Source organism: Macrobrachium nipponense, chromosome 31 (genome assembly GCF_015104395.2).
Source record: "Macrobrachium nipponense isolate FS-2020 chromosome 31, ASM1510439v2, whole genome shotgun sequence".
Taxonomy (NCBI): domain Eukaryota; kingdom Metazoa; phylum Arthropoda; class Malacostraca; order Decapoda; family Palaemonidae; genus Macrobrachium; species Macrobrachium nipponense.
In genome coordinates, this window is record NC_061093.1 from 11,508,490 (window position 1) to 11,627,297 (window position 118,808).

At 42.1% G+C, this 118,808-nt stretch overlaps 1 protein-coding gene across 1 annotated transcript; it reads left to right on the forward strand.

Moving 5' to 3' along the window:
* The first annotated feature begins 20,420 nt into the window (after positions 1-20,420).
* Positions 20,421-92,733, forward strand: LOC135206467 (peroxisomal multifunctional enzyme A-like). The gene is made up of 3 exons (XM_064237843.1): positions 20,421-20,672; positions 65,384-65,518; positions 92,558-92,733. Exons 1-3 carry the CDS (start codon positions 20,432-20,434, stop codon positions 92,716-92,718), a joined length of 537 nt encoding a protein of 178 aa, XP_064093913.1. The 5' UTR covers positions 20,421-20,431; the 3' UTR covers positions 92,719-92,733.
* The last annotated feature ends 26,075 nt before the right edge of the window (positions 92,734-118,808 follow it).

Here is a 118,808-nt window from a genome sequence, read left to right on the forward strand (position 1 = left end):
TTAACAGCATTAGTGTTGCATTTTTCTGTCCATGCATTGTTGCCAACTATACTATAGGATACTTTCTATTCATTTTTATTTATTGCAAATTATATATGTCAAAAATTGCCATTTATTCCCCTTGAATAAAATTTCCTAGTTTTATATGAGTACTTGTTTTGAAGTATTTTCCCAGTTTCTATGAAAATACGTTATATGATTATTTTGCTCCACAGAAGTAGTTTTATTATATTAACTTTAGCAATGAGTTGGTATAAATTAGTACATTGATATTCAAAGTAATAAACCACTTTTTTGCATATTTTGTCCATCTCTATAAAATTAGATGACGTATAATTAGTGTTGTCAAACTTCTTCCTGTGGAGACTATATATATATTATTTTCTTATTGTAAGGGCACATGCCAGTAATTTATGCTTGCCTTCTGGACGAAATCCCTTTTTTTTTGTATGTTGGGTTACGATTAAAGCACTTGATGTTTGTTTTTAAATTGATGTTTGTTACATAACCCTGTAATTTTGTAGATGTGACAACTGTGTTATGCACATACTTCTCCCGAGTTTTCTTCTAGGGTGGAAAGGTGAAGCTCTGATTCTAGCATCTGGCTCCACGAAGGCAAGTAAAAGAAGATATTCTTGTAGAATCCAGCCACATCACCTCGTGAGTCGTCGTCGCCATTGCAGTAACTTCTTCATAAGCATATTCTGAGATCCTGTTTGTCATATATGTTTTAATTTCTATCGAAGTAACGTAACGTTTTGTTAATAATTTTTGCAGTAATGTGTTAGTTTTCTTGCTTCTTAACGTAATTTGGATAATTGTTCTGTTCTTTAAATATTAATTATATGTGTTAAACCTTTAAATGCGTCTTTGTGAACCCGTGTGGCATCACCCAAAAAGAATTGGTGCAGGAAATACAGTTGATTGTTTCTTAACTGCACTCTTGTTGAATAAAATGCAAGGTTTCTTGACTTTAAGTAAGTTAGTAAACTCCTCAGCACTGTAACTTGGTCTCATTCAAAGCTAGTGCAGGAGGGCTTAAGGTTGAATGAAATCGTACAGAATGTGGCCCTAAAATTCAGTTTAGTTTCACCACAATATATACATATATATATATATATATATATATATATATATATATATATATATATATTTATATATATATTATATATATGTGTGTGTGTATGTATGTGTGTATGTATGTATGTATGTATGTATGTAGTATGTATGTATGTATGTATATTGGAGTGTTCCAGTCCTTGCAGATGTGGATTAACGAAGGTTTACTTACACACTAGGAATGTGAGAAAGCATTTACCTATAAAAATAATCCTAGGGCACCTCCACACTACAACTTACATAATACATATCATAAACTGGTTGAAAACAAATTAACAACTGTAAGTGAATACTGAATCTGGTAAATACCAAATAATGAAATATACAGTAATTAAAAATTTATATGACTTCCAGAAGCAATATGAGTCTTGTAGGATAGTTGAACATAGTAGGAGGTCTCTCTTAACAAAAAAAAGGGGGCGGGGGATTAGAATGCGAGCCCTCACTGAATACAGGTAAAATATAAACTGCCACCAAAATGACCATACACCATTACAACATAAGGTCTCTCATGGACATTTATTTCATAAGTCCTCACTTAGTTCATTGACTAAAGAAACCAGCAACTGTTACGCATGTCTTGTATGTAAGCCCTAGTGATGGTATGTATCCTATGTACCTGATCAGTGCAGAGGCCAGAGAGTATGCATGTGTGTCTGTCTGGTATGTAAGCGCTAGAGACCTTATGTAACTCCTCAGCTTGGGATGTCTTGTATTGTCAACTTTATCAGTTTTCAGTCTTCCCTTGCACAGTATTGCTTATGTTTCTCACGTGTAGCATCGAATACTATTTGAATGACCTCACAGCATGTCATAAGCTAACAGGCTCCTACGTTTTGTATTAAACCAGTTGTATTTCTGTACATTTATTTTTGTACACTCATTAAAACATATCCTAGACATTTTTGCAATTGAATCTTTACAGTTTCAAGTAAATGTTGAAGTAGCATCAGTATGATATACTGTTTATTTATAATTACCATTAAAGTGACCTTGTAATGAATAAAAGCAAAGAGATATTCCCACAATCTGAGAAATAATCATCTTCAAGAGCCTTTCCTTGAAAAGAATAAAACTACATTTTTCAAAACAAGAATACTATGTATTGTCATCTAAAGGATGGACCTCAGAATAGCAAATTGTCCCTACACAAACACAAACCTTCTTTCTTTACATATGGACACACCTTCAGCACAACTGAAAACTGGCCATTCAGTGCTTAACAAGGTTGTTAGATAGTTAACTACTGGCAGTAGGGTGGAGATGCTTGCATCTTGCTAGCCTTTGTCCAAAAAACTGGTTTTCCTCAATGCGGCTCACCAATCCTACTTTTCCCTGTGTGATTGTTTAGTGATATAGTTTAGTGATATATTTTGTGATCTGTGATTGCAATTATGCATAGCCTAAGGAGGGAGGGTCTCATGTCATGCAGAATGCCCTGGCATAGGGAATGTTCCTTGCTGTATCTTCTCTTTCCCTCTTATGAAAGCAGATCCTCCTCACACCTGATGCTACTATAGCCGCCATCATGATTGCAACCAGACAGGCCCTTGTCCTGAGTCAGGACAAGGACTCCTGAGTGTGTTGTGATTGGGCTTTGGAGCTATGGACAAAGTTCACACAGACATTCTAATAAGTCAATTTGTGGATAATTGTAAGTTATCAGTGGGAAAATAATTAAAACTCAGATAATTTACTAACAAACTGGATATTTTAATGGTAATTATTAAGGATTTAGGTAATAGCAGTTTGTTTACGTTTTGGGCGTCGTCTACTAAGGACTTTGCGTTCGTCGTTCCTGTTTGAATTATTTTCATGGTTTGATTCAAACCTAATTGATGAAAAGGAGAAAGTTAGATATAATTGTGGTGAAAAAAATGGACTTATAGTGGACTGTATTATATGCATTAACGTTGTTACTTGGTCAAAAACCGCTAAAAGCCTTCCGTAACAACTCCACAAAACTCCCTTTGCGGTTTCTAAATTACGGGGAGATCTCTCTCAACCCAATTCATTATTAACGAGGATAACACACCAATATCATTAATGAATAGTACCACAATTAAGTACTTTCACTTACTGAGCAGTCCTTGTAGACATGAACTCAGATCATAAATCGCTACACGAGATACGACGAGAGGTACGCGCCCCTCTCTCTCTCTCTCTCTCTCTCTCTCTCTCTCTCTCTCTCTCTCTCTCTCTCTCTCTCTCTCTCTCTCTCTCTAAATGTTGCGAGTACTCACGGGTTGATTTTCAGACCTTAGAGGACCGCTGTGTTATCTCGTTTCTAAAAGTTATTTGCATAACCTTAAAGTATGAACACAATAAAGGTTTATCAGATCAATTTATATTCACCATCCACAAAACTGAAACATAGAAAAATGAAATAAAATCGAGGGATATTGAAACGCATTTGATAAATGTAAAGTTAAAATAAATTTAACAACTAAAAGTTAAACATATCAAAGAGTAATAACATATAAGTGACAAATGAAATTAATCACTCAAGGGGAATTGTAAATCAATGGCACTCAAATGAAACATTACTTTACAATAATTATCAAGTTCGTTGTCAAAAATAAATTCCAAATATGATAGTGTGCAACTTCAACATATTTATTAAATGTGGTGAATTAATTGGTGGTGTGTGCCAATACAATTTTGGGCGATATCACACCCATACAGTGTATTACTCACATACGCATACACACCCCTAGAGGGGCACGCAAAGGAGCGTTCAGAGTGGCGAACTACTACCCTTCTTTTCCCCTCCGATCTCTTGACCTCTCCTAATGGCTTCTCTGGCGAGAGGCACAAACAAGACCCAATAACACCTTCTTCAACTCTTACCATACATGATAATGTGCAATACACTCACCATGAACAATTTCACATATATAAAGACAAATGAATTATCATAACTAAAACAGAAATTATACTTCGTTACTAAAACGTCTACCGACGTTTATGTCAAAAGACTTCGTCTTTGTGTAAAACCATCTTTTCGGTGCTAAGCGCACCACAGGTACATACAAGAACATAGAAAAATCAGATAAAATAATGTTAAGAGTGTCATTCTCGAATAGATGTGGTTCTTTCACCCTTATTATGTCATGCATATCCTTACAAAATATATGGGCATGGGAATATATTTGGTTTTCACATGAATACAAATACAGTAACATAGTTCCTGTCTGTCGATTACCTGACAGACGGCAATACGCAGTGAAAATCAATCAAAAATTTCTTATGAGACGGACACTAATAACTATAATAAAAGACAAATAGCATGGAAACAAGTGAATACACAAAAACATTAGAAAATAAAATCGTTGTGAGAGGAATTCCTCACAGGTAGGATAAGGGTAGGGTAGGGTAAGGAGGAGTAAGCAACTGTTTTAGGTGGAAGCAGTCCCACCCACAGTTGTTGCAATGGGAGCGCAATTGAAACTTTCGAAAGCTTATTTTCTATTGCCAAACTATCAGGTAGGATATTTACATACTTCTACCCACAGTAAGCCCAATCTAATCTAACTTAAATATCTCAAATTAAACCAGAAATAACAAGTTTTAGTAAGCTTCTGTTAATAATTGTGAATCTTTGCTTCGACAGGGAACAGCAAAGACGCTTTGGGCTGCTGTATACAACTCAGATCACAAAAGGGTTTCCACCCCACAGACACAGGATTCGTGACAACTGCAAAAACAGGATGTCAATTTAGCTTTCCAGTTCGAAGGTTAGTTCAGAATATTGCCTATTATCTTCTTTGGTTGATCTAGGTATAAACTGGAAGGAAGTTTGATAAGACTATTAGTTTAGTTTTATTGCACAGTTACTAGCTCAAGTTCAGAAACAAACTGGCTTAATGAGCTTTGTTAACTAGAGTAACTGGTGCAATTTAACTTCATTTGGTTTTGTTATCCAAATGCCTAGTACTAGCTTTCAGAGAGCCATATCCTCAATAACTTTGGATACGAGGTTTTGACAAATTATTGTAGTTTTTTTATCATTTATGTTAAATGTCTGTGATCTTGCCATGTATGAGTAGATAAAGTGTTCGGAGTCGTAGCTTATTGCTACATGTAAAGTGTGTGTAAATTCATATGAATCCCTTAGATATCACAGATAAAATCCCCTTAAGTTAAATTTTCATGCGAATGTGAACTTAAACCACATAGACAATCCAGCGTATTCTTCGCTTAAGTAATTTGAAAATGTTTACTGTAACATTAATTGCTAATGAACATAAAAAGTAAAGAATTTGAAAGCAATATATTGCAATGATATTTCATATAAGGTTCGCGTTCATCTTTATCTTATTTTATAAGAATTTGTAACAAAACCCACATTCATTACCTTAAGGAAATTATAAGATAGACAAGATAATCTTCAGCTTATTCTATCCTAACACTCAATACAGAAGCACAATCATACTTACAGTCACACACCTACATTTCGGGCTTTAAAGCTTTCATCTATTTGGCTATTTTCCATCCACTGAAAAATCCATTGCAACTATCAATTATTGTGAGCATCACTAATTGACTACACATATTGCCAGTCTGAATGATGTTGCATTTAATCCCAGATTAGATAAACACATTGATTATTAACTAGCGCTGCCTAGAACTCTTCAAAGGCAGAAGTTACATAACAGTGGTGGACCAATTTTATAGAATTGCTTAATTTCGTCTTGAAAATATAGTTTGAAATTGGTTTTAAAACAGGAAGTTTTATTAACTTTTGCAGATTTTTTTTATGTCGCTATCATTGTTTTTATTAAATCACAATATGTATGAAGAATTCGAGAAGTTAAGAGGGCATTGTGGTTATTACAATTGCATATCAAAATTACCTGATAGAAGTACCCAGCAGATTTCATACATAAACACATTAAGTCTAAGTTGACCGATTTACTTTATAAGATTATTTTCAGTGTTAATGATTCAGAATAATTCTTCATCTTTCTGTCAATTAAGTATTGTTATTTGATATCATTATTCTAGATTTTATTGCCGACTGCTACGATAAAACCGGTATCATGTTTCGTAATGTGGGGTGGATGGTATAGCTTTGGTAAAATATAAATACAAAGAATGATCAGATTCATACATAATCTTATATAGGATGCACCATGAACTATATAGCAGATGATGCCTTAGATTAACAACGAGGTTATAGATAAGAAATCCTAATATATCCGAGGTAGCTAATTTCTGAAATATTTTTAACATAAATTTTCCAAGAACGTGGAAACCCAGCTAATATCAAAAGCACGAATCTAAAAAAAAAATCTCTGGTGTGTTGAAGAGTCAAGAATCTCGTGAGATTAAGAATCCAGATTAATTAAACCCCAAGAACCTGTTCTTATTAGGGTCAAGGAATTTCCTCCAAGAAGAAGAAGTGGGGCACATTCTCATCATCACCTGCTTGGCCAGCCGTGCCTTACATCTCGGTTACTGCAGCGACCTGGACGCATACGTTTGTTCTGCTACTATGACGTTTTGTGGTTACCCATGGTGCTCCTTTGACTGTCTACAGCGATAATGCTATGACCTTCAGGGCCGCAAGCACCTTTCTCCAAGAGGTGTGCAACGAGGATGTTACACGAGCATTCCTGCACCGCATGGGAATCAAGTGGGTTTTTCAAACCCCCCAATCTCCCTGGAAAGGGGGATTCTTTAAAAGGCTGATTGGGGTTGTAAAGAGGATGCTCACTACCACATTGCGACGAAATCTGTTCACCGAGGAACTACTCAGAACCCTAATCAAAGAAGCAGAAGCTGTAGTCAACAATCGCCCCTTGATGTACTCAGGAGACATGCATGAGGACGAAGGCCTCACACCATCGCACCTCATTTGTGGATATTTTTTTTTTCTTATTGCCACCTATGGTTCCTCACGAGGATATGCATACGACACTGATGCCACCACAGCTACGTCACCAGTATTTCAGGTTGACAGAAACCCTCTGCTTTAAAAAGTGCTGGAGGGAAGGATTGTGCTACATGTAGGCGATCTTGTGCTGGTGAAGATGGGCCAGCGCAAATGCAGTCAGTGGCCCCTTGGGAGAATCCTCAAGTTGTATCCTGACGAAAACGGAGTCGTCAGGTCCCTGAAAGTCCTGTTTGAGGGCGAGGAACATCTGTGTGCAATGCAACACATCGTCCCTCTGGAGATGAACACCCACAACGACGAGCGACGAGAAGATGATTTCCAGGACGACGAATCTGAAGGAGACATAAGTAATGGTGAGCCAGAGATAGACGATAGTGATGGAGAGAATCGAAAGACTGATGAACTCGATGAAAGTGGTCATGAAGTAAGTAGGGTTAGGAGTGAAAAGAGTGAGACAGTACATGATGCAGGTATCTGAACGAAAAGGGAGGCTGCAGAGGAACAGAGAAAAAGGATGTTGGAGTGGGTAAAAGACGATTTGATTTAGTGTAGTGTATGTTTTTGTCGAGAGTAAAGAGGTGAACTCTGAAAGTGAGTGTGTTGGAAAAGAGTTTTGAAGGAGTTAGAGCTGAGACTCCATTCTCTATGTTCTGTTTTCTGTTGAGTAGTTGCATGAGAGCCGACACAGCGGCTCATGACAACCTCGTCAGAACGTCTTGTAAATGTGTTGATTTATTGGCTTTGTGCATGTTGTAACTCTTGCATTGCATGGGAAAAGCTCCCACCATGTTTAACTCTTGTATAAGTGTTTTTGTGGCATCTGTGTTGGAACAATGAACATTTGAATTTGTAGATCGTAACGATCTTATTGTGTGAGTAATCGTCCGTTACTATTCTTGCCTTAATTGGCTGGTCTCGTGACATATTTCCATCCTTTATGATTACTATCACCTGTTGTAGGAAACAGAAGGAAACCCGTGTATCACTCCAGTGCTTTATTACATGACCAGTCTGTACAGAGGTGTGACTGCAAGTGAGTTGCAGACACGCAGACTACATTGGCGCCAATCGCGCTGCCCTCTTGGCAACAGACATTACACATGTTCAACCATCCTACATCCCCACCCCCCCTAAGATTATGGCATGGCAGAATGGCATTATATTAAATGGAAATAATCGGTGATGGCAATAACCAAATATGTATTAAAATATATGTATATACACACAAAGAAAATATGCAAGGAAAAAAAATCTTATAGGGAAAAAGCAATGGTTAATGCACAGGTATCACAGCATAAATTGACATGCATGGCAGCAACACGAAGATGCATAAAAATATGTCTGCAAAAATTAATTGTAGCCAGTTCGGCTTATCAAAAACAGAAGACAAGCATGAAGGACAATATAAGAGATAATTTTACAGTGGCACAAGTACAAGCATGGGTTAACACTCAACATCACCCATGACATACTCGCCCATCCATAAGGGTTGTACTGTCCGTCTTTTTGGACAAGGTGGAGCAGGGTCAGGGCGTGGGGTAGTGGCTGACGACGTTGGGGGCTGATGTTTTAGCACTTTCAGGTGCTTCCTGTTTCTGAGTGTCACTCAACTGCTTCTATCCAGCCTAATGAGAGGCTTTTGGTGGCCCTTGGACTCCACTACCAACCCAGATCGGTCCCAGGTTTTGGTTACAGGATCCTGCACTCTTACCCGCAGCCTACAAGGGGTAGAAGCTCCCTGGTCCCAGCAAGTGGTTGGGTCTCCTTTTGGGGCTGCCATTTGTAGTTCCCTCTTCTGGATTATCTCGTTCCAGTTTCTCTCCACCTTGTAATGCTGTCTGGGCATTGGCACTCCATCTCTGAGCTGCCTACCATTGGCAAGCTGTGCTGGGGACTTGTAGAACCCCTAAGGAGGGGTGTTGAGGTACTGAAGAATTGCCAGAGATACCTTGTTGCAATCAAGGCTACCTCCTTTGCCTATATTAGACCTGATGATCCTCTTGGCAGTCTTGACTGCTGCTTCAGCCCTTCCATTGGACTGGGGGTAATGGGTTGATGAAAGGCATACAATAACCCCCCATTTTCTGAAGAATGATGTGGTCTCTTCGCTAATGAGATTTGTGCCCCCATCTGTCGAGATTAGCTCTGGTGCTCCCCATCTTATGAAGTACGTCCTCAACACTGATATGATTCTTGATGACGTTGTAACATGTGGAAAGTGTGCGACTTCCAGCCACCCGGTGAGCCTGTCTGCATAGGCCATGTACATGTGGCCTTCCAACTGTAGCATGTCCACCACCGTTGACTGGAATGGGTATTCTGGGGGTGCTGTGAGTACTAATGGTTCAGCCAGCTGTGATGGAGCATGTATATCACAAGAGGCTCATCCATCCCTGTGGCTCTGCAGGTCACCTTCTATGCCTGGCCAGTAAACTGATTGCCTAGCCCTGCGGAGCATGGAGTCCACCCCCTGATGGCCTGCGTGAAGGCCTGTAATGACTTGAAGGCGAAGTTCCTCTGGAATGAGCAGACGTCGGCATCCTTGCTCATAAGTGTAGACTATCAGGTCTTCTACCATAGATAACCTGTTCCTAACTGAGTAGAACTGATGTAGGCAGGCCAACTCCTGGGCCTTCTGTGGGCGCCAGTCATTTGCTACCACTTTAGCTACCAACAACCGGTATACAGGGTCTTTAGAAGCTGCTACTTTGACCCTCTCCTCATCAACTATGAGGCATTCTTGCTCACGGGCAGTGGCTGAAGCAGCGACAAGGGCGGCAGTCATATCCTCTTCAAGTTCAGAGTCCTTGTCATCTGGTTTGCAATGGAGAGCAGGGAAGTGTGAAAAGAAGTCAGCAGCGCAATTCCTCTTCCTAGGTAGGTATCTTACCTGGAACCTGTATTGCAGGGTTTTCTCCTTGAGATGGAAGAGTCTTGGGTTCAGTATATCCTTCAGCTCTTTATCACCCAGGAGCTTGACCAGCGGGTGGTGGTCAGTCACAATCAATAAGTTTGGGCAGCCCAACAGGAGTAGCCTGGCCTTCTTGAGACACCATGTGACAGCTAAGGCCTCTCCCTCAGCAGCAGCATACCCAGCTTCAGCTTGTGACAAGTGACGGCTCCCATATAGGGCAATACGCCACCCACCCTTACAGCAGAATGGAACATCAGCTGAGGTACAAGCACAGTACTGCTGCAGGATCACAAACCCGATCCCATCTCTGCTCCATTCTGCTAGGGCTGCCGTAGATCGGGTCTTGTCATTGTATACCAGCCCATCCTCGGCCAGCTTTCATATGGCCTCCTGTGCTTGGTGGAATCTCTCTTGTAGGTTGTTATCCCAGTAGACATTCTTGCTTGCAGACTTCCATCAGCAGGGCGGTGGTGAGGAAAGGTGCCAACTGCTTGACAAAGCCAAACCATGACCTGATGTCAGTGACAGAGGGGTTGTCAGGCATAGGGAATCTCTGTATGGCAGCTAGACTCTCCTCTGTGGGCCTATAGGAATCCCATCCCGGCTGGAATCGGACAAAACTCACTTCTCTTCGGCAGAAGCTGAATTTCTCTGGCTTGAGGGTTATTTTCTTTTTGGCACATGTGTCCAAGAAATTATATGTGTGCCAAAAGGCCTCTTTGACGCTGTTGTCATACAGAAGAGTATTATCCGCACACTTGTGTTTTCGGGGAATGTCCTTGATGGCATCATCAAACCTCTTGGTGTAGGCATCTGAAGCTTAACAGTGTCCCAGGGGTGTTCTTCTGCACCAATAACACCCCCAGGGAGTGATAAAGGTTGTGAGTTTGTGGCTTTCTTCATCTAACTCTACCTGGTCGAAGCCCCAATGCGCATCTGCCACTGTCTTAAAGGAATGTAAAGGTACCCCTGAGATCATGTCGAAAGGAGCAGGGGTGTAATGCGTCTCTCTCCTGCAGGAGGCACTGAGGCGTTGAAAGTCCACAGTGTGGCGGGGCTGACCTGACTTCTTGGCAACAATGACCATCCTTGCACACCATTCTGTTACTTCACCAGTCGGTACCTCCTCAATGATGCCTTTCTTGATGTCCTGGTCCAACTGCATCTTCACTTCTGATACCCAATCCTTTGGCACTGATGCTGGAGTGTGGCATGCATAAGGGGTTGCCCCTGGGAGTAGATGAATATGATGCGGCTTACCCTCCATTGACAAGGTTAGGGAGGGGCTCCCTTTCTGTATTGAATGTCGATGATGAAAAATGGAGCAAGAGCCACTGCTCCAACTTTGGGATGTTCTCCTCCACTGGTGGGAAGGGTATGGATGAGGGCTTGGGCAGGGACTGCCCAATGGGGGTGGGTATCTCATGTTCCAGTGCAAGGCTTGCTGACACCGGTAAATGGTGGGGAAAGGACTGGGGCACGAGGCCAAGGTCCTTATATGCAGCCAATGAAAGAAAGAATGACCTTGCAGACTTGATGAAGTACACTTCTTGGACGGTTGTCCTGTCACTATATTGAACGCAAAGGTGGGCAGTCCCCATTCACTCCAATCTAATGGTGGCAACATCATGTAGGGCCCTGCAGCGTCGTGAAAGGGCCCAATGAGGGTCGACAGCAGGATGGGGCCTGCAACACACACTTGGGCCCCAGTGTCTACCACAGCTTGTACAGGGCTGTGACCCTTAGGCCTAGTGCTATGCACTGATGAGGACTCTACCACTTGTATAGTAGACTGCATACTGGGTTGTACTCCGGCAGTGACTGCCCCCAGTGTTACTGATGAAGCAGGGGCATATCATTCACCATCTTCTTGCTCCTACAAAATCGTTTCAAGTGGCCAATTTTTTGGCAGCCATGACAAACACTATTTTTCGCTGGGCACAACACCTTTCTGGGCTCGTGCTGCACTCTGCAGTTCCCACACACGTGAGCATGGATGAGAACTCGAGGCCCTCCCATTACTCTTCATCGCTACACACTCGGGGGAGCTGAGGTCTGTCTCCACATTGGCCGCACGTGGTTCTTGATGCCATGTGTCGTGCTGGGGCATGGATGCATCTTTGCGGGCTGCTTCGTATGTTGCACACACTGCCCTTAGGGCATCTACACTACAAACAGAATCACATGACCTATAGAGGACTCTTTTCAATATCTCATCCCTTTGACCTACCATAAGCTTTCTAATAAGCATATATTCAGACATATCACACTGACAGCTAGGACACTGGAAGCCACAGTCCATGGCCTTTTGAGAGCACTTTGCAAAATACTCACTAATGGACTCCTCACACCCTTGCACATAACAAAAAACTCAGCCCAATGCACAACCTGCTTCGATGCACACAGAACCATGCCCCCTATAGCATCCAAAGCCCCTTCTGGAGACAAGTTAGCCCACTGTAAATCACTATACCTGGCATCTGGTGTGCATTGCAATTCTGGGGTGCAATGAAGCCTAATGTGTTGAACTGCATCCGCTGGTTGAAGCTTATGTAGCTTAAGCCAATGTGTCATGGACCGTTTCGAAGTCCTGTAGGAGGCTGATGACATTTCCAAAGCACCCTTCTCTGATAGTGGTGGGGCTAGGGCCCTGGGGCTGCTCTGTAGATGCAAGCCACTCGCCATTGTAGCCAGACGGTCGTTAAGGGCTTGCAATGCATCTCGACCCTCAGCAACTACATGTTGAACAGCTGGTGATCTTGACACCACTCCGACGGGAGTACTGTGGAGACCTCTGGAGGATGGTCGTGCCCTCCTTGCCATGAAAGATGGTTTCCCTGATGTAGACATTATTATTCTTTATGCATCCTACCCACTGCGCCATGTAGGAAACAGAAGGAAACCTGTGTATCACTCCAGTGCTTTATTACACGTCCAGTCTATACAGAGGTGTGACTGCAAGTGAGTTGCAGACACACGGACTGCATTGGCGCCAATTGCGCTGACCTCTTGGCAACAGACATTACACATGTTCAACCATCCTACACCTGTATATAACTCCATCAGTGTATTATTGATTTTTCTGTCACTGATGATGACCCCGTTATGAGTATGCTCTGGGACGAGCAATAAGTGAGTTACAAGTTCCTAGAAGAGGAACCTTGACTTTATTACATGATTTTACTTTTATCATTGATTAAGCTCTGCTTGAGTATTGGTTTTGGGTTGATTTTTTCTATTGATGCTTTGAGATATGTGCTTACATTACTTTTGCATGATTGCAGTCGTGATGTGCACTGCACTGTTTGTATGTTGATTCCATGATAGTATTCAAATTACATTTTGATGTGATCTTGCTGCCATTAGATGGCCTGAATTGATCTGTAGTATGTTATGCTGAGCTGACATTGATTGAATTTTGCTGAACCTTTTATTGCAATCGTTGCCTCGAGAGTCACAATTTGTACATTACTTTTGATTCTCTTTGATTGTTGCATTATGTCCTTGCTTTTTTTGAGTGACCACTCCATATTGAACCTGTTTGCTGACGAAAGCTAGACCCGTGCTGTAGAGCTGCACATGAGCCTAGGCTCTGATGACCCATTTGACCATATTTGCCGGCTCCGTCTGAATTCCTTGTTGCCTGCTTCCTTTCCTTCCCCTCTTTTTGGAGGGTGGAGAATATCGTGAAAAATTAGTGCATGAATTTTCCAAGACTTATCTTCCGCCCCTCCATCTTTTCCCCGCTTGCAATGTAAGACGAATTGTCGAGTATAAGGCAGATTGGCGGCTGCAGTGAAATGGTTCCTTTTTGTATGTACACCTTTATTAGTCATCGCCTCTCCTCCCTCATTGCTTAATCACTAGATTCTTGTTATCTTATAAATTATATGAAAAACTAAGGAATGTTCCCTTCTTAAAGAAAATTAATTCTGTCTAAAACGACTAACCTGATCCACTCGGATATAAAACCAAGCCGCACCCCAAGTTCTCCCTCTCTCTCTCTCTCTGTTAATTAACGTAGTTCAGATAGCAACACTTCCAGGTCTTGAACGAGGTGTGAGGGTGTACGCTCGGGCATGGAGGGAGACAGCAATTGACCAGAATTGCATATAGTAAGTAATCGTTCCATTTTATTGCCATCGTTGGGCTAATTGAATTTAATCATTATTGGGCATGTTCAGATTATTCTAACAAATGTATTGGTATTTGTTTCGTTAAAGTGTAAATTGATTTTTTGAAATTCTTAAAGTTTTTGAGTGGTCATGTGGCCACATAGAATTATTCAACTGTAGTGTGCTGAGCCACCTAAGTTCCGTTTATTTGCTTTGCTTTGTTAATTTTAAATGAATTTAGTTTTGAAATAAAAATTGTTAAAATCAGACGTGTCAATCATTAAGGAAGGGCTATCGGCCCATAACATAGGGCACAGACCTAGAGAAAGTCGCCATAACATTCACATCTTCAATTTAACGTCTAATATATCTGTCTCCGCCATGATAGTATTATCAGCCTTGACGTCAACCTCTTGGGGATAAATTTATCGTGTCATCATGTGTCTCAAATCGCATTCTCTGAAGTTCAGCAATTTTTTTCATCCCACTCAACAATCTTGCACTATATTAGCCATCCCAATTGTCTCCTTCATCATAAGCAAGGTCCTTTAAATATACTCGGAGAGGTCGGCTCATCAGTGAGCTACTCACATGTGGGTGGAGCTTTTGTACGTCAATTTTCGGAGACGGTGACCGAGGTTGACCTGACTAGAGGTAGTTTTACTTGATCTCTGTCACGTTTATTAACTTCCAGTAGCCATGCCTTCCGTTTGGGCTGTATTTGGATGCCATAATAATAGCAAAAAGACCATTAATATGGGTATTCGATATTTTATTTTCCCAAAAGAAAAACCAAAGAAGAAATGGATGCATACTTGCAAACGCGCAGATGATGTTAACTGGAAGCATGCTCTAATTTGTTCAGTCCATTTTAAAGCAGAGGACTATGCTGATGACATGAACTACCAACTCCTGGGAATTGAAAAACCCAAAAATCAGCGTGCACTGAAGGAAGAGGCTGTGCCATCCCTTTTTTTTTTACCTAATGGTAAGTTACAAGTTGAGCAATTTGCCAAAAACCTGCATGATACATATCCTCCCTTCGACTCTAGTTTCCTAAAATATTTTACCGTCTGTGACACCTAGATTACGAAAAGTAAATTGCATTAGACTAGTTTTTTGTTCCTTAAGTATAGGAATTGTTGTTGTGATTTAATAAAATCTGAAATGCAACACTGTCTTTTCAGGTAGCAGTGTATCTGAAAAGGAAGAGGATAGATGTGCACGAACCATAAAGCGAGGACTCAAGAGGACAGCCCAGGAAATATGTGAAATGGAGAATTGTCATTCAGAGACCAATGAAGTTTCTCCAGAAGTCTCTGTTCAAGAAATTATTGCACAGCCTGAAGAGAGTTCTGAACAAAATACAATTAAACAAGTAGAGGAAGTGGAAGAGCTAAAGAAAAAAAAATAGAGCATTTGGAAAAGACCAATCAAGAACTCCTGAAACTGGTTAGTTTGGAAATGGAAGTGACAGAACCTAAGTTCACAAACTGAAATAAACAAGTTATTTCAACCTGTGTCTAAGTACAACACGACAAAGCTCTCTCATAAAACTAATAAGCCTGTCAGTCAATGGAGCAATGAAGACATATCGTCAGCTTTCACTCTCAGAAGCATGAGCACCAAATGTTATTCATATTTGCGAACAGAAAGAGGATTTCCTCTGCCATCAAAAAGTACACTGAACAAACGAGGCGCAAAATCTGAAATTGTAGCCGGGTATTTTGCTTTCGGTTCTGTCACTGATGAAGGAAAAATCAGAAAGGATGACGGAAATAGAAAAACTTGCCACTATTTCATTTGATGAAATGAATATTGCTAGTAGGTGGAGCTATGACAAAGAGATGGACGTTTTGTATGAACTTTATGATAAAGTTCAAGTGGTTATGTTATAAGAGGTTTGACGGGAAGCTGGAAGCAACCCATATACTACCAGTATGATGACTCTAATGTGCATAAAAAACTAACTGATATTATTATAAATGTTGAAAAAGCTGGCTTTGCCGTTGTGGCAATTGTCCATGATCTTAGAACTAATAATTTGCGGGTTTGGAAAGAATTCGGGATTGATCCCCTTAACCCTGAGAAAGTCTTTTTTAAAAACCCATGTGCTGACAGGAATGTCTTCATATTTGCTGATGCTCCCCATTTGATAAAGTTAATTAGAAATCATTTTCTGGACCACGGTTTTCTCATGGAAAATGGAAATAGTGTATCGGATGCCTGTGTCCATGAAATGCTAATGAAAACCGTATCAGAGTATGCCTTATTTAAAATTAATGAAACGCATATCAATGTAAGTGGCTTACAAAGACAGCATGTAAAGTATGCTGAACGGCTACTTTCAAAGTCATGTGCTAAGGCATTGTATTTTTTAGGAGAAAGGGGCTTACTAGAGAGCAACAATTGGAAGGAAACTGCCGATTTTATAGCTACAGTGAATGAATGATTCGATGTCATGAATTCCTCTATGATGTTCGGTGACATAAAAGCCCACTATGCATTTGGGATAAATTTGGAAAGCCAGAAAAGTGCTCTACAAACAATGGTTGATGCTATGCTGGGAATGAGGGTAAAAAACCCAAAATTTAATTGCCTTTACAAATTCCAAAAAGTTGTGATATTATCTTGCCACTCAATGATTGGGCTACATAACATGCTACAACAGTCGTGACATTTCTTTTATTATGACACAGAGATTAAATCAAGACTGTCTTGAAAGTTTTTCTGAATGCATTAGGCAGATGAGAGGTTCTTATGATCATCCCAGTGCAGTTAATTATAAATACAGATTGAAAAACTTGTTGCTAGGTAGGGATATTGAACTTGTTAGCGATAAGGCTAAGTGCGACAAAGGAAATGAAAACCTTGACTCGTTATCCCATGAAATGGTATCATTTGGACGTGATGGAAACGGGCTTGATAAATCTTTCCATGGCAGGGAACTGGCCTTAGAAATATGTATGACAAACATCATTTTTAGAGACCTGGAATTTGATGTGGATCTTAAAAATGACGAAATGTCCTCTGAGGAAACAGAATTTGCTTAATGTCAGAAATCAGGAGAAACCACAGGATCTGTTATCGAGGAAGAGTCCTTAAGATATATCGGTGGGATATGAAGTGAAAAAGTTTTCCTTTAAATATCCAAATATAGGGTACATTGTTAACAGCAAGACGTTAGAGAAATGGGTCCCATTATAATAAGTGAAGGAAAACTCTATGCACCATCAGACTACTTTTTTTCTAAACTACTATGAGATTCAGGGCCTCTGTAACACTGTTTTTTGGACTTTGCTCATTATCAAAGCATCGGATGTAGCTGAAAGTTGACATATGTATATTTTACAACCACACACAAATTTTGTCAGCATTACCAATAACCTAAACCCGATATTTTTAATTTTTATACAGTAAAAATTCTCTAGCCGACGCCATTGGGCCATGATTACAAGCCAAGAGTCGAAAAACATTCATTACGTAAGCAAGGTAAAACATCGTTTGACGAAATGTTGCCCCGCCATCCACCAGACAGAAACTCATTCACCTTTTAAACATGACAAAGACTTTATGAATGGCGGGACGATACATAGACGTGGGTGGGGTATCTGTGCTAGTGTAGGAATACTACTGTAGCAGTAGTGCTGCAACAGTAGTAAAAGCAGTAATATACATGAATTAAACATTTAGGCCAACTGCTGGGATCCTTGAGGATCATTTAGCACTTCTTACAACTACTCGAGAAATTAATTTTTACAGCCAGAAGTTAAATTTTCTAATCCAACAATGCCCATGATAGCCTTCCAGTGTTATCCTGAATTATAACGAGGCGAAAGTGGGTGGAGCCTCATGAAGTCGCCATTCTGACGATAATTATTGGTGAAGGTTTAAAGCCAATAGGTAGATAGCCAATAAATAAAAATTGCTTGACATTGGATATAGCAGCTATCAAATCAAGCTTGTCTACTATGTTTTTGAAAATTACCAACTATTCCCTATATCTTGTCAATCTGATTATGACCTATAAAGTCGACTGTAATTTCTTAGGAAACTTATTTTGGGAGTTAGACTAATAATTCAAATGTTTTTGTATTTATTAACATATTTTTTGGTTTACTCATTATGACAATAATCAGTGGAGAGCTTTCAGAGTTCATAAAGGTGTACTGCTTTGCTTGTATTTAAATTTCTATGTCATTGTTGCCAGAGGTCCCAGCCTTCGTTACGTATAGCCATCATCCATCGAGGAAGAGGGAAGAAATCGCTGTCATAAGTTACGTAACGAGTGCGTTCGAAACCTTTTCTCTGAGTAGGCTAAGTTGGCCCCGTCCCTTCAAAAAAGTCCACTTGTTACATTATAAGTACCAAATTTTTATTCAACCTATATAATGCAGAATACAGTCAAAATATATGTGTAGATATAATGTGTATTCTGAAAAAGCGTTATATTTATGAAATGCATAGTTAAAAGGTGATTGCGAAAAAAACGTGTTACAGAGGCCCTGAATCTCATAGTAAAAATTTGTAGAGAAATTTTTACAGCAATTCATGGCTATGGTCTTAGACCAGGAACGGAATGCATAAAAACAATGGCTGCTGAAATGAAATCTGTGTTGCTGGTGTTCCTGACGAGGTTGCGGAATTTTGTTGCCAAAATATCAGTGTTTTTTAGAATGCGGCACCTCAACAACATTATCGACATGAGTAAAAAGAAACAGAGGACTTGCAGGAGTACAGTAAGAAAAAACCATGAAAATAACAACTTAGTTTTTCCCCTTGAGGTCCACACCTGGCTCGGTGAGAGTCAAACACATGCATATCTCAATTCCATCACCATTAAACTGTCATCTTTGTTCTGTTAATCTGTTAGGATTAAAATGAGAGTTCATTGTACCAAAACAACTTTCTCTATGTTAATCCTTAACTCGTTGTGTAGGATTTAGTACCAAGGAAAACTTTCTCTACGTTAATCCATACTTCTTTGGTTAGGGATAAGTGACAGTCAATACATTACAGTATTTGTGTTCCCTTGAAAGGTACCTCTATACCCTATGACGTTTTGTTTAGAAGCATCAGATTATTATGAAACTTTGATGTATGGTCTGCCATAAGGAAAATCTGCATTTTAAGTAAAACAAAATAGAAATATTTATACCTTAAGAAGTATTTTTTTTAAAGGTATCCTTGCATCGCGTTACTACGTATACCCAGGCGTATACCTGTCAGAGTCAGTGCTGTCAGGGGAGACTATTCGTAGCATGACGTCATGTGCAGAAGGAACGTATTTTCGCTCGCTGATGATCCGACCTTGATCATAGGTAGTAGAATTTGAATATCATGGACCCTATCATGACAAACAAGGCAGAGCCACTTCAACTTGTGATGTTATCTTCACTGATGCCTTCCAAGGAAACATACTTTATGATAACAATTTACATTCACCGTCTATATGCTTATCTTTTCTTTTATTGGAAATGACGTTCGTATTTTCTATTGTCTGATTTTTCCACGTAGCTATAGCAATTCCTCTCGGGTGTGGAACCATCCATTCACTACAGCCGCTCGATTGTCCCCCTAGCTAACTTGCGTATAGTTCTTCGTTATTCCTAAGAACTCAGATTGAGTCGCTAATTACATTAAAGCAGTTCAACTGCTGTAACGTCGATTAAGTGCCATGATGTAAGCATAACACACAAGTACTTTTAAGCATCCTTTTGGCCAAGGTCAAGTGTTCCTTCGAGTTCAAGGTCAAACTCAAAAACTCTTGTCAGAACTGAAACAATGCGTTATAGAATATTAGATTCAAGCTTCTTGATAAAGATGTGACTGGATAGAAAAACATGAGAGAGAGAGAGAGAGAGAGAGAGAGAGAGAGAGAGAGAGAGAGAGAGAGAGAGAGAGAGAGAGAGAGAGAGAGAGTGTGTGTGTAATGAATACTGTCACGATCCCACCGGGACAGTTAAGTGCAATTGCCTACACTTGTTCAAGTGTATAAAAGGAAGATCTAGTTTTTGTTTTGAAATTACAGTTTCCTACAGTATTCAGGTTGCATATTAAGAATTTACGGTTATTTTTGGGGAGGGGCGGGGCGGGGGGCGGTGGTCGACTGTATTTAACCCCCAGGGGCCAGTACTAAACACGGCGAAATGCATTTCACGCCCCAATCCTTGGTGGCTGTCGTATTCGCGGTAACGTTCCATACAATCCGTTCGGAGTTATTGCCTAAAATTACCTTATAAACTTCATTCATCTATATCATAAAAAACCATGAACACTGAACGACTCACTAAAGCAACGCAACGACCGAAGTGAAGAGAGAGAGAGCGAGAGAATGAAAGCAGATAGCTGAATGAATTTTGTACAGAACGTAACTTTTTGTTGATGTTGATAAGGTCTCGTCTTCTCCCTGGCAACAGCAGGACTCTGCGGCTCTCGAATGAATCTAAAGTGAACTTTGCCCATCGCTGCCTCCGATACGACGCTTCGGGTGGCACTTCTCGACGAGAACTGGTAGATCTAAGAATTGTGGCACAAGTGTTTAATAGTGACTTGGCGGAAGTTCGAATCATGGGGGAATTACGGTTTGATGGCAGAGTCGTCATTGTCACAGGCGCTGGTGGTGGTAAGTTTGATGACTATTTTTTTGTCCCTTTTTATAATCCAGGCTACCTAACTACCATACTGAGGATTAACCAACGCTTATATCAGTCTATCCTGGGTAGATCATGGGAAATCAGTTCTCGATGTGGTAGATCTACCTAGCCTAACTACTTAGGTACCTAGTTTTACCTACCTCCTGAACAAGAATTTATAGTAACCTAGCCTAGGAGGGTAAACAACTGGCCACCCTCCGAAAAAGTACTTCAACATGTCATGACACCGGAGATGGTCATCATTCATGAGTTGTTGGTGGTGGTAGCAGGAGCTCAAGACCTCTACTCTGCTTTCGAAGTACCTAAGTATTTTCTCCAAAGTTAGAAATTAAGGCCATATTTTCAGATTTAAACAGAGCATAATTAAAAGTGTGGCCAACGCAGTGCACACTACCCCAAAATGCTTTCGAAATTTTGGTATTTCTACAGAAGCAGTCCGCACGGATTGCAAGGAACGTAACCGCGGATACGACATCCACTAGGGATTGGGGGCCGTCCAATGTATTTCGCCGTGTTTAGTACTGGCCCTTGGGGGGTTAATTACAGTCGTCCGAATAAATATTATTTAAAATTCTTGTTCAGCAGGTAAAACTGCATAGAAAAACCGCAACTGCCATAGTCTAGGCCGCCGCGGATAAGTACCCTAGATCTACCAAAATTTTTACTTAGGTACGATTAAAGAAGTTTTGAAGATTGACGCCATCTCGATGTTATGGAGTCGCTTGTGTCAACAAACTGACCATTTCCTGTGGTAAATCCGCACATCACTTGTACCCATGTACACCAGGGCTCTTTCAGCTATTCATGTAATTGTTATAATTGTAATGCGCATATATATCTTTATTATTTACTTTTTGGATATATGAAGATGTTTTACTGGCGGATTACCGCTGTAGTGTGGTGCAATCGCTTTCGCTCCCTGGGCCTCTTGTCTGCTTTCGCACCATAGGAAATTAATGGGGCCGAATTTGCAATGACCAGAAAGTCGTTAAAAGAGGAAAGTTAGTGCAAGCACGATTTTGGCAATATTTCTTTTTGTACGAACACTCTTATCAGAACGAGATTGTGCTATAGTGTATTACACCAGTGCCGTAATTTATAAGGGTATCGTGAATCACTAATCGTAAAGAATAACGACACTTGTCCTTTTACCCTTTTACCAAGAGACAAAAACTCCATTATCCAGTAATGGATACGAACACAGCAGTAAAAAGCTCCACCTACCCTCTCCCTCCACCGCCACCCCTGTCCTCCTTCCTTCCTTCACCTTCCCTTCTCTCTCTCTGTTGCCAATTGGTTTGTGTTCACCCTCCAAACTGGGTATAAGACTTACACAAAACGTAGAAATTGGTGAAATTAGCCTATGTATTGGAAGTATACATACATAAATATTAAAGTAATTTTATCATTATTGCATTACTATGACAACTAGAATTCATGGAAATGGTTTATAATAATGCATGTGTGAAGCTCCACTAATGTGGCAACGATGATTTTGCCATTCTTAGCATGCAAACATTAAAGGTTACATTTATTTCTGCCATACAGTTATTACAAAAATCAAAATACTAATACAGACTTAAATCAATGAAAAGTGCTAGCAAAAAAAAAAATTATAATCCACTAATCCGTCGTCTGCTCCGCGATGGTTTTTGGCAGCCAGATGTATGACAAGGTTAGAAACATTGGATTGTATCTACTTTAGAAATATCTGTAATTTTTTTGGGTAATTTGGTTGCAAAAAAAGGGATAATAGACATGAATTAAATAAACATTTTGAAGTAACAAAGTAAAGTTAAACTAAATAATGAGTAAAGTAAACAATTAAGGGAATAAAGCTTTGCACCTCATAAACATTGTCGTCGTCTGCTGCTTGTAACTGTGTTTGTGGAGTGAGCGGTTAGGAACAAGGAACAGCAACGTGGTTCAAGTGCAATTTGGAGTGGATTAAGACCAATAATGTGTATATTGTTCCGATACGTAATACAAACCATCGGTCCTTTAACAATAGGAAGTAGCTAGCGGCAGCTGGAACGGTCGTAAGCTTCGAACAAGGGGAGAACGGTAGTTAACTGCTTGTCCGACAGTCGCGCGCCGCGCGACTGGGAGGTAAACAAATCACTTTTGCTTTCGGCCGCGGGTGTGAAGGACGTGTTCGTCATCGCTCTCTGCCCGCTTCATCGTCGTATGCTTTGTTTATATTGTGTTTTCTACTAATGGTTTGTTTGACTTGAAAATGAAACTGTAAGTACACTGTTTTCATTTTCATTACTTAATTATGAACCAACATGGAGTTATCGCCGTAGATGCGGCGATTTCCTCTCTTTTCATGAATTGAACCCTTGAATTATGCCTCGGTGCCGAGGGCGGGCGCGCTCGCGCCGAGTCATGTATTTTGGGCGAAAGTGTGTAATTGAAAAATGTAAGTACTCTTTTCATTATGTTTGCCCTGTGCGTTCGTTACCGAGAGTGTTTGTTGCGCTCGGCACGAGCCTTTTAATTTTGTATAATAGAATGCAATGAAAGTGGATTCGCAATTGCAATATTCTTTTCATTTTCATTTATTTATTTGCATGAAATTTAATTTGGATCAATTTTCGTTCTTACCCCGGGAATTGATCCTTACGTTTTTTTTATGTGAAATGAAAATCGCAAGATGCAGTATTCTGTTTCATTCTCATATATATTTTTCTTGATAGCATCATATTATTTGGATCAAGTTTCTGTTCTTACCCGGGAATTATTGGGAATTGATTTTTTCCCCTTTAAGTTCTATGAAGTGAATCGCAAGGGCAGTATTCTGTTTCATTTTCATATTACTTTTCACTGCTGTGCGGGGGTAGGGGCACGCGAATGGTCCTGCCAGGAAGTCGTCGGAAAGCTCTCCCGCGACTCCCTTGGTATCCGATTCTTCGTCTTCCTTCCTGCCCCCGCTCAGCTTCTTCGTTGTATTTTGTATTTGGGGTCTTCCTTGCGTTCGGGGTGGGGCATGTCTTCCCCCCGTGCGTGAGGGAACCCCTCTTACTAATCTATCTATGTTACCGCAGGTGCTACATCCGTGGGAGACGACCTTGGACAGGTATGGACCACCCGCGGAGGCAGGGCGTGCCTAGCATCCACGGGCTGCTGCAGCGTCTAGCGAGGTCTGGGCGGTCTCCACTACTACCACGGCCTCGCTTATGCTGCTCCTCCCCCTCCTGGTCTACACTCCCCATGCTGTGTCGATGACGCCGTCTGCCGCTACTAGGGCCGCAGCCGTACCGAGGTGGGGTTGCCGCCGCCGCCTGTTTTTCTTCGGTGTTGCCTGCCCCAGACTTGTCCCGCTGTTCCATGCAGCTCGCCCCGGGGACCGGCGCCAAGGAGCCCCCAGGCTTCCGCTGGCTGCGCCGATGATTCTACGAGGCGATCGCTGGGCCTGCCGTACCTGCCGCTGATGTGATTCCCGCTGTTGGCTTGGCTGTCCCTTCTGGGTCTACCGCTACCGCTGTTTCCCTGCCGCTCCTGAGCTGGTTGCTGTTTCCTGTCGCTCCTGGTTCCTGTGCCTGTCCATGCTGGTCCTGCCCACGGTGTGTCTTCCCCAGTCCCAGGTCCTTCCGGACAGGTGCAGTCGGGCCGTGTTGCTTCGGCAATAGCCCCGGCTCCGGCCTGGATGGAGGACCTGACGACTGTCCTGCGTGAGCTGACGAGGAAGAGGAGAAGAGGAAGCGGTCATCTTCGTCTTCATCGTCTGCTGCTGCCTCTTCCCCTTCGACTTCTAAGGCACATAAGCCGAAGAAGAAGAAGGCTGCCTTCCCCCCTAAGAAGTCTCCTTCGGGAACTTCTAAGGGCCCGTCCCACCTCGTGGGACGGGGGGTGGGGGGGGGTCCTTCTGCTGGTCCTCCTGCCTCCTCGGGGAGCGGGGCCCGTCTCCCCTTCCGTAAGGAAGAGATAGACGTGGACCAGAGGAGTATCGGTTAGCTCTGGTACTTCCTCGCCTGGTGCTAGCGGCGATGCCGCTACGCCAGGTTCCGGCTCGGTCTCTCGCTCGCGAGAGATCCCGAGTGTACGTTCTCCCTCGGGAGACCGTGCAGCCAAGTTTCGGCGCCAGAGTTCGCTCGGCGCCAAGACGCGGCACGGAGCAGAAGGCTGGTGAGAGACGCTCAGGTGACTCTTGCCAGGCCAGCGGCCGCTCTTGCAGCGACCAGCTGGTAACCCGGGTTTTCCCCCCTAAGAAGGCTCCTTCGGGACCTTCTAAGGGCCCGTCTCGCTCCGGCGATTCGGGGAGCTCTTCTGCTGGTCCTCCTGCTCCCTCGGGAACAGGGCCCGTCTTTTCTTCTACCAAGGAGAAGAAGACGGGGACCAGAGGAGTACCAGCTTCGGCTGGCACTTCCTCGCCTGGTTCTAGCGGTTCTGCCGCTAAACCAGGATCCGCCTCGGCTTCTCGTTAGCGAGAAGTACCGAGTGGACGGTCTCCCCCCCCGCGGGAGACCGTCCAGCCAAAGTCTTGACACCCGAGCTCGCTCGCCGTCAAGACCGAAGCGCGGAGCAGAAGACTGGCGAGAGTCGTGCAGACGACTCTCGTCAGGCCAGTGGACGCTCTCGCAGCGACCAGCTGGCTGCTCGGGTTGACGTGACGGTCGCTGACCACCACGAGTTGAGGCGAGGAAGGGGTCCCCCTTCCCCGCGGCCCGTCGGTACCAGCCACGGCTGGTACCAGCGGCTCGACGCGCCAGAGGACGCTCGCCGGTCTCACCGCGACAGCGAACCTAGCAGGTCACCTGACGCCGCTCCCATCGGGACCGGGCGAAGATGGTAAACCAGCAACAGCTCGCCTGACGCTAGAGATCAGCGTCGACGTTCTCAGCCGAGCCTCTCGCCCCAGGCGAGCGGCAAGGCTAGGCCTGCTGCTCGATCGCCACCGCGGGTTGACGATCAGCAGCAGCCCTCCAAGCACGCTGGTCCTGCCAGCGAGCTAGGGGGGGGCGTCAGGTCTGCCTCTCCTGTACCTTCAACCTCCTCGGGCTACACCGGGAGGAGCGAGGTACCTATGAATGATCGCGAGAGGTGCGCCGCTCGCGATCCCGCTATGACGCCGTATGGACCAGGCACGGTTCTAGGACCGACCAGGACATACGTGCAAGTAGCTGGAGGCGACCGTCAGGGGTCTGCCACTATTCCTCCTTCGGAAGGAGGAGTATCTCGGGATCTGTTCTTGTTGGAAGGACTGGACGGTCCTACTCCGCAAGACGCGGTTACTCCCGAGATACAGAGGAAATTGCAGAAGTCATTAAGCTGATTCGTCAGCATAATGACCTTGCGGAAGGATTGCCGCTCCCACCAGCAGAGCCCACGTCTCTGCTCGAGTCGTTTTGGGGCCCGAGAGGGAACCCAAACCGACGGTGGGTCTGCCGCGATCGGAGCTTGCCGATTCTGTCTCGAACCAGAGTCTCTCGTCTCCGGACAAGAAGGCTCGCTCAGTTCTGGCCGGTCGATCGAGCACTACTTCCACCTCCTCTATCTGCGAGCAGCGGCGTTTCTACGTGTCTTCGGACACCCGTAAATTTAAATAACTCCTTCCGATTTTAAATACTCCTTCGGTCCTCCTGAGAGTTTCGACCTCGACGAGGACTGGAATGAGTCCGGAGGACGGTATCGGCTCTCCCCTGTCAGGTGTCGATCAGCCCACCCAGACGACGTTCACAGTGGCGGCAGACCCTTACCTACAGTGAGAGTTCGTAACCCTCCGCGGGAAAACGTGTTCTCCTGACGATACGTTTTCCCAGACTCTGAGAGACCATCGCCGCAAGGCGATGGCTGCTCCTATTCTTCTCCAACTGCTAGTTCCACACTGGGAAGGCGAGCGAGTATCCAATTCCTCCCCCATTCCCTCTCTCCTTACGGCTACGAGGGAAAGGGAGGGATCCTACAGAGATTTCTCTGTAGGATCCCACGTTCGGGACTGCGCTACCGGGGGGACCTTCGGGTCCTACCTGACGTAAGCCCCGGTCGTTGAGGAGGGATCCTGCCCCATTCTCGATTTCTACGGGAATCGAGAGGACCACCAGCCGATATCGTTTGACGAATTCGGTTGGGGTTTCGCAGACTGCTTAGAATTCTAAGGAATTTCTAGCGCATTCAGTGTGTTCGAGTTTTTTACGATCTCCAAACACTTAGGCGAGACCACAGGTCTAAAGTGAGCGAGACGAGAATCCCCGATGTTACATGATAATCGGGAACCTCGCCTATGCTCGAATTCCTGGAATTTCTAGCATTGGGAAGAAGACTGCTGCTGAAAGAAACTATCTTACAGTAGGCGACCAACCTGGAATAGAGAAGATCGGACGGGAATATCCAGTTTGGCTTGAACTATCGTCTTAGTATTCTGTTCACCATTGAAGCTTTCCTTCGAGGAAGACTTCTCCTTCACTCTTTGATAGAGATCGAAGGTGGTCGATCTCCAATCCTTATTTTGTTTTCTTGAAGGAAAGAATTTAGGATGGAGATCGTTGTTCAGAATCCTACAAATATACTACGTATATTAACCTCGCGACATGATTCTACTAAGCAGTTGAATTGTCCGAGGGGTAGGCGCATATCCTAGTTTATCTACGGATTGCGACTTAGATGAGAAGTATTCTAATTGAACTGCAACTCGGGGTTGCATGCAACCTCCCTCCCAGGAGTTTTCAGTTTCAATTTTATATACTTATGGTTTTGTCACGACAACACCATTTCAACTTTTATATTTACCGAAATTCGTTTCGCCTAAATATAATTGCTCGAGCATATCTCTTATGCTCGGTAGTTCTAGCCGAACGCATTCCTTCATGGAATAATGGATTACATGGCAACTCAGGATGACGAGTCGGCGAGAGCTCAGGCTCAACTACTGCGTATTGAACTGCCTGACAGCCAGCGTTGCCAAAATGCGGAATTCCTGAGGTTATGACGGAAAAATAAATCCACGGTGCGAGCACCATCATTTCATTTTCCGATTTCCGTCTTACTCTGTCTGGAACGGAAAAAATTTCCGCATAGTTATCAAGGCTAAACAAATATATTTTTGTTTTTATATCTTTTTATTTTTATGATATAAAATGTATGTTTCAATATCTGTTGAACTGAATTGTATTTACAACTAAAAATAACAAAATAAAGTATGAAAATGGTAACTAATTTAGAAGTTTTGGCTGATACTTGTGTTGGTTGTCGGAACCAGACTCTGGTCGGAAAAATTATCCGTTTAAGACCTCTCTTGTTACACGCGAGTCTATACCGTATTTGCCTTGACTTATCCCACATTATGTGTGGTTGGTACCTAATAACGTACCATTACCATTTGTTACAATTGTATTTGCTGCAGCTATTGTCTGAGTACTAATGAATCTTAATGTTATCTAATAACTTTGATGCTGAAAGCGCATAGCCCTTTAAAACTTGCATTTCTGTATCAAGTTAAACCCAATTTGAATTAGCAGGGTCTTCCATAACCTGCCTTTGTTAAAAACTATGGATTAATTTGAATATCATAGAGATCATGTATTTCTGTAATGAATTGTCCGAAATAATTTCCTTATAATTTTAACAATAATATAGATATTATATGTATAGAATTAGCTAACCTTTGTTTAAGCTCTAATGCCCCATTCATACAGTCTAGCCATAAGAGGAGGGGTCGTCCCATAAGATGAGGGATCGACAGGACGACATCTCTTTTATTTGATTATGAACTTGCTTTCAGGACATGAAATCCCAATACAAAATTTGATTGGATTTGCGACACATGGCGCCAGTAACATTATGGGCCAACATAATTCATTAATTAGTAGATTGAAGAAAGGAGCACCAGGTATCACAATTTTTAAATGCGCCTGTCACTCAATTCACCTTTGTGCCTCAAACGCAGCAAAGACACTTCCAAGAAAATGTGTACTGGAGCAATGGCGACCACTCACCTTGTATTTCTCAAATAAGCATTTAGAAGACAGATTGACATCTTCACAATCAATATATATGCCTTGCAAAGACTATTTTTGGCTTATATTTTCAATTTTTAGATTTTATATGCCATATTTTTAACAATTTTCAATAAGCTAGGATTTGTACTCAGATATTTTAAGGTTTGATTATATGCCTAGTAAAGTTACTGATAGTCAGCTCAATGTTATTGACCCTAGTGATGAAACAAACTTTATTTATTCCCCATGAATCAAGTGTTCTTAGGTGCTAATATTCACAAATCAGTCTAAGAACCGAATATAGCTGCAAATGAGACAATGATTGCTGATATTGAAAGCAGGTGTCGACAGTTCATGGTAACAGCTTGTGTTCAAATAAAGGAGAGATTTTCTTTAAACTCGAAATGGCTGTAGTTATGCAGTACACTATCTGTCGCAAATTGTATAAGAAATGACGCCCTACTAAGTATGCTAACACTGTCCAAGTTTGTCATGGAGGTCCCACTAATATATTCAGGTGATGTTCAGAAATTGGATTATGAATGGAGATGTATACCTAATGTAGACATCCCAGAGGATACAAAAGCATCAAATAATGCGGAGGCATTTTTCCTTTTATCTTGCAAATGTAAAGAATGAAAATGGTCAACCAGAATTCAAACTCTTGCCTACGTTTACTCTGAATATTGTTTCCCTACCCACGTCAAATGCAGATGCCGAAAGAATATTTTCGAAGATGAATTTGATAAAAACCAAAACTAGAAACAGGCTTTCCACCTCAACCAAGAAGCTTTAGCAATTGTGTCAGAAACCGTAAGAGAGAGGGTGGCTGTGTGCAAATCGAACCTACTGCGAAGATGATTAAGGTAGTAACAAAGAAGCCCAGAACAACATGAGAATGTTGAGGAAGAACAGGAAGACATACTTTAGGATCAGTAATCAGTATTTGAAAAGTTTTTCTTTTTGCCGTTAATATTAGCATTTTTTAGTAAGTAATAATTGGGAGACATTTGAAATAAATACCTTTGCCAAGAAAATTTTATTTTTGTTACAGTATATCTATTCTGTTATTTCAATCACTAATTTTATTATTATATGTTGACCTTACATTATAATGCTCCAAATATTTATTATTGTTTAGAATCTGGTAGCCTGATAGGCTATACTTAAGAATTGTTTGAAATATTTCATGCTAAAGATGTGTTATGTGCTGTATCTATTTTGTTATGTCAACATTTTTATCTCGTTCAATATAACTGTTGTTTGTATATATATATATAGATATATATATATATATTAATATTATATATATATATATATATATATAGATTATATATATATATATATTTTTCTAATGTATTTTGTTAAAAAAATATATATAAAAATATAAAATCATCTTTCGTTAGAGTGATGAATGTTAATGATGAAAATTACATCTTTATTTTATTGCATGACACTTACCTGGCAGGTAATATATATAGCTTATCCTCTTGACGCACTGGCAGAATTTCAAAAACTCGCGGCAACCGCTAGTACACTGGTAGTTCAGGTGATGGCCCCCCCACCCCGCTCCCGTGGCGCTGGTACTTGGAACTATTCCTGTTTTCCTCAGATTTTCTCTGCCAGCCGAACCGGCAACATCGTTGTTGGTTCTCTGTTAGAATTTCCTGCTCGTTATCTGACTTTTTTGGATATTGGTATCGTATTCACGAAGTTAGAGTGGCAATCGCATTTGTTTGGACCTTGTTTAGTATGTCTGATTCAGGAAGTATGTTTAGAGTTTGTGTGAAAGAAGGGTGTAAGGTGAGACTGCCGAAATCATCGGTAGATCCACATACTATTTGTAAGAAGTGTCGGGAGTTTGTATGTACGTGGACATAGGTGCAATGAATGTCAGTGTCTGAATGAGAAAGAGTGGAAGGCTCTTATGAAGTATGTGGAGAGATTAGAAAAAGATCGGGTTAGAAGATCTGTATCTAGGAGTGAAAGATCGGGATCTTCGAGTAACCTTTGGATGAATCTTTGCATGTGTCTTCTCCAGCTCATTCACAGTAGATGTAGCATCCTTCCCCCCAGGTTGCTCCTGCTCCAGTTGCTGTATCTGAGGATACTACTGATCCACAAATAGTGAAAGTGTTCGCTGCCCTTGCGTCCATGGGAGACCAAATTAAACGTTTAACAGACAAAGTGGAAGTGTTTGGTGACAGTGTTGTGGGGGAGGGGCGCCTGATCGTCTCTCTCGTACTCCTAGACCTAGACCTCTGTCAAGCTCCCAGACCCAAGGGAGAAGGCATGTCGACAGTCGAAAGGGGGCGAGAGGGGTTGACTTGCGATCAGTCGTCCCTTCAGGCAGTCCTGTTGGTACGTCCCAGGCTGCTGCAGTACGCCATAGAAAAGGCGATACTGGGAAGTGCCGTTATTCTTCGGATAGTTCAGCCTCGGGAAGGAGTAGGCGGTTCGCGGAAGTATCGCGTCCCTCTCAAGAGGTCATACTTTCCGTCTCTCACAGGAGGAAAGGGCTTTTCGACCAAGAAGGGTGGAGTAGCCCTGAGATTTTTTCATCGGAGGATGAAGAGTATGATCCCTATCAAAAGGAAGAGGGTTTCACGTCAGTTGGGAAGTTCGCTCACCGCTTCGTGTTAGCCCGGTGCGTCCTCGATCTCCTCATCATCAGGAGTCTCGTAAGGAGGCGGAAACGAAGGAGGTGCTGCGGGACATGCAGCAGAGATTGGCAGTGATTGTTCAATCATGGGAGAAGCCCGAACAACCTTCGGCTAGACGTAAGGACTCGTCTCTCCCGGTTAAGTCCTCCAAGAGGACGCAGGACGTACAACGCGATCCAGGACGCAGTGCGTCCCTTAAGAAGGACGAAGTGCAGGACGCAGGACGCAAGAGGAGAAGTGATGGACGCATGGTGGACGCATACGTTCAGGAGGACGCAGGACGCAGGGCGGCAGCAAGTCAAAACATTGTCTCGACAAGGAAGAGAGGAGTATAGGGAGTCAGTGTCGCTTTCTAACAGGAGCTGCATAAGGGACTCTGAATTGGAGAGTCAGCAGGATCATTGGTTTCAAGATATTTCTTCGCAGGCGGCGAATTGCGGAAGTTTGCGGAGAGTGCGGAAGAGGACAAGACGGAAGCACCTTCTTCGGACTACAAGAGGCTAACAGAGTGCCTTCTTTCTTTGTTTGAAGGAGATTTTCAACCTTCAGGCCCGCCATCGCCTTTGTCGCAATTTTCGAAGACGAAGACAGCCAAGAAATCGTCGTTTTTGAAAATGACTTTGTCCATTTCGGCCAAGAAAGCCCTTCAAACGCGTAAATGAGTGGTTGAAGGAGAAGAAAGAGTCGGGGAAGACTTCTTTTGTATTTCCTCCGGCCAAGTTGGCTTCGAAGTCTGGTGTTTGGTATGCTACGGGGGAAAGTCTTGGCCTGGAGTGCCTGCCTCCTCCCAGGGAGACTTTTCCACATAGTGGATAGCTCCCGTAGACATGCTTTGCATTCAGCCAAAGTGTGGTGGACTTCGTCGGAGTTCGACCATTTACTCAAAGGTATCTTTAGGACCTTTGAGGTGTTTTAATTTTCTTGTGACTGGTCGTTGGGGGCCCTGGCTCGGACTTCGGAGATGGAAGAGTCGTCAGTATCCGAGTTGTCGAGAAGTATTGTGTCCTGTATGGATAAAGCCTTGAGAGATGGAGCTAATGAATTGGCTTCAATTTTTACAGCAGGCGTCTTGAAGAAAAGACATCTCTTATGCTCGTTCGCTGCTAAAGGAGTGTCGAACGCGCAAAAGTCGGAGTTGATGTTCTCTCCTCTGTCAGGACAGCTCTTCCCTCAAGAGATCATTAAGGACATATCCTCTCCCTCACTCAGAAGGCGACTCAAGATCTTCTCACGTCATCTGTAAGGAAGTATTTACCTTCTAAGGTCATGAATAAGACTACGAAGGATACGAAGACAGCACAGCAGCCCTTTCGGGGTAGGACTTTCGCTCGACCAGCATTTAGAGGGAAAAGAGTTTTCCAACCAAAAGAGGGGCCCCAAAACTTCAACCAAACAATGAGTCAGAAGTCCTCCAGACTTGTGTGGGGGCCAGACTTTTAGACTTCTGGGAAGTCTGGCAAAGCAAAGGAGCGGATCCTTGGTCCGTAAAGGTAGCGAAGGAAGGGTACAAGATTCCCTTTCTCAAGAAACCACCTCTCGCTACAGCTCCGACGAGCCCTAGGGGCTCATTACATCGATTTAGAGAAGAGAGAGGCTCTTTGGCATCAGGTCGTCACCATGATAGAAAAGGGGGCAATAGAACCGGTTCTGGATCACGAATCCCCAGGGTTTTACAAACCGTCTGTTTTCTAGTACGAAATCATCAGGAGGTTTGGAGGCCGGTACTGGACGTAAGCCAGCTAAACTTGTTCGTAGGAAAGACCAGTTTACGATGGAGACGAACGATTCAGTACTGGCAGCGGTACGACCAGGGGACTGGATGGTAACACTGGACCTTCAGGATGCGTACTTCCATATTCCAATTCATCCAAGGTCCAGGAAATATTTGAGATTCGTGATCCAGGGAAGGATTTATCAATTCAAAGCCTGTGTTTCGGGCTGTGCACGGCTCCTCAAATTTTTACAAGAATGATGTCGAATGTGGCGAAGTGGCTTCATCTGGCAGGAGTCAGAGTCTCTCTCTACCTCGACCGATTGCTCATAAGAGCGACAATCAAACAGCAATGTCTGGAGGACACGGACGTAACATTGGCAATTAACTCAGCAACTGGGTCTGATGGGTGAACCTGGAAAAGTCACGATTGATCCCCTCTCAGAACTAGTTTATTTGGGGATTCTGATATCCTCAGTGACTTTTCGGGCTTTTCCGTCACCGAAAGGCGACCATGTGTATACGGAAAGTGCAAGAATTCTATTGAAAGACCAATGCTCAGCGAGAGAGTGGATGAGCCTGCTGGGGACACTCTCTTCGTTAGAGCGGTTCATTTCACTAGGGAGACTTCACATGAGGCCCTTACAGTTCTTTCTGAACGAAGTCTGGCCAAGAAGATCGCAACCAGATTCCTTCCGGTTTCCAATTCCTTCGAAGATAAAGGAGGAACTAAAGTGGTGGCTAGTTCCGGAGAGGTTGTCAGAGGGCACGTCACTCCAGCAGAGGAACCCAGACCGGATATTATTTTCCGACGCGTCAGACGCAGGCTGGGGAGCGACGCTGGGCCCTCGGGAGGAGTCAGGCCTTTGGAGCGAAGAAGAAAAGGCATGGCACATAAACAGGAAGGAACTGATGGCGATCTTCTTGGCTATGAAAGCGTTCAGACCGTGGATCAGCGGCAAAGTGGTGCAGATCAACGCGGACAATACCACAGCTCTGGCATATACGGAAACAAGGAGGAACCCACTCGTTGTCCCTTTGCAACCTGGCGAAGGAGATTTCTTCTTTGGTCGCAGAGAGAAAACGTCACCCTGCTCACCAGGTTCATTCAGGGAGAGAAGAACGTCAGGCGGATCTGTTGAGCAGGGACGGACAAGTGCTTTCCACGGAGTGGATGTTGCATCTTCAAGTATGCCAGAGACTGTGGAAGCTCTGGGGCACTCCAGTAGTGGATCTTTTCGCTACCGCAGCGACGAAGAGGTTACCGAACATTGTTCTCCAAATCCCGGACCCTCTTGCAGTCACAGTCGATGCCTTCTACTAGATTTGGACGGGTCTAGATGCGTACGCTTTTCCCCCGTTCAAGATTTTAGGAAAGGTAATGAAAAAAAATTCAGGGAAAGTCGAGGAACAAGGCTGACCCTGATAGCCCCATACTGCCGCGCCCAACAGTGGTTCACAGAGGTACTGGAATGGACAGTAGATTCTCCGAGAAGTCTACCCACGAGAGTAAGATCTTCTCAAACAACCCACTTCGACAGGTTCCACAAGAACACCCTCGCTCTGGGTCTGACTGCGTTCAGACTATCGAAAGACTTGTCAGAGCGAGGGGGTTTTCTAGAGAAGCAGCGAAGGCAGTTGCAAGAGCACGAAGGCCATCGACTATCAAAGTGTACCAGTCGAAGTGGGAGAACTTCCGTAAATGGTGTAAGAATCGGAAGATTTCTTCATCCAGTACCTCTGTGACACAGATTGCAGATTTCCTGCTATACCTGAAGAAAGACTAGGTTTGGCTAATCAGACGATTAGAGGCTATAAGTGTATGTTGTCTGCAGTGTTAGACACAGAGGTTTTAACCTTTCCAATGACGCAGATCTTAGAGATCTCCTCAGATCGTTTGATACAAAGAAGGATCGACGGTGCAGAACCCCTTCTTGGAATTTGGATGTCGTCTCAAATTCTTGGAGACGGATAAGTTCGAACCTATGGGCAGTGCGCCTTTGCGAGAGCTAACGAAGAAAACTATCTTCTTAGTAGCCTTAGCTACAGCTAAAAGGATTAGCGAGCTGCAAGCTATTGACAAGCAAATAGGATGGAAGCACAACAAAGCAGTTTGTTCTTTTCAACAGGAGTTCTTAGCAAAGAATGAGAATCCTTCGCATCCATGGCCAAGATCATTTGAGATTGAAGGACTGGCTGATCTGGTAGGTCAAGAACAAGAAAGGGTTCTTTGCCAGTAAGAGCCTTACGGTATTACGTAGAAAGAACAAGAAGCATTAGGGGGAACTTCATGTTCTCTGTGGTGCTCTGTTAAAGATCCTACTAGACCTATGTCTAAAAACGCAATGGCTTTCTTTGTAAGAGAAGTCATTAAAGATGCTCATTTGCTTTGTCAGGAGGAATGCTTCGGTATAATTAAGTTAAAGCTCATGAGGTGAGAGCAGTAGCTACGTCCTTAGCATTCAGGAAAAATTTAGCCCTCAAGGACATTATAGATTCAACGTATTGGAGGACAAAACTCTGTGTTTGCCTCTCATTACCTTAGAGACGTGAAGACAACTTTTGATAATTGTCAAACGTTAGGCCCGTATGTATCCTCAGGTACAGTACTGGGCAAAGGAGTTTCCACCCCATAACCTAATAACATGCTAGGTTTTTATTTTAATTAGGTTATAGTGTTTTATGGTTGTCTGAGAAGGTTAAGACCAGCTCAGTCTGTTGGTTAGTGTTTATTATATGTGTGTGTGGTTCAGGTGACTAACTTTCCTAGCATGAATGCCCGTGTAAATGAGGGCTAGGGTTCTTCTGTCAACAAATTGGTCACGTCCAGTTGTCAGGCCCTTATTGTTAGCTTTCTCAACAAACAGGTCACGTCCTAGTTGAGAGTACTAAGGTTTAGCAGGCTAAGAGGCAGGACCTACAGAAGTCAGCTACCTTAAGCAGGTAGAAGGAACATAATACATAAGTTCTAAAAATTTAGTTAATTTTGTTTGAAATTATGACGATGTTGCTGTCTATGACCCACCTCCAAATGTGTCAATCAGCTATATATATACCTGCCAGGTAAGTGTCATGCATAAAAATGGTATTGTTATGATACAATAAAGTTTTATGCATACTTACCTGGCAGGTATATATAATTAAATTCCCACCCTCCTCCCCTCAGGAGACAGGGTTCAGAGAAAATCTGAGGAAAACGGGAATAGTTCCAAGTACCAGCGCCACGGGAGCGGGGTGGCCATCACCTGAACTACCAGTGTACTAGCGGTTGCCGCGAGTTTTGAAATTCTGCCAGTGCGTCAAGAGGATAAGCTATATATATACCTGCCAGGTAAGTATGCATAAAACTTTATTGTATCATAACAATACCATGTTATCCATGAAATGAAAGTCAAGTTTACACAACTACCCGTTTAAAGGCCGTTTTCGTTACCACCAGTCGGAAACAGACGGAATTCATATGCGGATCTAGTGGCAACACTGCTGACAGCAGCTCAGTATCAGCTGGGCCTCCGAGATGCACGGTCAGTTATGTCTCTCTCTCCCCTGGTTTGATTGACTACCGAACCGTATCTCTGCCCAACAATCATGGACTTAGGTCTCTGATTAATGGGGATTCTCGCAATAATGAAGGACCATCTACTGCTGTGACGCTAGATTCCATCGCCTTCGACATTGCGAGAATTTTCAATAGAGATATCTCTTGGACTCTTTCATCTTTCTGTTTACCGCACGGTAACAGAAGTCTGTACAAGTCTCCCGCTGCATCGCACTGCGATAATGCGAATGATTTTGCAGACATCTGAGTTTGTCTTCAAAATATCTCGTATTCGTAGGTGTACAATTGTTCATTGTTCAACCGAATTACGAGATGTGTCAGAAGACATCGCCTACTCTCCGACCTGACAGCTCTACTTCCAAATGTTCAGCCCATGAGAAGCAGTTCTTCAGGCGGCTTTCCCTGTGTTTTCATTACTGAAGAACGCCCCGCTTTCATTGCAACTACGACTTCTCACCGGACAGCAATGAAATAGCGGTTAGCGTTTTCAGTCATTTGTAAGCACAGGTTATGAATCTTGAGAATCCTTCTCTCGATTCTTCTGTGAAGACGTAGGTTGCATTCAATATCTACCTTCGTCTTCAACGGTACATAGCGATAAGATCTTCAAGAGATGGCAGTCTCTTGGCCAAGGCAAAGCAGTGCTGCCTATTTTCAGTGTTCAATCGGAGGAGGCCGTTTCTGGAGTAAGTGAAGGGAAATGACTATTCCTCCAACTCGACCTCTGTGAATTTCCTTATGGTTCTATCTTTCCGTCTGAAGTATGAGATAAGCTAGAAGTCCTAACTATTGTAGAATATGCAAATATGTTGTTGACGGCCTCTAGGCTCAGAGATTCGGTTCTGTCAAACAACAAAGCTTCACGATCTTTGAGGTCTGTGGAGATCTTGAAATTCTCTGGATTGAAGGTTCCGGCATGGAACTTAGACGTAGTCTAGTTCTGATGCCAAAAGCATTTCGAACCTATCCTTTCTGACGAACTTAATACACGTGACCAGAAAGGCTAATATTCTAACCGCTCTAGCCACGGCAAAGAGGGTTAGTGAGGTTTTTAGCCATCATCAGAGGTTTGGCTTTAAAGGACATAATGCGGTCTGTCCTCTAAGCCTTCCGTTCTTGATAAGAACGAAAAACCTGTCTAACCTTGACCCGAAGGCTTGGAGGACCAAAGGGTTTATGGCACAAATTATTGGGCAAGGGCATTAGAGTCCTGTGCCCTGTAGGGTCTCTCAAGTTTTATCTTGATAAAACTATAGAAAGTCAAGGTCAACGGACAATCTGCGGTGCTCCGTAAAAGACCAGACTGGTTCATGTCCAAGAACACCCTGGCATTATAGCCAAGGAGTTCTTTTAAGAGGTCTCATTCATTATGTTGGCATAAAGATTTGAGATTTTTTCTTAATATGAATGCTCAAGAGGTGAGGGGCGCGGCCTCGGAAGCATTTCAACAGAACATGACACTCAGTAACATCCTGAGTGCCACGCTTTAGCGAAGCAACTCTGTGTTCGCTTCACACTCCCGACAATCTGCGGAATTCCGTAAAAGACCAGACTGGTTCATGTCCCAAGAACACCCTGGCATTATAGCCAAGGAGTTCTTTTAAGAGGTCTCATTCATTATGTTTGCATAAAGATTTGAGATTTTTTCTTAATATGAATGCTCAAGAGGTGAGGGCGCGGCCTCGGAAGCATTCAACAGAGCATGACACTCAGTAACATCCTGAGTGCCACGCTTTAGCGAAGCAACTCTGTGTTCGCTTCACACTCCCGACGGGATGTGAAGACGACATTTGAGATCTGTAAGTCGCTAGGACCATACATTTCCGTAGGTATATTATTGGGGCAGGAAGCAACACGAATCCTATCCTATAGAAAAGGGATAGGTGTGCTTTTAACTTTGAAGGGTTGGTCGCTTGAGGCGCGTTCCTTTTCTTTAGCCTAGAAGTTATGGAACTAACTTTGATAGGTTAGGTCAGGTGGTGGTTTTAGCTTCGGTGCCCTCAGAAGTATGGTCATATGGTCTAGTCACATTGTGGTCACGCCCCCGTTGACAGATCATCTAGAGCGCACCAGCATTACAGGTCTCTACCTCGCTGGCAACTCTAGTAACGCAGAAGCAGACTTTGGTGACAGTAATCACGAAGTCGGCTATGTTCTAACAGGTGAGGAACCAAGATGTATATCATCTACTTAATTTAGTTTCCCAAAAAATCCTATTCTGTCTCTTCCCACCATCCGAAGGTGGGATTCAGCTATATATATATCTGTCAGGTAAGTTTCATGAACAAAATGTTATTGTTATAATACAATTAAGTTTGTTCATACTTACCTGGCAGATATATATAATTAAAGTGCCCACCCACCTCCCCTCAGGAGACAGTGGCACTGATAAAATATGAATAGAAAATGGGAATAGTTCCTGATATCCGCCTCCCACGGTGGGAATGGGTACTACCACCTGGCCGCCCACTGCGTGTGCCGCGAATTTTTAAATTCTGTCGGACTTCAGAAAATACAGCTATATATATATCTGCCAGGTAAGTATGAACAAACTTAATTGTATTATAACAATAACATACTTATGGTGTTGTCACAACACCACCATTTAAGCTTTTATATTTACCGAAATTCGTTTCGCATAAATATAATTGCTCGAGCATATCTTTTTATGCTCGGTGGTTCTAGCTGAACGCATTCCTTCGTGGAAAGGATTACTTGGCAACTCAGGATGACGAGTCAGCGACAGCTACTGCGTATCGAATTGCCCGAGGCATTTCAGTACCAGCTGCCGCTTCGAGATGCACGGTTGGCTATGTCTTTCTCACCTGCTTTGATTGAATACCAACCGTATCTCTGCCCAACAATCACGGACTTATGTCTCTGATTAACGGGGATTCTCGCATACATGAATGACCATCTACTGCTGTGACGCTAGTATTCATCGTCTTCGGTATTGCGAGAATTTTAAACAGAGATATCTATTAGACTCTCATCTTTCTGTTTACCGCACGGTAACAGAATTCTGTAATAGTCTCTTGCTGCATCGTATCTCGATAATGCGAATGATTTTTGCGGAATCTGAGTTTGTCCTCAAAATATCTTGTATTCGGAGGTGTGCAATTGTTCATTGTTCACCCCGGATTAGCAGATGTATTGAAAGACATCGCCTACTCCCACACCTGCCAGCTCTACACTCCAAACGTTCAGCCCATGAGAAGCAGTTCTTCAGGCGGCTCTCCCCTGTGTTTCATTACTGAAGAACGCCCCGCTTTCATTGCACACCGGACAGCAATGAAATGGCGGTTAGCGTTTTCAGTCATTTGTAAGCACAGGTTTAGAATCTTGAGATTCCTTCTCTCGATTCAACTGGAAAGACGTAGGTTGCATTCATTGCCTACCTTCGTCTTCAACGTCACATAGTGTTGTTTCTCCTTAAGCTGAGATTCAACGTCTATGAGATTTTCTTGCCATCAGGGACCTCGGTCTTTTGAAGGCAATTGACTTTCGCCTTTTGAGCTTATACATTAAGAGAATCATCACCACGCCGTCCGGCATCGGTGACTAACAAATATATTATTTGTTTGGTCTCTCAGCATAACTCTTTAAAGGGCGAAGGTCACGTGACTTACCCGGATGCTTGGACAACTTGCCTCTACCTACCGATTCCGACCAGTCAGTCGGGGCAGCTGTCAGAGCGCCCGAGTCAGTTACGAACTATGCTGTGGACTTAGTTCGGTTGTTCCAGAGCAATCATTACTTCGTCTTAATAGCTTGTCAGTATGAGTACTGTACATAACCAAAGTCGAGAAGAGGGATAGGTCATACTACTATTCCCTTCTTTTCGTCTTAGGTAACTTGCATGACTTCTCTTGAGAAGTCAAGCACAAAGGATGGGGATTTGTGACGCTCTATTTCGTACCGATCTTCGTAGCGAAGACTCAGAACCCTTCGGTAACTGACGATTGGTTCGAGTCCTTCACAATACCCTCCCTAATGGACTTCACCGCCTCCGATACGAAGGCTATGCTGCTTTGTCCTGTGAAGGCGCGACGGAGCTGTAGAAGAAACTCGACACCCAGGATGAGTGTGGACGCCTCTTCATCATTCTCTCGCGTTCTGCAAGAACTTCTCCGTGGCGCAGGTAGTGAAGGCAGGGGCCTGGTCCAACCGGACCGCATGCACCTCCATCTACCTTCGGGATATTGCCCACAGTTCCTTGGATCTTTTTCCTTGGGAAACCGTGGTGGTTGCTCAACAAACACGTTTTGTGTAGTTAACCCAAACCCTCGCAGGCTGAACAGCATCGAGTCCTGGTGTGACCATAAGAATGGATGAGTGAATGAGAGTGTGACTGGCTCCTCTTACCCATCTTTTTCTTCCCTCTACCTCTGGGTAGAGGGACACGGTCGTCACCCTGCTGGGTAAGGACGAAGATTGCAGGTGAGCTACTCAATAGAGCACCATCCTATCCCTTTCAGTAGGGATAGGAGTAAATATCCACCACTTCCTCCAACAAGGGGGAAGAATTGGAATGCCAACTTGAGACAAACCCATCATTTATGATTGTCTCTTGCAAACAGGACAAGTTCTTGCTTGCTGGTATTGAAGAGATACGCTTGCCTCTCTCTTAGTACTTGGCCCAGAGGTCTGACCATTGATCCTGCAGTGCACACCCCGATCAATCGGACAGAGGTTTGGATCCCTCCCTTGCTCTTACGACCAGGGAGGCACTCCAGGGTTGGACGAACACCAGTCTGTTCACCAAAAAGACTCAGATTCCTCCCACCAATAAGTGAGTCTTCCTATTGTTAAAGGACCGAGGGTTTGTATTACGTATCGGAACAAATGACAATTTGTCGAAAATTGCATTTTTTGTAACTATACAAACCTGAGGTCCTTTACATATAGTCCCACCTCATGCCACCCCTCACTCTGCAACTTTTTGCATGGGCCTAAAGCAAAAGTGATTCTTCACCTCTCGGGCGCGTGGGCGAGCGCACGATCGGACAAGCAGTTAAACTACCGTTTCTCCCCTTGTTCGAAGCTTACGACCGTCCCAGCTGCCGCTAGTTACCTTCCTATTGTTAAAGGACCTCAGGTTTGTATAGTTAGGAAAACTGCAATTTTCGACAAATTGTCATTTTATGCTTACTGCCATAACAACTGAAACTCTACAGTGCTTATTTGATTGTAATTATATATATGTTTTGGTCTTAATTCACTCCAAATTACACTTGAACCACGTTGCTGTTCCTGGTTCCTAAACACTCACTCCACAAACACAGTTACGAGCAGCAGACGACTACGTACACTGGTTATGAGGTGCAAAGCTTTATTCGCGTAATTGTTTACTTTACTCATTATTTGTTTAACTTTACTTTGTTACTTCAAAATGCTTATGTGATTTATGTCTATTATCCTTTTATTGCAACCAAATTAAACCCGAAAAATTACAGATATTTCTAAAGTAGATATGAGCAGACGGCAAAAAGACTCATCGTTGCCAATTTAGTGGAGCTTCACAAATATGCTGATGCATTTACAAACTTTCCATGAATTCTAGTTGCCATAGTAATGCAATAATGATAAAATTGCTCTAATATATATATATACTACAAATAGATATGATAATTTCACTTATTTCCCCGGTTTTCCGCAAGTCTTATACCCAGTTTGAAGGGTAAACACATACTAATTGACAACACTGATAAACAATAGAGGAGCGCGAACAATGCCGTAGGTACTGTTCACAGCAACACTGTTGATATTTGAGTCAGGAATCTATTTACTTTTTCAATAATAAATATTTTCAAATAAATAATCATGAATATGTAAAAAATTTATGCAATTCATGACCTTATACTGCCATTTAACTATTTATTTAAATAATTATCGAGTGCACACTTCTTCTTCTACCAAACAATCGTAGTTTCCTTGGATAAGCCGTGGTTGGCGTCAAAAGGAGAGTAGAGGTCTCGAGCTCTTGCTCTCACCACCAACAACTCGTGACTGGTGCCCATCTCCGGTGTCAGGACGTGAAAGTACATTTTCGGAGGGTGGATTCACACGTGTAGGAAACTGGAGCCACTAGTTCAGTCTGTTGTTCCCCCCTATATACATATTAAAGCAATTTTATCATTATTGCATTACTATGACAACTAGAATTCATGGAAACAGTTTGTAAATGCATCGGCGTATGTGTGAAGCTCCACTAAATTCGCAACGATGACATTTTGCTTTTGTCTGCTCGTATCTACTTTAGAAGTATCTGTAATTTTTCAGGGTTAATTTGGTTGCAAAAAAGGGATAATAGACATAAATTAAAATAAACATTTTGAAGTAACAAAGTAAAGTTAAACTAAATAATTAGTAAGGTAAACAATTAAGGGAATAAAGCTTTGCACCTCATAAACAGTGTAGTCGTGTGCTGCCCACAACTGTGTTTGTGGAGTGAGCGCTCAAGAACCAGGAACAGCAACGTAGTTCAAGTGCAATTTGGAGTGAATTAGGACCAAAATGTGTATATGTAATTACAATCAAATAAGCACTGTGGAGTTTCAGTTGTGATGGCAGTAAGGATAAAACCACCGATTACAAGGTAAAATTAATTTGTTCCGACACGGCATACAAACCTTCGGTCCTTTTACAATAGGAAGGTACTAGCGGCAGCTGGATAGGTCGTAAGCTTTCGAACAAGGGGTTCGGTAGTTAACTGCTTGTCCGACAGGCGCGCGCGAGCGACTGGGAGGTAAACAAATCACTTTTGCTTTCGGCCTGCTGGCGTGTGGACGTGTATCATCGCTCTCTGCCCGCTTCATCGTCGTTGCTTTCGCATGGTTGTGTTTTTCTTTTTTCTATTTATCTAGTGAAACTGAATTGTAAGTACAATCATTTCATATTTATTTCCATTGAATTCAATTGTGAATTAAAGGATCTTGGTTTCACCACGCCCTCCGATTACCCGAGTGCCGGGACTGAAGGGCGTAAGTGCGGGAATTCATTTTCCCAGAAATGATCCTCGCTTGTGTATGCTCGGTGCCGAGGGCGGGAGAGCGCTCGCTCCGAGCGTATATTTTGGTTGGAAATGTGTAGATGAAAATCGTAAGTAAGTGCTCTTTCATTTATATTTTTTTCTGGGCTTCAGCTCGTGTCGCTGCGCGAATACCTCCTTAATATCTTATTTTTTTCTAGGGTAAATGTACTAACACATACCAGAGAATAAATAAAATAAAGAAAAAGGTCGGTATAACTGACTCGCTCACCCTCCAAGAGGGTGTCGGTATGAACACTAGGCGGGTGAGACCACTACCACGGGCCAAATGAGCAATCCATAGAAAGCTCCCACAACAAAAACCCTCATGAGGAGAGCCGACCCACAGAGTGCAGCTCGTACTACTACTACTCCATCCCATGCTGCCGACTGCTGCGCCTCTGGTGGCCATCCTTTTAAGTTTAGCGCACACGAGTCACTTGTGTTATTTTTCTCTCTGTGTTTTTTGTGCCCTTTCGTTGGATTTATCTATAATGGAGCGTGCAGCTATTGCAGCAGCTAAGTTAAGTACTCAGTATTTATGGTTAGTTTGGTTCTTTCCGGCCCTCAGTCAGTATTTTGCCGTTTTTTTAGGTATAAATACGAACTCGGGGTCGGAAGCAATGGCAGCATGGTTCTGCCGCGTGGTGGGTTCGTTCTCGGTCTCCCATACCTAGAACATCCCCTTATCTATGTACGCTCTATATTAATTATCCGTTTTACTTAGGGTACTGTCTACTCAGGTTTGTCATGCATGCATGTCTTTTACCTTATGGTAGGCTTCTTCTTTCCAGACCCTAGTCCCGGCTCTTAGTATCGGCCTCTGACTAGCTTTGAGTGGTAGACTTTCCTTCGGGTTAGTCGTACACTCCTGGATTTTTTCTCCTACTTTATTGTTTTCTTTCTTTTATTTTATTTAATTATACCATGTATTTTGTTATGGTTAGGTTAGTTAGGCGTCTGGCTTAGCCTAGGTCCTGGCTCATCGAGCCTATGCTACCGCTCATCAGTTCGGTTGCTTCCCTATAGCATCTCTCTGATCAGTCGGTTTTGGCCCAGTGGGTTCTCCATGCTACCGCTTTTCACTTCAGTTGCTTCCCGATAGCATCTCTCTGATCAGTTGGTTGGTCCTAGCTTAGTTGTCTTATTTTAGTCTTTTACCGTCTCGTGGTCACTAACGCGATCACGAGACAGCCAGACGCCTGCCCAGTCCCCTTCCCCCCTCCTCCCGCTCTTCCATTGAGTCGGGGGAGGGTGGGTCGGTCTGCCCACGCTCGCTCCACATACCCGAGCATGCTTCCCCTCTCTCCCCTCAGACGGAGGGGCCAGGGAGACGGGACAGACCCAGACTGGACGCGACCTCTCCGGCTCATCGGTCCGGCCCGGTGGTAATGTGGTGGGGGGTACTGGCCTTTCCCCCCATCCGTTGCTTCCTTGTCGCTCCGGTTCGCTCGAGCCTGTATGTCTCCCCTCGCTCTTCCCGACCTTACTAGGACTTCCGATTCCTGATCGGAGTCCTAGCATCCAGCGGGAAGATGTTAGTCCACCCAGTAGAGTGGACCGGAACATACAGTGGGTCCCTGCTAACCTTACCGTATTGCTGAGTTACTACACTCGCTACGCACTGGACTTGTTGCGGTTCGTTTGAGTTTTAGGTTTAAGTGTTATTTAGATTAACTATAAGTTTATCTTAAGTACCTTAAACCTTCCCCCCCCCCTCCCTTACATGTCTTACCGGATATCTCCGGGATTATAGCCTATTCAGGCGATGCAGGGGGGGGTTATGCCCAAATTTTTTCCGAGCTCCGGCATGCAACGGAGTTCTTCTGTCCGTATTTAGCCTGTAAGTGTTTATTCTTTAAGATACTCATGTGTCTTCCCACTTACCAGGCCACCAACTGACTGAGCACAAATAAACCTGGATGCGCCGCCACACTTCAGGACCCATGTGGACACGAAGTTTGCCGTCCCAATGCTCCATGCGCGACTCTGCACGGGGACATCCAGGTCTGGTACCATGAGACGTGTACCATATGTTACGATCTGGTGAGCCAGCTTTTAGAAGGGGTGAGTATTCCATCTCCGGTAGCTGCTCCGCTTCTGTTTTTAGTGCTTAGTTTCATCATCTACTTTAACTTAAGGCATCTAAGTTTAAGTTATATTTTAAGTTTTAGTTTAAGTGATTCTTAAATCTAATCTTCGCCCTCTCTTCCACGGGCGCCGGCAGTGAAAGATACCGTCTGGCAACCCTGCGGGCCTGGCGCGGCGGTTTTGGGAAGAACGCCGCCAAGGGTATGCCCTACATCTTGGGAGAACGGTTGGCGCTGTTAATCTTCCCCGGAGGCAAGGCGACAGGATACGTCGACCCAGTAGAGGCGCCCCTACTATCGCCTTCATCCAACAACAGCTGGCTGCCTCATTAACTGACCAAGACCAGGATCTCCACGGACGTCGCGACTTGAGATATTAATGTGGAACCTATGGTAGGTGTAGACGACCTGTTGGTCGAGGTAGGTATGGGTGGACACCCAAGGGTCACCCTTGGGTGTGACTGTTTCTTCTACTCCTGCAACCTCTCCATCCTTCCAAGGCTTTACAGGTGATGAATTATATATCCTCCTGACGCTTCGGTTTAGGCCTAAGGTCAAGGGTCAAGCAGTGAAATCCTTGACTAAGACGTCGTCGTCGTCTAAGAAGTCGACTTCGGCGTCATCCTCCTCACGTAAGTCTCCGGCTGGGAATCCCGGAGCAGACAGGTCTAAAGCTTCTAGCTCCGGCTCTAAGTCCTCGAGGAGTAAATCCTCCAGAGAGAGATCTCGCACCCCACCCCGGCAGAGTCACCAGTTCCGCTACCCTTGGTTCCGATTCAGAGCCACCCCTCCACCTCCGCAGCAGCTCCGGCCTTGGACTCCAATGCTGGCCTGTTGCAACAGGTGGGCGACCTGGTTGGGTCCCTAAAGAGTAGCATGGAACAAATGATCTCTCGTCTGTCGGATAGGATTACTTCCCAGGACTCCATTATAGCGGACTGAGAGAAGCCCCTCTAGCCTCTCATTCACTTTCCAATACGAGTGGAAACTCAGCTTCCTCCGTATGACTCGCTACCTCCGTTCTCGATGAAACAATCCATGGAGAGTAGCGTCATACGCCCCTTCCAACCAAGACGGTCTCAGTTTCCATACCGGAATTCGGAACTCGAAGGATAGAGGACTTCGAGTTCTTCCCGAAGACCTCCAGCCTCCGTTCATAGGCTACGCAAGGCTTACAGCTTCAGCCATGGTTCGGGATGATAGTGTACCAAAGGAGACAGTCCTCTATTCACGAGACCAGGCTCAGAGAGAATGGCTCAGATGTTTAGAGACATGGATTGTTCTAATACCAGGATACAACCTTTCAAGAGTCCCTTTACCATTTTCACAATGGATGAGAGTACCCCGCTCCCGCCGTTCCTGACAAAGATCGCGAGGTCTACCATCCCAGCGGCCCAGAAGGGGGAAACCCGTGCCCTCAATTGAAGGAAGCAGATCCCACATCTCCGTTGCTCCCCTCAGCCGAGAATTGTGGGAGGACTTGCCAACACCTTCTCAGCTGGCAAACTCCAAACCGGACTGTGCTATGGAGCAGTTTTGGTGAAAAGCTACCCAGGCTCCCAGATAGGCCTTATTCAGGCTGAATTTGACGCGAAATCGCGATTAAGCCAAGATCAATTAACTCTATGGCTATGTCCGAGGTAGCAACCATAGCTTACGGCTCAGAACCCGCTTTTTAAGCTCATGACCAAAGCCCTGACTCAAACGGTACAGTCGGATATGTTTGAGTTTGCCACTGCTAGAACGAATTGTAGGAAGCATGTCCTACAAGAGGCAACCATTCGACATGAGCCGAATAGGTTACTCTCGTCTAACATCTGGGGAGCAGATCTCTTCCCAGAAGCTATGGTAAAGGAAGTCCAGTCAGAGGCTACGAGGCTGAACCAGAGCCTTAAGGGACCGTTGGGGCCTTACGGCTAAGAGGAGACAAGACCTAACACCTAAAGGTAAGGGACAGAGGAAACCTAGGCGTTTCCATCCATTACCAGAAAAAGCAGCCAACGCTTTCCTCAGCAAGTTCCAGCGGTGCCCTTAAGTGCAACAGCCCAACCTTCCACCTCTAAGGCTCAATCACAGCCAATTTATGTGATACCCCTCAGCCTCAGCCCTCCACTCTTACGCCATCTCTCCAGCTTACAATCAAGCCTTCGAGAGTCAAGCTTCACAGAAGTATGACCGCTCGGGTAAGGGAGGCAGAGGTAAGCGTTCCTTTTCGTGGGAGAGGATCGGGGAGGCCCCTTTAACAGGGGAAAGCACTTCAGAGGAGGCCGAGGCGGTTACCAGAACCAATGAAGAACTTCAGGTAGGAGGGAGCTGTTTCACTTCGCCACCGGTGGAACTTCAGCCAATGGGCTCAGAGCATAGTGTCAAAAGGCCTGGGTTGGAGCTGGTTGACGAACCCACCTCCATCCAGACCTTTCCGTCAACTTCCACCTTCTTAAGGAATTGACAGAGTACGCAAAGGACCTCCTTCAGAAAGGAGCTATAGCGAGAGTCAAGAGATTAAAATTTCAAGGTCGCTTGTTCAGCGTGCCAAAGAAAGGCTCACAAAAAAGAAGGGTAATCTTAGACTTGTCCCGCTTAAACTTAGCCATCCGCTGCGACAAGTTCAAGATGCTCACGATCTCACAGGTGCGGACCTTACTTCCCGTGGGGGGGGCCGTCACCACCTCTATCGATCTTACAGACGCCTACTATCATATCCCTATTGCAAGACACTTCCGTCCATATCTGGGTTTCAAGATAGGAGACCAGCATTCTCCTTCAAGGTAGTTCCCTTCGGACTCAACGTGGCCCCCCCACCCAGGGTGTTCACGAAACTAGCGGAAGTGGTAGTGCACAACTCAGATCACAAGGGATTATTGGTAGTAGCGTATCTCGACGATTGGTGATCTGGGCTTCAACAGTCGAGGAATGCAACAGAGCTACACTGAAAGTGATTCAGTTCCTGGAATATCTAGGCTTCAAGATAAACAGGACCAAGTCAAGACTCACTCCAGAGTCAGACTTTCCAGTGGCTGGGCATTCAATGGAATCTATCCTCCCATACTCTGTCGATTCCATCAACCAAAAGGCAAAGAAAATAGCGAAGTCAGTCAAGCAATTTCTAAGTCACAAGCTGGCGTCAAGGAGAGCTCAGGAGAGGATCCTGGGTTCTCTCCAGTTTGCATCAGTAATGACGAACGTCTTAATGAAAGCCAAACTGAAAGAACCTAACCAGAATCTGGCGCTCACGAGCAATGTCAGGTCCAGGGACAAACTATCCTCAGTCCCTCTGATTCTAAAGAATCGACTTCGGCTGTGGGCGAAAGTCAAGAATTTGTCGTGTCAGTACCCCTTCAGTTCCCTCCACCAGGGATTACCAATCCACACAGACGCGTCCTTAAGCGTTGGGAGGGTATTCCCCAGGTCCAAAAGGTTCAAGGAACTTGGTCACCTCAGTTCAGTCAGTTCTATAAACGTACTGGAGGCAATGGCAGTGTTCTTGACTCTAAAAAGGTTGCGCTCCCACCAAAGTACTCCCACATAAAGCTAGTTCTGGACAGCGCAGTGGTAGTACATTGTATAAACAGAGGAGGCTCCAAGTCACGTCATCTAAATCATGTGATGGTAGCCATGTTCTCCCTGGCAAGACCAAGTTCAGTTGGACATCTCTCCACTCCCATTCACATAGCTGGGAGTGAAGAAACGTCATAGCAGACGCGTTTATCCCGATCAGTACCCTAGAGTCGGAATGGTCACTGGACAACAGTTCGTTCCAAGGATCCTTCAAAGAGTCCCAGGGCTACAGGTGGATCTCTTCGCATCTCAAGCGAATCACAAACTCCCCTGTTATGTAGCCCCCAACCTGACCCTCTGGCCTATGCCACGGACGCCCTGGCTCTAGACTGGAACAAACTGAAGAAGATTTATGTCTTCCCCCAGTGAATCTTCTTATGAAAGTTTTAAACAAACTCAGGACGTTCAAGGGTCAAGTGGCTCTAGTAGCCCCAGACTGGCCGAAGAGCAATTGGTATCCCCTAATTCTGGAGCTGGGCCTTCGTCCTCTTCGGATCCCCAATCCCAGGCTCTCCCAGTCAGTACAAACGAAGACTGTGTTCGCTTCCTCAGGGATTCTCAAAACCCAAACCTAACTTTATGGATTTCATGAAGTTTGCGGCAAAAAGAGATGCGATATTGACCCTCAGAATATTCTCTTCTTGGAATCCGATAAAAAGGGATTCAACTTTGAGACAGTATGATGCTGCTGTCAAAAAGTTAGCATCTTCCTGAGAGAATCTGATATTAGAATCATGACAGTTAATTCAGCTATATCCTTTTTCAGATCCTTATTTGAAAAAGGTTTAGCAGCTAGCACGATTACGACAAACAAGTCAGCCTTGAAAAAGATATTTCAATTTGGGTTCAACATAGACTTGACGGATTCCTACTTCTCGTCTATTCCTAAGGCATGTGCTAGACTTAGACCCTTCTGTAAGGCCTACGTCAGTTTCATGGTTCTTAAACGATGTTCTAAAACTGGCTTCAGAAACCGATAATGCCACATGCTCGTTTATAATGCTCTTAAGGAAAACCCTGTTTTTATTAAGCTTAGCTTCAGGAGCAAGAATTTCAGAACTGTCGGCTTTATCCAGAGATCCGGATCATATTCAATTCCTTCCCACAGGGGAAGTACTACTTTCTCCGGAACGTAGCTTTTTAGCAAAGAATGAAGATCCTTTGATGAGGTGGGAACCTTGGAAGGTACTACCCCTTCCACAAAGATGTATCTCTTTGCCCAGTTACGACCTTACGAGCCTTTCTGTCCAGGACCTCCTCATCCTCATCGGGTCCCTCTTTAAGAGGGAAAAAGGTGGAACTTTATCCATTAAAGGCATCAGCAACAAATCCTGTACTTTATTAAGCAAGCCAATCCTGACTCTTTCCCGAAAGCACATGATGTCAGGGCAGTAGCCACCTCAATTAATTATTTCCAACACATGAACTTCGATGAGTTGAAAAGTATACCGGATGGAAATCGCCGACAGTGTTCAAACGAAACCATTACCTTAAGTCCTTGGAAGCTCTGAAATTTTCAGCAGTAGCAGCGGGAAACATAGTTTCCCCTGATTCTAGTTAATTTGTAGTAGAAGATTCAGTCCTCCTTTCTACCTGCTTCACCAACAGTTCGTCTATTCCTACCGTGTTCATTTACATTCTGGTGTCTTAGCTGCTTTTATGATGATGTAGTGTGTGCCCCTTATTTTTTGCTAGGGACACTCACAGATGATTATGGATTTTGATCTCATGGATGTTACCCCCTTATTTTTATGCTATAGGGGATACATCTCATTTATAATGGTTACGGGTTTTGTATATTAAGTCATATGCATTCCTTTTATATATTATCCTTGTTTAAATTGTTTATTGGTTTCATTTGGATTGTTTTTTAATTGCTATTATATTTTGATACATGCCTTTACACAGATACCATTTTGTTACATGTAAAGCCAATTTACCTCTGTACATATGTAAATTACCTTATGATAAGAAACATGTTTAGAATTAAGGGTAATTTAAGCATATTTCTATTTTGTATCACTGTGTATTTGTATCTTTTTAGCAATTTATATTCTTTTTTATATTTACTTTATTTGAGACCTATTCTGATTTATTTATTACTTTGTTTACAATCTTGTGCTATTTCTCTGGTACGATTTCGCGCAGCGACACGAGCTGAGCCCAGAAAAGGGATTTTGACGTAAGGAAAAATCTATTTCTGGGCGATTGGCTCGTGTCGCCAGCGAAATCCCACCCTACCCATCCCTTCGCCCCAAGATTGCCTGCTAACTTCAGGATGGCCACCGAGGCGCAGCAGTCGGCAGCATGGGATGGAGTAGTAGTAGTACGAGCTGCTCACTCTGTGGGTCGGCTCTCCTCATGGAGGGTTTTTGTTGTGGGAGATTTCTATTGGTATTTGGCTCGTGGTAGTGGTCTCACTTGCCTAGTGTTCATACCGACACCCTCTTGGAGGGTGAGCGAGTCAGTTATACTGACCTTTTTCTTTATTTTATTTATTCTCTGGATTGTGTTAGTACATTTCTTACCCTAGAATAAATAGATTAAAGGATATTTCGCTGGCGACACGAGCCAATCGCCCAGAAATAGATTTTTCCTTACGTCAAAATCCCTTATTTGGCCTCTTACTTATGACTTGAAGTTCTTGCTTGCTATTCATAAGAGGTATGCATGCCTCCCTCTTATGAATTGGTCCAGAGGTCTGGCCACTGATCCTGCAGTTCTCACTCCGATCAGTTGGACAGAGGCTAGGTTCTCCTCCTCCTCCTCCTCCCTCCTCCTCCTCCTCCTCCTCCTCCTCCTCCTCCTCCTCCTCCTCCCTCCTCCTCCTCCATCCTCCTCCAGGTTGGGCAAACACCAGTCTGTTCACAAGACTCGGATTCCTCCCACCAATAAGTTAGTCTTCCTTATGTAAAGGACTGATGGTTTGTATAATGTGTCAGAACAAATCACAATTTTTGAAAGTAAATTGTATTTTTCCTAACTATACAGACCTCAGGTCTGTATAGTTAGGCCCACCTCATGCCACCCCTCACTCTGTTCCTGGGCCTAAAGCAAAGTGGAATGTTTACATCCAGTCAGGCGGGACTCCCGACTATCAGACAAGCAGTTACTGCCTAACTACCTTGTTATTAAATCTTACAACCGGTCCAGCTGGCGCTGAAAGTACTAATTCCTTATATAAAGGACCTCAGGTTTGTATAGTTAGGAAAAATACAATTTACTTTTGAAAATTGTGATGTTTGACTATAACCTAACAGACTAACCTAACCTAACCTAACCAAACCTAACCAGAAGGCCGTGTCACCTGGACCTGGTTAATATAGGCTGCGCAAGTATTGTGAAGTTTCACCGAAAACATTGACCTTGGCTTACCTTACGAATCAGTATAAGAAGTTGATGAGACATCACTTTCTACTTGAGGACGTTGGTGATCACCGTGTGGTCTATACAATTTGCCAACTTCGATGAAAAAATTATGGTGACACTGGTTTCGGTTATAACGATGGAGGAACAAATACCTAGATATATACCGTTCTAGATATTGGGATCTGTTTCCTTGTCTCCTAACCCATTCCTTTATATCTCTTCAGAGCCTTTCAGTGTTTTGTGTCTGTACACTGCTGTCTGTGTGATCAACGAATTCTTCGCTGTGGTGAATGACTGTGCGAAAAACCCTCGTTAGTGAGATTCTGGTGCGCTGACCAGCCGTCACTGATCACAAGTGATCCGGAAGAATGTATTGTTTAATGATAGGAATGATAGTTTTGGCACTTCTGTCTTGTCCTTCTTGATTAAGAGGAATGATAAACTTTTCTTGGACACACTTTCCATGCCACCAAATAACCCCACTTGACTTAATTGTTGACTGCGTTGAGATTTCCTCCGAATGAATAAAGTTTCATCAACACAAACTTGACCGCCAATGGGTTCTTGACTGTTAAGCCACTTTTGCGTAACCTCTGAACAGAAGCTGTGCCAGTCAACACTAGTACAATGTGCCCATTTTAAGCACTGAATAATAATAGTACTGAAATTCCAGGATTTTGAAGCCAGTGATTAACAAATAAGGCAACTTCTGAAGGTGGAAGGGGAATGTTATCAAGAAATGTTTCTTTGAATAGGCTTACACTGTAAGTACACTGGTGTGTACACTTATTTTTCAAAATTCTTGTGTGCCATCCACAACTGAATTTATGGCTTATTTCACTATAAGCAGAAGGTAAATTGCAGTTTGGGCATGTCACTGCAATGGGTAAAACACTGTGGGACTGCAAGTATTTTAAAAATTCCAAGTTATCAGAGTGAAAGTGTTTTTAAATGAGAAATAGTCAGTATTGGAACCGGCACAACTAGCTTCAATAGTAGCCATTCTGAATCTAAAGTTAGTTGGGCTTACACTTTTTTACAACCATTGAAGGATTCAAACTGATTTCCAAATTGAATATGATTGGCTATGAGTGGTCAGGTTAAAAAAAAATGAAAAATGTGAATTTCAAAATCAACCAATTGTTTTCCAAGAAAAAAATCATGTGATTAGAAAATGGGAGAAGTAACTACTGTGATGTCATAACATTTATTATCATTCGATGAGGGGAAAGAGTGGGTGGAGTTATTTATCAGCAACGGTTAGGGATTGACAAACATATTAACCCTTAAACGCCGACTGGACGTATTTTACGTCGACATTTTTTGTCTCTCAGGTGCCGACTGGACGTATTTTACGTCGACATACAAAAGTTTTTTTAAAAATTCGCTGAAAAATACTTTTAGGCCTACCAGCCAAAAACTCTTGAATCACGTGCCTTGGGGGATGCTGGGAGTTCACGGATCAAGGTGTTGTTTTGTTTACAATCGTTACGCAGGCGCGCAAGCTCGAATTTCTTTCTTGCCGCACTAAAAAGTATCTGTGACACATCTCGGAAATTATTTTGTCACTTTGACATAATTTTTGTACCATTTTAAATTAGCCGTTACATGGAGTATTATATATGAAGATGTGCGCATTTTTATGTAGAATACAACCAAAAAATACTCATGATTGTAGCTTTTATCAGTTTTGAGATATTTTCATATAAATAACGATAAGTGCCAAAATTTCAACCTTCTGTCAACTTTGACTCTACCGAAATGGTCGAAAAACGCAATTGTAAGCTAAAACTCTTATATTTTAGTAATATTCAATCATTTACCTTAATTTTGCAACTAATTGGAAGTCTCTAGCACAATATTTTGATTTATGGTGAATTTATGAAAAAAACTTTTTCCTTACGTCCGCTCGGTAACTCTTCCGAAAAAAATCATACATGCGATTGTGGTAATGTTTGCACCATTTTAAATTAGCCGTTACATAAAGTTTTATGGTATATGGAAATGTGCGCAATTTCATGCACAATACAACTAAAAACAACCCATGGTTGTAGCTTTTATCAATTTTGAAATATTTTCATATAAAAAATGATAAGTGACAAATTTTCAACCTTCTGTCAATTTTGACTCTACCGAAATGGTCGAAAAATGCAATTGTAAGCTAAAACGCTTATATTCTAGTAATATTCAATCATTTACCTTAATTTTGTAACAAATTGGAAGTCTCTAGCACAAAATTTCGATTTATGGTGAATTTATGAAAAAAATAACATTTTCTTTACGTCCGCGCGGTAACTCTTCCGAAAAAATCATACGTGCGATTGTGGTAATGTTTGCACCATTTTAAATTAGCCGTTACATAAAGTTTTATATATGAAAATGTGCACAATTTCATGTAGAATACAATTAAAATAATTGAAGGTGTAGCTTTTCTCATTTTTGAAATATTTGCTATAAATCACGATAAATAGAAAACACACGTTCGGTCAACTTTGACTCTACCGAAACCAAATGTCGTGAAAAAAACGCAATTGTAAGCTAAAACTCTTACAATCTAGTAATATTCGGTCATTTATCTTCATCTTGAAATAAATTCGAAATCTCTAGCACAATATTTAGATTTATGGTGAATTTATAAAAAAAACTTTCCTTCCCTCCGCGCTCGGATTCTCCGCCACAAATCTCCGAAATGCGTACGTCCCATTCTCGGAATATTTGCTCCGTTTCATATTAGGCATTTCATAGAGTTTTATATATGAAAATGTGCGCAATTTCATGTAGAATAAAACAAAAAATATTTGAAGGTTGTAGCTTTTCTAATTTCCGAAATAATTGCATATAAAAAAACATATATAAAAAATTTGACATTCGGTCAAACTTTAACTCGTCAGATATGGTCGAAAACTGCAATTGTAAGCTAATACTCTTACAGATAGATAATATTCAATCACTTGTCTTCATTTTTTAAAGAAATTGGAAGTCTCTAGGACAATATTTAGATTTATGGTGAATTTTTGAAAAAAATATTTGTTTATGTCTGAGCGTTACGAATTCATGCATTATTTTGTGATAATATTTTCTCTGTGTTGCTTTTATCGTTTTACAATGTGTTATATACCAAAATGATCGCAATTTAGTGTTCATTACAATGAAAAAAAGGGTAACTTGTTACCATTAACCGTTTTGCGCACGGCGCGATTTGAATACAATTATATATGAAATTTCGTTTTTGCCATATAATATATCGCATTATTTATATATGATAATGATATTTTTTTCATTTCTGATGGTTGCATACTAAACTTCAGCCAATGACAAAAAAAGGAGCCAAAAATGAACTCTTAATCTTGAAAACTAAGCGCGCTGTGATTTTTTGAAAAAAATATTTTTTCCGCTTCCGCGCTCGCTCCGAAACACCTCTGGCACACGGGAGACAATTTTTATTTTACCGCTTCGGCGTTTAAGGGTTAACTTACAGGAGTACTTTCAGGTCGTGTGAAAGCTCTAAGGACTTTTGCTAAGTTTCACTTTATTTTAGTTTTTTCTTATTAAAATCATTATTAAGTGTATTATTAATTAGCGAGCATACTTTATGGATATTGATTTATTCATTTATGTAGGTGTCATTGTTCTATCGGCTGGCTCTTAACTATCAATAAATACCCCCAGAAAATAGGTTTGTTCCTACACGATATACAAACCCTCGGTCCTTTACATAAGGAATTACTTTCAGTGTACACTGGAATTACGGCTGTTAAATTCTTGAACAAGATGGTTAGGCAGTAACTACCGTCTGGTAGGCGGGTAGGCCCACCTGCCTGGATTAAACACTCCACTTTGCTCTCGGCCGTCTTCCAATGAAGACGTATGTTTGTGAGCTCATGCTGACTAACCGTTAAACATTTTTTCAGTGGGACCATTAATTTTTTTTATTTTGAATAAATATGTATGTACTGTGTTTGATATTATTAATTAACCCTTGAACGCCGAGCCGCTATTTACCAAAGTGTCTGTCGTTTGCTGGTGGCATTTGGGAGTTAGCGCCGAAGCAGAAAAAAAGTTTTTTTCAAAAAATCACAGCACGCTTAGTTTTTAAGATTAAGAGTTCATTTTTGGCTCCTTTTTTTTCATTGCCTGAAGTTTAGTATGCAAAAATCAGAAATGAAAAAAATATCATTATCATATATAAATATTGGAATACAGGCAGTCCCCGGGTTACGACGGGGCCTCTGTTCTTGAGACACGTCGTAAGCTGAAAATCGTTGTAAGCCGGAACATCATCAAAATCCCTAAGAAAACTATGTAAACTGCATTCTTATTGCATTTTTCATTAAAAAAAAAACTTCAAATATTGATTATTTTGCATTTTTGGTGTCATATTTCATCTGCCAGATCAGCATTGTAGACGTCGTAAACCTGGAAATGATTTCTGATAAATATATTGAAAAGCGCCTTAACCTCGGAATGTCGCAAGCCAAACCCGTCGTAACCCGGGGACTGACTGTATATGACAGCGGGAAAAAAAAAATTTCATATATAATCTGTATACAAATCGGGCTGTGAACAAAACGGTTAAAGCTGATGAGTTAATTTTTTTCGTTGTATTGTACACTAAATTGTGATGATTTTGGTATATAACAAATTGTAAAACAATCAAAGCATCACAGAGAAAATATTATCACAAAATGATACATGAATTCGTAACGGGCGGACGTAAAAAAGTTTTTTCAAAATTTCACCATAAATCGAAATTATTGTGCTAGATACTTCCCGTTTGTTGCAAAATGAAGGTAATTGATTGAATATTACTAGACTGTAAGAGTTTTAGCTTACAATTGCAGTTTTCGACCATTTCGGTTGAGTTAAAGTTGACCAAAGGTCGAATTTTTTCTATTCGTTATTTATATGAAAATATTTCAAAACTGATAAAAGCTACAACCATGATATGAAATGGTGCAAACATTACGACAAAGTGACAAAAGAATTTCTGAGATTTTCGGCTGAGTTACTGTGTGCGGACGTAAGGAAAAAGTGTTTTTCAAAAATTCACCATAAATCGAAATATTGTGCTAGAGACTTCAATTTGTTGCAAAAATAAGGTAATGATTGAATATTACTAGAATAAGTTTTTTTAGCTTACATTGCATTTTTCTACCATTACGGTTGAGTCAAAGTTGACCAAAGGTTGAAATTTTGGCACTTATCAAGATTTATATGAAAATATTTCAAAACTGATAAAAAGCATGGTTGTTTTTTGTTGTATTCTACATGAAATTGCGCACATTTTCATATATAAAACGTTATTTAATGGCTAATAAAAACGGTGCAAACATTACGACAAAGTGACGAAAGAACTTCTGAGATTTTCGGCAGTTACCACGCGCGGACGTAAATGAAAAAGTGTTTGTCAAAATTCACCATAAATCAAAATATTGTGCTAGAGACTTCCAATTTGTTGCAAATGAAGGTAAATGATTGAATATTCGTTAGAATATAAGAGTTTTAGCTTACAATTGCATTTTTTCGACGACCCATTTCGGTAGAGTCAAAGTTATGCCGAAGGTTGAAATTTTGGCACTTGTCGTGATTTATATGAAAATATTTTAAAAGTGATAAAAGCTACAACCATGGATTATTTTTTGTTGTACTCTATATGAAATTGTGCACATTTTCATATATAAAACTTTATGTAACAGCCAATATAATGTAAAACGGTGCAAAAATTACGACAAAGTGCTGAAAGCTTTTCAGAGATTTTCGGCCGAGTTACCGCGCGGACGTAAGGAAAAAGTGTTTTTCAAAAATTCACCATAAATCGAAATATTGTGCTAGAGACTTTCGAATTTGGTTGCAAAATGAACGGTAAATGATTGAATATTACTAGAATATAAAGAGTTTTTAGCTTACAATTGCGTTTTTCAACCATTTCGGTCGAGTCAAAGTTGACCAAAGGTTGAAATTTTGGCACTTCTCGTGATTTATATAAAAATATTTCAAAACTAATGAATGCTATAACCATGGGTTGTTTTTTGTTGTATTCTATTTGAAATTCTGCACATTTTCATATATAAAACTGTATGTAATGGCTAACAAAAAACGGTGCAAAAATTACTACAAAGTAACAAAAGAATTTGTGAGATGCATCGCTGGTGCTTTTTAGTGCGAGAGGAAAGAAATTCGTGCATGCGCGCCTGGGTAATACTTGTAAACAAAACAACAGCTTGATCCGTGAACTCCCAGCATCTTTCAAGGTGTTTGATTTCAAATTATTCGCAAAGTAGACCTATAACTATTTTTCCGCGAATATTTAAAAAAACTTTTTATTGTCGATGTACCGTACGTCCGATTAGCACCCGACAGACAATTTTAGTCGACGTATAATACGTCCAATAGGTGTTTAAGGGTTAATATGCAGACCCACTTTTTGTGATAGCCTTGACATGTATTCATCCAAAATTTACGCTTACGCTTTGGAAATTACAGAGGGGAACTTCGGAGGTTTGTCCTTTTTATTTCTTTTGGTAATTCCTCTTCTCCTTCATCTTTTCGCTAGCTATCGAACGAAGATAGAAGAGGGGACGTGTGGTGTTGGTGTTTGAGGATCTCTCATTACGGAGGGTGGTGCCCTTGGAAGCAAGAGGAGTATCCGTATTACTTTAAATCATATTTTCTTTCTTTTACATTCTAACTGGTGATAGTTGATTACAGCAGTAGATGGTTGGATATTTCTTCATGTGACTCGTAGCATGCTGTGATATTGGTCCTCGAGTGTGTGCATATACTGTTTCCCTGCTGGAAATCATATTCATTTACCACTGCTATCCTGGAGTTTTGTCACTTGACAAAGCCTTTGCCGCTTCCCTGTGATTATTAACTCTATTCCTGCTGGTAAACGTACCTCATTCTCTAGAAGAAGTCTTGCAGAATTTGGAGAAGTTGAAGAGGAAGAGAGCTCGTCAAGTGTCGTCATTTTCCTCTTTGGAATCATATTTTTCATCTGCCTCCACCCCTTTGACTTCTAAGGCTCCTTGCCAAAGAAGGAGAAGGTAGTTTACCCCCCTAAGAAGTCTCGTCATGGGACTTCAAAGGGTCTGCCTCCTCAAACTGAGGAGGCAGCTGGATCTTCTGCTGGCTGTCTCGTTCCTTTGGGAACACGAACTGTCACGCTGTCCCTAGAGCTTAGCGTGTTGGGAGCCATAGAAGCGCAAACCTCGGTTAGCACTTCTGCTACTGGTCCTAGAGGTTCTGCCCCTAAGACTAGTTCGGCGTTGGGTGCGAATTCCCGAGTGCACGTAAATCCTCGGATTCACATGCATCCAGAGTCGTGACGCAGAGTCCGCTCACCGTCACGACTCGACATGGAGTGGAAGAAAAAAGCGAGTCGCTGAGGTGACTCACGCCTTGCCAGTGATTGCTTTCGCTATGAATGCTCGGTTCCCAGGGTTGATGTGACAGGACCATGCATGCAGAGCCTGGTAGGGGCTCTCCCATTTGGTTGTCTTGAGAGGTTTTGGTCTCGATGAGGACTTGGACACGTCGGAGGATGATACCGGCTCTCTCCCGTCAGGTGCACGCTCAGCGCAACCCAGACGACGGTCACGTTCGCATGACCGACCTGTCTCGTTAGTGGTGAACGTTATGCCTGCTGTGCGAGAATTTCGAAACCCTCCTTGGGAAAGCGTTTTCTCCAGACGATAACGCTTTCCTAGACTCGCGTTACGGCCATCACTGCAGGTTGATGGCTTCCTGTGACTCTTTTCTCCTGCTAGTTCCGCTAGCAAGGCGAGCGAGAGCATCCAGTTTCCGCACCTATTCCCTCTGCTTCCTATGGCTACGATCCTGCAGAGTGCTCTCCGTAGGATTCAGCGTCGGGGGACTGCATTCCTGGAGGGATCTTAGGGTCCTACCGGACTTATGCCTATGTGATTGAGGAGAAGGGTCTTATGTCAAAACTGGAGACTATTTCTCCATGACTTTTTCTGTCCTTGGGATGTATTTCAATTTGCAGTCCCCTATGGGGTCTTGCCTTTTGGGAGCCTCGATTGTATATTTTATTGAATTGTACTCTCATTTCAGTCTTAAATGCTCGCATTTAGGACTAGTTTTTATGCCCGTTCCTCCTCGATTTCTACGGGAATTGAGGAGGGGCCCCACCCCGATGATCGTTTGACGAAATTCGGGGGCCTCGCCGAGTGTTTAAAATTCTTTGGAATTTCTAGCACTCCCCGAGTGTTTTGGTCCTCTACAATCTGCAAACACTTGGGCGCAACAAGAATTCCTGATAATTGTTACTACGATACCCGGGAATCTCGCTGAATGCTTGAATTCCTTGGAATTTCTGGCATTTTCAGCGTGTTATGGTTTTCCTGTAATTTCCAAACACTCGGGTGAGACAGACATTCCCAGTGTTAAACGCAAAAATCTATCCAACTCAATGTTACTAACTCGCTGTTCCTAGAAGACTGCCGCAGGTCCAATCATTCACGGCCTACATTCCTTGTGATGACGTCATGGCATGTCACGTGACGTACCACGTGATACATGCGCACAGATTGTATAACGAATATACATATACAAAATTAAATCTTTTATTTAGCTGCATATCTTACGTTATATGCAGAAACACTAACACCCAGTACGTAATTGTTATTACGAAAATCAGGAGTCTCCCTAAGCCATTAAATTCCTTGGAATTTTTAGCGTTTGCAGAGTGATTTGGTTTGCTGAGATTTCCAAACACTCGGGCAACGGGCATTCCCGGTGATTATTAAAATAATCGGGAGTCTTGCTGAGCGCCTCGATCCCTTGGTTTCGTTGGCACTCGGCGAGTGCTCAGCTTCATCATATTGCTGAGTATCAGGGCGAGACAAGGCTCGCTCAATTATTGTCTCACAAAAGTCAGGTTTTTCTCGCCGTGCACTCGCTATTACGAGTGCTTGGATGGTGAGACGAGTCTTTACCAGTACAGATGGGTCCGCTCCTCAGTCTGGTTTAGAGTTATGTAAAGTTTGGAACTGCATGCAACACCTTGGTGAATGGTCAAGTACCGTCCTTGTGTATTGAACCTTAGGGTCCGAACACGCAGGACAGCAGACAGAGAATCCCTCTTATTCTTCTTCTCAGAGCTTCGGCCTCAAAGGAGAACAGTTAATTGGGAAGAAGGGATAGTTCTTCGTTGACGGTTACCACTCATAATTATGTAGTAGTGATCTTCTCAGCTCACTCGGCTCGGCTCGACCTTACAGCTCTGCCAATCTGAGTGCTCGGCTCTAACGAACAAACTCTCTACTCTTGACAGCAACCTCCCTTCCCGTGTTGCAGCGAGCTTTCACGGGGCCTTCGTCTTAGTCATCTGACGCCTCCTAACCTCCCTCTTCAAAGGGTTCTACATCCTATGAAGAGGAAGGTATTCTCCGCCCCTTAAAATACAAAAGTCTTGCTTCGAGACTTCTAAGAGTGCATCCTTTCCATGGAGAGGAAGTAATTGGCTGTCTCTGGCTCACCTGCTCCTTCTGGAGCGGGAACCTGGATGCTATCCACAAAATATAGTGTCTCAGGAGCCCCAGGAGTTCGAACCCAGCTTTGTTCGCCTGTATGGTTCCAAGGGCGCTGCTCATGGAACCGGGGCTGTGTCAGGTATACCCACATACAGGTCTCTCCAAGGGGGTTCGTACATCCACAGTCAGTGATAGGTAGTCTTCTCTGCTACATGTTAGTGGCGCAGGATGAGAGAAGGGACCAAACCGCATTGGTGGCTCGGACCCACCTGTGAAAGCCAGGAATGGCTATTCTTCAGATGCCAAGATCGATGTCGCTGTCCCTCGGGACAAGGCATCTGAAGGAGATAGGAATGAGTATGAATGAGATTGAATATTTGCTTTATATAAAAAAACTTAAAAAATCTAAAAAAAGAATGATGTGCTCCCTTCCAACAGTATTAGGATAACATACATCATATATCATTCACATGGGAAACTGGCATATTGAGAATGCATTTGAGATTTAATTTTCTGTTTTCACCTTGGGTTATTTGCTTAAGCACAGTTTAGGCCTAATCACACAGGTATGTGGTGTGTATTGTCAACTGTATACTAATCATATAGACAGAGGGTGGGAGAATTTTTAACTGCATTACTGAATGGATGGTTTGATTTGCAAAGTATGATTCCATTGTCTGACTGAAATATCCACAAACAAATCAGAAATATGGGTACTATTTATCAGTCAAAACATACTTCAAGGCCAGGCAATGATATAATCTTTATGTTAACCCTTTACTGCCGACTGGACGTATTTTACGTCGACATACAAAAGTTTTTTTTTTAAAAATTTGCGGAAAAATACTTTTAGGCCTACCAGCCAAGAAAACTCTTGAATCACGCGCCTTGGGGATGCTGGGAGTTCACGGATTAAGGTGTTGTTTTGTTTACAATCGTTATGCAGGCGCGCAAGCGCGAATTTCTTTCTTGCCGCACTAAAAAGTATCTGTGACACTTCGGAAATTATTTTGTCACTGACATAATTTTTATACCATTTTAAATTAGCCATTACATGGAGTATTATATATGAAAATGTGCGCATTTTTATGTAGAATACAACTAAAAAGTACTCATGATTGTAGCTTTCATCAGTTTTGAGATATTTTTTATATAAATAACGATAAGTGCCAAAATTTCAACTTCGGTCAACTTTGACTCTACCGAAATGGTCGAAAAACACAATTGTAAGCTAAAACTCTTATATTTTAGTAATATTCAATCATTTACCTTAAATTTTTGCACTAATTGGAGTCTCTAGCACAATATTTCGATTTATGGTGAATTTATGAAAAAACTTTTTCCTTACGTCGCGCGTAACTCTTCCGAAAAAAATCATACATGCGATTGTGGTAATGTTTGTACCATTTTAAATTAGCCGTTACATAAAGTTTTATATATGAAAATGTGCGCAATTTCATGCACAATACAACTAAAAAACACCCATGGTTGTAGCTTTTATCAATTTTGAAATATTTTCATATAAAAAATGATAAGTGACAAATTTTCAACCTTCGGTCAAATTTGACTCTACCAAAATGGTCAAAAAACGCAATTGTAAAGCTAAAAAACACTTATATTCTAGTAATATTCAAGCATTTACCTTCATTTTGCAACTAATTGGAAGTCTGTAGGCACAATATTTCGATTTATGGTGAATTTATGAAAAAAAATAAAAAATTTTCAAAATTTTCTTTACGTCCGAGCGGTAACTCTTCCGAAAAAATCATACGTGCGATTGTGGTAATGTTGTACCTATTTTAATTAGCCGTTACATAAAGTTTTATATATGAAAATGTGCGCAATTTTTCATTTAGAATACAACAATAAATAATTGAAGGTTGTGCTTTTCTCATTTTTGAAAAATATTTATGCCAATATAAATCACAGATAAATAAGAAAAAAAAACCACGTTCGGAAAATCAACTTTGACTCTACCGGAAATGGTCGAAAAACGCAATTGTAGCTAAACTCTTACAGTCTAGTAATATTCAGTCATTTATCTTCATCTTGAAACAAATTTGAAAAGTCTCTATCACAATATTTAGATTTAATGGTTGAATTTAAAAAAAAAAAACTTTCCTTCCCTTCGCGCGCGGATTCTCCGCCACAAATCTCCGAAATGCGTACGTTCCATTCTCGGAATATTTGCTCCGTTTCATATTAGGCATTTCATAGAGTTTTATATATGAAAATGTGCGCAATTTCATGTATAATAAAATAAAAACTATTTGAAGGTTGTAGCTTTTCTTATTTCCGAAAATAATTGCATATCAAAAAATATATATAAAAAATTCGACATTCGGTCAACTTTAACTCGTCAGATATGGTTGAAAACTGCATTTGTAAGCTAATATTCTTACAGTATAGTAATATTCAATCATTTGTCTTCATTTTGAAAGAAATTGGAAGTCTCTAGGACAATATTTAGATTTATGGTGAATTTTGAAAAAAATATTTGTTTACGTCCGCGCTTTACGAATTCATGCATTATTTTGTGATAATATTTTTCTCTGTGTTGCTTTTATCGTTTTACAATGTGTTATATACCAAAATGATCGCATTTAGTGTAAATTACAGCGAAAAAAAGTAACTTGTTACCTTTAACCGTTTCGCGCACGCGCGATTTGAATACAACTTATATATAAATTTTGTTTTTGTTTTTTTGCGCTATCATATATCGCATTATTTATATATGATAATGATAATTTTTTTCATTTCTGATGGTTGCATACTAAACCTCAGGCAATGACAAAAAAAGGAGCCAAAAATGAACTCTAATTTTGAAAACTTAACGCGCTTTGATTTTTTGAAAAAAATATTTTTTCCGCTTCCGCGCTCACCCTGAAACACCTCCGGCACACGGGAGACATTTTTTTTTTACCGCTTCGACATTTAAGGGTTTATTGCTAAACTAGTAGCTAATTTTACTGATAGTGTCCATAATTTTGATTTAGGTTGAAATATAATCACAATAAATCTCTCTTTCTTGTATGGACAATGGCTATGTATGTAACTACTCTTTTATTTCCAGGCTACTTGTTGAAAGCTATAAATCCAACTTAAGAATTTAACTGAGTTAGTTTTTAGTTGCAGTTCTCACTACTTATCTTATTGCATTGGCAAGAAATGTTGAAGTCTGGAAATTGAGTTAGGAACAAGTATCCATTTTATTTAGATTGACATAATATAGAAGTTATTAAAAATCTCTTACGCTGCCTTTTCAGGTCTTGGTCGTGCATATGCTCTCCTATTTGGGTCTCGTGGTGCTAAGGTGGTTGTGAATGATCTTGGTGGTGACCGATCAGGGAAAGGAAGTTCACCTGCAGCAGACAGAGTTGTTGAAGAAATAAAAAAAGCTGGTAAGTGCATGTTGAAGATATTTTTCTGCTGTACAAGAGGTTTTTGATACTATTCAGAATTTGATTTGAGATAGTTTATGTAAGAAATGCCGAGGGATGAGAGGAAGTGTGAGAAGGACTCACAACATCCTGTTTGTGAATTTATACAATTGTTGCTTCATTTGTGGGGCTTGGATATTTATACATAATTTTCAAAATAATCTAAAAACAATATGAAATATTAATTAATGGTTTCATACAATCAACTTACCTGGCAGATATATACATAGCTAAGACTCCGTCGTCCCCGACAGAAATTCAAATTTCGCGCCACTCGCTACAGGTAGGTCAGGTGATCTACCGGCCTGCCCTGGGCGGCAGGACTAGGAACCATTCCCGTTTTCTATCATATTTTCTCTGTCGCCGGTGGTATCAACATTGTTGTTACTACCTCCTGACTTAGATTCTTATTTCAACCTTTGATCATCGTTTCTCGGCTTTTTGGTGACGTATCTGGATCGTGGTTTTTGGCATTTGCTACTGTGGACTGATTTTGGACTTGCTTTTTGGATTTTTCTCAGTATGTCTGACTCAAATGTGAGTGTGAGAATGTGTGTGAATGTAGGCTGCAGGGTGAGGATACCGAAGGCTTCGGTTGATCCTCACACTGTATGTCGTAAATGTAGGGGGTTTCAGTGTTCTTCTACTAATACCTGTCATGAATGTGAGGGATTAAATGCGGAAGAATGGAAGACTTTAACTTCTTATTTGAAGAAGTTAGAGAGAGATAGGGTTAGACGTTTGAAAGGTGTGAGTACAAGGCCTATTGAGCCTTTAATTGACCCTATACAGGCAGTCCCTGGGTTACGACGAGGGTTCCGTTCTTGAGACGCGTCGTAAGCCGAAAATCGTCGTAAGCCGGAACGACGCTTGGAAATATGTCTTAAACTAATAAAAAGTTATAAAAACCTTACTTGTAATCCTTTGGTTACACTACATGTTGTTTCCTGTAGTTTTATGTACAACCTGGAGTTATTTTCATAAAAGAATGCTGGTTCTTGAAGGTAAAAACTATTGTAATCCTCTGGTGACACTACATTCTTGAAGTTTTATGTACAACCTGGAGTGATTTTGCCAAATCTTGAGGGCTACAAGAACAGCTGATTACTATTTACGTATCATATAGACTAATTAAAGTAAACGTATCTTTAAATAGGCTTATATGTTAGTATCAACAAAACATTTCCTGCTATGAGTCAGAGGCCGTTTAATGAAACGAACACTTCTCTGTCCTATCTGTTCAGAAAATAAATGTTACGTCAATCCCCGAGACGGTGACCATTGTTGCCAAGGCGTCTCTCTCTCTCTCTCTCTGATCAAATTACACTGGAACTTTGACATACGATTGCCCTAATATACGAATGTTTTGAGATACAACAGAAAATTTGCGAAAACAAATATAAGCTTTGATATATACAAACGAAATATTTGAGATACGATTTTGCGATGAGTGTTAGTTGTATAGGCGACCGATAAATGGCGTTCAGTCTGTTTGTTTGTTGGTGCTGCATGTTAACACGTCGTTGTTTAGTTCGTTGTATTTGCGCCTATTTTTCATGTTATTTTGTCTATTTTATTATTAACCATGGGTCTCAAAGCTAAAGACAAAGCAGGTGATAAGAAAAAACCCAAGAAAATGATTTCGATGGAAGCAAAACATGAAATTATAGCAAAGCATAAAACCTTCCAAAGGCATCACCATTATTTCTAAACTACAAACTGATTAAAATAAAAAATAAAAATTAGTTTAGCAATGTTATTTCATTTGTGTTTATTACGTAGTTATTAGTGTACATACGTAAATAAAAAGAGAACAAATCGTTCCCTGCCACCCTTCCCTACCTCTTTCCCCCTGCTGGCCTCACGTCATCTTTCGTTGTGGTAAGTAAAATTCCTTTCTTTTTTTTAATTGATTTTATTAACATTTATTATCATTTATCACATTGCTATGTTATTTTTTATCATTATGTGTGTTATTACTTGTTTATTTGTTGTATAATTGTGTATATATTGTAATTTAGCTGTGTTTAGGTGTGGTTTCATACCGCTAGAACGGATTAATAACATATTACATTATTTTAAATGGGAAAAAAATGCTTTGAGATACAACTGTTTTGATATACGACGATGGTTACAGAACAAATTAAATTTCGTATGTCAGGTTCCAGTGTAACTGGATAATGTCTCTCTTTGGATACTTCGATTTTGCCAAATCTTGAGGGCTACAGAACAGTTGATTTACTATTTACGTATCATATAGACTAATTAAAGTAAACGTATCTTTAAATAGGCTTATATTATTAGTATCAACAAAACATTTACTGGCATGAGTCAGAGGCCGTTTAAACGAAACGAACACTTCTCTGTCCTTACTCGGAGCGTCGGAAGACGCCTCTCTCTCTCTCTCTCTCTCTCTCTCTCTCTCTCTCTCATTGTAATCTAACCAGAAACTTCGTTTTGTTATTATTACTTGGAAACAAGCTATGATTTTTTTCATTATTTGTGCTTTTGGACTGTTATATGTAAACTTTGCGCACCGCAAGCTAGTATGTATTCATTCGCTCGGAAACTAGTTCCGCATATGAGGGGTCACTAAAAAACATAGAAAAATACGACATAAAAAGTGTCGAAAATCATCATAACCGTCAAAATTTTTGTGTAATCTAACCATAACTTATTTTTATTAATATACTGTGCTAAACTATAAAGGAGTTTTTATCATAGTATGAAGTAAAATTTTTAAAAGCGTCGTTAACTCGGAGCGTCGGAAGCGTCAGCGTCGTAACCTCGGACAAGCGTCGTAACCCAGGACGGATTTTTTCCATTGAATATTTAAGAAAAAGCGTCGTAACCTCGGAACGTCGTAAGCCGGAACCGTCGTAACCCGGGGACCGCCTGTATCTAATCCTGATGAGTTGGATTCTCCCTATATGTCGACTTCACAAGCTTTACTTTCTGAATCGGCCTCTGAAATCGCCAATCTGAAAGCCACTATTCATAAGATGAAGTCCAAAATGGCGGACTTACAAGGTAAGGTAGTGAAAGTGAAATGTACAGTGAAGTGAGTTCTCCCAGTGTTGTGGAGGGGGCGTTTGATCGTCCCTGCGACGCTCCCAGGCCTAGACCTCTTCCAAGCTCCCATGCCCAGAGGATAAGGAAAGTCGAAAGCCTTAAGGAGGTCGTGGGGAATCCCCAACGGTCAGACGTCCCTTCAGCAGGCTCTGTTTCGATTCAGGCTGCTCAGGGCCGCTATAGAAAAAGCGTCCTGCGAGAGTGTTTTCTCCTCCTCTCCCTCTCCCTCACCTAAACAGGTAGTAAGGAAGGATTCAGACCTTTCTAGGCCTTTGAAACGGCATTTGAGAGAACCTGAATTGGATTCAAGCCCGGAGCGCTTCTCAGATGAAGCTTCTTCGTCTGTTAAAAAGGCGAAGGTGGGCCACGTCAGCGTCACCTTACATGGACGTAGCAGAACGCTTGCCTTCTACTTCTCCCCGATTGAAGATGACGTGGGAGAAGCTTCAAGGAAAATTCTCCTAGCTGTACAAGAACAGCTAGCCTCTTTGGTGGAGTGTTAGCGAGAGATCCTCCTCGGAAGAAGGACGCTTCGCTTCCAATCAAGAGACTCGTCCTCTCTCTCCTGCTAAACCGAGAGGCGTCTTGCAGACTTGAAGCTTCGTCTTCCAAACATACTGCAGAAGTTTCGGTTTCTAGATCGAGATCTAGGGAACCCTATGGCAGATAGACGTGAGGCGTCTTACAGGCGCGAGGCGTCATACAGAGCGTCATATAAGCGCGAGGTGCCAGCCAAGGTTTTGGCGTCAGTCAGGACGCCAGTTGAGAGCGAGACGTCTTCCAGGCGCGAGGCGTCATCCAGACGTCAACAATCAGACAAACGCGAGGCGTCAGCCAGGACGCTTGGCGGACGAGAAGCGTCATCCGAGCGTGAGGCGTCATCCGTTTATGGAGTGAAGTCTAGGCTTTTGGCGCCTACCAAGAAGGAAGCTTCTCTTAAAGCTCAGACTTTGAAGAGGAAGGAATATCATTCCCTCAGTCCCTCTCCTATCAGGAGTTTGTCTCCCCAGAGGAAAGACGTCCTGATTTATCTTCAGAAACTCCTCTAGACCCCGAGTTGGAGGAAAACTCGGAAGACGAGTATCAGGGAAGAGAGGGACTTTCTAACTATAAAGTTTTAACAGCCCTGCTTCTGGAAGAGTATGGAGACAATTTGACCCCTGCCGCTCCTCCTTCTCCGCGCTCTCTGTTCTCGAGCGCAAAGGCGAAGAAGTCTTCGTCTTTTCTTCGAATGAAGCCCGCTCATTTCATGAAGAGGGCTCTTCATTCTTTAAAATTCTTGGATGGAGTCAAAGAAGGAGTTGGTCAGAACGGTCTTCTGCATGCCCCAGCGAGACTCGATGGTAATGGGGCATTTGGTATCAGACAGGAGAGAATAGGGCATTTCTCTTCCGTCTTCGGCAGAAGCGGACTTTTCAACCTTAGTCGATGCATCTCGAAGAGCCAAGGTTTGAACTCTGCCCGTGTGACTTGGGGCATTTCAGAGCTGGATCATCTCCTCAAGGGACTCTTCCATGTATTAGAAGTTTTCAACTTCTTAGATTGGTCCCTTGGGGTGATGTCCAAGAAGGCCCATGATTCGGAAGGACTCGACCCAGAAGTCCTTTTATGTATTCTGTCTTGTATTTGACAAAGCGGTACAGGATGGTTCGTTTGAGATCTCCTCTTTATTTGGAGCAGGTCTTCTTAAAGAGGAGGACAGTCTTTAGTGCCTTTTTGACGAAAGCTGTCTCCCACTCTCAAAGGGCAGCTCTACTGTACTCTCCTTTATCGGACTTTTTGTTTCCTTCTCAGTTAGTGAGGGACATTTCTCGTTCATTAACTGAGAAGGCGACTCAAGACCTTCTTACCCAGTCAGCTAGGAAGAAGAAACCTGCTACTGCAACGGAAAAGAAAGGACCGAGTACATCAGTTCAGCCCTTTCGAGGTGGCCCGACCTCCAGAGCTCCCGCAGAAGGAAGCTCCTGAGAAGAGAGGTAGGTCTGCCTTTCGTCCCTTTAAAAGGAAAGTGATGCTTCTCTCCTCCAAGCACCAGTAGGTGCCAGGCTCCTGGGATTTGTGGAGGCCTGGGCACGTATAAACACAGACGCTTCATCAGTGTCTGTAATAAGGAAGGGATATCGTATCCCTTTCCTGGACAGTCCTCCCCTAACGTCAACACCGCGGGAACTGTCAGCCAAGTACAAGGATCCTGTGCTGAGAGATACTCTTCGATCGATGGTGGATCAGATGTGGGACAAGAGAGCGATAGAACTAGTACTGGATCAAAACTCCCCGGGGTTTTACAATCGCCTTTTTCTGGTTGTGAAAGCCTCGGGAGGCTGGAGACCAGTACTAGACGTCAGCTCTCTGAACAAATTTGTTCAGAAGGAGAAGTTCTCAATAGAGACTTCTGCCTCAGTTCTTGCGTCAATGCGACGAGGAGATTGGATGGTGTCTCTGGATCTCCAGGACGCCTATTTTCACGTCCCGATCCACCCTTCATCGAGAAGTACCTCCGTTTCATGACGGGGGGAAGGATCTTTCAGTTTCAGAGCCTTGTGTTTTCGGCCTTTCCACAGCTCCTCAGGTCTTCACAAGCCAATGATGAAGAATGTGGCGGAGGTTTTTCTTCACCTCAAAGGATGTAAATATCTCTCTGTATCTGGACACTGGCTCATCAGGGCCAGATCAGAGAGACAGTGCTTGGAGGACTTTGACGTTGACATTAAACCTGATCAGGATCGTTGGGTATACTCGTAAACCTCAAGAATCACAGCTGACCCCCAGACAGAACTTAGTCTATCTGGGGATTCAGATGGATTCTCGGGGTTTTCGAGTATTTCCTTCGCAAGAGAGAATTGCAAAAGGTTTGCAGAAAGTCTCTCTCTTCTTAGGGAAGGAACAGACGTCGGCGAGGGAATGGCTGAGCCTTCTAGGGACCCTTTCCTCGCTCGAACAGTTCTTCCCACTAGGAAGACTTCATTTACGTCCGCTTCAATTCTTCCTCAAGAGGTCTTGGAGTTGGAAGACCGGACATCTTTCAGACGCCTTTCCTATTCCAGTGGAGATGAGACGCACTTGGAATGGTGGTTGCCCCTCTGAAGGAGAACAAAGGAATCTCTCTAAAAATCCAGAACCCAGACCTAGTGTTGTACTCCGACGCGTCGGAGAAAGGTTGGGAGCAACATTAGGCTCGAAGGAAGTGTCAGGCACCTGGGAAGCAGCACAGGTGTCTTGGCACATAAACTGCAAAGAACTCTTTGTTGTACACCTAGCTCTGAAGAGTCTAGAACCTCTTGTTTCGAACAAAATAGTTCAAGTAAATGTGGACAACACCACAGCACTTGCCTACATTCGGAAACAAGGAGGGACTCACTCCTTGTTCCTTTACGAACTTGCAAAAGATCTTCTACTTTGGACGTCTCAGAGGAACATCTCCCTACTTACAAGGTTCGTTCAGGAGAAAGGAATGTGAGGGCGGACAGGCTCAGCAGGAGGAACCAGGTCCTTCACACAGAGTGGACCCTACACGAAGATGTGTGTCAAGATCTCTGGTCTCTGTGGGGGACTCCTCATGTGGATCTCTTCGCCACGTTCATCTCCAAAAGGCTAGCAGTCTTTTGCTCGGTCGTGGAAGACCCCAGAGCTCTGATGGTAGACGCCTTCCTGCTAGACTGGTCTCACGTAGACATCTACGCTTTTTCCCTCCGTTCAAAATCCTGGGACTGTGCTGAAAAAGTTTGTGGCTTCAAAGGGGACGAGGATGACATTGATAGCCCCCTTTTGGCCGGCTCAAGACTGGTTCACGCAGGTGGTGGAGTGGGATGGTAGATTTTCCCAGATCCCTCCCAAGAAGGATGGATCTTCCCAAACACAGCCACACTTCCAGAGGTATCATCAAAATCCTCCCCGCTCTCGCTCTGACTGCCTTTCGACTATCGAAAGACTCGTCAGAGCGAGAGGGTTTTCTCGTAAAGTTGCAAGCGCGATCGCGAGAGCCCGCAGAACCTCCACTAGACAAGTATATCAGTCCAAGTGGGAGGTTTTTTAGAAGGTGGTGCAGACTAAGAAGTTGTCCTCCTCACTACCTCGTAGCGGAAATTGCGGATTTCCTTCTATTCCTGAGAGAAGAATCTCATCTAGCGGTATCCACAATAAAGGGATACAGAAGTATGCTTTCGGCAGTCTTCAGGAATAGAGGATTAGATCTGGCAGATAACAAGGATCTCCCAATCTCATAAGGTCCTTTGAGACTTCAAAGTCTAAGGAACCGTCCCTCCTAACTGGAACCTAGACGTGGTACTCAAGTTCCTGTCATCCGAAAGGTTCGAACCTCCTCATCTGGCGTCGTTTCAAGACATCACTAGGAAATGCCTATTCCTATTATCTTTAGCTACGGCAAAGAGAATTAGTGAATTACATGCTCTGCAGGATAAAGTAGGATTCAAGGGAGACCTCGGCTATTTGCTCGTTTAAAACCCTGTTTTTAGCTAAAAACCGAGAATCCCACAAATCCCTGGCCTAAGTCATTCGAAGTTAAAGGCTTATCGAGTCTCGTAGCAGAGAAGCAGAGAGGTCTCTGTCCCTTAAGGAGCTCTGAAATTCTACCTTCAGAGAAAGCACCAGATGGAGGCTCTAGCAGGTCTTTGGTGAGCGGTAAAAGACCCCACAAGACTGATGTCCAAGAATGCTCTTGCATTCTTTGTGAGAAACGTCAGTACAGACGCGCATAAGATCTGTCCTGACGAAGAGTTCCGACTGTTAAGAGTGAAAGCTCATGAAGTGAGAGCAGTAGCGGCGTCTCTCTCGTTTCAGAAGAATATGTCACTTAAAAACATCATGATACGACATTTTGGAGATGCAATCAGTATTTGCATCTCATTACTTGAGAGACGTTCGTGTGACCTATGAGAAATGTTTTCTCTGGGTCCTTTCGTATCGGCGGATACGATCCTGGGTATGGGAGCCAACACCAATCCTTAAGTATATACTTACCTTATTTTTAGATATGTTCTAGAGTCTCTTCTAACAAAAAGGACTTGGTGCTGCACGGGCGGCCGTCTCTGTTGTTCAGTAAGAAACTCTTGTGATATCAAATTAGATGAGTATAAAATTTTTTTTTTTTTTTTTGAAAATTATGTATGTGTGCGTATTGTGCTTTTTGAGTTATGGTTGTTGTGAAGAGTTCGGGGGATAACTCGGAACAATCTTTATTTCTAACATGTGGTTAGGATCAGGTGGTCGGGATTGGTTGTATGCTCCTTCATAAGGTGTATTGTCATATAAGTGGATCAGCACCCATTGACAAAGTCCTTTCAGGCTCTGCCGAGTAAGCCGATAAGACCCCATCGGCAGACCCACAAGAACTCTTGGCCATAGATTATATATCTCGCTAAAGTTTCTTGAGGTGATGCAGACTACTGGGCAACACCCACGAAGTCTACCACCTATCAGGTAGGAACCAAGGTTTTATTTTTATACCTACAACATATGTTGTTTACCTGTCTATTCCATAAGTAGCGTCTCTTACCCTCCACCAAAGGGTGCCAATCAGCTATGTATATATCTGACAGGTAAGTTGATTGTATGAAAATGATATTGTTATGATACAATAAAGTTTCATACATACTTACCTGGCAGATATATATGATTAATGGCCCACCCAGCCTCCCCGCAGGAGACAGGTGGAAGAGAGAAAATATGATAGAAAACAGGAATGGTTCCTAGTTCCTGACCTACCTGTAGCGAGTAGCGCGAAATTTTGAATTTCTGTCGGGGACGACGGAGTCTTAGCTATGTATATATCGCCAGGTAGTATGATGAAACTTTATTGTATCATAACAATATAATTTTTCTATAAGTAACTTACCAAGTAATTACTTAGCCAACAATTGTGCCTCGCATGGCATCCTAAATTAAACAAATTCACAAACAAGTGACTGTTGCAAAGGGGGGGTGACAGGCCCCACCCACCACAATGGGAGCTAGTGAGAGACATAAGCTATCGATGTCATTCTTATTCAACAACATGTCGTCATGCTCCTGAATTCATGTTCGCCGGTTGGCTGAAGTTGGTGACGTACCCTCTGGTTTTGGACTGTTGCCTGCTGTTTGGTTTGTCTTGTAACTTTAGTTTCTTTCTTAGCTTTAGTTAGTTTGTATGTCAGATTCTAGCGCTTCCAGTCTTTGCTATTATAGCAAAAGCTGCAAGACTAGATTAACCAAGTTGTGCTATGATGCACATACTGTGTGCAATAAGTGTAGGGGGCAGGTATGTATGAGAAAGCTTACTTGCAGTGAGTGTAAGGACTGGGATGAGAGTAGGTTGAAGCTTCTTGAGTCACGCCTGAATAAGTTGGTGAAGAATAGGTTTAGAAAGGCGGCCGCTTGCACCGAAAGTAGGGCCTCAATTATTAGATTCTTCGCCTAGGCTGAAAGTGGACCCCGGTCTTGCTTTTCCCTCTACGCTTGGTAATCACCTTTCTCCCCTCTTCAGTCCTCCTTCTCTTCTCCCTCTTGCTCCCATGCTCAGCTCTCATGCTTCTGAATCCAATGCCATTGCCAGTCTTGAATCTAGGATTAATTCAAAGTTTGACAAGAAGTTTAACCTAGTTGTAAGTTCTGTGTGAGTTAGGGGCGTCCCTTTGAGTCCTCATGGACAAGTTTGAGTGTTTGTAGCAACAAAGTGAACAGTGATAGTGTCCAGTGAAATGTTAGTGGAGGACGTTTCTTTGGAAGACAAAGAGGATGCAGAACAAGACTCTGCACAACTTCCTGCATATAAGTCTCTCTGTTTTCTCTTAAAGAATTACCTTGGCTTCTTCTTGCCAGCTACTCCATCGTCTGCTGCCTTCACATTCATTATGCTGAAAACTCAGCTTGATTTCTTTCTTCCCACGATGGTGCTTTTTACCTCATCTAAGAAAGCCATGAAGGTTGTCACAGAGTGGCTCTCAATGAAGAGAAAGCAAGGGAAGACAATGTTTGCACAATCTCCCTGTCATTTGATCAAGAGAACCTATAGGCCTTATGCTACCGGAGAAGCCCCCCTCCTTTGGAGTCAATGCCTTCTCCTAAGGGGACTTCTCTAGCCTTATTAACTCTTTGTATCGCACAGCTTTCTGCAGAATTTGAACACTTTGTGAAGAACCTTTTTAAGGTGTTCGAGGTGTTCAGTTTCCTGGACTGGACAGAGGGAGCCCTTGCTAAGAAGATTGAAAATGCCAAAGGATTAGATGTTGCCGTTACTGCAGACCTTTTGGGTGTGCTTTTATGTGCTGATAAAGCTGTTTGCCTATGGGGTGCTGAAGGAGAGGGACCTTTGGTGTTTGTTTACTTCGCAAGGGGTTGCGCTGTCGCAAAAATCTGCCTTGCTTTTCTCTCCTCTGGACACTTCGCATCTCTTACCGCAGAATCTGCAGAAAAAAATTGACTCAGCATCTTCTGACAGTCATCGCATTGGCCCATGAATTTTTCAACAGCACACTTTTGTTAGGAGTTCATCTCTCCACTTCAGCAGCACCCCTTTAGCCCCACTCCAACCTATGCTTTCAGTCGAAGTCCCTCAAGAAGCACTCTCTTCCAAGTCTCAACATAAGAAGTGAGCCAGAAGTCCTTTGAGCCCCAGTGAGAGCCAGACTTCTCTTGTTCTGGGTTAAGTGGGATCACAGAGGAGCAGAACCATGGATCATCAGGGTATTAAAGGAGGGCTACTGCATCCCCTTTTTGGAGAACCCTCCTTTAGTGTCCTCTCCCATCGCATTGATGGCATACTCAAGAGGCTCAGAGAGGCATGTGGCTCTTCTGAAGGATGTATCCTCCATACTTCTGAAGAATGTCATAGACGTAGAAGAAGACATCCACTCCCAGGTCTTTTACAATCACCTATTCATAGTTCCCAAGGATGTTGCCAGGGTGCTGGAGACTGGTACTAGATATAAGTGCCCTCACTTGCTTTGTAGAAAAGGCCAATTCAAGATGGAGACAAGCCAGTCAGTCATGGCTTCCATTCATCCGGGTGATAGGATGATCACGCTGCTGGAGTCCTCTCTTCTCTTGCCAAGTGGCTTCATCTAGTAGGCATCAATATCAGCCTTTATCTAGATGACAGCGCCTCAGTGGCATGGTCAGTTTGGTCTTAGACTACCACCTCGGTGGCCACGAGTTCGATTCTCGGGCATTCCACTGAGGCGTCTGAGATGTGTATTTCTGGTGATAGAAGTTCACTCTCAACATGGTTCGGAAGTCACGTAAAGCCATTGGTCCCCGTTTGCTGAATAACCACTAGTTCCATGCAACATAAAAACACCATACAAACAAAACTTTATCTAGATGACCGGCTTCTTCGCTCCTCGTTGAAGGAAAAATGCATGCAGGACCTTCAGGCAATGCTCCAACTCTCTCAAGAATTATTAATCCTTCTAAATCTCCAGAAGCCCCAGTTGGTTTCAACTCGGGAGATTCTTCATTTGGGAATGATTCTCAACTCTCGGACTTATCAGCATTTTCCATCCCCCAAGAGAGTCGCAAATTGTATTCAGATGGTCAACAAGTTCCTCTCTCTCTCTCATCATGTTCAGCCCTTCAGCGGATGAGTCTTCTAGGAATGCTTTGGGCAAGTTACACACCAGAAATCTCCAGTTTTTCCTCAAAGCCAACTGGGGCAGGATGACTCAACCATGCTCAATTGTTTTTCCTATCACTCAGGAGATAAAATCGGATCTCTGGTGGTGGCTTCCAGACAGAAGATATTCACAGGGGAGATCCCTACTTCTTCCCAGCCCTGGTCTTGGACTTGTACTCAGATGCCTCGGATCTAGGCTGGGGAGCCCTACTAGGGGAATAGGATGTTCCAGGACGTGGTCTCCAGAAGAGAAAAATCTCCCCATCAATATCAAGAAATTGAAGACCATTCATCTGGCCCTATTTCATTTCCCCTGCATACAACACCACAACCATGTCATATACAGGCAGTCCCTGGTTATCGGCGGACTTGGTTAATGGTGATACAGTTTTATGGCTTGTCTAGCGCGATAAAATCAGCTATTTATGGCGCCATAACAGCCCAAGTTTCGGATATTGGCACCATAAGGTGCTGATGTGAGAGTTATGACACCATAACATACCTAACAAAGGCACCGTGAACCGAAACTTGGCGCCTAATTCACCAAGTTTTGGTTAATGGCGGTTTTCACTTATCAGCACCCCGCCGATAACTAGGGACTACCTGTATCAAGAAACAGGGTCATTCACTTCTTTTCCCTCTGTCAGACAGCATAAGAACTCCTGGAGGACAAGTTGAGCCGTCGAAAACAAGTCCTTCCCACTGGATGGACCCTGGATGACAAGATTTGCACCGACCAGTGGAGATTGTGGGGCAGACCCCTCATAGATTTGTTTGCAACATCAAGGAACAACCTTCTTCCACTGAGGGGTTAGTAATGTGCATTGCTGGTGGTAGAAGTTCACTCTCGACGTGGTTCGGAAGTCATGTAAAGCCGTTGGTTCCGTTGCTGAATAACCATGCTGGTTCCATGCAACGCAAAAACACCATACAAACAAACAAAACAAACCTCCTTCTGCTTTTCTGCTCTCCAGTCCCAGATCCTCTGGCTTGGGCAATGGACGTCATGCTGTTAGTCTGGTTGGGTCTGGACCTCTATGGCTTCCTTCCCTTCAGCTTGGTCAGGGAAGTCATAAAGAAGTTCTCAATGTTTCAGTGGCTCGTTAAACCATTCTGGCATAAGAAGGAATAATTCCTAGACCTTCTTCATCTTCTTGTAGACTTCCTGTGGCTGCTTCCCCAAAGACCATGGCTACTCAGACAACCACATTTCAGGAGGTACCACCAACGGTTTTCCACTCTCGCGCTGACAGGCTTCAACTGTCAGGAAACTCGTCAGAGCAAAAGGATTTTCAAGAGCAGCTACAGAGGCTATTGCAAAGTGCAGTTGCTAGTCTACTTGCAACATCTACCAGTCGAAATGGGTAGTGTTCCGCAGACATCACATCTTGTTTCTGAAACATCCGTAGCCCAGATTGCAGATTTGCTTTACTTAAGGAGTTCTAAGAACCTTTCTTCGTCCATCATTAAGGGTTATCGGTATATGCTTTCCTTAGTTTTTAATCGTAATTTGGATCTTGCGACTAATCAAGACCATGACCTCTTGAAGTCTTTTGAAGAAGTCTGCAGTAGTAGCTTGGAACTTGGATGTAGTCCTTGAGTGGCTTGCAGGCCTTCCTTTCAAGTCCTTCAAGCCCACTTCCCTCAAGAACCTCTTGTGGAAAATTCCGTTCCTAGTAGCCCTAGCCACGGCTAAATGCACGAGTGAGCTACATGCAACAAACAGAAGTCGGATTCTCTCAAGGCGATGAGCTTTCTGGCCAAGAATGAAGATCCTAGTAAGCCATGGCCTCACTCTTTTCCTATCAAGAACTTGATAGATATCCTAGGCCCAGACAAAGAAGAAACAGTCCCTTGCCCAGTCAGAGCATTAAGGTATTACCTGAGTAGAACTGAGAAGATCAGAGGAACATTAAGTAACCACTGGTGTTCAATCAAGAATACCTCTCATCCCCTGTCTAAGAAGGCCCTTCGTTCTTCATTAGAGACCTGATATCTGAAGCACACTCCTGGATCCAAGAGAACTTTTTCCTCTTGCTTAAAGTTAGAGCTCATGAAGATAGGGTAATAGCTACCTTCGTCTCCTTCAGGCATAATTTGTCGCTCTCATCTATTCATTTGGAAGAAATTGAAACAATATTCGAAAATTGCAGTACTCTTTGTTGGTGGTGGCTGGCATGGTATTTGGTGAGGAAGCATAAGAGAGACACTCTTCTCTCTTCTTGTAATAAGGATGTAGTCTTTGGGGAATCTGGGAGTTACTTGGTACTGGGAAGACCCACCAGTTTGTTGGTTGGTTAATGTCTTTTTATTATCAATTTATTGAATGGTGACAGGTTTGTTCTACCCCAGAAGCAGCATCTCCCACTGTAGCTCTCTTACCAGGTAAGCAAGCAACAAACAATGAGTCAGTGTTAGCCATCCATCTAGTTCAGTAATAATATTTCTTTAGTGCATTGAATTAGATTAGTCCATTCAGCCCACTCCCCTTGGAATGTGGGATTCAGCAGTGTAATCACTTGAAAAGCTACTCACATAAAAATGTTTTTTTTATAATTAGGTTTTATATATAGTAGTATACTTACCAAGCAATTACTAAATCAGAGCCTGCCTTCCTATCCCTCTGATTTTCATGGACTTTGTGGCAATAAATAAGAATGTCGCCGATGGTTTCTGTCGCTTGCTAGCTCCCGTTGCTTTGGGCGGGGCCTGTCAACTCTGCTTTGCAACAGTCACTTGCTTGTAAATTTTAGAATTTAGGATGCCGTGCGAGCCACACTTTTAGCTAAGTAATTACTTGGTAAGTATATACATATAAAACCTCATTTTATATAAAAATATCATATTTACGAATAGTTTGTATTTTTAAAATTTTAATCGTCTGATGGTTCTTTAAATGTTTTTGACTCCTAGATGCTGTGTCAGGGGACAAGTTTCTAACTGGATTAGTGATTTCACTGTAGGCATATTTTACACCTACAACAATAAATGTAAATAATATTGTTTCATTTTATTTATGGTTTATCTTGCTTATCATTGTATGCAGTTGCTGTTTTTAAGGTGTTATTATTTGCTATAATATTCAAGATCCACAATAGATAGTAGGATGACAGAATACAGTGAACCCCCGTATTTGTGGACTCCGGATTTGCAAACACGTATTCACAGATTCCTCTACGGGCGTTATTCACGGGAAATTTGCCTATTCTTGGTATTTTTAACGGGAAATATCCACCAATTACTGTTTTTTTTTTTCTTCAATTTCGTAATAAAATACATTTTTTGTGATAAAACTATTAAAAAAAACCGGGTATAAACCTTTTTAGTGGGTTTTTATTGAGTTTTAACAAAGAAAATAGGCAGTTTTAAGCAGTTTTATGGGGTTCCAACTATTCATGCATTCTAGCTATTCGTAGGAGGTCTGGTATGCATCCCCCGTGAATACGGAGGGTCTACTGTATGTGGGAAATTTATTTATATAAATGTACATATATATAAGGTTTAAGTCAAGTGTTTAAGGTTACATAATTTCCAAGAAATTTTACCTTTATACATAACATGTGCCGTGCTTGTCTCTTATAACAAATTTAGGACTGAAAACATAAAAGATGCTATATAATATATTACCACACAGTTTGGAACATCCTATTTCTTGTTATGTAGATATCAAGTGTTAAATGAAAAATCTAATCACATATGATAAGTTTTGTCTTATGAGGAAACATTTTATTGTTTATTGTTATTTGTGACTACTAGACAGTTGTCATTAAGTATGATCTAAAGTAACAGTAGATGTTGTGCAGTTGTTTTTTCTTCATGCACATGTCTAGCACAAACATGAGTGGATTTTTATATAAACCTAATTTTGTACCATAAGGGTTTACATGCTACAGTGGTCCCCCCGTATTCGCGGGGGATGCGTACCAGACCCCCCCGTGAATAGTTAGAATCCGCGAATGTTTGGAACCCCTATGAAAATGCTAAAAACAGCCTATTTGTTAGTTAAAACTCAAGAAAAACCCACTAAAAATTTTCATACTTGGTATTTTAATAGTTTTATCACAAAAAGTGCATTTTATGATGAAATTCATCAAAAAAACCAGGAATTTGTGGATATTTATCATAGAAAAATACCGCAAATGCGCGAATTTTCCGCGAATAATGCAGGGAAACGTTCCCCAGAGAAATCCGCGAATGTGTGAGTCCGCGAATCTGGAGAACGCGAATACGGGGAGTCCACTGTACTTGCATATTAACCCTCTTACGCCAAAGGGGTATAATAAAAATCGTCTCCCGTATGCCGATGGGGTTCTCGGAGTGAGCGCCGAAGTGGAAAAAATATTTTTCTCAAAAAATCACAGCGCGCTTAGTTTTCAAGATTAAGAGTTCATTTTTGCTTCTTTCTTTGTCATTGCCTGAAGTTTAGTATGCAACCATCAGAAATGATATCATTATCATATATAAATAATGCGATATATGATAGCGCAAAAATAAAATTTCATATATAATTGTATTCAAATCACGCTGTGAGCAAAATGGTTAAAGCTAACGAGTTAATTTTTTTTCATTGTATTGTACACTAAATTGCGATTATTTTGGTATATAACACATTGTAAAATGATCAAAGCAACACAGAGAAAATATTATCACAAAATGATGCATGAATTCGTAATGCGCGGACGTAAATAAATGTTTTTTTTTAAATTCACCATAAATCTAAATATTGTTCTAGAGACTTCCAATTTTTTTGTTTCAAAAATGAAGATAAATGATTGAATATTACCTATACTGTAAGAGTTCTAGCTTACAATTGCAGTTTTCGACCATTTCAGATGAGTTAAAGTTGACTGAATGTCGAATTTTTTATATATTTTTTTATATGCAAATATTTCAAAAATGAGAAAAGCTACAACCTTCAATTATTTTTGTTGTATTTTACATGAAATTGCGCACATTTTCATATATAAAACTCTATGAAACGCCTAATATGAAACAGAGCAAATATAATGAGAATGCGACGTATGCATTTCGGAGATTTGCGGCGGAGAATCCGCGCGCGGAGGGAAGGAAAGTTATTTTTAAAATTCGCCATAAATCTAAATATTGTGCTAGAGACTTCGAATTTGTTTCAAAATGAAGATAAATGACTGAATATTACTAGACTGTAAGAGTTTTAGCTTACAATTGCGTTCTATTTTTCTCTCTGTGTTTTTTGTGCCCTTTCGTTGGATTTATCTATAATGGAGCGTGCAGCTATCGCAGAGCTAGTTAAGTACTCAGTAATTATGGTTAGTTTGGTTTTTTTCCGGCCCTGAGACAGTATTTGCTGTTTTTAGGTATAAATACGTACTCTGGGTCGGAAGCATGGCAGCATGGTTCTGCCTCATGGTGGGTTCGTTCCTGGTCTCCCATACCTAGAACATCCCCTTATCTATGTACGCTCTATATTATTTATCCGTTTTACTTAGGGTACTGTCTACTCAGGTTTGTCATGCATGCATGTCTTTTACCTTATGAAGGCTTTCTTCTTTCCAGACCCTAGTCCCCGGCTCTTAGTATCGGCCTCTGACTAGCTTTGAGTGGTAGACTTTCCTTCGTGTTAGTCGTACACTCCTGGATTTTTTCTCCTACTATATTGTTTTCTTTCTTTAATTTTTTATTTATTTGTACCATGTATTTTGTATGGTTTAGGTTAGTTTTTAGCGTCTGGCTTAGCCTAGGTCCTGGCTCATTGAGCCTATACTACCGCTCATCATCAGTTTGGTTTTGCCCAGTGGGCTTTATGCTACTGGCTTTTCAGTTCAGTTTGCTTCCCGATAGCATCTCTCTGATCAGTTTGGTTTGTCCTAGCTTAGTTGTTTTGTTTTGGTCTTACCGCCGTCGTGGTCACTACGCGATCACGAGTCAGCCAGACGCCTGCCCAGTCACCTTCCCCCCCCTCCCCTCTCTCCATAGAGTCGGGGAGGGTGGGTCGGTCTGCCCATGCTCGCTCCCACATACCCGAGCCTGCTTCCTCTCTCCCCCCAGGCGAGGGGCCAGGGAGACGGGACAGACCCAGACTGGACTCGACCTCTCCGGCTTCTCGGTCCGGCCGGGTGGTAATGTGGTGGTACTGGCCTTTCCCCCCATCCGTTGCTTCCTTGTCGCTCCGTGTTCGCATCGAGCCTGTATGTTTTCTCGCTCTTTCCCACCTTACTAGGGCTCCTTTCATGATCGGAGTCCAGGCATCCACGGAAAGATGGTAGTCCACCCAGTAGAGTGGACCGGAACATACAGTGGGTCCCTGCTAACCTTACCGTATTGCTGAGTTACTACACTCCGCTACGCACTGGACTTGGTCCGGTTCGTTTGAGTTTTAGGTTTAAAGTGTTATTAGATTAACTATAAGTTTATCTTAAGTACCTTAAACCTTCCCCCCCCTTCCTTACGTGTCTTACCGGATCTCTCCGGATTATAGCCTATTCAGGCGAAGCAGGGGGGGGGTTATGCCCAAATTTTTTCCGAGCTCCGGCATGCAACGGAGTTCTTCTGTCCTTTAGCCTGTAAGTGATATTCTTTAAGATACTCATGTGTCTTCCCACTTACAGACCACCAACTGTGAGCATCCGGGTTGCGCCGCCACACTTCAGGACCCATGTGGACACGAAGTTTGCCGTCCCATGCTCCATGCGCGACTCTGCACGGGGACATCCAGGTCTGTACCATGAGACGTGTACCATATGTTACGATCTGGTGAGCCAGCTTTTAGAAGGGGTAAGTATTCCATCTCCGATAGCTGCTCCGCTTCTGTTTTAGTGCTTAAGTTTTCATCATTCACTTAACTTAAGGCATCTAAGTTTAAGTTATACTTTAAGTTTTAGTTTTAAGTGATTCTTAAATCTAATCTACGCCCTCTCTCTTCCAGGCGCCGGCAGTGAGGGATACCGCACTGGCAACCCTGCGGGCCTGGGTCGGCGGTTTTTGGGAAGAACGCCGCCAAGGGTATGCCCTACATCTTAGAGAAGCGGTTGGCGCTGTTTAATCTTCCCCGGAGGCAAGGCGACAGGATACGTCGACCCACGTAGAGGCGGCCCCGACTATCGCCTTCATCCAACAACAGCTGGCTGCCTCATTAACTGACCAAGACCAGGATATCTCCACGGATGTCGCGACTTTAGATATTAATGTGGAACCTATGGTAGGTGTAGACGACCTGTTGGTCGAGGTAGGTATGGTGGACACCCAAGGGTCACCCTTGGGCGTAACTGTTTCTTCTACTCCTGCAACCTCTCCATCCTTCCAAGACTTTACAGGTGATGAATTGTATACTCCTCCTGACGCTTCGGTTAGACCTAAGGTCAAGGGTCAAGCAGTGAAATCCTTGTCTAAGACGTCGTCGTCGTCTAAGTGAAGACGGCTTCGGCGTCATCCTCCTCGCGTAAGTCTCCGGTCTGGTAATCCCGGAGCAGACAGGTCTAAAGCTTCTAGCTCCGGCTCTAAGTCCTCGAGGAGTAAATTCCTCCAGAAGCGAGAATCTCGCCCCCCGGCAACGAGTCACCAGTTCCGCTGACCCTTGGTTCCGATTCAGAGCCACCCCTCCACCTCCGCAGCAGCTCTGGCCTTGGACTCCAATGCTGGCCTGTTGCAACAGTGGGCGACCTGGTTGGGTCCCTAAAGAGTAGCATGGAACAAATGATCTCTCGTTTGTCTGATAGGATTACTTCCCAGGACTCCATTATAGCCGGACTGAGAGAAGCCCCTCTAGCCTCTCCTCCACTTTCCATACGAGTGGAACTCAAGCTTCCTCCGTATGACTCGCTACCTCCGTTCTTCGATGAACAATCCATGGAGAGTAGCGTCATACGCCCCCTTCCAGGACGGTCTCATTTCTATTCCGGAATTTGGAACTCGAAGGATAGAGGGACTTCGAGTTCTACCCGGAAGACCTCCAGCCTCCGTTCATAGGCTACGCAAGGCTTACAGCTTCAGCCATGGTTCGGGATGATAGGGTACCAAAGGAGACAGTCCTCTATTCACGAGACCAGGCTCAGAGAGAATGGCTCAGGTGTTTAGAGGACATGGATTGTTCTAATACCAAGATACAACCTTTTAAGAGTCCCTTTACCATTTTCACAATGGATGAGAGTACCCCCGCTCCCGTTCCTGACAAAGATCGCGAGGTCTCCATCCCAGCGGCCCAGAAGGGGGAACCCATGCCTCAATTGAAGGAAGCAGATCCCACATCTCCGTTGCTCCCCTCAGCCGGAGAATTGTGGGAAGACTTTGCCGAACACCTTCTCAGCTGGCAAACTCAAACCTGACTGTGCTATGGAGCAGTTTGGTGAAAAGCTACCCAGGCTCCCAGATAGCCTTATTCAGGCTGAATTGACGCGAAATCGCGATTAGCCAGGTCAATTAACTCTATGGCTATGTCCGAGGTAGCAACCATAGCCTATGGCTCAGAACCGCTTTTTAAACTCATGACCAAAGCCCTGACTCAAACGGTACAGTCGGATATGTTTGAGTTTGCCACTGCTAGAACGAATTGTAGGAAGCATGTCCTACAAGAGGCAACCATTCGACATGAGCCGAATAGGTTACTCTCGTCTAGCATCCTGGGGAGCAGATCTCTTCCCAGAAGCTATGGTGAAGGAAGTTCCAGTCAGAGGCTACGAGGCTGAACCAGAGCCTTAAGGACCGTTGGGGCCTTACGGCTAAGAGGAGGCAAGACCTAACACCTAAAGGTAAGGGACAGAGGAAACCTAGGCGTTTCCATCCTTACCAGAAGAAGCAGCCACGCTTTCCTCAGCAAGTTCCATTCGGTGCCCTTAGTGCAACAGCCCAACCTTCCACCTCTAAGGCTCAATCACAGCCAATTTATGTGATATCCCCTCAGCCTCAGCCCTCCACCTCTTACGCCATCTCTCCAGCTTACAATCAAGCCTTCGAGAGTCAAGCTTCACAGAAGTATGACCGCTCGGGTAAGGGAGGCAGAGGTAAGCGTTTCCTTTCGTGGGAGAGGGTGGTCGGAGCCCTTTAATAATAGGGGAAAGCACTTCATGAGGAGGTCGAGGCGGTACCAGAACCAATGAAGAACTTCAGGTAGGAGGGAGGCTGTTTCACTTTCGCCACCGGTGGAACTTCAGCGAATGGGCTCCAGACGCAATGTGTCAAAAGACCTGGGTTGGAGCTGGTTGACGAACCCACCTCCATCCAGACCTTTCCGTCAACTTCCTTCCAAGGAATTGGACAGAGTACGCAGAGGACCTCCTTCAGAAAGGAGCTATAGCGAGAGTCAAGAGATTAAAATTTCAAGGTCGCTTGTTCAGCGTGCCAAAGAAAGGCTCACAAAAAAGAAGGGTAATCTTAGACTTGTCCCGCTTAAACTTAGCCATCCGCTGCGACAAGTTCAAGATGCTCACGATCTCGCAGGTGCGGACCTTACTTCCCCGTGGGGCCGTCACCACCTCTATCGATCTTACAGACGCCTACTTTCATATCCCTATTTGCAAGACAATCCGTCCATATCTGGGTTTCAAGATAGGAGACCAGGCATTTCCTTCCTTCAAGGTAGTTCCCTTCGGACTCAACGTGGCACCCAGGGTGTTCACGAAACTAGCGGAAGTGGTAGTGGCAACAACTCAGGTCACAAGGATTATTGGGTAGTAGCGTATCTCGACGATTTGGTTGATCTGGGCTTCAACAGTCGAGGAATGCAACAGAGCTACACTGAAAGTGATTCAGTTCCTGGAATATCTAGGCTTCAAGATAAACAGGACCAAGTCAAGACTCAGTCCAGAGTCAAACTTTCAGTGGCTGGGAATCAATGGAATCATCATCCCCCATACTCTGTCGATTCCATCAACCAAAAGGGAAAAGGAAAGAAATGCGAAGTCAGTCAAGCAATTTATAAGTCACAAACTGGCGTCAAGGAGAGCTCAGGAGAGGATCCTGGGTTCTCTCCAGTTTGCATCAGTGACGAACGTCTTAATGAAAGCCAAACTGAAAGACCTAACCAGAATCTGGCGCTCACGAGCAAATGTCAGGTCCAGGGACAAAACTATCCTCAGTCCCTCTGATTCTCAAGAATCGACTTTCGGCCCGGTGGGTGAAAGTTCAAGAATTTGTCAGTGTCAGTACCCCTTCAGTTCCCTCCACCAGGGATCACCATCCACACAGACGCGTCCTTAAGCGGTTGGGGAGGGTATTCCCAGGTCAAAAAGGTTCAAGGAACTTGGTCACCTCAGTTCAGTCAGTTCCAATATAAACGTACTGGAGGCAATGGCAGTGTTCTTGACTCTAAAAAGGTTACGCCCACCAAAGTACTCCCACATAAAGCTAGTTCTGGGACAGCGCAGTGGTAGTACATTGTATAAACAGGGGAGGCTCCAAGTCACGTCATCTAAATCATGTCATGGTAGCCATCTTCTCCCTGGCAGACAAAGTTCAGTTGGCATCTCTCCTCCACTCACATAGCTGGAGTGAGAAACGTCATAGCAGACGCGTTATCCCGATCAGTGCCTCTAGAGTCGGAATGGTCACTGGACAACAGTTCGTTCCAATGGATTCTTCTAAGAGTTCCAGGGCTACAAGTGGATCTCTTCGCATCTCAAGCGAATCACAAACTGCCGTGTTATGTAGCCCCCAACCTGGACCCTCTGGCCTATGCCACGGACGCCCTGGCTCTAGACTGGAACAACTGGAAGAAGATTTATGTCTTTCCTCCAGTGAATCTTCTCATGAAAGTTTTAAACAACTCAGAACATTCAAGGGTCAAGTGGCTCTAGTAGCCCCAGACTGGCCGAAGAGCAATTGGTATCCCCTAATTCTGGAGCTGGGCCTTCGTCCTCTTCGGATCCCCAATCCCAGGCTCTCCCAGTCAGTACAAACGAAGACTGTGTTCGCTTCCTCAGGGATTCTCAAAACCCTAACTTTATGGACTTCATGAAGTTTGCGGCAAAAAGAGATGCGAATATTGACCCTCAGAATATTCTCTTCTTGGAATCCGATAAAAGGGATTCAACTTTGAGACAGTATGATGCTGCTGTCAAAAAGTTAGCAATCTTCCTGAGAGAATCAGATATTAGAAATCATGGACAGTTAATTCAGCTATATCCTTTTTTTCAGATCCTTATTTGAAAAAGGTTTAGCAGCTAGCACGATTACGACAAACAAGTCAGCCTTGAAAAAGATATTTCAATTTGGGTTCAACATAGACTTGACGGATTCCTACTTCTCGTCTATTCCTAAGGCATGTGCTAGACTTAGACCTTCTGTAAGCCTACGTCAGTTTCATGGTTCTTAAACGATGTTCTAAAACTGGCTTCAGAAACCGATAATGACACATGCTCGTTTATAATGCTCTAAGAAAAAACCCTATTTTATTAAGCTTAGCTTCAGGAGCAAGAATTTCAGAACTGTCGGCTTTATCCAGAGATCGGATCATATTCAATTCCTTCCCACAGGGGAAGTCTACCTTTCTTCTTTCTCCGGAACGTAGCCTTTTAGCAAAGAATGAAGATCCTTTGATGAGGTGGGAACCTTGGAAGGTACTACCCCTTCCACAAGATGTATCTCTTTGCCCAGTTACAACCTTACGAGCCTTTCTGTCCAGGACCATCCTCATCTTCATCGGTCCCCCTCTTTAGAGGGAAAAAGGTGGGAACTTTATCCATTAAAGGCATCAGGCAACAAATCCTGTACTTTATTAAGCAAGCCAATCCTGACTCTTTCCCGAAAGCACATGATCAGGGCAGTAGCCACCTCAATTAATTATTTCCAACACATGAACTTCAATGAGTTGAAAAAGTATACCGGATGGAAATCGCCGACAGTGTTCAAACGTCATTACCTTAAGTCCTTGGAAGCTTCTGAAATTTTCAGCAGTAGCAGCGGGTAACATAGTTTCCCCTGACTCTAGTTTAATTTGTAGTAGAAGATTCAGTCTACCTGTCTACCTGCCTCACCCAACGTTCGTCTATTCCTGCCGTGTTCATTTGACATTCACCTTGTGTCTTAGCTGCTTTTATGATGATTTGTAGTGGGTTGCCCCTTATTTTTTTGTCTTAGGGACACTCACAGATGACTTATAGTATTGATCTCATGGATGTTACCCCCTATTTTTATGCTAGGGGATACATCTTATTTATAATGGTTACGGGTTTTGTATATTAAGTCATATACATTCCTTATATATTATCATTGTTGATTGATTTGTTCATTTGATTATCTTAATTGCTATTATATTTTGATACATACCTTTACACAGATACCATTTTGTTACATGTAAACCATTTTACCTCTGTACATATGTAAATTACCTTATGATAAGAAACATGATTAGAATTAAGTGTAATTTAAGCATATTTCTATTTTGTATCACTGTGTATTTGTATCTTTTTAGCAATTATATTCTTTTTATATTTATTTTCTCTTTTATTTGAGACCTATTCTGATTTTATTTTATTACTTTTGTTTACAATCTTGTGCTATTTCTCTGGTACGATTTCGCGCAGCGACACGAGCTGAGCCCAGAAAAGGGATTTTGACGTAAGGAAAAATCTATTTCTGGGCGATTGGCTCGTGTCGCCAGCGAAATCCCACCCTACCCATCCCTTCGCCCAAGATTGTCTGCTAACTTCAGGATGGCCACCAGAGGCGCAGCAGTCGGCAGCATGGGATGGAGTAGTAGTAGTACGAGCTGCTCACTCTGTGGGTCGGTCTCCTCTTGGAGGGTTTTTGTAGTGGGAGATTTTCTATTGGCATTTGGCTCGTGGTAGTGGTCTCACTCGCCTAGTGTTCATACCGACACCCTCTTGGAGGGTGAGCGAGTCAGTTATACTGACCTTTTTCTTTATTTTATTTATTCTCTGGTATGTGTTAGTACATTTACCCTAGAAATAATAGATTAAAGGATATTTCGCTGGCGACACGAGCCAATCGCCCAGAAATAGATTTTTCCTTACGTCAAAATCCCTTTTTTGAATATTTTGGTAGAGTCAAAGTTAACCGAACGTGGTTTTTTTTCTATTTATCGTGATTTATATGCAAATATTTCAAAAATGAGAAAAGCTACAACCTTCCATTATTTTTGTCGTATTCTACATGAAATTGTGCACATTTTCATATATAAAACTTTATGTGACGGCTAATTTAAAATGGTGCAAACATTACGACAATCGCACGAAAAAATTTCTGATTTTTTCTGAAGAGTTACCGCGGGGTGGTAAGGAAAATGTTTTTTTTTTTCATAAATTCACCATAAATTGAAATATTGTGCTAGAGACTTCCAATTTGTAGCAAAATAAAGGTAAATGATTGAATATTACTAGAATTATAGAGTTTTAGCTTACAATTGCGTTTTTTGACCATTTCAGTAGAGTCAAAGTTGACCGAAGGTTGAAATTCTGGCACATCGTTATTTATATGAAAATATTTCAAAACTGATAAAAGCTACAACCTTGAGTTGTTTTTAGTTGTATTGTGCATGAAATTGCAAACATGTCCATATATAAAACTTTATGTAACGGCAAATTTAAAATGGTGCAAACATTACGACAATCGCATGAAAAATTTATCGGAAGTTACCACGTGGACATAAGGAAAATTTTTTTTTTTTCATAAATTCACCATAAATCTAAATATTGTGCTAGAGACGTCCAATTAGTTGCAAAATGAAGGTAAATGATTGAATATTACTAGAATATAAGAGTTTTAGCTTACAATTGCGTTTTCGACCATTTCGGTAGAGTCAAAGTTGACCAAAGGTTTAAATTTTGGCACTTATCATTTTTTATATGAAAATATTTCAAAACTGATAAAAGCTACAATCATGAGTGTTTTTTATTGTATTCTATATGAAATTGCGCACATTTTCATATATAATACTCCATGTAACGGCTAATTTAAAATGGTGCAAAAATTATGTCAAAGTGACGAAATAATTTTTGAGATGTGTCACTGATACTTTTTAGTGCGATAAGAAAGAAATTTGCACTTGCGCGCCTGCATAACGATTGTAAACAAAACAACGCCTTGATCCGTGAACTCCCAGCATCCCCCAAGGCGCATGATTCAAAAGTTTTCGGCTGGTAGGCCTATAAGTATTTTTCTGCGAATTTTTAAAAAAACTTTTATTTCGACGTTTAATACGTCCAATCGGCACCCGGGAGACAATTTATCTCGATGTTTAATACGTCCAATCGGCGTAAGAGGGTTAAGTAGCTTGCTTTGACATTTGTTAAACATAATTGGTATGCATCAGTCATTATGTTTTAGCTTTGCATTGAATTTTTATAGCTTTTGCCAGTTCCTCCTGTTGTCTCCAACGCTGTCTCTGACAATGTAGAACATTTGTTGTCCATATGTATTCAACTATATGAACACTTACTATAGTCTGCCACCTCGGTGGCGGGAGTTCGATTCTCGGGTATTCCATTGACGGGTATGATATGTGTATTCTGGTGATAGAAGTTCACTCTCGACTTGGTTTGGAAGCCACGTAAAGCTGTTGGTCCCGTTGCTGAACAACCACTGGTTCCATGCAACATAAAAACACCATATAAACAAACAAACACATACTGTACTTTGGATTTTGTTTTATTTATATAATTGTAAAGCCAAGTCATCCATCATGTTTTGCTTTGTGTATTACTAGCCCAACTTATCTTATAGCATACCCCTGGAATATGGTAGCAGTATTGTTTTAAAATATCTTTAATAGGTCTAAAATTGTAGCATTGGTAGTGTGATTAAGAAGAAAGAAAAACTTTCTAGGCCTGTCAGAAAGATAAATATGATACATTCCTACTGTAATGATTTTTTATGTACTGTACCTCTCAACATACAAAACAGGCTTGAAATTACAGCAAGGTATCTGTAATGTACATGTGAGAGGGAGAGAGAGAAAAGATTGTTGTAGAGTAGTTAGATGGTTATGATTAATTTGGTTATTATTGTACAATTATGTTAATTCAAGACCCATAAGAAGTTTTATGCAGTCATGATAAATTTTTCATATGCCATATCACATGAATAAGAAAATTACTGTAATCTATAATATACCGAATATACTATATGTACAGTACATATTTGAAATTACATACACTAAAATATGGGCACTAACACGAAGAGAGAAGACAGGAGGATGATAAGTGTACGTTAGTGATCAGACCTTGACTGTAATTTAGAAAAGGCTTATTTTGTGAGAGGCAGAACCCCTAACGTGCCCAGATTATGCTGGTATATTTTATGTTGATAAATACAGCAAACACTGTATGTATTTATATTAGGGTCTAATGTGAAATTTATTGCTGTTTTCTCAAGTATATTTCTTATAATTTCAGGTGGTATTGCTGTTGCAAACTATGACTCTGTTGAGGATGGCGATAAAGTTGTTCAGACAGCCTTGGACAGTTTTGGTCGTGTTGATATTGTCATCAATAATGCTGGTATCCTTCGAGACAGATCGTTTGCCCGAACTTCAGATACAGATTGGGGTATGTAATGGACTGAAGGATAAGTTTGTTGGTGCTTCTTTTATGTAACTTTTATTTTCTTAATTCTTTTTAGGCCTCATCAGCATGATTGTTATCATTGCCTCAACTTCCATTCAACACAAAGGATCTCTATGTAATCCTGCCATTTTTGTCTTACTTGTGTTTTCATTTCCCCAATTCTTTTCTCATCTTCATGCTCAATCTTACTGTTCACATCCAATTAGGATTGAGTCTTTCGTTTATTCTTGTGCTCACAGAAGGCTAGTTGACACCATCACCCTACAGGTATCCCCTTGATATTTTCAAGCCATCTTTCCTTCATCATTATCTCATCTATATATGAAGCTTCTGTAATTTCTCCTTTAGGTTCAACAAAATCATTTAGATTTAGTTTCTTTTTTTAAACTCCAATTCATTATTTGTAGCTATATCCTTTGGCAAGGAAGTGGGCTCACGTGTTCCGAACTTCCAGTCGGTTCTGAGCCCAGGTGGTCCAAACCTCCAGTTGGTTGTAAGACTTTCTTATCCTCCCTCCAAGAGTAAGTCTTCCCTACGGTAAGACCAAGGCTTGTTCCGCATATGTGCGAATGACAAATTTTAAATCAATTTATATTTTTCATATCTAACAAAACTTTGGCCATAACATATACGCTCCACCTCAAGACACCCTTCATTCTTTCCTGGGCTGGAAGGAAACTGGTATGATGATGTGTAGTGGGGGTAAGGCAGGCCACGCAGCTTCCTCCTACTCCCCTACTGGCTAACTCCTGTTGCCATCAATTCCTTGTGTTATTTTTAACTGGACTGTAGCTGGCACTAGAGAATTTATCCTTTCGTTAAGACTGAAGGTTTGTTAGTTATGAAAAATACAAATTGATTTCAAGATTGTCATTTTTTGAAGTGGAATCACTACTAAAGCAATGTAAATAGAAAACACCTTGCTATGATGGAATCATTGTAGAGATAATGTTAGCTGAATATGAAATGCCACTTGCTATACTGAGTAGACTGTTTTGCAGAATATGAAATGAGGTAACACAGCCTGATGATTAGGATTTGGAGGTCATGAAAAAGAATGTAACCTGACTGAATGTAGTAACTGTATAGACTCTGCGTTTGCAGCTATGGTAATGAAAAAGTGATGTATGCTTGTTCATAGTTGCCCTAAAGAAAGAAACTGGTTACAGTAATTGCTGAGTAATGAACAAGTTGGTTTTAGGAAAGACAGAAGTAACCCAGATAAATTATCATTATTGAGTAGGTTAACCAGGCCTCTGCACTATAGTATCTATTTAGCTTTCACACAGCTGACCTGAAAGATTTGTCTTTATTAATAATAAGGTCTACATTTATTTACCAGTAGGACGCTCTATAGGCGATAACTCATGAAGGTTCAAGTTAAACCATCAAAGGGTTAACTAGGTGTCTCTGAACCCTCTGCTACATAATTATTATCATTACAGTAGTAATTGCATTTCAAATAGTTTAAATAAATCTTATACAGGATGAAATTGAAAGATGTGAGGTTTTATCTGCCAAAAGAATTTTTCTTTTACCGTCGATACTTTTGGAAATACATATTAGAATTTGAATGGCGTTAGGACCGGGCCGTGCCGGGCCATCAGAAATGAGCCCATTTCCAACAAGACTGAAATTTTGAGAATAGATTTTATATGGGATGATATTTGAAGATGTAAGGTTTTATATACCAAAAGAATTTTTCTATTATCTTCAGTACTTTTGTAGATATTAGCCTGAAGGATTTGTATTAATAATAAGGTCTACATTTATTTATAAATCTATATTAGAATGGAGGGGAACCAGCTTAGTCACCTACGTGTACATGGGTATTAAAAAAGCCATCATTTGATAAGTGGGAAAATTTGAGGGAGAAGATACTGTGATTAACAAGCAATGCAGCCAGACAAAGGAATTGCCAGACACAGTGAACCACCCCATATTCGCGGGCTCCAGTTTTGCAGACTCATGTATTTTCGGGTTTCTCTTGGGAACATATATCCCCCCCCCATTATTATGGAATCACCCATTTGCAGTATTTTTCAAGGGGAAATATCCACAAATTCTGGGTTTTTTTAATCAAGGTCATCATAAAATGCACTTTTTGTGATAAAACTATAAAAAAAAGGTACGTATAAACAATAGGCAGTTTTAAGGTTTTAAGTGTTTTATAGGGGTTTCAACTATTTGCAGATTCTAGCTATTCATTGGGGTGACTGGTATACTGTATACTGTTACTTATGAGAATATGATGAGAAAACAAAGGGATTGTGTTTGTGTGTGTGTGTGAGAGCTTGCCAATTTTCACACTTAAGTGGCTAGATGGAACTTGTTCATTACCTCACTCACGTTCCTTTCCCTCATGTCACTGTTAATTGTCTCCATCTCCTTTTTTGGTCTACCTCTCCTCTTTGTTTTGGGTACTTCCATATTCATGGTTCTTTTGCATACAGATTTCCTCCTCTCCTCTCAAAACATGCCTTAAACATTGCAATCGTCTCTGTTGCAGCTTCTTTGATACTTCTGTAACTTTCAACTCCCTCTTATGAAGTCATTCCTTTTCCTGTCTCTCCTTGTCAGTCCGCACATCCAACGTAACATTCTCATTTCTGCCACTTCCATCCTTCTCTCTTGTGCTTTCTTCATGGGCCATGTTTCACAACTATACTTAAGACATTTACCTTAAAATACTTCAGAGTTTTATTAATCTAACTTTCTCATTCTTTTTAAAGTCAGTTTTTAACTTTATTGTGAATTAATTATTCCTCGATATTACATTTTTACAAACTTGCATATTCTCTTTGCAGAATCTGGTTAATCATCAATAGTACTTTTGGTGATTACTGTAATCATGAAATAGAGAGAGAGAGAGAGAGAGAGAGAGAGAGAGAGAGAGAGAGAGAGAGAGAGAGAGAGAGAGGAATGAAAATCATCCTGATTATTAACAATAACAAAATGCTCGGCACTTCAAAAGACTGATGATAATCATAAAATAATTGACTAAGTGAGATAAGAATATGTCACCCTCAAGGCCATCTTATCAAAAGAGACCAATTGCCAAAGCACCAGCAAAATTCAGGTAACAAAAAAGTTCATTTTTGGTTCAAAAACTGAACGTAAACATTAGTAAAGTACTGTATTAATACTATATAAAAATAAATGTTAAAAAATATTCTAAATACGTACTAGTAAAAATTAAAGCTCACTTCAGGTTGGAGCTCTGGACTGAGCATAATAGGTGTACGACACTCTCTCTCTCTCTCTCTTCTCTCCCTTTTTTTTCTCGTTCTCTCTCCTCTCCTTAAAAAAATCTCTCTCTCTCGTCATCTCTCTCCCAGTCTCTCTCTCTCTCTCTCTCTTCTCATCAAGGGTAATGTAAGTGTATTTGAAATGATATTACTATAAAGTTTTTTTTATGATGAAGCATGTTATACAATATTTAAAATGTTTCTAATGATTTTCATTGTAGTTTTACAGTCATGGCTTTACTCGAAAATAAAATGTAAATAAGTGTGAATATATTTTTTGTTTTAATATATTTTACAAATGCTCTATGATAAAAAAATCTTGACATCAATATCATTTCAAATGCATCTTACATTACCCTGAGAGAGAGAGAGAGAGAGAGAGAGAGAGAGAGAGAGAGAGAGAGAGAGAGAGAGAGAGAGAGAGAATCAGGCACCTATCATGCTTAGTATGGGGCCCAACCTGGAATGAACTTACAGATGTATAACTGTATTATAAGTATGTTGTAGATAATTCTCATAATAAAAGTCAGTATTTAGTCATGTACACAGTATGAAAAAAATGCTATTATTGGTGAATAGTGTTGCTCTATAAAAAAAAAAAAAAAAAAAAAATAGTAATAATTTTTGAGATATGGTCACTAGAAAAAAATACGCAAATTAGTGAAAGTTCCCCGTCGAAAAGTGAATAATGTGTTTCACAAAAATCCGTGACAAGTTGGACTGCAGGAATGTGAAATGCGTAAAAGGGGGGGGGATACATTTGCTTTTTCTATCAAAAACTAAAACAACAAACTACATGTAGCCAAGTTATTCAAGGGAACTTCACACAATTAAAAAAGATGATAACCATACGATTGAAATGTTAGTGCACTACTCAGTATTGAGAAATAAAATATAAACTCAAAAAAATTTATTTGATTCCATACATGCAATGAATTAGGCAGCTTAACACTTTGCCCCATTTTACAACTTATTTTTCTATGTGTTTTCTAACCATCGGCCATTAAGCAAATTGGAGAACAAAATTTGCATATAAAAATACAGCATTTAGAAAATAAATTCAGAGATATGAACAAGACATCTTAGCTGTTTGTGAAACTTGGTGCAAAAGAATTAGAGATTAGATGAGGGTAATAAGTTTATTTATTCGGGCAGAGAAGATGGAGCTGGCAGATAAGTAACATGCACGTTCTTACTTAACACCAAAAGAAGAAGAGGCACTGACTGGATCAGTGAGCAGTAGATTACTACTTGGAAGATTTAATTCAGAACAATTATAAAGTATTTGCAGAGAAAGGATTGTTGTTGGTGACATGACTGCAAAAGTTGGTAGCAACAATGAAGGTATGGAGTATATCATGGAAACAAAATGCTTTGGAAATTGTAAAGTGTAAATGGGGTGCAATTTATGAGTATATTTATGCAGCAAATGACCTTGCAATTGGAGATACATACTCTTTTCCAACACAAGAAATCTATAAATACACTTGATCATCCCCAGATGGCAATCCCCAAAACCCAATAGATAACATTCAAAAGAAAAAGAACAGAGGAATGTTAGAATTTGTAGACTAAGCAGATCTAGGTAGCAATCACCAACTTGTCCTTCCCATATTAAAGCTGAAATTTAAAGCATCCACCAAGTTTTTAATGTAATAAAGTTCTTGAAGGTGAACATTTAGAGGTTTCTTTTAACTGAACATCAAAACATTTATTCTGTAGAAGTCATTCTGAGGAGGTGCCCGGCAATAAAGACTGAATTGACACTAGGAATGTACTGCAAATCAAGTTACTGGAAAAGAAATGTTGTGAAATGGATTACCCAGATGAAAACTTTAGATATCAGATGAGACCTTGGATACAGTAAAACAGGTTTTAATGTAGGGAAAACCTATTTTTGGTAGCTGCTGTTAGTCCTCAAAGATACACTCTCATGGTAACCCCCTCCCCCCTGGGGTCTTCCTCTCATGGTAACCCCCTCCCCCCTGGGCTCTGGAAGACATACCAACCGATTACAAAAAATTCTCTTATACTTGGTCTAGGCCATAATAGTGCAGTTAGCACACTAATAGAATATAGTAAAGGACTCAAGACGGGAGGTCTCTTTTTCCACCCACACAAATGTGACAACAGCACATATGTCTGTCATCGTCTTCATTACAAGCCAGGTCTGTGCCTTTTCGTCAGGGTAAGTGGGTGGGTCTGAAGACTCACAGCGGCCACCAAAAATAGGTTTTCCTTCATCAAAACCAGGTTTTCTTTTTTTATAGTGTAGCCACTGTTCATCCTCAAAGGAGCTTACAAAAGAAACTGATGGGGGACGAAATAGTTTAGCTCCTAATAAATAAACCCCAACGACCCTTATCAATTTTTTTATGGGGTTTAAAGTTTAGACTTGGGTTATTAACCATTTTCTTTAACACAGATACCCATAGGGCTTGGCAATAAGGAACAGGAAACAATACGCAAACCAAGATACAAAGCTCCCCCACTTTTTCGTGGGGATAGGTTCCAGAACCCACCGTGGAAATGCAAAATCACTGCTAAAAATGACTGTAACAGCCAAATGCACAGTACTTCTCAAACTAAAATGCTTATAACTGTCTATTTTAAATGTTCACTGCCTAATATAATCATTCCAATAAAAATATACCTTAAATTATTTTACTAATACACTATAACACACCCCAAGCCATCATCCTAAAACACCCTAAGTCAGTATACGTTATCCTTTTACAACTGTTACTCTAGAGTATATACATCCTGTAAAAGGCTTATAACAATGATTTACTCGTTTTAATATATTAGTATTAAATGTAAGCACAGCAAAATATCTATAAAAAGTTTTATACAAATTAAGTAAATCTTTAATACAAATTAAAAAATCTAGTCTTGAAGAATGTTTGACAGCTAGTCAAGTTACCCCTATAAAATAAACACCCGCCCCCCATTCATAAGGGATGTGTACCACAACTCCCCGCGAATAACTATAATCCATGAATACTCAGAACCCCCCTATAAAAATGCTTATAGCTGCCTGTCTTGAATGTTTAAGCACCAAAGTATCCCTAAAAATACCATCCTACATATAATATACGGTATATTAAAATATCCTTTTACTATACATATTAATCTTTGAAATAATATTATCAATATTTTAAAGTAAATCTTACATTTTATGGTTAAAAATATACATACATGCTGTATGACTTAGTTATGTACATTGATGCTCAGATCTGATGCTACATGATTCTTTTTATATCATCCAGATTCTCAGATCATTGTGACATTTATAAATAGTGTTAAAAAATTTTTATGAGATGATTCTTACCTATTGTTAAAGTTAGCTATATCTCCCCGTCGATTAGGTGAGTCGGCATTCAAACAAAAAATCAAATGGCTGCCCGGATGACTGTCTAATTTACCTGTTCTCCACCAGGTGTGTTTCGAATGTTTTAGCTCTTGTCAGAATTCTCCTTGCTGCCATTGCAGTTAGGCGATGATTGGTATTCTATGAAGTTCGGCTGTTTTACACCTGTTTACGGTATTGTAATTTCATTTTCCTATGATATCTTCCACCGGAAGCAAAACCAATAACATCAGGCTATGTAGGAATGTTTTTGGGTGTAACCAGGATGTTGAAATTGGAAGTTGATCAACATTCGGTTTGTACTTGCAAGGGTACAGAGTGTGATCTTGGAGTTACTACATCTGAAGAGAGTAGGGAATTGTTCTGAGAAATTTATGCCTGAATATGTCAGATATAGGAAAGACGGGAAACTAATAGATTGCGAAAGCAATTAGTTAGGTCAGGACTTAAACCTGTCAGGCTATCCCTACTCAGACTAGGCATTTTGGTAGTGGTAGTGTTGACTTCCTTTATAGCTCCGCCTTCTGTTCCCCATTCGGTTCAGGAAAATCGTAACAAGAAGTTAGAACATAACATTATACCTATTTTTAGTTCTAATACAATTTGAACTGAGTTTGGGATGGGAACGTTCCGAATCTCTCCATAGTGTGTGCTCTTTTTCGCGTTCCCTGTTAGAAGTAAGGTGTTGGTCCCCTCGTCTGTACGTAGCCCGAGCTTAGGACTGCCCTGCGACTAGGCATTTTGGTAGTGGTAGTGTTGACTTCCTTTGTAGCTCCGCCTTCTGTTCCCCATTCGGTTCAGGAAAATCGTAACAAGAAGTTAGAATGTAACATTATAACTATTTTTAGTTCTAATACAAGTTGAAGTGAGTTCAGGACGGGAACGTTCCGAATCTCTCCATAGTGTGTGCTCTTTCTCGCGTTCCCTGTTAGAAATAAGATGTTGGTCCCCTTGTCTGTACGTAGCCCGAGCTTAGGACTGCCCTGCGACAGTTAGTAATGTCTGCTGCCAGGGAACCGGGTCGGTTCTTGGGACGATGGGGTTCTGTGCCCTCCAGTACCTACTACTTTGCCCTATTCAGGGCCTGAATCTCGTTTACAGCGTTTGCCAAAGGACTGTTAAAGCTATCGCCTAAGGACCGTTAAAGCGTTCACATAAGGACCGTTTCGGTAAGCGTTGATGCTTGCTCTGTAGGTGCATTCTGTTGTCTTCAACACCTAGTTTGAGGTGTTAGCATGCATAGGTTTAATAATATATAATATAGGTATACGTAGACATTTTATGGAGATGATAATGTATCTGTAGCGAGTTTTACACATTTGGTTATTCTAGATTCTTGTCTGCTAGCATATTCCTTTTTCTTCGTAATGCTTGTGTTCGTTCTTTGCCTGCTTTCTCTTCGGCTATTGGCAAATCTCTTGCTACTGCCTCGATTAATGTTTCTCTTTCAAGTCTACACTTCAGAGCTTTCTAACAAAGTTTCATATAGGAATGCTTCAAAGTACGTATGTACGTTCGCTTTCAGACGAGGCAGGAGAGTCGTCATAACTCCTATCCCACCACCTCCCACTTCTGGCACCTCGTTTTCTTTCCCTCAGTCGATTCATGCGGACATTGTTGACTCGTGTGGACGCAGTTGACTCGTGTTGACTTGGCTGAGTCCTGAGTCGCTTAAACTGTCTAACTCTCATTGAGTCGTGGTGGATGCGATACAGCATTCAGCTGCTGTCACCTCTTATCAACAAATGTCGCTTTCTGTCGTTAAGGGTTGCGTAGAAAGAGCAATCCTTTAAGCTCTTTTGTTTACCTCCTGTCGCCAGCTGTCTCCTCCCGTTGCCCCCGCTGGGGGAAGAAGAGTTTGAATGGAGTTGGAGGAACTCTTTCCGGCTGGTTGGCATTTGTTGCAACATTATGCCTTGCTGTATCCTTATTTTGTTGATGAAAGAGGCCACATGAAGAATGTCTTAATTGTTTTAGCGTATTTTGGCGCCCTCTAAATATTGGAGAAGAGAACCAACGCTTTCTCCTATAGAGAGCATTTCATAACTTTTCTCATCCTCGGAAGACCGCACAAATCTCCCTTTGGGTCTGCCTTGGCTTGTTGTCATGTCTTTTAAAGTCACGGAGAGCCGAAGACCCCGCCTCATGCTGTAACAAACACTTATTGTCCTTTAAAACCGTCTTTAGTAGGAGGTTTGCTTTCTTTCTCTTTCCTGTGGGGAAATGAACTTGAGACTGACAGACATGCTGATGGAGTTTCAGCCTAGCTTGTTAAGTTATTACCTTTTACTTAGGTACGTTGTCTTGTCTCACAACTGCTTAGAGAGGTGGAGACGCCAACCCAGCGTGTTTGTGAAGCCAGCGTTAGGGCTTGTCGCCGTCAGGAGTTTTTAGTAAGGAAGACTAGTAACTCATTTCTGATGCTGCAGGGTAATGTCCTCATGCTTATACTCACTCGGTTTGGAGGAAGTGAGAACACTTACACTTCCTGTCTGATTATGCACCTCGGTTTATTTATCTAAGCAGTTGTGAGACAAGACAACGTACCTAAGTAAAAGGTAATAACTTAACAAGCTAGGCTGAAACTCCATCAGCATGTCTGTCAGTCTCAAGTTCATTTCCCCACAGGAAAGAGAAAGAAAGCAAACCTCCTACTAAAGACGGTTAAAGGACCAATAAGTGTTTGTACAGCATGAGGCGGTCTTCGGCTCTCCGTGACTTTAAAAGACATGACAACAAGCCAAGGCAGACCCAAAGGGAGATTTGTGCGTCCGAGGATGAGAAAAGTTATGAAATGCTCTCTAATAGGAGAAAGCGTTGGTTCTCTTCTCCAATATTTAGAGGGCGCCAAAATACGCTAAAACAATTAAGACATTCTTCATGTGGCCTCTTTCATCAACAAAATAAGGATACAGCAAGGCATAATGTTGCAACAAATGCCAACCAGCCGGAAAGAGTTCCTCCAACTCCATTCAAACTCTTCTTCCCCCAGCGGGGGCAACGGGAGGAGACAGCTGGCGACAGGAGGTAAACAAAAGAGCTTAAAGGATTGCTCTTTCTACGCAACCCTTAACGACAGAAAGCGACATTTGTTGATAAGAGGTGACAGCAGCTGAATGCTGTATCGCATCCACCACGACTCAATGAGAGTTAGACAGTTTAAGCGACTCAGGACTCAGCCAAGTCAACACGAGTCAACTGCGTCCACACGAGTCAACAATGTCCGCATGAATCGACTGAGGGAAAGAAAACGAGGTGCCAGAAGTGGGCCAGCCGGAACCCCTATATATGGGGGTATAGGGCGAAAAATGCAAAGTCATGAAAAAATTCATGGAGCTTCATATGGCAATTGAGAATACGTATACAAAATATTTCGTCAAAATTCCTCTTACTTTCGTAGTTACAGGGTAATTAGTAAACATAACTCAATAAGCCTAAAACATTCATCCGTACAAGAAAATGCAATATTTCTTCTGTTATCGTAAATTTTGATAATTATTGGCAAAGAAATTGTGAGAAATGGCATCTGTAGAGATTCCTTGGCTCAAAGAAGCAAGTATCTGTCTGGTTCAACCATGAATCAGTAGGAACACAGACTTCAAGTAGACTACACGTTCGAGTTTCACCTCGTGACATTCGCTTGCATTTACGTATGTTTATGTATGTTTCGGGAAGAAGTTCATCATGCCAATGAGGAAAAGACAAGGAAAACATCTCGCTAACATACAGACGAAGAAAAAATCGCTCAAGTATTATTACGAATATCGTAATATACGCGTAGTTAGTGAAGAGAGAGGGGAGGGTTGCCTAGTAACGCCCCCTTCTTGCCTGACAGCACATGTCACACTGTGCCCAAGGCTACAATCTTTGAGCAGAGAGATCTTCATTTATGATAAATAACATAGTTTTGGTTTTTTAATACCCAAAATGGAATATGAAATTCATAATAATCATGATTTATTAAATTGTCTTTGTAAAAAGAGTACACCTTCGAGTTTCACCTCTGACATTCTCTTGCATTTATGTTTGTTTATCTTTGTTTCGGCAAGAATGTCATCATGCCAAGAGGAAAATACAAGGAAAACATCTCGCGCTAACATACAGAAGAAAATTCGCTGTAATAAGCCGAGTTAGTGAAGGGGAGAGAGGGGGTTACGTATAGGAAGGAGGTTGCCCCATCTTGCCGCTCAAGCGGTGACCCCAGGACTTACGATATATGAGTAAAGGGATCATCATTTATGATTAAATTATGATAAATAAAAATAGTTTGGTTTATTAATACTCAAAAAAGAAATATACATTCATAATAATCATTATTTATTAACATTGTCTTTATAGAAATACGAAGGAAAACTTTGAACGCCCGTATCTCAAAACTATACTTATTGACCTTCAAAATCTATCTCCTCACTTAGTTTTAAAGCTATAACATTGGAATTTGGTATATAACTCAGAAAGACATTTAGAACAATCAAATAGAGCCCTTTTTTCCAATTTTTGTTTAGTCTTTTTTATAAATTTTTTCTCGTGATTTATAGGGTTTATTTTTTTACCATATTGAAAAATTCATATCTAGCAAAAAAATGACTTTTAGAAAAAAAAACTCCATTGATTGGAGGTTCTACATCAGGTCTATATATGGTATGTAATCCCAGGTCTTAATATTACAATATCAGGGAGGAGATAGAATTTGAAAAATGGTTATTTTCGGAATAAATTGCCCTGGCGTCACAAAACCGGTCAGAGGCGAAAATCATATGCGGTTTGGAGATGTCCCAAGTCACCTTATTAAGTGGTATGAATGTCAAAGTCCTGTTGTTAAAAAACGGCATTAGCCGGCCGGCCCCCTTAAGGCGGTAAGGAATTATCTATTGGTAGTCTTGTTTTATACCTTTCTGGGATAAGTGCAGACTCAGTTTCTGGGATATGGACAGTTGCAACCTCCTAACATGCATGGAGAGACTTGGGACCTGTACATTACATGGTGGAGCTGGTGGTGAAGGGCAGTTGTGATTCTTTTTTTGTTGTCCTTCACTGGTTTAATCTCCCTCTTATAGCTTCCTTTGTCTTCAGCAGAAATCTCTCATAAGTCTCTTTTTAGTAGGAGATTGTATATAGAGGGAATGATGGTCCAAGGGTAATTCTTTAGGTTGAGCTCCATAAGTAATTGGAGATATTGTTGGATGTTTGGAGACTGAATAACAGGAAGTGTCTTCCCACATACTTGTTGGTTTTCTAGCATGGTTTTAGTGCCTTTCCAAAGAACGGTCAGACTTGTGGTACACATGCAGAATGTATTCCACTTACCAATACATCCACAGTCATGCAAGTTCCTTCAAGATGTTTAGCAGATTTATTCCCAGTCAGAAACAAAGTCTGTGTAGGAAGTTTGCTGCTTTGAGTGAAATGAAACAACATATTGGTTTGATCATTCACTCTGTGGAAGGACAGTGTTTTAGCAATTGGGGATTCAGGAAGCACAAACTGCCTACAAGAGCCTTTACATCTGTAAGTTTGGCACTTGCTGTGGGATTTGAGGAGCACTTATTTAGACTTACTAGAATGTAGATGAACAGGGACATCCAAATGAATACTACTAATTCGTTGGCCCTCAGGCTTGAGCAGTGGATGTTTCCTTAAATTTGGCCTAATTCAGACTCATAGGCCTGCCCCTTGTATCTACTTTGAATACTATTGAGCAATTTCAAGTTCAAGAATTGCTTAGTGTCTCCTGTAGAGCCTTTGTAGCCTCAGGGCAAATGATTTTCAGAATTTCCCATGGTCTCGGTAGATGACTCAGTCTTTCGTCGAGAAGAAATTGGCTCTACTACACAATTCCATACACTTCCATTAACCCTTAAACGCCGAAGTGGTAGTTTAAAAATCGTCTCCCGTATACTGGCTGCGTTCTCGAGTGATCGCCAATTTTTTTTTTTTTTTTCAAATCACAGCACACTTAGTTTTCAAGATTAAGAGTTCATTTCTGGGCTCAGCTCGTGTCGGCCTATGAAAGTAATCCTTAATATCATCTTTCTAGGTAAAATATCCTAAATTACCAGAGAAAAAACAAAATTAAAGAAAAAAGTCAGTAGACTGACTTCGCTCACTCTTAAAAAGAAGTGTCGGTATGAAATAGGGGCGAGTGTGGAACACTACCACGAGACAAACACCAATTAGAACTTCCTATCAGAATCCCCCTAAGAGAGAGCCGATACCAACGGGCGATGCAGCCTCTACTACTACTACTAGAGGACGCCACGGACAGCAGCGCCCCTAGCGGTCATCCTTAATTTTTAGCGCCAGCATCTTGACGCAGTTTTCTCTCGTGCTGTTATTATTCTGGATTTATCTCGTTTTATACGATGGAACGTTCAGCAATTGCCACGGCTAAGTTAAGTAACTCATAAGTAATATTTTATCATAGTTTTATCTTCCGGGTACCAGTATTTTCCTTTTTTATAGGTCATATACGGTTCCCCGGTTGTCTCGTGGCGGCCATGCTTGCTCGTAAGAATTCCCGGTCCTCCATCCTGGGACTTCTTTATACTTATGGGCTTATTTTATCACGTTCATTGTTTTACATCGAGTTTTAGCTAGTTTAGCCCTCTTACCATTCTCTTAGCTTGGTATTTAGGGCTATCATTATTTTATTCTGGCCCAGCATCCCGGCTCTTGCTCTTCATCGGCTATCGCTGGCTCCGAGTAGGCTACTGTTTCTTGGAATAGTTGCCTCCTCCTGGGCTTCTTTCTCTTTTCCTAAAAGTGTCTCTTCCACCTTTCGATGTATTTTATATTATTATTTAGGGTGTTAGGCTAGCCTAGGTGCTTGTTCCATGTATTGGTACAGCTTGGTTCACGTGGCCCTACCACGGTTGTGGTGATCGCGGCCTAGGCCACTAGTGGGTCACGTGTTCCATAGCACCTCACCCTGCCCCTTCCCTCCCTCTCTGATGTAGGGAGGAGCTGGGGGACCCTGGGTTGTCATAACACCTCATAGCCTTCTCTCTCATTCCGGAGGTGCCGGGGGGTTCCACCAGCAGGGGGTTTAGGGCGACCACTATGAGGTACCGGGTCTCCATACGGGTAGTTGGTGAGGTGGGGAGGAGTAGGCCATCCCTTCCCCCTTTCCTCGCTCCCGCCGTGTTTCACCGGGACCTCCTTCCCCCCCATACCCATTACTCAGCCACCTCCCTTACGATACGAAAGGAGCCTTCCGTCGCAGCCGGGGCCCCTTTTGGTTATAGGTTATTGGCTCCGCTAGCGGTGGTAGGGTGTGGGTACTATGGATGGTCGTTTGCTTGCCTACTATATCCTTATATCTCTCCCCCGCTACCGGAAGGGAGCTTACCCTTACCTACGCACTCTTCTAGTAGACGGGTGGAGAGAAGTTGGTTTTGATGTTGTTACTGTACTATGTTAAGGATATATACCCTAATTTAAGATATTTTGCAATGAATTGTGTTTTATATAATTATGTTATCAACCATCCCCGCCATTTTCCGTTGTGGTTTCCTTTACCACCACTCCTAGTTGGTTGATTCTTGTGCCTCCGCCACTGGCGGAGCCATAGCCTTTCTTCCAACATGGTTACCACACGTATTTTAGCAGGGCTCTGGTTTCATCTAACTTTATCGCTCCGGCACCAGCGGAGCATATGTTAGGCTGTAAGTGTTTACTCTGTAATCATGTACGTTTCCACTTACAGGCTACCAACTGTCAGGTCCTCGCTTGCAATGCGAAGCGCATGACCCCTGCGGACACGATGAGTCAAGGTCCTCACGCCCCTTGTGCCACCCTGTTCAACGAGTCCATCGTCTGGCATCCCGAGGCCTGCACCATTTGCTACGACCTGGTCGGTCAGCTGGTTGATGGGGTAAGACCATTATAAGGTTATTTATCAATTTACTAACACTTTTAGTTCGTAAGTTTGTTAACCCTGTCCGCAATTGGTAGCTAATTCAGCCTTTCTTTCAGGCTAGCGGGGTGAGGGAAGTCGCCCTCGCCACTCTGAAAGCGTGGGTAGGCGGCTTTGGCTTGGAAAAAGAACGCCGCCAAGGGCCAGCCCTACATACTGGATAAAAAGCTGGCCATCCAGATCTTCCCTGCGGGCAAGTCGACGGGCTACGTCGACCCCTTGTCCGCCGCCCCGTAATAGCCGCCATCCAGCAAGATCTCCAGCAGTCGTTGGGGCTCGTAGCCGCCCAGGAGCCAGTCCCGGACGTCGCCAGGCCTGGACCTGAACCTCGAGCCGATGGCGGTGTTAGTGAGTGAGGATTTGTTGGTTGAGGTAGGTTTGTCGGGCGCCCAAGGTCTTTCCTTGGGCGCTCCTGGATCTTCTCCTGTCCCTTCCTCTTCCGCCTCTTTCCAAGGCTTTTCGGGATCTGAGATCCCTAGCCGCACTCCCGCTCTCTCTGTACCTCCTAAGGAGGAAGGGAAAGAGAGAACCGAAGACTCTGTCTAAGTCGACTTTCTAGAAAGTCGTCTTCGTCTTCTTCGGCTAGGAAGTCATTCGACTTCTTACGCCGACGCGGTGAAGGCTAAGCCAAGCTCTTCCCAGTCGAAGAGTTCTAGAGGCAAGGCTTCGAAGGAGAAAGCTCGCGCTACCTCCGAGTCGTTGCCTTCTCCCGCCTCCGTTGCCCCCTCTCCGGCTATGCCGGCAGGGGTAGCAAGCACAGCTCCTGCGTTCCTTCTCCTGTCTCACCAGGAATGATGGAGCAGGTAGGAGTGATGGTTGGTTCTCAAATCTCAGCTTGGGAAGGGGCCCGTTTTGAGCAGATGTTCGCACAATTGTCGAGCACTCTGTCTCAAACCTGGACAGACTGTCCAGGAACTCTCGAATAGAGTAAGAGAGACTGAGGATCGGATGACCTGACTGGGCTATCCCAGGCTCCTCCCCCAGTATCCCCATGCTTCTAGCACTGGGATCCTCCAACTCCCGTCTTACGACTCTCTGCCAACTTTCTCTATGGAGAATCCATGGAGAGTGAGCGGCCTACGCTCCCTTAAGTACGGGATGATTTCGATCCCGGAGTTGGCACTCGAAGGATTGAGGACTTCGAGTTCTATCCTCCGGGTCTGTCACAGCCTTTCATCGGGTATGCTAGGCTGACACCAACGGCTCTTACAAGGGGAGGACAAGATCTCGAAGGAGTCTGTCCTCTACAGTAGAGACCACGCCCAACGGGAATGGGTTCACTGCCTTGAGGACTGGGAGTGTACTAATACTAAACTCCAGGCCTATAAGAGCCCATTCACTATTTTCGCCACGGAAGAGGAGGTCTCTCTTCCGTTCGCCACGAAATTGGTGAAGCGGCTCTTCAGGCAGTCCTCAAGGATGAGCCCCTTCCCGCCAGTTGAGAGAGTCGGAGTCCACTTCTCCACTCTTTCCCGCCTTCGGAGAGTTATGGGAAAACCTGCCAGCTACTTTCACGCAGGGTAAACTCAAGCCGGACTGCGCTATGGACCAGTTCGGTGAGAAGTTGCCTAGGCTGCCGGACTCCCTAATCCAGGCAGAGTTCGATGCGCGAACTAGGTTTGGCAGGTCCCTTAACTCTATCATAGTCACGGAAATGGCTGCGCTGTCTTATGCGAACGAACCGCTATTCAAGATCTTAGCGAAATCACAATTTCACACGGTTCTGCTAGACGCTTTTGACTTCTTCCAAGCAGGAAGAACTGTCGGAAGCATGTTCTTCAAGAGTGTACTATCAGGCACGAGCCTAATAGACTCTTGACTGCCAGCATGTGGGGAGCGGATCTCTTCCCAGAGTCAGCAGTGAACGAAGTTCATCACGAAGCTGCTAGACTCAACCAGAGCCTTAGAGCTAGGTGGGGCATTTCCTCTAAGAGGAAACAGGAATCCGTTCCCACTGCTGGCAAGAAACCAAAGAAGGCTGGTAGGATGGTTCCAGCATATAAAAAACTCCAGCCTCAGCAGCAGTTTGTGCAGGCGGTCCCAGTCACCCAACAAGGACAACCTGCTACATCTAAACAAACTCGGCCTTTCCTCCTGGTGCCCCCAGCAATCCCAGCCTTCGACCTCCTATGCCATCTCGCCTGCCTTTAACTCTGCTTATGAGGCTCAAGGCTACTCTCAATCGAGGGGTAGGGCGAGAGGTTACTTTCGTCACCGTGGCGCAGGAAGGGGCGCAAGGAGTAAGCAGTTCAGAGGAGGGCGTGGTGGCCAACCCCCGCCCATCAGCAATGAGGCTCTCCAGGTAGGAGGGAGGCTGTTCTCTTCCGCCACAGGTGGGGGTTCAGCAGTTGGCACAGAGCATAGTGTCCAAAGGATTAGGCTGGAGCCTGGATCCAAGATCCTCCTCCAATCAAATCATTCCATCAGGTACCGTCAAAGGAATTGATAGATTACGCGGAAGAACTCCTTCAGAAAGGAGCTATTGCGAGAGTCAAGCATCTAAAATTCAAGGGTCGCTTATTCAGCGTTCCAAAGAAAGGCTCAACAAAAAGAAGGGTAATCTTAGACTTGTCAAAGCTAAACTCTTTCATTCGCTGCGACAAGTTCAAGATGCTTACCCTCTCGCAAGTAAGGACCTTACTGCCGCGTGGAGCCGTCACATGCTCCATCGATCTTACAGACGCATACTATCATATCCCTATAAGTCCAGGCACTTCCGCCCATTCCTAGGATTCAGGCTAGGAAATCAGACATTCTCATTCAAAGTGATGCCCTTCGGTCTGAATGTAGCCCCCACCCCCCCCCCCCAGGGTATTCACAAAGATAGCAGAAGTGGTTGTACAACAATTGAGAGCTCAGGGAATCATGGTAGCGGCACTACCTCGACGATTGGTTAATCTGGGCACCAACAGTCGAGGAATGTCTCAAAGCTACCAAAAAGGTAGTTCGCTTTCTGGAACATCTGGGGGTTCCCCAGATAAACAAAAACGAAATCCAGACTTGTTCCGGAATCTCGTTTTCAGTGGCTGGGAATCCAGTGGGATTTGTCCTCCCACAATCTATCAATTCCAGTAGCAAACGGAAGGAAATAGCAAAATCTGTCAGGCAATTTCTCAAGTGCAAACAAACGTCAAGAAGAAACCAGGAGAGAATCCTAGGGTCTCTTCAGTTTGCTTCAGTAACAGATATCCTTCTCAAAGCAAGGTTTAGATATCATCGAATTTGGCGTTTGGTCAAAAGCAAACTCCAAATATCGAGACAAGTTGTCAGTGATCCCACAGATCCTCCGCAACAACTACGGCCTGCCCTTGGTCAAGAGTACAGAACCTAGCCAGAAAGTACCGTACCTTCAATATCCCCTCCCAATGTTAACCATTCACACGGACGCATCCCTGTCCGGTTGGGGGGGATACTCTCAGTTCAAACAGGTTCAGGGGACTTGGTCAGTTCAATTTCGCCAGCTCCACATAAACGTGTTGGAAGCAATGGCAGTATTTCTTACTCTGAAGAGACTTCTTCCCCCGAAAAAGTCTCATCTAAGGCTAGTTTTGGACAGTGCAGTAGTAGTTCATTGCATCAACAGAGGAGGGTCCAAATCCAAGCATGTGAACCATGTCATGATAGCCATCTTGCATTAGCAAGCAAACACAAATGGCATCTGTCTGCCACTCACCTGGCAGGAGTAAGAAATGTGATAGCGGACGCCCTGTCCCGGTCAAAGTCCCTATGGTGGGAATCAGAGTGGTCCTCTGACGTCGGGTCATTCCAGTGGGGTAAGCCGGAGAGTCCCAGGTCTCCAAGCGGACCTCTTCGCCTCACAAGCGAACCACAAGCTCCCTTGCTATGTGGCCCCCAACCTGGACCCTCTGGCTTATGCCACGGACGCCCTGTCGTTGGATTGGAATCAATGGAGGAGAATTTATGTTTTTCCTCCAGTGAATCTTCTCCTGAAAGTCCTAGACAAACTAAGGTCTTTCAAAGGGATAGTAGCTCTGATTGCACCGGACTGGCAACAAGAGCAACTGGTATCACTTCTCCTTGGAATTGGGTCTCCGACCTCAACGGATCCCCAATCCCAAACTATCACAATCAGTACAAATGAGGACTGTCGTTCGCTTCCTCAGGAACTCTCCAGACCTAACTTTATGGCACTTCATGAAGTTTGCGGCTAATAAAGATGCTAACATTGATCCACAGAATATTCTCTTCCTGGAATCAGATAAGAGGGAGTCAACCATCAGACAATATGACTCAGCTGTTAAGAAATTAGCATCTTTCTTGAGAGAATCGAACACTACAACCATGACAGTTAATTTGGCTATATCCTTTTCAGATCTTTATTTGAAAAAGGTTTAGCAGCTAGCACGATTACCACTCACAAGTCGGCTTTGAAGAAAATCTTTCAAGTAGGTTTTCAGATAGATTTAACTGAATCTTATTTCACATCTATCCCTAAGCCTGTGCTAGACTTAGACCTTCTCAGAGGCCTAACTACAGTTTCATGGTTCTTGAATTGATGTTCTCAAACTAGCTTCAGATACTGACAACTCATCTTGTACATTCATAATGCTCCTGAGGAAGGACTCTATTCTTATTAAGCCTAGCCTCAGGAGCAAGAATTTCAGAACTGTCGGCTCTATCCAGAGATGCGGGTCATGTGGAATTCTCCCATCAGGAGGAGAAGTTCTACTTGCTCCGGATCGTAGCTTTTTAGCCAAAAATGAAGATCCTCTTGCAAGGTGGGCTCCTTGGAAGGTTATCCCCACTTCCACAGGATCCTTCTCTCTGCCCAGTATCAACCCTTAGAGCCTTTCTATCTCGTACTTCTTCTAGGATCCTCGGGTGTTCTCTCTTCATGAGAGAGGAAAAGGTGGTACTTTGTCAGTTAAGGTATAGGCAACAAATCCTTTACTTCATTAAACAAGAACCCTGAGTCATTCCCAAAAAGCACATGGATATCAGGGGAGTAGCCACCTCTATTAACTATTTCCAACATAGAACTTTGAGGATCTTAGGAAGTATACTGGATGGAAATCCCCGACAGTCTTTAAACGGCATTATTTTAAAGTCCTTTGGAATCTTTAAAGTTAAAATTTTCAGCAGTAGCAGCGGGAAACAATGTTTCCCCTGATACTGCTTAGTAGTTTGTGTATTGATCCAGGTCTCCTTTCTACCTACTTCAACCAAACCTTGCCTCAACCTATCACCAGGCTACTCATCATCATAGCCTTAGCGTTGTGTGTTATAGTGGTCTGTCCCTTATTTTTTTGCTAGGGACAACCACATTGGTACTGATATGTACTCCAGTAGGTGGTCTACCCTTATTTTTCTACTAGGTTAGGCCGACAATATGTTTGTATAAATTTTCCATTTAGACTTGTGATAACTTCAGTCACAATGTGTTTGTATATATTTGAATAGTTGTATTATTTGTATTAATGATGGTTTTGAGTGTACCTACCCTATTTTATGCTAGGGTAGGACACATATATGTATATAATTCTACTTATATGTTCTAAATAAGTAAATTCAAACAATTTCTTTGTTTCACATGCATATTATGTCATTGTTACTACCATTTAAGTACTTTAAGTTACTAACATTCTGTATTGTTACCATAGTTAGTTTAAGTAAACTTATTTGTATGCTGTATTTGATTTACTTATATTATATCCATCATTTTAACATGTTTTTCATTTTTTTTTTTTTTTCCTTTTTCCATCTTGTCTGTTTCTCTGGTACTCTTTCATAGGCCGACACGAGCTGAGCCCAGAAAAGGGATTTTGACGAAGGAAAAAATCTATTTCTGGGTGATTGGCTCGTGTCGCCCTATGAAACCATCCCTTTTTATGGTTTGCTTTCCAACCCCTTGCAGGACAAGATGAATTATATTTTAATTAAGGATGACCGCTAGGGGCGCTGCTGTCCGTGGCGTCCTCTAGTAGTAGTAGTAGAGGCTGCATCGCCCGTTGGTATCGGCTCTCTCTTAGGGGGATTCTGATAGGAAGTTCTAATTGGTGTTTGTCTCGTGGTAGTGTTCCACACTCGCCCCTATTTCATACCGACACTTCTTTTTAAGAGTGAGCGAGTCAGTCTTACTGACTTTTTTCTTAATTTTGTTTTTTCTCTGGTAATTTTAGGATATTTTACCTAGAAAGATGATATTAAGGATTACTTTCATAGGGCGACACGAGCCAATCACCCAGAAATAGATTTTTCCTTCGTCAAAATCCCTTTTTTGGCTCCTTTTGTTGTCATTGCCTGAAATTTAGTATGCAACCATCAGAAATGAAAAAAATATCATTATCATATATAAATATTGGGATATATGACAGCGCATAAAAAAAATTTCATATATAATTGTATACAAATCGCGCTGTGAGCAAAACGGTTAAAGCTAACGAGTTAATTTTTTTGTTTTATTGTACACTAAATTGCGATCATTTTGGTATACGTATAACACATTGTAAAATGATCAAGGGAACACAGAGAAAATATTATCACAAAATGATGCATGAATTCGTAATGCGTGGATGTAAAAAAAAAGCTGTTTTCAAAAATTCACCATAAATCGAAATATTGTGCTAGAGACTTCCTGTTTGTTGCAAAATGAAGGTAATTGATTGAATATTACTAAACTGTAAGTGTTGTAGCTTACAATTGCAGTTTTTTACCATTTCGGTTGAGTTAAATTTGACTGAAGGACAATTTTTTTCTATTTATCATTATTTATATGAAAATATTTCAAAATTGATAAAAGCTACAACCATAGGTTGTTTTTGTTGTATTCTACATGAAATTGCACACATTTTCATATATAAAACTTTATGTAACGATTAATTTAAAATGGTGCAAACATTACGACAAAGTGACGAAAAAATTTCTGATTTTTTTGGAAGAGTTACCGCGCGGACATAAGGAAAAAGTTTATTTCATAAATTCACCATAAATCGAAATATTGTGCTAGAGACTTCCAATTTGTTGCAATAAAGGTAAATGATTGAATATTACTAGAATGTAATAGTTTTAGCTTACAATTGCGTTTTTCGACCATTTCGGTCGAGTCAAAGTTGACGAAGGCTGAAATTTTGGCACTTATCATAATTTATATGAAAATATTTCAAAACAGATAAAGGCTACAACCATGGGTTGTTATTTGTTGTATTCTAAATAAAATTGCACACATTTTCATATATAAAACTTTATGTAACGGCTAATTTAAAATGGTGCAAACATTACGACAATTGGACGAAAAAATTTCTGATTTTTTTGGAAGAGTTACCTCGCGGACGTAAGGAAAAAGTTTTTTTCATAAATTCACCATAAATCGAAATATTGTGCTAGAGACTTCAATTTGTTTGCAAAATGAAGGTAAATGATTGAATATTACTGAATATAAGAGTTTTTAGCTTACAATTGTGTTTTTTTGACCATTTTCGGTAGAGTCAAAGTTGACCGAAGGTTGAAATTTTGGCACTTATCGTGATTTATATGAAAATATTTCAAAACTGATAAAAGCTACAACCATGAGTTATTTTTTGTTGTATTCTATATGAAATTGCACACATTTTCATATAGTATAAAACTATGTAACGGCTAATAGTATAAAACGGTGCAAAAATTACAACAAAGTGACAAAAGAATGTCTGAGATGTGTCGCTGATACTTTTTAGTGCGAGAAGAAAGAAATTCGCACTTGCGCGCCTGCGTAACGATTGTAAACAAAACTACGCCTTGATCCGTGAGCTCCCAGCATCCCCAAGGCGCGTGATTCAAAAGTTTTTTGCCTAGTAGGCCTGTAACTATTTTTCCGCGAATTTTTTAAAAAATTTTTTAAATCGATGTACCATACGTCCAATCAGCACCCAACAGACAATTTATATCGACGTTTTAATACGTCCAATCGGCGTTAAAGGGTTAACTTAGGCATCTCCTTAACTGCTTGGAGATGTTAGAATGTCCCTTCTCAATAATAAGATTTTAAGAGTTATCATAGGATCTGTCCTATGATAACTCGAGGAATCTTCAGCACCTGGAACCTTGTAGACATCAATGTTTTCTGTTTAGAGATAATAAGACGTATCACTGTCTACTTCATAAGTTATTGTTCCATACATACTTTCCTTGGTATTGCATCAAGTACTTTTAGATCTTGCTGAGGACCAGCACTGTAAGGTGTTGAGATTGAAGCCTCTTCATCTCTGTATCAGTCGCTCTCTGGAGTTCAGATGTGGGTCTAAACTTTATCTGAATTTACTGTAAAACCTTTTATTTAGCACTAGCAGCGGTTAATAAATAATTTATTGTCAGCACCCTTCTTTAACCCTTAAACGCCGATTGGAAGTATTATACGTCGACTAGAATTGTCTGTCGGGTGCTTAATTGATGTACGATACGTCAATTACAAAAAGTTTTTTTAAATATTCGCGGAAAAATAGTTATAGGTCTAGTTTGCAAAATATTTTAAATCACGTGCCTTGAGGGGATGCTGGGAGTTCATTGGGATCAAGCTGTTTGTTTTGGTTTACAAGCGTTACTCAGGTGCACATGCGCAAAAATTTGCGTTCTTCTCACACTACCAAAGCATCAGCGACACATCTCAGCCAAATTCTTTGTCACTTTGTCGTAATTTTTTGCACTGTTTATATTAGCCGTTACCATAGTTTTAATATATGGAAAAGGTGTGCAATTCAAATTGTAGGAACAGACAAAAAATTAAACTCGGGTTGTAAGCTTTAAAAGAGTTTGAAATATTTTCATTATAAATCATGATTGATTAGTGCCAAAATTCAAAACCTTCGGTCAACTTTGACCTTCGATTTTCGGAAATGGTCGAAAAAACGCAAATTGGAATAAGCTAAAAACTATTCATTCTAATATTATTCAATAATTTACCTTTCATTTTGCACCAACTTGAAGTCCTAAGCTCATTTATTTCAATTTATGGTGAATTTTTTAGAAGTACTTTTTCCTTACGTCCGCTCGGGGTAACTCTGCTGAAAATCTTTGAAATTCTTTCGTCAGTTTGTCGTAATGTTTGTACCATTTTATATTAGCCATTATATAAAGTTTTATATATGAAAATGTGTGCAATTTCATGTAGAATACAACAAAAAGTAACTCATGGTTGTAGCTTTTATCAGTTTTGAAATATTTTCATATAAATCATGATAAGTGCCAAAATTTCAACCTTCGGTCAACTTTGACTCGACCGAAATGGTCGAAAAACGCAATTGTAAGCTAAAACTATTACATTCTAGTATTATTCAATCATTTACCTTCATTTTGCAACAAATTGGAAGTCTCTAGCTCAATATTTCAATTTATGGTGAATTTTTTAGAAGTACTTTTTCCTTAACGTCCGCTCGGGGGTACTCTGCTGGGAGAAAAATCTTTGAAAATTCTTTCGTCAGTTTGTCCGTAATGTTTGTACCATTTTATATTAGCCATTATATAAAGTTTTATATATGAAAATGTGTGCAATTTCATGTAGAATACAACAAAAAGTAACTCATGGTTGTAGCTTTTATCAGTTTTGAAATATTTTCATATGAATCACAATAAATAGAAAAAATTCGACCTTCGGTCAACTTTAACTCGAAAACTGCAATTGTAAATTACAACACTTACAGTCTAGTAATATGCAATCAATTACCTTCATTTTGCAACAAACAGGAAGTCCATAGCACAATATTTTGATTTATGGTGAATTTAAAAAAAAAAACTTTTTTACACCCGCCCATTACGAAAACATGTATCATTTTTGTGATATTTTCTCTGTGTTGCCTTGTTCGTTTTACAATTTGTTATATACCAAAATCATCGCAATTTAGTGTAAAATACAACGAAAAAAAATTAACTCATTAGCTTTAACTGTTTTGCTCACAGCGCAATTGGTATACAATTATATATGAATTTTTTTTGCGCTGTCATATATTCCAATATTTATATATGATAATGATATTTTTTTTCATTTCTGATGGTTGCATACTAACCTTTAGGCAATGAAAAAAAAAGGAGCCAAAAATTAACTCTTAATCTTAAAAACTAAGAATGCTGTGATTTTTTTATAAAAACTTTTTTTCCGCTTCAGCGCTAACTCCTGAACGCCGCTGACATACAAGAGACACTTTGGTAAATAGCGGCTCGGCGTTTAAGGGTTATACTGGTGTAAAGGGAATGCTATTTTAGCTTTCTGCCTTAGAGCTGAAGTGATGTTAAGTCTATGCTTTACAGTGCCCTGTAAGAATTCCTACGCAACCTCTTAGTGGGGCAGAAGAGGAAACTTCACTATCCTGTTAGGGCATTTAAATTTAAATGTTAAACCTAGAACATTTTTATCATCCTTTTAGAAACCTTGAACATCTTTGTCAAAGGTTAATCATGGAAGAGGCAAAGTTAACCTTTGGTATTGTGGTTTTAAGAAACATAGATGTCATTGTCAAAGGTTAAGCCTGGAAGAGGCAAAAATCAACCTTTTGTTTTGTGGTTTTAGAAAACCTAGCTGTCTTTGCCAATGGTTAAGCTTGAAGGCAAAGCTAACTTTTGGTTTTGTGGTTTTGGAAAACCTAGAATATATTTGTGAAGGTTAAGTCAGACCCGCTTCCTTTTCCTCCTCTCCTGAACCTGGAGTGTCTTCTTCCTCACTGGCAGACTGTCAAGTCTTCCAAATCCTGGTCTGTCAGGGGGTCAGAGTGGGCATCAATGATGGTGCCGACTTCATCCTTGGTGATATCAAAGTTTTTACCACTCAGAATCCTCGCCAACTGGGCCACCTTATTAATAATGGCTGCATGCTGAATTTCCTCAGGAGAGTAGCCTGTATAATTATGGACACAATCCAGCCACAACTTACTATAGCATGCATTCAGGGTCTCTTCTTCATGTCCTTCAGCGACCGGTCAATGACATACAGACAGGAGGCAATCATGAATTTACGCCAATAGTCTTTCAGCATAAATCCACTGTCACGGTCTATTACATCAACAAGGTGCTGGAGGGAGTTCCCTGTGTAGAGTGCCTTGAAGGCACGGATCACGTCCTGGTCCATAGCCTGGAGAAGAGACGGGTGTTGGGAGGGAAGAACTCAAGTCGGATTTCCTTGTAATAACGTTGGAGAGGGTGGCCACTAGCATTGTCCATAATCAGCAAGACCCTGAACTCCATGTTCAAGTCACCCAGACATTGCCTAACTTTGGGGATGAATCTCTGATGGAACCAGTGCTCCATAAGGACTTTGATGATCCAGGCCTCTGGATTATGCATCCAGAAGACAGGCAGCAATGCCTTGTTCTTATTCTTGAGTGCCCTGGGGTTTGCAGCCTTGTAAATGAGGCCTGGTTTCAGCATAAAGCCAGTTGCATTCCCACACATATGGATGTAACCCTATCATTCTGTGCCTTGAATCTGGAGGCTTTGGCTTCGTCTTTCATAAGGTACGTGTCTGGGATGGCATCTTCTTCCAGAACAGGCCAGTCTTGTACATACTGAACACATGTTCTGGATGGTTGTCCTTCCTCCTGAAGAATATTCTTGAGGGTTTTGGGA

Excerpts from the sequence above, each read along its gene's own strand:
- LOC135206467 (XM_064237843.1), top strand. The coding sequence starts at position 20,432 with ATGTTGATAAGGTCTCGTCTTCTCCCTGGCAACAGCAGGACTCTGCGG. Across the intron at positions 20,673-65,383 it reads TGTCACAGGCGCTGGTGGTG|GTCTTGGTCGTGCATATGCT; the intron begins GTAAGTTTGATG and ends CTGCCTTTTCAG. Across the intron at positions 65,519-92,557 it reads TGAAGAAATAAAAAAAGCTG|GTGGTATTGCTGTTGCAAAC; the intron begins GTAAGTGCATGT and ends TTATAATTTCAG.